This window comes from Hermetia illucens, chromosome 3, assembly GCF_905115235.1.
Source record: "Hermetia illucens chromosome 3, iHerIll2.2.curated.20191125, whole genome shotgun sequence".
NCBI classification, from domain to species: Eukaryota; Metazoa; Arthropoda; class Insecta; order Diptera; family Stratiomyidae; genus Hermetia; species Hermetia illucens.
The window spans coordinates 165,204,326-165,348,504 of record NC_051851.1 but is presented as its reverse complement, the minus strand read 5'-3'; the positions used below and the strand labels follow the sequence as shown (position 1 = coordinate 165,348,504).

At 43.5% G+C, this 144,179-nt stretch overlaps 3 protein-coding genes across 5 annotated transcripts; 1 reads left to right on the top strand and 2 right to left on the bottom strand.

Moving 5' to 3' along the window:
• Positions 1 to 16,465: 16,465 nt before the first annotated feature.
• On the bottom strand, positions 16,466 to 48,590 carry LOC119652237. 3 transcript variants are annotated; one of them, XM_038056210.1, is made up of 16 exons: positions 47,794 to 48,590; positions 37,458 to 37,727; positions 37,215 to 37,394; positions 36,950 to 37,162; positions 36,716 to 36,892; positions 30,757 to 30,939; positions 29,896 to 30,602; positions 28,579 to 29,833; positions 28,178 to 28,341; positions 27,951 to 28,058; positions 27,549 to 27,892; positions 27,331 to 27,476; positions 27,158 to 27,272; positions 18,892 to 19,010; positions 18,663 to 18,822; positions 16,466 to 18,446 (listed from the first exon to the last, which is right to left on the bottom strand). In XM_038056210.1, the coding sequence occupies exons 1-16, from the start codon at positions 47,846 to 47,848 to the stop codon at positions 17,525 to 17,527; spliced, it is 5,118 nt and encodes a 1,705-aa protein (XP_037912138.1). In that variant the 5' UTR covers positions 47,849 to 48,590; the 3' UTR covers positions 16,466 to 17,524. The 3 variants fall into 3 exon arrangements, with proteins under 3 accessions (XP_037912138.1, XP_037912139.1, XP_037912140.1); XM_038056211.1 differs by having other exon boundaries at positions 16,466 to 18,434; positions 47,794 to 48,589; XM_038056212.1 differs by having other exon boundaries at positions 16,466 to 18,434; positions 36,950 to 37,141; positions 47,794 to 48,582.
• LOC119652238 lies at positions 19,220 to 20,422 on the top strand. The gene is made up of 4 exons (XM_038056213.1): positions 19,220 to 19,453; positions 19,522 to 19,710; positions 19,780 to 20,221; positions 20,285 to 20,422. Exons 1-4 carry the CDS (start codon positions 19,247 to 19,249, stop codon positions 20,368 to 20,370), a joined length of 924 nt encoding a protein of 307 aa, XP_037912141.1. The 5' UTR covers positions 19,220 to 19,246; the 3' UTR covers positions 20,371 to 20,422.
• Positions 48,591 to 69,775: 21,185 nt separating the features above from the next.
• On the bottom strand, positions 69,776 to 142,194 carry LOC119652839. Its single transcript, XM_038057175.1, has 11 exons — positions 140,660 to 142,194; positions 102,410 to 102,657; positions 90,070 to 91,180; positions 89,886 to 90,014; positions 89,723 to 89,828; positions 89,033 to 89,627; positions 88,758 to 88,968; positions 79,620 to 80,301; positions 79,372 to 79,562; positions 78,839 to 79,311; positions 69,776 to 73,615 (listed from the first exon to the last, which is right to left on the bottom strand). The coding sequence occupies exons 1-11, from the start codon at positions 140,725 to 140,727 to the stop codon at positions 73,404 to 73,406; spliced, it is 4,026 nt and encodes a 1,341-aa protein (XP_037913103.1). The 5' UTR covers positions 140,728 to 142,194; the 3' UTR covers positions 69,776 to 73,403.
• Positions 142,195 to 144,179: the final 1,985 nt, after the last annotated feature.

The window sequence follows — 144,179 nt, the reverse complement described above, 5'->3', positions numbered from 1 at the left end:
CACCAAGTTTTACACAAAACCTTAATAAATGATAATTGAAGAGAATAAACTGGAAAACAATAAAAAAAATTTTTGCAGAATGCGGTCTGCCGCAAGACGGTTGGTATCGGACAAACGTGAGTAGACAAAGCTGTATGGAGTTGCCAAATCTTTCATCAGGCGCGTTCTTCGGCCGGGCAGGGTGGCAGGGGAAAACTTGGCGGACGTGTTATGGACATGGACATGCACATCCGCGCGGATATGATCATGCTTATTTGCAGGCCCACCCGTGGATAAAAAATGGGAAGGATACTCAGAAATAAAACCAAACATGGAGGAGCAGAGGAGAAATAAAGTGACGGTAGAAGACTTCGAAAATCCAGTATCGGTTGTCCAGCGCCTGCAGTGGCCCAGTATTGGGAATCTTGGACACTGTGGTATTTAACGTCACAAGTGCACGGGAGGGACTAGAACTGGTTCCACTGGCGTTCACAACAAGATCAGTCCTTTACAGAGCCCCACCCATACGGCCAAAAAACTTCGCGATTGAGAGCGTTACCCCCAGTTGGGAGTGTATCGCGGGAGGACACGCAAAGAAAGATGCTTTGAGGCCAAACACCCCGAGTGACGTAAGATAGAAACAATCGAGAGCTGCCTTTGTTGCACTAGGAGAAAAGGTCGTGAAGCTCTGTGAATTCATCAAAAACACCGGAAGAGGCAACCGGTTGGCGTAAGGCAAGGCCCAAGACGGGTGGAGGCGTCTTATGAAAAAGTGAGCTAGGCGACACAATTAATACGCGTTCAAAATACGGGAAAGGAGAAGCTGCGCAATGTTTCAGCGAGTCAGCAAGGCGGCAAACCCCGAAGTGAAAAACTTTACTCAACAAAGTGGAGTAGGTAAGGAGGAGGGCCGCAGCCGCAATTCTGGAGAAAGGGAGTGGATCTCATACGGAGGAAATGAAAGACTAGAGAGAGGGGAATGAGTGAGGGCAGAGCGGGAGATAATATTAGCCGAATTAGATGGACCCAGAAAGGGAACGTTGTTTGCTTAAGAAATCGAAGGATGTAACCAGGGACAAATTCTTGAGCCAAAGTGGAAACTCCTTGGGACAGGAATCCAACATAAAGAATAGCAATTCGGAGATGAGATTACCACGAAGGAGAAGGTTTGTGAGGCCTTGGAAAAGCAGTACGACCTTATCTGACTACAAGAGTCAGTAATGAAAAGGCTAGGGAAAGTTTATGGTGCCATCATCAGTCCATTAGTGGAGGCAGCACCTGAATTGTTGGAAGCGGGAAGTTTAAAAATAAGCAGGGTTATGTGCCTTGGCTTCGGCCATTGCGAGCTCGCGTTATAGTTCGAATGACAGGTCGAAGCAATGCAGGAGATATGGAGCAGAAGGCCACATCAGTAAAGGCTACTGGATTGACCCAAATTGCTTATTGTGCAAACGGAAGGAGGATCTGGCGCATTGTAGATAGCAGCAAGTGCCCGGAATACAAAAGGGCACTCAACAAAAATCGCAGATGAGATTGATACCAATCAAAAGGAGGTCAAAGATCGAACGGGGTCAGCAGCGCTATGGGCTTGCGGAGAACAAGCCTTCCTGGAAATAATGGAGCAACGAGCGAAAGTGAAAGGAATCTACATATATAGCTGCTTTGCATCACCCACCACTGTTCTTGCCAAGAATGAGCAGATGCTGAACGCTCTGATATGGGACGCGAGAGAATGTTGGCCGAAAACCATAGCAGGGGATTTTAACGCATGAGTTCTTGAATGGGGTAGCCGGAAAATGAATGTAAGAGGACGTATGCTGCTTGAACATTCGCGGAGCTAGACATCCCAGAATAGGCTAGATCATGAGCTTTGCGGATGACTTGGCGGTGTTTGTTATGTTTTGGGAGAGAGAAGATGAGGAAAGCAGTAAGAAGCTGGCGGGCTGATTTCTGTCATCGGCAATGCCTAATTCGAAAGGGAAGACGACCCAAATTCAGAAAATCTAAGAATTTTCACGTGGTGAGGCCGAGAACGCGAGATAATAATCGTTAGCGCAACAATCCATTTTGGATCAGGGCCTTGAAGTGTGTTAGAGCACTTCATTCAAGACCGTAACGGTACACTAGGAGGCAATGTGGTCAGCATTGCGCTCGCCCGAGATTATTACCCTGATTTAACTCAGGTACTCATTCACAGCTGAGTCGACTGGTATCCGACGTCAAATCACGATATAAATTCCACTGCCACCAGTGAGATTTGAACCGCGATCTTCCGTACGACAGCCTTGTGCTCTAACCACTCAGCTATCCGGAGAACGCGAGATATCACGGAAAATCGGCCGCCCGTCCGACCTGAAGAAAATCCAAGAAAATTGGAAATTTCCACGACAGTTGTCGGATTTCCATTCGAAAGGGGAGACGGCCTAGATTCAGAAAATTAAAGAATTTTCACGCTGTGACGTCGCGAACGCGAGATATCGCGGAAAATCGGACGCCGATCCGACCTAAAGAAAATCCAAGAAAATTGAAAATCTCCACGACCCCCGGGTTTAAAAGTGACGAAAAATGCAAGGCTTTTGGATATCCGGAGGCAATGCCTCATTCGAAAGGGGAGACGGCCAGATTCAGATAATCCAAGAATGTTCATGCTATGATTTCTAGAACGCGAGATATCGTGGAAAATCGAACGCCCGTCCGACCTGAAGGAAATCCAAGATAGGGCGAGTCGGCGAAGGCTCATTCCCGGTATAAGGGTCTGGTTTATGCGAAAGTATGGAGAGACCAACTACCACATTCTTCCGGTATTTGCCACAGGCTCGGTCGCTTTGGGTTGGATAATTCGCCGAATTGTCCTTGATGCGATGGCATAGCGGATTATCTAGAACATGTTGTCATGGAATCTGAACGAAGCCTTGGAAAGGATCGTCAGCCTGGAGAATGTAGTTGCGGAGATGCTGAGGTTGAAGGAGAACTAGCGTACGGTTTCCTACATAAAATTACAATACGAGTTGCTGAAGGAAGTAAGAAGGAGGGAAGTAAAAAGGAACAGAAGCCATCCGAAGTAATACCTAAATGGTGGTCCCGCGAGGCTAGTGGACGCTTTTTCGAAAATTCCAGCATTTTATGGAAAGACTGAAAAACATTGTTTTGAAATCCGGAGAGTTCCTGGTGAATCACGGATTTAAAAGGTGGATTATTCAAATTTCAATCCCTTCAATGAAAAGTGCGCTGGAGGATGTGGCACTATTTTTTTTCCGTTCACTATAAGGAGTGGAATGTCTCGGCGGTCCCACTTAGAGCAAGCGTAAACTTTTAATGTTGGTTATGAGTTTGCTACTGTCTTACGGCAGCGGAATATGGGGTGTAAAATAGACGGATAACCCTTCCCTCTATTCTCTTTACAACTTATATTGGAACTTAGAGCTACACAAAACAAAACTAAAGCATAAAATAAACTTCGATCATGACGATCCAATTTTGAGCGAAGGGACAACTCTGAGATCATTGATGGAGAGACTCACATTCTACACTTATTTAAGTGGGAACTAACCCAATTGGGACCCAGTCCTTAAGGGGGTCATCCCATGTGTCGGGTTGGAGAAATCGAATTTTTTTTTGCATGAATTGTATCTATATATAGTGGAGAATATGTGGGCAAAGGGATTTTCCGATATTCCGAGTCGTTCAGAAATAACAGTGTTAAACAGGTAAGGAGTTTGCAGCCGCGGCTAGAGTACTCGATGAGAAAGAGCATCGAATCTTTTTTTACCTGTTAGTTTTTTACCTGAGCCTTATAAATTCGAACACAGGTATAAATATAAAAGGATGGAAAACCAATCAATTGTCTAAACTTATTTGCTGTTTGGAATAAAAAGGATAATCCAGTCTAGAGTGAGCACTGAACGGCTTTCAAGCTGTACTCAGTTATATTTTGTTGTAAGTATTGTGCTGTTTGTGTGTCCAGTGATTTTTTTAAATGGATCGAACGAAGGAAGATCGCTTTAACGTTCAACGTCATGCTCGCACTAAAAAACGAGGACAGTTGGTGCAAATGGTGCAAAGCGGAAGTTAAAGGAGAACTGGATAGTTTCCACCACGAGAAGGCACTTTTGACTGAAGAAGTTCAAACAGTCATCAAACCAATCTACGAAGATTTGTCACGAGATGGTCTCTTGAACAGATGTTTAGGAGCAGAGACCCAGAATAACAATGAGTCGTTAAATGCATTGATCTGAACTTTCGCTCCTAAACACCTTCATTCTGGGGCCAAGGTCCTAGAAATAGCTCTAATTATTTTCAATGAAGGATTCAATGGCATTCTCAAAATCCTAGTGACAATGGGATGTCACCGTGAACCTGGAAAGGCCCGAAGCCGACGGCAGAAGAGAGCACTGCGAAGGAAGATGAAGCACCTTGAGAATGAGGACATGGACGTGGCTGTACCACTAGGCGCGGTAACGCCCAGAGAAATCGGACACAAGGAAGCGGAATCTCCGGCGGAAGGTGGGGATAAACTGGAAACCCCGGTAAGATCCACACTGGACGCACCAGACTCTTCTGTCAGCGACAATAGACTAAGTTTATGTCGAAAAACATAAAGATTGGTCAAATCAACCTGCAGCATGCCAAAGCTCCCTCCTACCTGTTGGCAGCGAAAATGACAAAGCTGCAGGATTTCCCCTATATTTTTCTGGTGCAAGAACCGTGGGTTCGCTTTGACAGAATCTGTGGCATTGGATCAGTAAAGGGGGCTAGGATCTTCTACGACGAAAGATCCATAAGACCGAGAGCTTGCGTCCTGATGTCAAGACGGTTAGAGGCAACTATGCTGAGACAATATTGTTCCCAGGACTTAGCTACGGTCATCATACAATACCAAATAAATGGCGAGAGGAAAAACATCATAGTTGCCTCCGCTTATTTACCCTATGATTCTTTGTATCCTCCACCGACGCAAGAACTTAGGGATCTGGTGGCGTATGCAGAATCAAGTGGTCTCGAACTCTTAATAGGTTGCGATGCGAATGCTCAACATATTTGTTGGGGCAGTAGCAAATGCAATCCAAGAGGGGAGAAGCTATTTGATTTCATCACTTCAGCTGGTCTTATGACTGCAAACGTAGGGTGCGCCCCTACGTTCGTGGGACCGAGAAGAAGCGAAGTAATTGACCTAACAATCTGTACTCCAAAATTGTTACAGTTGATTACACACTGGCGAGTGCTAGACGAGGTCTCACTGTCAGATCACCGATATTTAGAATTCAATCTGACTATTTCGGGCGAACAGTCTGCAGTACAAAGACGGAACCCTAGGAAAACGGATTGGGCAAAGTTCAATGAACTTCTTGGCAATAAAGTGCAGTTCCCTAGGCGACTAAGGACTCCTTTGGTGCTGGAAGATGAATTGAAAACTCTGAACTGCACACTTTTAGAGTGCTATGAAGAGGCTTGTCCTATTTCCCGAGGCCAAAGCGGTAAAACGGTTCCTTGGTGGAACCGAGAACTGCAAAAAGTCAGGAAATCAACCAGGCGACTTCTAAATCGTGCTTGCAAAAGTAACAAGGACGAAGACTGGTTAAATTTCAGGAACTCACAACGTGAATATAAGAGGCTCGTGAGGTGCTCGAAACGAGACTCCTTTAGAGCGTACTGTGAGGAATTGGAAGGCGAAAGGGAGACTTCAAGGCTGTGCAGAGTCCTCAAAAGGGATGAGTCGGCCAAGTTGGATTCTCTTAGAAAACCCGACGGTGCTTTCACGAGCTCCAGACTGGACTCAGTACAGACCCTCCTGGAAGTACACCACCCGGGAGAACGGGCGAGAGAAGTGGTAGGGGGAGAGTTGACGGTTCTTGCAACCCCTTCAATACGCAAGCGTTGCAAGGGGAACTGGAACACTGCGAAAGCGGTTGTTACCCATGAAAAGGTGAGAGCTGCCATACTGTCCTTTGAACATTTCAAAGCACCTGGCATGGATGACATCTATCCGGCAATGCTAAAGGAGGGTATGGAGCATTTAGAGCGACCTCTAAGAAATATTTTTCGAGGATGTCTTGCTCTGGGCTACGTGCCCTCTTCTTGGCAACACGTTAAGGTAGTTTTCATACCGAAACCTGGGCAAGATGACTATTCTAATCCAAAGAACTTCAGACAGATCAGCTTGACTTCATTCTTGCTGAAAGGTTTGGAGAGACTGGTGGAGCGTCACATTCGTGGAAACGCACTTAGGTCACACCCACTTAGTGAAAACCAACATGCTTACCAACGTGGAAAGTCCTGTGAGTCTGCTCTTCATTCTTTGGTCACAAAGATAGAGGATGCAACTTTGAATGGTGAGTACGCGATGGGGGTGTTCGTGGACATTGAAGGGGCTTTCACCGTAAACTAGCTTCACTGCAAAGAACTGTTTGTCTAGGTATCACTGGTGCCATGAGCACGACATCCGGCGCAGCTCTGAATGCACTACTCAATTTGCAGCCCCTGGATATATTTATTCAAAGCACTGCAATGAGAGCAGCTCATAGGCTAATTCGATTAGATCTATGGGAAAACAACGGATGTGGGGAGCACAGAGCATTGGAAGAGTTACTGGGAGGACTACATCCAGTTCTTACAATGCCTTCCGATTCTCGTGTCCCCATACATCTGTTTGGTAGAAGATATGTAGTTACCCTGAAGCGTAGAGAGGACTGGGAAGACCCAGAGGAATGCGTGGCGGGATATACGGAAGTCTTCTACACCGATGGCTCAAAAACAGAAGAGGGTTCTGGAGCCGGAGTCTACCTCTCGAATAAAAACGAGAAGTGGGCTTTTCCTTTGGGACAATATGCAATGGTTTTTCAAGCCGAAGTTTATGCGATCCTAAGGGTGGCAAACTGGGTGATTGACGAGCGGTTGAAGGGCAGGCGCATCGCAATCTGCAGTGACAGTCAAGCTGCACTGAGGGCATTGAGCAGTCCTTTGATCACCTCGAAAATCGTTCAGGAATGCAGAAACCGTTTGAACTCTATGTCTAGATTCAATACGGTGGAACTACTCTGGGTACCTGGTCACTGTGGCATAGAGGGAAATGAAATCTCGGACGCTTTAGCGAAAGAGGGGTCAATCTCCCCTATGCCCGGACCGGAGCCAGCAATTGGGGTATCAGTAGCATTGGCTAAATCTGTTTTCAAAAACTGGGAACAAGTTTCCCATAACGACAGGTGGCAGAGCTTAAATGCTGCCCGACACACCAAACTTTTCCTGCCAGAACCCAACATACGTACCGCAAAGTTTATCCTGTCGAAAAGCAGGAGGACTTGCAGGTGTATTGTGGGCATTCTGACAGGCCATTATTCACTAGCTGGGCATATGTTCAGAATAGGAATTACCGAAGATGATACGTGTCCCTCCTGTAATGAGGAAGCGGAATCCACGGAGCATTTCTTATGTGAATGCCCCGCCTATGGACGCATTAGGCATCAGATCTTTGGTGCCGATGTCCTCCAATTGCGACGGATAGCATCACATCCACTAACGGAAATCCTGCGATACGTTAACGAATCCGGAATATTCCGTTAGACGGGGGAGGCGAGTACAAGGCCAACACGGCCTGAGTGCTCAGAAGCTGTAGCTTCTCCCCCACCATACACACACACACACACACACATGGGATGTCAAGTTGGTCACATATGTCAGGTTTATGCCGACCGCCGTAATGAAGCGCGAATTTGGCGGTCCGAACGACGATCGACTGATCTCGCTAAAAGAGCCAGAATTGAAACCAGAGAGCAACAATCGGCCTTACAAAACATTTTAGAAAAAACGGAGGGTGCTCTCTATGGACCAGGTATAGCAGATTAATGGTGAGTTAAAATTTTGCTGTTGATAATGACATTTAAATTTTCAAATGCGTTTTTCTCGAAACTGCATCTTGAACATCGGCTGCCACCATAGTTCAAAATCTATCCAACCAAATTCTTTGAAATTTTCACGTCTTCTTTAATACATATTTCTACGGTCCGCAAACTAGGATAATTGCGATCGGACCGGTCGTTTTTTTTATTCATAAAAAAAGCCGTAAAAAAACACCAAAATCCAAAAAATTAAGTATATATTTTCTAATTATCCTAGTTTACGGACCGTGGAATATTGTCCACATTAAAATGCCGTTTAGTTTTTTTTCCTGAGATGAACACAGCGCCCTCCAGCGTGGCAGTAGAAAAACACCTTTTTTTGGAGATGGGTGCATAAATTGACACGTATTCCGAAAACTAGCTACGATATCAGGCTGAGATCACATATACTAGAGATATCAATAAACATACGGTGAAAAACCACGTCTCTATCTTTATCCAGTCCTCCAAAATAATTTTTCAAAAAAAGGCAAAAAAATCGGCCCTCACACGGGATGACCCCTTTAAGGGATGAGCCGAAGCAGTCTCCTTCTGCTAGCACTCCTGACCCCGGGATCGAATCGATTCCACCTGCTAAGACAGTATTGCTCCTCCTTCAACGATGTGTGGAAGGATGTGCGACTGATCCTGAAGAGGGCTTCCGAGTTGCTATAGTCTAAAAAGTGCTTTTTCTGGCTCCCAGAAGAGGAGCGCAAACTCTTGTCGTGAGCGCCCCTTCATTCATCACAACAAAATCTGTAGCTGTTAATCTTCGCACCCTCGAATGTAACCAGATGAGTTTTGAGGTGAATGGGATAGAGGAGTGAATAAAACACATCAAATGTAATATAATTCATTTTGTATTTAACGTTTCTCTTTTACTTAACAATAAATTTAAATGACTTTTTTACAAATCATTTCTTTCATTATAATTTCTTGGAGCTTAACTAGTTTAGGTTGGGATATTCAAGAAAAGGATAAACTTGGAGAGAAAAATATATATGTTTGCATAGTTTCTAAAAAGTTTGAGCAAATTCTTATCCATTGACATTTTAGATTTTTTATTAAATAATTTTACATTGACCTGTTCGTAACTCGATTAGGATTTAATCTATTAAATATTAGGTTCCAAATACATTGATATGATTGAGCATCAATACAAAAAATCACAGTTATTTTTAGTTTTGAAAAATTCAAATATATATTTTGGGAGCTATTACACAAACTAAATTTAAATTGTATGCACAATATCTGATTTTTAATGCGTGGGCTATGAAAAATCATTTTATCCCTCTTTTTACCATACAATCAACACCCCCCCCCCCCCCTTAAATGATTAAACGTTGAGGGTTATTTTCATCCAAATATGAGCAAATTCTTTCGAAAAATGGGAAGTAGCTTAATTTTGTCTTAGCATTGAAAATTTTTTAAGGTCATAGATATGTGATAAAGCTTCAAATTTCACTTGTTTGATAAGTTGAGATGATTAGAAAAGGTTTATATATTCAAATAACATTAGTTTCTTTTTTTTTCTCTTCATTCACTCGCATATATTGGCTTCCTTAGGAAAAATTCAATATATGATCACGATAAAATTGATAAATCTCAAGTACAAATATAAGATTGAATCTATTTACATTTTAAATTTTACGTACTTTAGTTCAGATCCAGAGTTTAATCTTAGCATCTTGTCTTAATATTTTCAAGTGAAATTATTCTAAAGGAACACAGAGAAGTTATCTAATCAATATCTATAAAAGATTTATGATTTTATGTTTGATATGTCATTGAAGAATTTTATTTTATTTCTAAATATCTAAAGTTATTGAAGAAGAAAGAGGGAAGATATGTATGCGGACAAAAAAGGTAGCTTCATCTAACATTGAATGAAGATTGTGAGCAAAAAATTGCATCATGGGAACTTGTGAATTTGATCATGAAAAGTTAACTTAGATCGGGAAGTTTGGGCTGATACTAAGTCTTCTATTTAACGGACTTGGGGAATTAGAGGAACAGGACGAGTTATCAGAATAGTCAGAGTACTTTATAAAGCTTATTCCAATAAAAATAAGATAAAAAAAAGGAGAATGGAAGAGAATAAAGTGAAAGACGAAAAAAAAGTCTGCTGAAAGCGGTCTGCCTCAAGACGATTTTATTACAGTTAGGAGGGGGGGGGGGGGGTGGGCAAAGGCAAAACTACTTTAACATGTCGACCCCAAAACCTACTTTTAACTGGCTTCTACAGCGAACCTAGTGAAATTCCATCTCCTGAGAGTGATGGATATAGGGTAATAATACGGTAAGATCGAATTTTTTGGGTTGTAGACTTTAAACAGAATGTGTTAGAAGGCAGAAGTTGCTGTGGCTGAAATACTTTGATTTCCTATGAAACAAAAAACTCTCATTTGATTTTGCAAATTAAGAAAAACAAAGAAATGATAAATTTTGAACCCTCACGCTTGACACCTTTCTAAAAAATGTTAAAACTAAGACCGTCGTCAGAAAGCACTAACCGAGACTTTTCATTTCATACCCCACATGACTATATTTGGTGAAAAAAATGTAAACCCACCAGAGCCCGCAAACGGCATAGGGATACCAATAGAGAATCCCCAGAGCGAACTCCAAAACGGAAGAAGGGGAAAACGCAACCGGCGCAATCAACAATCTTACCTAGTGAAAGTGTACTGAACCAATGAATCTACTTGGACTAAAGTTAGAAACAAGGGAGCTGACATATGCAGAAATTTTGCGGAAGGTTAAGGCAGACAATTGTCTTCTAGACTTGGGTGAACAGGATAAAATGCACGCAGAAAGGCGATTTACTCCTTGAGCTTAGGTCTGGGTAGAGTAAGTCACCACCTCCACATAAAAAGATCGAATCATCACTGGGCAAAGGAGCGGAGGTAAAGGTGAGGCAGGACTCAATGCTGATTGAGTGCAAGGACCTAGATGAGATTACCATAAAAGCGGAGTTCTGCGAATCCTCAAAGATCCAACTTGAGCTAGATTCGATCTTTGAGTCCCATGTGATCACAGCAGGCACAGCAGAGTAACATCGACCATACCACAGGCAGTTACAGATGGCGTCCAAAAAGACGTTTTCAGTGTTTATGCAACTGAAATTCCTACAGTTGAATTTAAACCATTGTCAGGTAGCCCAGGACCTGCTCTCCCAAGGCTTGCTTAAATATAAAATTGACGTTGCTATCAGTGAATATTACAAATATCTCCGCAATGGTGTTTTTATATCAGGCAGAAGCGGAAAAGCGCGATCTGGACCTGTAGAAACCGAGCAATCGAAGAACCGAACAATAGCCCAAAAGACGGATCTACACGAGTTAAGGTAGGCAGCATTCACAGGAGCAATACGTATCAGAAAAACTGCAGCAGTGGGTTGGACATCCAAGAAACTTGACAAACAAATGTTCAAAGAAAATCCTTGCGGGAAACGATGCCGATGGGAAGCACATAGGAAAAGGTGAACCAGGTTCTTGAAAGAATACAAAAAGGTATATCATTAGTATTCTCTTTGCCACTCTCCAGATAGATTCTGATGAAACTCTCGAGGTAACCAATGAAGAAGTCTTGGAAGCCGCAAAGAAGATTGTCGAAAATAATGCCCCAGATTTAGATGGCATTCCGAATAAAGCTCTGGTAGTGGCCGTTAAAAACAGTTCCAAAGTGGTTCACTGAAACACTGACAACGTGCTTCAAAGAAGAGGAGGAAACAGCTCGTCCCTATCCCGAAACCAAATAAACCTTTGGGTTATCCGTCGTTTTATAGGCATATATGCCTATTAAATGTCGTTGGAAATCTTTTCGAACGGGCCATCTACAATGGGCTTGTACCGATTACAGAAAGGGAGAGTGGCCCCTCAGATGGGCAGTTCGGATTCCGAAAGACAAGACCTACTGTCGATGCGATAAGTACGGTGACGAAAATTGCTGAGAAGGCAGTTGAGGCTAATAAATCTTGCGCGATAGCTACTCTCGACGTGAAGAATCACGGAACACGGATCAGTCCTAAGTCCTCTTCTGTGGATAATAATGTACAACGGAATTTTAAATTTGCAACTGCCCAAAGGAGTGACAATCATTAGTTTCGCTGACGATATCGGAGTGACTATCGTAGCGCAAGATATTGAGGAGATCGAGGTCCCCACAAACGAGGAAATTTAATTTAATTAGATTTTGGCTAGAACACCCTGGTCGCTAGCATAAAATTGAAATAGTTTTGATTACCAAGCGAAGGAAGCAAACGTCGATAAAGATCAGATTCGGCGACCACATCATATACTCGCAACAACAAAGGGTTCCGGGGTTACTACATTGTTGACAAGAATGTTAGCGAATGATAGCTGGCATGGTCCTAATCGACATCTTGGCGAGCGATGTTCGACGCCTCTATGCTCCATCATATGTTATCAGCGAGTCCTGCACCTATCGTCAACAATTAGCACGAAGTGAAACGATTTTGGAGTGGCAAAAAGATGGGATGATTCAACTAAAGGACACTGAGCTCATAGGATTATTCCAGATGTCTCAAAATGGATCAAATGAAAGCACGGGGATGTTAGCGACCTAACCCAATTCCTAAACGGACACGGAGGGTACCGTACATAACTATCGCTTTGGGTGTGACGACTCCCCACATGTGGAGGATGTTGTTTTTAACTGCCTGAGGTGCGCCGCACACAGCAGAAGCGGAAATTGACGCCGGAGTGCGGTTGTCAGCCGAAAATATCGTGCAGGAAATGTTAGTCTCTGGAAAAACGTCTTAGTCTCTGGGCGGTAGAAAAATTAATGAAGGCAATCAACAATCGACTGAGGAAGGAGCAGCTTCGGAGGGAACTAAATAACGACACGTGGGGCAGCTCGTAACTGATCATGCCCCGCGACGTAATATCGAAACGGTCGTCTCGTGGGGTAAGCGAAGGAAAAGGAGGTGGTTTCAGTGAGTAAAAGTTTCACATAACCGTATGGTAGGAGCAAGCGGTAGGTTTTGAACCAAAGACAGACCGACAGTAAACCGATTTTAATAAGGTTCTGTTTTACACAAAACCTTAAGTATGAAGGGCGGACATTTTCCTCATCAAATTTCTGCTATCATAATGCAGCACAATCAGACCCATAATATCAGTATAAGTGTAGAAACAGTGCACCGAATTTTGGAGAAGAGTCGCTTACGTCACGGGAAGCAGACGCATAGTTTTGCGAAAATGTGCTTATATTTTATTACACAGGACTGGGGGGGGGGGGGGCTGTATTTTCAAAGGAAATTGAAACAAAAAGTTTGGCAGTTCCAGTAGGTGCGAACAAAACCCTCACCCGTGGATAAAAATTGGCTACGGAAAAGATACCCAGAAATAAAACGAAGCATGGAAACTGCAACTTCGAAAATCCAGTACCGGCGGTTTTTATAAGTGGCCGTCATTGCCCAATGATCGTAGTGCCTCAGAAGGAGGAACCTTCGCTACCGTGGTATTTAATGTCACAAGTGTAGGAGAGGGGCTAGAACTGGTTCCACCGATGAACCCCTACAGAAGAAGCTCAATTCTTCGCAGATCACCTTTAATATGGCCACTAGCCTTCCCGATCGAAAGCGTTACCCATGGCGAGGAATGTGTAGCGGAAGGATATGTAAAGGGAAATGCTTTGACGCCGAACCACCCGAGCGGTTAAAGATTAAGCTAATCAAGAGCTGCCTTTGTCGCACTGGGTAACAAGGTCAAGAAGCTCTGTGAATTCATCAAAAACGTCGTAATATTTACGAGAATATAAGGGCATGATAAGAGGCATCCGATTGCCGTAAGGTAATGCCTAGGATGAAAGAGGAGTGAATGCATCTAGTGAAAAAGCTAGTTAGGTGACACAAGACGTTCAAAATACGAGAGAGGAGAAGCTGCGCAACGTTTAAGCAAATCAACAAAGCAGCCAATCCCGAAGGAAAACAAATTAGTCAACTCATAAAGCAGCCACAATTCTGGAACAAGGCAGTGAATATCATAAGGAAGATATGGAAGTCTAGAGAAAGAGGAATTAGAAATCATACGCCGACATCCTCATGAGAGTGAAGGCAGTCCTCCTGCTCATCAATTTCGGAGGTAAGTTTAGCCGCATTAGATGGTCCCAGAAAAAAGACCTTATGTTGGAGCTTAAGAATTCCAAGGATGTAACCAGAGACAAATTCTTGGGCCAAAGTGGAAATTCTTTGGGAAAGAAATCCAATACAAGGACTAGCGGGCCGGAGATAAGATCACCACAAAGGAGGCATTGGAATAGCAGTTCGACCTTATCTGACTACAAGAGTCAGTAGTGAAAAAGCTAAGGAAAGTTTATGGTGGAACTTAAGCCGCCATCATCAGTCCACCAGTGGAGGGAGTACCCAAACTGTTGGAAGCGCGAAGAGTAAAAATAGGCAGGGTTATGTGCCTTGGCTTCGGTCATTGCCAACTCGTGCTATAGTTCGAATGATAGGTCGAAGCAATGCAGGAGATATAGAGCATATTAAAGGTGATATTGGATTGACCTTTACTACTTATTGTGCAAATGGAAGGAGGCTCTGGCGTATTGCAGATAGTAGCAAGTGCCTGGGATACAAAAGAGCACTCAACAAAAATCGCAGATGAGATTAATACCAATCAAAAGGGGGTCGAAGATCAAACGGGATCAGCAGTGCTATGGGCTTGCGGAGAACAAGCCTCCCTGGAAATAATGGAGCAGCGAGCGAAAGTGAAAGGAATCCACATATACAGCTGCTTTGCATCACCCACCGCTGTTCTTGCCAAGTATGAGCAGATGCTGAACGCTCTGATACGGGACGCGAGAGGACGTTGGCCGAAAACCATAGCAGGCGAATTTAACGCATGAGTTCTTGAATGGGGCAGCCGGAAAATGAATGTGAGAGGACGTGTGCTGCTTGAACATTCGCGGAACTAGACATCCCAGAATAGACTATGATTATGAGCTTTGCGGATGACTTGGCCGTGTTTGTTATGTTTTGGGAGGGAGAAGATCCATCCAACGGAGATGAGGAAAGCAGCAAAAAACTGGCGGGCTGATTTTCGTCATCGGCAATGCCTAATTCGAAAGGGAAGACTACCCAAATTCAGAAAATCTAAGAATTTTCACGTGGTGACGTGGAGAACGCGAGATATCACGGAAAATCAGCCATTCGTCCGACCTGAAGAAATCCAAGAAAATTGAAGATTTCCACGACCTCCGGTTCGTAAAAATGACGAAAAATGCAAGGCCTTTGGATATCCGCAGGCAATGCCTCATTCGAAAGGGGAGACAGCCTAGATTCAGGTAATCCAAGAATTTTCCCGCTATGATTTCGAGAACGCGAGATATCGCGGAAAATCCGGCCCCCGTTCGACCTGAAGGAGATCCAAGATAGGGCGAGTCGATGAAGGCTCATTCCCGGTATAAGGGTGAGGTTTGTACGGAAATACGGAGAAGCCAACTACCACATTCCTCCGGTGTTTGCCACAGGCAGCATCTCGGTCGCTTTGGGATGGATACTTCGCCGAATTGTCCTTGATGCGATGGTATAGCGGATTATCTAGAGCATCATGTTGTCGTAGAATCTGAACGAAGCCTTGGAAAGGGTCGTCAGCCTGGAGAATGTAGTTGCGGAGATGCTGAGGTCGAAGGAGAACTAGCTTATGGTTTCCTCCATGCATTTATAGTACGAGCTGCTGAAGGAAGTAAGAAGGAGGGAAGTGAAAAAGAACAGTAGCCCTCCGAAGTAATAGCTAAATGGGACGTCATATATTATAGTGCCGTCCAGTAAACCATATGCTCGGACTAGAAGAAATCTGCTGTTGTTGGATGAATGGAGACATATACGAAAGGCGATGCACTCTGCGTTTGAGAGACAAATTTTGAAATATAAGCCTCATTAACGTTCACGCTCCTACAGAGAAGACTGCCTAGTCCTAGTTTATTACCTCCTGCGAGGCAGCAGAGCGGACCTTCGAAGCCAGTCCCAAATATGATATCAAAATTAACCATGGAGATTCTAACAGTTAAGTAGGGGCGGAGCTCGTACTCAGGCGATACGTTGGCACTCATAGCTTACATAAAAACATCAACAAGAACGGACTATAGATTATTCAGTTAGCAGTATTGCACGAAATGTTTGCTGGAAGTATCTGGTTTGCGCGGAAAGCGGTCCATAACGGAAGAATGTTGCTTACCGGGCAATGCTGCATTCTCAAAGAACGTCGCACGCACAGATGCTTATAACGCACTCCGTCTAGTGGAGAAGTGACTTCACACACAGAAAAAAAAATCTGAGAGGACCAACAAGTCTGTGACTCCGTGAGGTGAACGGAGCAACCGCACCAGGCACGGACGTTTTTACTAACAAGCCTTATACACCTCGATACTCATCCTGCCAAACCCAACAAGAAAATTTGTTTTTTGAAAGAATGGGCATATTGGAGCGATGGGCTGGGTACTTTAATGAACTACTCAACAACAAAAATATCGACGATTTGGAGGTCCCGAAAACTGGAGACGACGGACAAATGCGGCCACCACCAAGCATGGAAGAAACAGTCCATGCAATTCATCGGCTTATAAGCGATAAGTTGCCAGGAGCCGATGGAATTACCGCCGAGTTGGTTAAATATGGAGGAGACAAAGTGGTTCATTAACTGACGCTTAAGGTGTGGGGTAGCCTGACGACTGGCAACGAGGTATTATCTGTCACATACATAAAAAAGGGGGTATCTCCCTGTGCAGCAATAATAGAGATATCACGGTCGGATAGCCCCATATGCCGAAAATATCATTGGCCCATACCAAAGAGGCTTCACTCCAGGCATTATTGATTTGCCTGATTAGATTTTCACTGGGCGTCGGTCTATAATGGCAGCATCTGTGGTTGAGAAAGAACACGTGTCAGACCCTGCGTCAGATGGAGCGATGGAGAAGGCCAGGACCGCCAACAGCTTTTAGGGACATAAAATTAGTGAACCTCGGCGCAAACTGGGATGTCTGAGGAGGAACTCTCCTTACTAAGGCAGCTCTAGACTGCATACTGGTTGTTGCGCCCTCAATGATGATGGTTGGGTACGGCGCTGTATTGGATTTCCACTTTTGCTTTAGTCATATTTGATGATCACAGGGACCAGCTACACAGGAGCCCTCACCGAAGTGATGGATCTTCACTAAAGTGTCCGTTTATGCTTTCGAAAAGCAGATCCTTAGACGAATTGGTGAAGCAAAGCGAGAAGGAGATCAGTGGCGAATGGGGTGCAGCCATGGGTTTTACTAGGATATTTATGGTAACTTCCCGAAAATAAAGTATCTCTCACGACCTCTTCGTATCCTTAAATTGCGCTAAACTGTTGGAGGCATCTAATGCTGCAAATAATCGATTCGATTTGATTTTATTTTATGTAAACGTTCAGTTCTTATGAAAATAACTCTCCGCTTCTTTCAACTTTCATGTTTCTTTCTTCTAATAAAAGTTATTATATTATAAATTTTCAATTAAAACCTTAACATCTTGAATATGTGCTTACATTTTTTTTTTACAATTACAATAGCTATGAAGTAGAAAACGAATACCACATCATTCAATTCTCATCACATTTCTTTCACAAACCTGTTCACATTATCCTTGGGATTAACATTAAATTCAGGGTTTGCTTATATCCTTAACCGCTATGACCGATATTCCGGGTTGACTGTTCACTATTACCACTAACGCAGGTAGGAATAGCATTAGACCACTTACCATTTCGCAAACACTTCAACATTTTCGCACCCCTCAATTCGAGCCCCGCATCACACGTGAACGTAATACTCTCACCTATAGCGTAGTAGAATTTGACCGAGGACATTCGACCACTGATTGCTGTTCCTGGATACGAACAGGCTTGCACACATTTTGGCAAACCCCCGGACCAACGTCCATTATCCTGACATGCAATTATTGGTTGACCTTGCATCATGTACTCTGGATTACAGTTGAATTGAACCACGTCGCCAGCTCGATAGGGGGCAGATCCTTGTGCGTATCCATTTTGCGGAGCGCCAGGATTATCACACTGAACTTCGATGCATGATGGGAATGGTGTGGCCCATTCTCCTGAAGGAAGACAAATTGATTCTGTCGGTCCACGGAGTCCGTATCCTGATGGGCATGAGAATGCAGCTCGGCCACCTACTTCACGCGAAAGAACGGCTACACGTGGGGATGTCTCGTTCATTGGTAATGGGAGATCACCGCACTCTACGCTCTCGCAAACAGGAAGAGGTGCACTCCAGTTACCGCTTGGTAGGCATAGCAGCTCAGACGCGCCAATCAAAGAATTGCCATTAGCGCAGGACAACTGAACCCGAGTGCTAAGCTTGGTGTCATTCGTGCTCAGCATAAGTCCCCGTCGAATCGGTATGTCTGGACAATTTATTGCCTTGACTACAAGGTCCACAGAGTGTTCATGCCTGGCTGGAGTTTGGCATGTAAACAATCCTGAATCATCTTCCACAGCATGGAAAATACTAAGCCTGTATTCCAGCTGAGGATCACGTCCTTCTTCAGTAACCCAACCTTCTGGGTAGGTCCTAAATTCGGATCTTTAAGTTTTTACACTGTGTCTTAAGAGAGTTCGCTTGTTTTCCAATCGGATCGGAATCATGATTAACGATTTAACATGCAAGGATTAGATGATGAAATGAAAATGGCTTGAAAGATACCATCAGAGTTACTATGAGTTCTTAAATGCAAGGATGGCCATCATCATTCTGATCCCTTCGGAAACTAAAGACCCTTTCAATGAACAAAAATTTTACCTGTAATCATGACTAACATTCCATTTAGGGTTCCCGAATCTACGCATCCACAGGCACTCCATATGGACTGTCGCCCCAGGATACACTATCAATTTTCCGTCATTACTCTGGGCGATGGGCCCATTCTGGTGTCGGAAAAGGATTGTAGGCGCCTTTTCCACTAGATAGATGAGTTGTTTATCAAATTTAAAAATTATAGACTATGAGGAGGAAATCTGTTGTTATTTACTTGCATAGTCATTCTCCTGATTTAATCCGAAACAGGATGGCTTCTGCCCGCTCCACTCCGAATGGATACATGTACGTACTCCGCTTCCAACCATTGCATATTTCCCAATGTCGACACATCTGCAAGAGGAGTAAATTGATTTTGAGCAATTACTGATGAAAGGCGAGGAAAAATCATATCCTTATCAGTGACTACCAGATGAGGACTATTTCACAGTCCGATGAACAGGAATTTATTGGCTATGGGAATGGGGTGCGTGGGTACACTTTGGGGTATATTACAATTCCTACTACAAGGCTTGGCGGGTAGTTTGTCACTTGTTGTTCGTTATTCGAAGAGGAAACATCACCTTTGAATGGATACCACTGAAATCGCGAAAAAACGTTTTGAAAAATTTCTGAAAAAGTGCAGGGACAAGAAGTTTGACCCAACTCGGCTTCCTTCTGTACAGGAATTACGAAAGGATGGATTTTTGAAGTCGTGGAAGTTCTATTTGAAGTTGTTGGTTATCATATGTGTTTTTCTGATAACGTATTTTTGGAAGTATATCAATCAAGGCGAAGTGAGTAGTCGTGAATGACCTCTGTATATCGAGTTTCGTTGGTAATCTGGTTTTCGTATGTCCCTCAGTGCCTAATAGAAATGCCTGGTGCCATGAGTAAAGCGTTTCGTCCCCCAGAGTCCTGCGAGTTTTGCCGTGGAGTTACAGAGATAAAAAGGATTTCTAACATCACACCAGAGCAGTTTGAGGAAGACTATGCCTATTCTGGGATTCCGGTTATAGTAACAGATGCAACTCAAAACTGGACGGCTCTTGATGTTAGTATTTACTAGTGTCATCGTTAATGGTTTTTACTCCAGTTTTCTTGCAATGAACCTCTTTTCCAGGTTTTCGATTTCTGGTACTTCAAAGACGTCTACATGAATGCCAAACGGAAACGCAAAAGTCTAAGTTGCCAGTTTTTCCCGCAGAAAACAGGAATTAAAAATCTTCACGAAGCTCTAAGTATACCCCGCGAACGAGTGAACTACGAAACAGGTACTGAGCCTTGGTACTTTGGTTGGAGCAACTGCAACGTAGAAGTGGCGGAAGTACTTCGTCAACACTATGGACGTCCTTATTTTCTTCCTGATACTTCGGAGAATAATGCTGTTGATTGGATATTCATGGGGGGTCCAGGACTAGGGCTTAATATGCATGTAGATAATGTCAGGTTGCCATCGTGGCAAGCCCAGTTGAGAGGTGCGAAACAATGGATTTTGGCACCGCCCCCGGAGTGCTATTTTCAGTGTAAGAGTTTTGATACTGTTGTGAAGAAGGGAGAGATAAGTGAGTATACATAAGCAGAGATTGGAGAGAATTCTTTGAAAATGTTGATTTCATCAATTTCAGTTGTGATTGACACAAATAAGTGGTATCACCAGACGATTGTTGCTCCTGGGGAGGTCAGCATTACTATTGGTGCTGAATATGATTAATGTCTGTGTATCTGATTGTTCAATGTATTTCAATAAAAAACATATATTCTGGAAGTAAGGGATTTTGGCTAGGGTGGTTGAATGCCTTTATGTAAAGAGTATTGAGCTTCTGCACTGGTTAGCCGTTTTGGACTACTAGCCCTCTGTCATCAAACAACTAGCCTTAAACCGTTTTGCACATTCGGGCTAGCTTTTTCGCCTTAGGTGGTTGTCAAATTAGGTAATTCCTTTCATGAACGTCAAGAGAGAGAAGAAAGGAAAATGTTTAGTTCAAAGAACTCCTTTCGATCTCGAAGAAGAACTCGAAAGTAATGGGCAACAACGCTCTATCTGTCAGTGCCCCTCAGTATCTCTCTGACAGTATTGACCGAAGAGAGGACCCTATGTTTGCATCGAGTTGAGGAGGAGGAGAAGAAAGGGTCTGATCGAGGTCGTCTATTACCCTAAGAAAGGGTCTGATCGAGGTCGTCTATTACCCTATCGCAGAGCGCACAACACGGGCTTCTATGCTCCTTTAGAAGCTGGGGAAGGAAGGAAATCAATCTCAACCTATTTTCGGCCAAATACACCTAAATTCCCCATAAGTCGCACAGTCCATCAGACTAGATTTTTCAAAACAGTTGTCGTTGAGAATATGTCGCTTTCTTTAAGTCGTTTCCCCTGCGCTTATATATGGTCTTACGTTCCTGAACAAGAATGGTGACGGGGGCGACTCCTATGGTTACCCCATTAGCTGATTTTCAGACAACTGAACAGATGTCACTTGAAAAGCTTTCTGTTTTTGCACTAAAGGAAAACGCTTATGATAAAATAACGAAAAAAAGACATTTTTTTAAAATGCTGAATAGTGAGTTTTCTATTCCTCATTTACCGGTATTTCGAGGATCATTTGTCCTCTTCCTCAGTGAGAACATCAGCCCATAACTTCGCGCCGTAGAGTAGAACAGACTGCATTACGTTCATGGGAAGGTGCTTGTTGCTGGAGATAGCGTCCCCCTCCAAAGTTTGCATTTTTTGACTTAAGGCTAAAACTCTTGGTTTACTTTGGGAGGGCTGAAGCTATTGGCAATTACCGACTTATCGGTAGTATCAATAAACTAACCCTGCTTTGCGGCTGTCCAATTGTGCATCCGGCAAAAACTTCATCAACATCAGTCTCCTTTTAACTGATTTATTCTGACACTCCTCCCTCAGCTCGGCAATTTTCGCGGCATGCCAATACATAGAAGACCTTTTACGGCTGGGTACCTTTTGGAGCATGGAAGTCCTGAGGCAGTTGTTATTATAACTAAACCAACGACAATGTCAGTTGCAGCTCCACCCCTATCTTCCATCGTGGTTCTTCCTGACCAAAATGCTTCGATGAATCTCTAAATGTTTACCATTGTGATGTTCCACGTGCAGGGAGAGCGCCGGGCCGATGTACGGCGAGGGATAGCGTCGACCACTTTGAATGCAATGTATGCGATGATCGCTGGCCGAGAAGTTTTACAGAACTCGTCTCTCCCTCATTCCCCGTCCCATTCTCACCGCCATTCCGAGGATCCATTTCACTTTGGACATTGCATGAGGTATACCCCATTCAAGTACTCTGGCATTAAAGATTTCATCAACTGCCAACCCGCTCCTCGTACCAAGGAGAACATCCTCTAGAACTTCAAAACTGTGTCAAAGATTTGGTATCCTTTCATTCGCTGTTAGATAGGCTTTTTCAACACCTTCCTAAATACTAATTCCAGATAAAGTCATCGTTTCGGTCTTGGACATAAACTTGGAGCCCGGTGTCGTCCCGAGGCCAGATGACAACAATATCTGATGGTCGAGATGCCAGGAAGCTAGGACTTTGCTACGGTCTTCTTTGCTGATTAGCACTAGGTCAGTTTTCCCCTCCGTGGCGAACTGCGCTAGTGATTCGTGAGAGGTTGCACTCTGGTGTATGTTGATTTGTAATATGCGGATCTTGCCCCTTTCCGGTTTCATTCTGAATACCAAAGACCGGTCACGCCACGATCCCTGCAGAGAATACAACTCTCTTTTTCGTTGTAAGTCTCCTTTTTGTAACCTGCCTGTTCGCGTCTCCAGAATGCTGTCCTTCTGTCAGATTCCTGGCAGGTTGTAGATGTGTGCCGATAGTCAGGTGGTTTCCTGTAAAATTTTGTGTGGGCTGCCCGTACTCCTATCCTATCCTTTTTGGTTCAGCTATTTTTGCTATAGCGATTTTTTCATCTATCTGGGTATGGGGCTAATTTCGTCAGAGAACTGCCGACGGTTCAGGAGGCTCCCGATGTGTATATTTGCGGTTCATTTTCCGTTGAGAAACTTTCTCAAGGCGGGGTTCTTGGACGTAGGTGTAATCCCAACTAGGGAGAAAGGTCAAAGTTGAAGAGGCGATAAAACGTGAATGTCTAAAGATGACCAATGTCCGGATAGGTATCACCCCTGTAAATGTTCGAAGCCAAAAGCACGCCGTGGTGGAAGTATCCGAGCAATATGCGAGGAAACTCCGTAGCACCTGGAGAATCAAGATTGGATATGGATTGGTATGCAGGGTCCAAATGCGGATAGTCCCCACCAAGTGCTACAGGTGTCTGAACTATAGACACACGTCAGCAGCTTGCAAGGGCCCAGTAGGTTATCAAGAGAATATCTGCAATGAAAGTGAGAGTTGCGTTCTCTGCTGGGATCGTGACGCGTCTGGTGAGAGCATTGCACACACTGTGGGCTCGGGACGGTGTCCAATCTTCAGGGCCGAATTGGAAAGGGCTAGGGTGCGAATAGCATGATCCGTTGCTGATCAAGTGCTAATAAGCGAGCAATACCAACCCATCGACTTATCGGTCACCGCGGTCATCTAGGTTCGGGGCGACGTTCGATTTCGTGTTCTTGCCGAAGGCAGAGGGAACGGGTTTGTCTGGATCCCGTGTTTAGGGATAACGTTTTTTAGCGTTTATCTGACACCGAACGAGACAATGCCAGACTTTCGGCGCCGGCTTGATGCTTTGGAGGACGCCGTTTCGAGCACGGAGGGACGAATCCTGGTAGGCCGTGGTTTTAATGCCAGGGCCCTTGAATAGGGCATGTTTCAGTTAGACTTCAGAGGGAAACGGATTCTGGAAATGGCGGCGAGAACCGGGCTCGTAGTTTTAAACACCAGATCCACGCCAACGTTTCGGCGCCCAAGCTGTGAGGGAAGCATTCCTGACATCACTTTTACGTTGGAATTTCTGGCATCATCGGTGGTGGCGAGTGGCGAGTCCTAGTACACTTCTCGGCAAGTGATCACCAGTACATCGTGTTCAAAGTGGTTGACGCTACTTGCCGGCGAGCACCAACGCGACGTTCCCCCTGCCTGTAGAATGTCGCGAGGGTGAACATCAGGAAGGTCGTCGAGGCTCTTGAAGCAGGCAGAGCCACGCTGGAGGGCGCTCCTGGGGGTGGTAGTGTCGCAGCTGACACCGTCGTAAATTCAGTGGTTTATCTGTTAACGACGGCGTGTGAGGTTTCCATGCCCCGGAGGGGCACCAGCCGCGACAAACCTTCTATGTACTGGTTGACGGCAGAAATTGCCGACCTACGGAGGGAGTGTCATAAGCTCCGCCGTTTGGCACAACGTTTGCACGCTAACTAGGAGGAAGGCGCTATGAAGGCACAGTATAGATCAGCAAAAGGAGACTCTGCAGCGCTATAAATAAAAGCAAAGCTTGCAGTTGGCCGAACCTTGTCAACTAGGTGAATGAGGACCCGTGGGGACTTGGCTATAAGCTTGCCAACCAGAAAATCGCGCCTCTGCGAAGGCCCTGCATACTAAGTACTGATCAGATGGACCGCATTGTACGGGTATTGTTTCCCAGACATCCTGTACGGGTTGATGTCAATAGCGCGGGAAGTGTCAAGGATTGTTCCCTTTTCACAATGAGAGAGCGGTTCTCACTATGAAAAACAAGAAAGCGCCAGGCCCTGATCGCATCCCGGCGGAAGTTTACAAAATGGTGTTCCGCCAAACGGCCAAAATTTGCTTGAGACGTGCAACACTTGCTTGAAGAAGGGCATTTTTCCGTCTCGCTGGAAAGTGGCCAGATTCGCATTGATCACCGAGAGTAAATGACACCGGGAGCTCCCTTCCGCATACCGACCGCTGTGTATGCTTGACATGGTCGGGAAAGTGCTCGAAAAGCTCATCAGGAGTAGAATCGCGGAAGCTATCCGCACTGCCGGGGACTTATCCCCAAGGCAGTTTGGATTCAGAGCAGGGTAATCCATGGTGGATGCCGTTGTGAATGCGGTTCACCGAGCCGAGGCACACAGCCATCGATCGCGATGGATGTGTGTGTGTATGGTGGGAGAGAAGCTGCAGTTTCTGAGCACTCAGGAGGGATAGTGTTCCTCATAATGCTTGATGTCAGAAATGCCCTCAATTCCGTAAAATGGACAGATATGCTAGGCACATTAGAAAACTCATTTCATGTGCTACGCTATCTCTTGCGCATATTGAGGGATTATCTGAAAGACTGCTCTCTGAGACACTAGAAGACCAGAGGAGGATGGAAATGACGTCGGGAGTAGCACAGAGATCCATTCGAGGGCCGAACCTCTGGAACGCTTCTTACAATAGTCTTCCAAGGGTCAACATACCAGAAGAGTCGCGTCTGGTCGGTTATGCAGACGACATTGTAGCCTTTGTTGCTGGACGCACTATTGAACAGGCACAAAGCAGACTTCGCATGGAGAAAATTGGGGTCTATTAGGAGACGTCTTCTTATAAGAGTAACATAACAGTCCGTTCTGTTCTATGGCGCGGAGGTAAGGGCTGATGGCCTTGACAAGGGGGTGCATCGTTAGCGCCTTGCCTAACTGCAAAGACGGGGAGCTTTGTAAGTGGCGTCTTCTTATCGCACTCTCTCAGAACCGGCCGTGATGGGGATCGTGGTAGTGATCCCCTTTGCCTTCCTTGCTAAGGGACATAAAGCTATCTATAGCCGCGGGGGGTCAAACTTTAAAAAATATGGTTGCCCGTGAAGAACGTCAACGCACATTTACTGAGTGACAACCCTCTTGGCAAAATGAGCCAGGAGGCAAATGAACTGTGTGGCTCATCGACAATTTCGATCCATCGCTGATCCGAAAGCATGGTAAGGTTGATTACTTCCTTATCAAACTGTTAAGTAGGCACAGAGGTTTTCTGTCTTAGCTGCACAAGATTGGGAAGACGCGATCTCCCGATTGTTTGGTCTGCAATAGAGTGGCATGACACCGAGGACACATTTTTTCTTGTGAAATGTGGGACGGCTTTCGACGACAGCTTTATGGAGACACAGAGGATCACTTTCCAGACAATACTGTCAGAGAGATGCTGAGGAGCACTAGCAGATTGAGTCGTGTTGCGCATTATATTGGGGCTTTTCTCATCGCGAAGAAGATTGAGCCCGATCGGGGGAGGGATCGGATAGTAAGGGATTCCCTTAACTAACAGCTCCCTTCCTCCCCTCCCCTCACGTTGGTGAAAGGAATTCCCTAACTTGAAGGCTTCCTAGTTCTCTGATGGCAGGGAGATATTTAGTTGATAGTCCGGCGGTGTGCTGTTGCTGGGGTTCAACACTTTGTGCGTAGACGCATTCTCCTACCTTACTCTATAAAAAAGAGGATTGCTAGGACTTTACACTCCTGGTCAGCAGATGCCTCCCCTTCCCCTGCGCCTCCATATTAAATATGGTGTAGCGTGCGGTGTTGTCAGACTATCTGTGCCCGGATGTTGGACAGCGAAGCACTACGACCACAGTAACATCGTATATGAAGTATCTTGGAAATGTTGGGTATTCCCAAGGGAACTAACCAAACTTTATGAGAAATTTTGCAGTGGGGTTTCGAACCAGAGCGGAGTAGAAGATCGGTTATGCACGGTTATGTCACAGTATTCTTCAGTGATGGATCAAAGATGAACTGTGGACTTGGTGCGGGGTTTTCTCGGATAGACATAGCATAGTCAAGTTGTACGGTCTGTCAGGTTTCACCAATGCATTCCAAGTGGAAGTTCTGTTGATACTAGAATACTCAGTGGCGACATCCTCCAGGCTAGTGACACATTCTGGACGCACGCTTAAAGTCACTTTCCTCTGGGTTCTCGGTCATAGGAATAAAGAGGGGAATGGGTTGATTGACAGACTAGACAAGTGGAGCTCTGCTCTTGGCAGTCCCTCGGTGGGCATAGTCTGTGTCCCGCTGACGAATGTCTGTCGACGGACTACTACACTACTTATCAAGTCAAGGAGCAATTGGCTTGCCTATAACAAAATTCGATTGTAGGAACTTTTGCAAATGCGTACAAGATTACGGCGGGTCACTGGCCTATTGGGAACCATGTCGTCAAACTCGGCATACCCTATAATTCCGGAGAGGAGGGAAAAATTTTCAGGCACCTCCCTTGGGATTGCCCAGGTCAAGTTAGAGCCAGGCTATGGAGGTTCTCAAAGAGCCCTCAGTTTGTAGCATACGGGGGCTGGTATCCTTCGTGAAATCTACTGACTGACTGGGTCTGAAGATCTGAGCCGACTGTGCTCTGCTCACCTTGCACTGACTGTAGTGGCCATGGTCCTAGGCATTTGTGACATTAAAACGGCGAATCACAGCGCCAATTGGGCTTATAGGAGCGAAGTTGATTCTACCTGAGTGAATGAATTCGTTCTGCCAACACATCTATTTACATGCATCATGAAATTAATTCGGTTATGTGGTTTATTAGACTGCATAATCTTAAGATATATAACTTTCAAGGTGTGTCTAATTTTTTTACCTTGAAATTATAGTTGCTCCTGGAGGGAATTCCACAACATCCTCTCGGATTTCTAGGTCATTGTAGAAACTTACAACATTGGGTTCATTATTTCTGAACAAACACGTCCCGTTCGCTGTGGAAGAAAAATGAAAAGTTACCGAAAATAAAATTGTATGGTCCTGTATGCTTACCACAACTCCAGGATCTTCCAATCCAGCTTCCATCCTCACAAATGATCTTCCATGTATTTCGCTCTCCAGCTATACTCGATATGCAATTGAATGTTATTTCAGTTCCACTGGGAAAACCTTCTTCACTTTCGACAGTCTCGCCATTCCTTGGGGATAAAATATAGAGGTATATCGAGGTCGAATTATAGACTAATTCCCTACTCCAGGCTTGTTCTTACTTATATACTAGAGCTGTATCAAGACGATTTGGTGGACCGCAATCTCTTCCACTTCCATTTTGTTCATTGCTTCCTTCTCCATTTATAACTACCGCATTCACATTTATCGTGTGACTTCCTGATGTACTGAACAACTCCTGAAGGGAGTTATCATGATTAGTGAAATCTGCCTCTGCAAGGTATTCCTCCCGAGACCTTCTCATTCCTGTTTCACAATGAATTGTTGGCGGGGACATTACTCCTTGGCTACATATCATCTGGATAGGGAGGCTATTTGCCGGGTTGTCGCAATGGACCGAGACCGAACTACCATGAGCTATGGTTAGACCGGCACGGTATCCACCCTGGAAGGACAGAGAAGTTTGAGTGATACTCATCTGAGGACGAAAATGATTTTTATACTTCATAGATAACATTTGGTATGGACGGAAGTACACATGGCATAGGTATGCACTCGGGATAAGTTGCCACAGCCCAACTGCCTTGGATGCATCTCATTTGTGCAGCTCCCTTTAAAAATAGATAGTTCTGAATTATGGGGTGTCTTGCATTTATCTTCAAATAATGTTATGAGCTGAGTTTTGAGAAAACTCTACTGATCCTTTCTTTGAGGATCATCTAGCACTTACTTGAACATTGAACCCATTATCACATTGGAAAGTAACAATTTGTTCGTTACCAACATTCTCGTAAGGAGTAAGAAGCCTCAAGTTCGGTTTGCTACTAATCATCATAGGATCCGGTGCAACTTCATAATATCTTCCATGTTCAGTTGAAGGAACAGTACATGGTGCTGTAAAGTAACGACGAAACTTTTATATTTATAATTCAAAAAATTGCACAAAAAGGACAATGAACAATTCAAAAATAGAGGAAAGGACTAATAAATTCGCGAATTTGGTCCAATTTTTATTGATGAATGGTGAAATGAATTCCCTAAAACTAAGAGTTTAAATCTTTATGTCAAGCCTGTATTGGATCTCCTCTGAATAGAGTAGAAATTCACCCTTCAAGGATACTCAAAACTCACCCGACAAACACATTGGTTTTTGAGGCTTCCAAATGCCCCGAACACATCGTGCCGTTGCATTTGGATTTTTGATATTAAGTTTGAATCCTGTATTGCAAACAATATGCAAAATGGTCCCAGGACTATTACGGCCAGGACTCTTTCCCTGACGTACGATGGTAACATTTGCAACAGCATCCAAGTTGAGTTCTTCACATGGTCCCCGAGGTCGTGGCTTCCTATTTTCCGCATGGTCCTGATCACCCCCTTCTTCGGTATCTGCACTTCGCTTCCTTCTTACAATTTGTGATTTTAGTTGAGCGATCAAATTGGTTAAGTTCTTGGAAGCTGAACTTTGTGTAGATAGTTTTTGTCCTGATAACATTCCCAAGCGATCGCTTTGTTGAATGCTGGTCCGGGAAGTGTCATGCACCGAGGAAAGAAGAGCACTCCCATTCGAGAGTTGTTCCTTTTTGGCCAGCTTAGCATTCATATGGACTTTAGGGGCTGAGGTTGGGGGTTGTAGTTCATTGAAAGAATCTAAATAGCTTTCTTCATCTGAATCAAGATCTGAACCGGCAATTCTAGTTTTATGTGTTACTTTATATCTAGTCACAAAGTCAGGACTGTTGTAGGTGTTATACCAGCGGCCGTCTTGGACTTGGATCTTTTTTGTGGGATTATTATTTCTGTGTGCGGAAGAACTTTGTGGAGACGATACTGACGGAGTTCTCCCTTGATGGTATCCTAGTAAATTTTTCACGTAGTTTTGATATCTTTGTTTAAGTTTCTCGTAAAATTTAGAATAGGCTCGTGCCATTTCGTCAGGTTCTCGTCTACCTCGGTATACAGCTTGATTCAAGGGATCAGGTGTCCTTTTGAATAGTTGTTCATCATAATGTATGGCTTTACGTTTGAAGCGTAATGTTGGATGGCTTCTTCTTATTCTTTTTTGTACATATCTTGCACTAGGACCGAATGGAAACCGGAAGATACTACGTTTCGTTCGTCTGTGGCTATGAAGGTTTTCTTGAAGGTTCTCCTCCATCCATTTTTGTAAGCGTCGAGCATGTTTGAGGAGAAAAGTTGACCGACGATAGCGCATTTCGATGGATCGACGTTTTCGATTAAACCGTAGTCTTGGATGTTGACCAGGAAGACATTTAGGAAGTTCGGTCGGTCTCCATCGACCACCAACACATGTAGCACCAGGAGGACCTTCCTCTAGCACATATCCTTTGTCGCAGTCATACATTATTTGCTTGTTGTTTACAATCTAGAATAGAAGAGGACATTTTATAATGAGTGTTATGATTTATCAAGATAACTCGGTCTTACCTTCTTCACATAGGGTCGGTAGTCATACAACCCCATATTGCCAACTAATAAAACTTTGCCATTTGGGATATAACCAGGAAAAGCGCAGTAGACTTCCTGACAAAATGGCGTTTCCCCAGTCCAATTTCCAAACGAACAAGTCAACACATAATCGTTAAGGTTTACGATGTCTTTTCCACCAGGACCAGTTAGGTTAAAGCCATCCTTACACCTAAACCTTGCTTTCATTCCATGCTCTGTCTTAGGAGCCAACACCATTCCATGTTTGGGAGGTTTCGGCATTGTTTTGCATCTGGCTGGTATACATCTTGGGATCACACTCCACGTTCCATTATTGCATGTTGGTGCAGACAGTGACGAGGCTGGGAATTCATAATTTGTGTCACACATAACTTCTAATGAGGTTCCATGTCGGACTTTGCCTACAGAAGTGACAACTGGAGCTATGGTCGTCGTCGCATTTACGTCAACTTCTATTTCAACAGGCGTGACTTGACCTTGGGATATTGTGGGGACTATACATGGAGCTAGACATTGTGGTACCGGATGACTCCATTTCCCATCGATGAGACAAATAGAGGAGGCATGACCTTCTAGGAGCATTTCTGAGTGACAGCGGAATATAATACTGGCTCCAAGACCTGTACCGCTTTGAATGTTCTCAATCCATCCGTTGTACAGTACACCAGGATGTCCACAGTTGATTTCTAGGAATTTTAATTTTTTGAAAAATATTTAAGGTTTTGTATATTTTCTTTTTAAAATATTTTAATCAATTTATTTAATATTTTTAATATTTATACATTTTAAATATTTTTTCCCTTTTGAAAATTTCCATAAAATTATTTAGGATTTGCTTACCTTTACATGTTGGGAGTGTTCCACTCCATTTTCTATCAGCCCCGCATCTTCGTGAACTCTCGCCGACTAACATGTATCCATATTTACATTCATAACTTACAACAGAATTATAAGAGAAAGTTGTATAAATAGCTTTGCCATTTTTTGGATTTTCTGGTACTGGACATTGAACCGATGTTACAACTGAGGAGAAAATAAAGAAATTCGTTCTAAACTTCACCTATTTCAGTCCTTTGAGAGAAGTTGACTTCCTTCAAAATACGAGTGAGTGTTCAGATAGATCGTGTTGTCATAGTGTTTGGATGTTCTTTGGATGTTCGTAATGTTAATGTTTGACTATTTCGGAAACTCATTATGATGGATTTTTTATGTTTGAAGATGTCTACGAGATAGTTGATCGCTTATATAGTTTCCATCCAAAATTATTAAAAATGAAGACAAGTTTGCTTTTTTGTATTCCTTTCAAAAAATAGCGATATGGTTCGTCCCCTTTGATTGCAATATTTGATTTTAAGATACAAGATTCCAAGATTTAGGAATTTAATGTCTGACGCTCTCATCTTATCAATCAAACGTTTTCCGTTTTCAAGGAGGAATCTTGGAATTTTAAAATTTTCCCATTATAAACTGATGTGTTCTTATGACTCCAAGACCATTTTGGTGATCGAATCAACTTGGTAGATATTGACCTGATGTTCGGCTGAGGGGGCCTGAGTCTACTCTATCGATAACCTGGTATACCGATGAGTTCCTTACAACAGAAGGAGTAGTTGCAGAGATTTTTGGTCCAAAGATAAACTGAGCACTTTCAGCCTGGACAAAAAGGTTTGGATACTCTGGGTTCCGGGCCATATCTAGATCCCAGGCAATGAAGCAGCAGGGAGCAAAAATACCGCTCTGTGGACCATATCCCTTTTGTAGTATTGGAGAGGGTTTCAGCGTTATAACGCAGAACAGTTGAAGAAATTATATTGGGTGAGCTTATTAGGAATGAAGTAGCGTAGGGTTCTTATGGGAACATATGAACCAAAGTGCCGATGGTATTATGAAGTGCCTTAAGAGGCAGTTAAGTGGGTATACTCCCAGGTCACTGCAGGCTAAACTATCACCTGGGAACACTGAGGATATCTGAGGATACTACCTACGGATGTTCATACATATCTTAAGAAACCCTTCGGTACTCGTGCATAGCTCGAAAATACATCTGGGAGCATATCTACCACCAGATAAAGGGCTAAAAAAAATAGGAATAATCGACAGCCGAACATTGTAGAACTGATTGGTGAACTATAATTGCGACAGCTAAGATATGCTGAACCCGGAAATATTCTAGTCATCCAGTGGAACATATTCGTCTCCATGACTGCACGAAATCAAATTGTGTAACAGCAGGTAAATTGACCGTGAGTCTTGGCCTCGTGGTTACAAGGATCGTATCCCAGAAAAATGCTACCTATCCAGGCTGAGGAATTCACGAGCTTTTCAACCAAAGGGAGTTGTTTTATCTGGTCCTTTGGATAGTCTGCAGTGAGGGATAACTGATCGTATTCACTAATATGTGATCACTTTACTACTCAAACTTTGCTAGAAACTATAACAATAACCGAAGCCATACCTTTGTGACACGCATTACCAGGCGGAAGCAACTTTGAAGAGAAGACATGCTAGGCACTCAGGCGGGAGTGCCCATTGTGAAGATCACAATTTTATGATGAATTATGAAAAGAAGGCAGAGCCTAACGAAAGTGTCAGTAATACCAAGCATCAGAAAGAAGACAGATTTCAATTGTTACAGGAGCTAGGTAACTCGAGTTAAGCTTTCGCGAGTAGAACCGAAAAAGTGAGAAGTATTGGAGGGAGGGTGAGTCTGAAGGACGAAAATGCGCCCAGGAAACGCCTGAGCTGGAACTCAAGGAGAGAAACCTCAGTTAGTTTAGTTGAGGGTGCTGGGACTCCTGAGTCCACGTCCAGTTGATGACGGACCGGACCACTTGGAAAGCAACTTATTTCCTCTCTTGGGGTTCACGGACTCCTCTTTTTGGGTTAAAGGAGTGTAGGCCAGAAAACTTGGTGTTAGCTATACCTGTGAGGGAGAGAGGTGAGGGTAATTCTTTGGGTTCAGGGCAAACACTCCAGAGGAACAAGAAGAAATCCATAACCTTATCGTCGAGTGTAGTATGTATAAGAGGTTGAAAATTAGATTTTTGTTGGAGGACATATGCTTTCGGCTGTGTGGAGTTCCCAAATCTCCCATCAGGCGCGTCCCTTCGTGCGGATAATTGAACGCTCGATGGATGCGTTATGGAAGTGGACATGCACGCATCAGGAGATGGTAAGGGTAAGTTCGGCATACCGACCAATCGCGCTGCGAGTGTGCTGTGCATACAGGACGGTATCTGTTGAGGCATTGTGTGTCATCGCGGGGATAATTCCTTTGGATTATCTAGCGAATGAAGCACACTGTCCCTAGAGAAGAAGGGTGAATCTGGGGGAAACTGTGGGCTTCCGAAAGGTCAATAGGAACGAGCTGCACAGGAGATGGCAGCAACGGGGAGATAATTCCGAAAAAGGCCGCTGGACCTATACACTGATCCTGTGTATTGAGAGATGGGTCGAGCGCAAACTTGAAGAATTAAATTACAGGAAGTACTTACATTGCTTCGGATTGAATGAGTCCCCAGACTGCCCGAATGCGCCGCTACATCTAAGGACCCGAAGCATGTTATTTTCCACTATGCGAGATTCGCAAATGAAAGATGGAAGTTACACGATGCATTCAACGCAGTTATCGGACCCCATAATTTCGTGGAGGAGGTCAGCAGCAAATTGGAGTACGATAAACGGAACAGAAACTGTGATACAGGAAAAGCTGCAGGAACTGGAACAAACCCGGAAAGCGCGGCGGACGCGTGACTTAGTTGCGCTGCTGTAAACCAGACCCGCCTCTCGAAGTAACGCTTCACGGTGATTCCGCGGGGATAAGGGCCGAGAACTGGGGGTGGTTTTAGTGGGTGAGAATCCCACCCACTGCTGCAACCTGGTGCAGCAGCATCTGTTTAAGATTTCCACTTCCACCCATAAAAAAAAGGTTTTTGTTGGACGACATATGCTTTCGGCTGGGTTTAATTTTGACGTACCGTGTAACGAAGGATTCAGCAGAATGGCTGAGAGCTTCAGTCTGTGAACCGCTAGTCTAGGACGTAGCTCTTCAATTATGTGTGGGAGAGTGCTTAGACTCGAAAGGCTGCAGGTAATGAAGCTCTTAGAAACTAATATTGCCCAAAGAGAATTTTTACATGAAAGGAGAAAAGCGAAGGCACATTTTCACAATTGTTGTGATTGGTAATCGAAGGCAATTAAGAGGAATAACTGCATCATGAGATACGGCTATATTCCAGCGGAAAGGCGCTTCGAGGAAAACATTGGATTTAATCCCTTCCGAGATCCCAAAAGGAGTCGTTAAAGTAATGAAAATCGAAAGGGTAGAAGGCGGTGACTAGATAGACCTGCTGCCTACTGAAGAAGAGAAGCTGGGTGATCTTGGCGTAGATTTTGGACAGATCCGTATCCTCTAAAGACTTAGGGCGTGCCTGGAGGCATTGTCTCGGCCTAGAAACCTTTGGAATTTGATGGAACTATATATAAAGCAATCGTGAAATCGGGCTAATCAGGAGGCAACATTTTGTTTCATTGGAACAAGTTGATAAACCAATAGCCGTCGTGTAGACCTATATGTCGTCAGAGTTTAGAGTGCTAAAGTAGGTATTCACGTTAAGATTCAGGTAGATTTAGCGGACCGATAATTTGGCTTCCAAAAAGCTAGATCACCCTTCAAAGCTATGGAATTTGTTCCCAGGGCTGAAATTTAATACACGTAGGAAGTAGTGCTAACAACTAATGCATATTAAGACAATCAGGATTCAGCGAAAAGAAGGCTTTGGTATGACATAGATCAAGGAACGAGGGAATACGTTCTCCTGGTGTCGCACGGAGTTCTGTACTGTGCCCTCTCTTAGAGAATATCATCTACGGTGATGTTTTTCGTGTTCAGTTTGTTGAGGAGGCCACAATAGTGGATTACGCAAACGACAAAAGATGATTGTTGTTACTTAACCAATGGGGGATGTTGAGTTTTACTCATTCAAAATAATCATTGTCATCAAAGGCAGGAAAATCAGTGTCCGGTAAATAAATTGTTGGCGTCTTGACATACACCATCACTGTACCGATGTTGGAACCTACCTCGCCGTCTCTACTATAAATATTTCCTTTACAGACTTCCCAGATATGCTAGTCATTCTATTCAGATCAAATCTTCCACCGTAGCCTAATGAACCAGATTTTATCAATGACTTGAATGAGCCCGATATCAAATACCAAATAATTTGATAAAAGACACTAGGTTGAACTTTGAATAGAATCTGTAGAAGGCTTGTGCTAGGGTATCTAGTTTCAGCATGATCCTGATAAAGATTCGACATTCCGTAGGCCGATGTACACTCATAGACTGGCAGGTCTAAAAATAAGTCCGATTTAGGGAAGGGCCGTTCTAAGAGTGTTGTGCCTCAAGGTCCATTTCCGACAATACGGCAGATGCTATTGCCAGGATGATGTCGATTGCTATATTGGCGAAAGAAGTAACGTGCCCCCATGATGAGAAGTCCAGTTCGGCATCAGCCGAAGGGAGGATTTGCTAAGTAGATGGCAGAAGCACTGAAAATGTTTGTGTGCCAGGAAAACTGGAATGTATTCAATGTTGTGGTGGGGCAAATTCAGTGTAGGTTGAGGGAAGTGGAGGCGGCCAGAGAGGAGTATTTGCGTCGTTTGAATCGTCCATAGCCAGCTAATGGATGCAGGATGAAGTTGGGTTTTCGGCTCCATTATGCTTTTAGAACTCCTTCTAAAAATCGTAGAGTATTTGACAAGAGTCAGGATATTGAGAGATTTGGTTGCGCTTGCTACTAATTTGTAGCCTACAATGGGTATACCGAAATGAAGGAGTGAACCAATTTATTTATGCCGGTGCAACATGTCCGTACTTCCAGCAGGGACCATTTGAGCCTTCAGCTATTCAAATTTATCCATTCGTTTTTTTTTGTCCCCGTATCCATTCAATCTCTGAACGGCCTTTTGCCACCGGTGTTCTCACCGGTGACTTGGTTTTCACTAGAGGCAAAAGTATTTTTGATCCGGTCCAGCTCCATCCTGGATTTTCTTCGTAACCAAAGTAAGATGATCCTCTTTGTACTAGTTAACTGCCCAGTTACTAAGCTATATGGACTGAACTCATGGGAACTTACGTAGAAGGGATATATGATGGACTAGAATCGCTATTTTATTGATTCTATGGTGCTATTAGGAAGTCCTTGCTAGGCGTAAGTAAAAAAGGTGAAAGGGGCTGTCACTAAAATAATCGAAGAAAATAACAAAAATAGTTACCGCTATCTGCTTAAATTCTAGTGTTTATTTAGACATTATGATTATTTTCATTTGATTGAGGGAGTTTCTAATCTAGTCCCCATCCTGCTTCCACTACTCTTAATAAACATAATGAATAAATAAAACAACAGTTTTTTCTGTTTTGCGGTAACTATTTTTTTATTTTCTTTCGATCAACAGCAATAATATAATATTATTCAGAATAAATTACAATTGAACTTGTCCCTTTCGTCACTTCTTCGTTGCATAGGAGCTTTTTTTAGGGTTCCTTCAATAAATCTACTTTCTACACTAGTTCCTATAGATTAACATTACATTCATAGACTATATATCGATCCTACATTGTAATAACATACATAGATTAATTGTTCGGCAATATATTCACGTTACGATTACTATCACTTCATCTTTTAAGAATATGAATGAAATTAAGATATGGAATGAGTTGAATTTCAATTTGTCACAATTTCGGAAGCATTAAATAAGTTCTCGGTAGGGTCCACAGTGGTATTGAACTTACGAACACAAGTGGGCAATTCCTTTGGTATCCAGGAACCATCAGCTTGGCAGTATCGCTCGGCTTTTCCGACCAATTCATATCCTTCGCCACAGTGATAGATGACTCGACAGCCGAAGTTGTAACATTCACCCGCGTGCCAGCCATTGGCAGGATCAGGAGGCTGTCCACAGGAGCGAGCTGGAAGTTCAAAAATTTTTCAGAAAAGTCCCAAGAAAACGCTGAAAATATTCTTACGTTCACATTGAATATCTGGTCCATACCAACTAGCTTGACCGTCTATAGCCAAACACTTGGCTCTGGGGAATCCATTCGTTACGTAACCGGTATGACAATGGTACTGGACAGTGGAGTCGAGATCAAACGTTGCTTGTTCGGGCAAAGCTGAGTGACGCGCGTGCTCAACCACGGGAGGAGTTAGACAATATACTGAAAGGAAATTGTTGTATACTGCCTTATTGCACGTCAAATCAATTGTTGATAAGCAATGATAAAAACTCACTATTTTCCTTGCATGTTGGCTCCTGACCTGCCCACTGTCCATCGGCCTGGCATAGTCGACTTTGTAAACCAACAACATGGTAGCCATGGGGGCAATGATAGGTAGCACGACTTCCAAAATGTCGATCCGATACTACGACTTCACCGAGTGGAGGTTTAGGGAGTTCAGGACATTCACGATCTGTAAATAGGAGTAGTAGAAAGGACTGAATTACTATATTAAATTAAGTATAATCAAGTCTACCTGGCTTTATGCATGACATTCCACATGCTCCATCACATAAGCACTTCTTCTTTTTACTTTTGCAATCTTCATCAGATGAACACTTCCTTAAGCATTTTTGTCCAAGTAGGGTAGCTTGTTCCTCATCTCTAGGACATTCTGTAGATGGGGAGTTCCGGGGATTTTTGTAAATACGTCCATCATCATCAGCTTCAGAGGAATCTTCATCTTCATCGTCAAAGTCTTCGTCATCATCTTCTGGACTTTCTGTTATTGTTGGGACTGCCAAACCTGTGGAGATAAAAATTGTCTGATCAATATCAAGGATTTAGCGTCAACAACTCCTTGGAGACTTTTTAAAATAAATCTGAATATCTACGAACAACATACATGATCCTACACTATTTTATTTTAAGGTGTTATCAGCAAAATAAGGACATCTCGATTATTTAAACTGAGGAACATTTTTTTCGAAAGAGCGAAGGAACGTTTCCTAGATTCACCTTAGTGCCTGTTGAGAAATTCGTACCGATTTGCAATTCGTGACTTGTTTGAACAATTTGCAACATGTTTGGTACATACTACTTTTTTGAAACTTCCTTAGTGCATTTGATATTGTACCTTTAATCATCATTTTATTGACAACCTTAATTAATAGTTCCTTATTCCTTTCTTTCATACTTGCATCCTTAAATGATAAAATGAACATTGCATTTCTTTTTCCTCTTTTCGTTTAGTTTCAGTTTTCAATAATAAATAATTATTTGTATTCCGTTTCTTTTGCTATTGATGTATGCTATTGCTACCAAAATGAGCAACTAGTTGGACGGTCGAGACATTCGGTGAACTGGTCGAAAGCTGAAAATCGGGAAGTCCGAATTGCATGCGACGCAGTGATCTATACGAAACCACATGAGATAGTACTCTGTTAAGGTAGCAGTCAGGAAGTAGGAAACTCCACTTTCCAGCCATTGGCAAGGGGAACAATCGCCAACTGACAAGGAGAAAACACTTGAGAAGAGACAGGAGGAAATGTTTTGTAGGCAGAATTTTTTTTTGTTATTTGTAGAAAAACGTAAAACGAGCTGGTAAGAATATTTCGTTCGTAGTATTATCAGTTTTACGTAACTGGTGACTATATACATGGAGCATAGAACCGAATCCAGGCGCTGTGCCCTAATCCTCTTGGCCATTCCACTCCCAAACCTGGTGACAGGGGGATGGAAAGGGGGAGATTCCCTCTGGCGCCAGATTTTTTCAAGGGCCCGGAATAGAAATTTCAATGAAAAAATGGGGTTCATATAGGGACGGCATCATTTTTTTGGAAGAAGGTGATTAAAATATGGCTTAGTGGTTGGAGTGCTAAACTGCCGCAACCTAGTCTTGGCAGACGTGTTTATATCGTAGGCCGTTTGCCCGATATCAGTCGAGTCAGCTGTAGATGAGTTTCCACATCAAGTTATGGTAATAATTCCTAGTCGAACGTAATGCTAAACACATTACCTCCTAGAGTACCTAGAGTACCATTATAATACAATCCAATGCCAACCTTCATATTGGACCGATAAGCCCATCGATTTTTATTGTTACGACATTATCATCATCATTCCTATGGTGATGACGTTTCTTATTGAACTTTCAGAAAGAAATATTAAGGGCCAAATACTTCTGAGAAGGACACTAGACACAATATAATCAATTGCTCCTCTAACCTTTTTGCTATCAATGCGTTCAAGCAGAACAAAGCTGCCCGCCTTGACGCTCTGCGGTCTATCCAAAGCTCATTCGTTACCCCTGTCGATCTGTCATCTTTTTTCAGTGAGAGAAAGAAGGAGATTGTCATTAATATTCTGAAGAAGAAGATTGAAGAAGCATGACTATATACGGCGAAAAAAATTGTTACATCCCCCCTTTGCATGAGCTTCACGTTAATTTATGTCATTCACTGGAATGCGTGGAATTTCATAGCTCCCATATGTCCACTAAATTTCGTTTGAATCGGTTTAGCCATTTTGGAGAAAAGTTGTGTGACAGACAAACAGACAGACAGACAGTGAAGCGATGTTAATAGGGGTTGTTTTACACAAAACCTTAAACAAATAGAGATCGACTCAAAGAAACTTAGTAATTATTAATGCACGAGAAAGAGAGAAATATGGTTAGGGCGCTGGATTGCCGCAGCGGACGGCCGCGGTTCATATCTCACTGGTGGTCGAGGGATTTGTATCGTGACTGGATGTCAGATACGAGGTGACGACACTGCTGTGAACAAGGCCTGAGTCAATTCAGAGTGTAATAATCACGGACGAGCGCAATGTTGGCCATATTGCTTCCTACAAGGTACCATAGTCCTGTAGCATACCGTTACGGTCTTGGCTTATGTATTCCTCGGAGACTTGGGTTCTCAGCAAAAAAAAAATTGCGAACTTTTGGCCGCGGTCGAGAGAAGAATCCTCGGAAGAATTTTTGGCCCCCCTACATGAGGATGGACGATTCCGTAGCCTACATAGCGATGAAATGTATGAGCGATACCATGACCGTCTGGTTGTGGATGAAATCCTGTTTGATAGGCTGCGGTGGGCGGGTTACTTAATCCGCATGAATGAGAAGGATCCAACCCGAAAAGGCAATATCTATGGTTGAAAAAGAAGACGAGGCAGACCTTGCCTGAGATGGAGCAATGGCATAGGTCAGGACGCTAGACAGCTTTTAGGGATATCGAATTGGTGGACCTCGGCCTAAAATCGGGGTGTCTGGAGTTCCTTATTAAGCCAGGTCTAAACTGGATATCGGTTGTTGCACCGTTGATGATAATGAACAGATACCAACCAAGTTCTCGAACAGAAAAACGCGAAGACCAACGTGGAACCGCGATTTTGACACCCGCCGTAAGCTTCGTTACTGTGGGGTGGGAGAAAGGCAAAGCCTCTGAGTACTCAAACCTTAGTGGTCCATTGTACTCGATTCCTCCGTCGCAAGATTTCGGTTAATGGATGTGATGCTATCCGCTGCAGTTGAAGCACATCAGCGCCAAAAATCTGATGTATGATGCGACCGTAAGCGGGGCACTCACATAGGAAATGTTCCGTGGATTCCGCTTCCTCATTACAGGATGGACACATATCATCTTGGATGATTCCTATTCTGAACATATGCTCAACTAGTGAATTATGGCTAGTCAGAATGCCCAGAATACTTCTGCAAGATTTCCTGGTTTTCGACAGGATAAACTTTGCAGTATGTTTGTTTGGTTCTGACAGGAAGAGTTTGGTCTGTCTAGCAGCATGATGGCTTCGCCACCTGTCATTATGGGAAGCTTGTTCCCAGTTTTTGATAGCAGCATCAACCAATGCTACCGACACGCCAATTGCTGGTTTCGGTCCGGCCATGGGCCTCTTTTGTTAAGGCATCCGAAATTGCTTATCCCTCTACACCACAATGAAAAGGTACCCAGAGTGAATCCATCGTATTGAATCTAGAAACGAAATTCAATCGGTTTCTACATTCCTGAACGATTTATGAAGTGATCAAAGTAATACTCAATGCCCTCAATGCAGCTTGACTATCGATACAGATTGCGATGTGTCCGCCGTTCAACCGCTCGTCAATCATCCAGGTTGTCGCCCTTAGGATCGCATACACTTCAGCCTGAAAGACTGTTGTATATTGTTCCAAAGGAAAAGCCCACTTCTCGTTTTTATCCGAGAGGTAGACTCCTGCTCCAGAACAATTTTATGTCTTTGAGCCATCGGTGTAGAAGACGTCAGTATATCCTGACACGCAGTCATCTGGTTCGTCCCAGTTTTCTCTCCGTTTCAAGATAACATCATATCTTCTACCAAACAGATGTATGAGGATTTGAGAATCCGAAGGCATTGGGAAAATTAGATTTGGTTCTCCCAATGACTCTTCCAATGCAGGGGTACAAAACATTGACTTCTATATAAACGAGCCAAATGCCACCTGTTGCTGCTTTCGGTCACGCTGTCCGCAGGGTACAGGCGCTGAGGCAGTGTCTGATGAGATCGCCTCTGCCCTGCGATCGAAACCACATAGCCAATATTATAAATTTCTTAGAAGTTACTCTAAGTGCTCCATACCCTCCTTTAGCATCGCTGGGTAGATGCCATCCATACCAGGTGCTTTGAAGTGATCAAATGATAGTATAGTAGTCTCGCTTTTTCATTGGTAACAACCGCTCTCGTAGTATCCCAATTCTCCTCGCAACACCTTCATGTTGAAGGGTTTGCAGAAACTGCCAATTCTCTTCTTCCCACTTCTGAGACCTGTTCTCCAGGGTGGTATACTTCCAAGAGAATCTGTATAGTCTGGAGTCTGTGTGGAGTTGGTGAAAGTACCATCCTTATCCTTATTAAGAACTCTGCACAACCTGGAAGTCTCCATTTCACTTTCCAGTTCCTCACAGTATGCTCTAAAAAAATCTCGTTTGGAACGTTTTACGAGCCTCTTATATTCACGCTGTGAGTTCCGGAAGTTTAGCCAGGGTTCATCCTTACTGCTTTTCCAAGCATGATTTAGAAGTCGTCTTGTTGATTTACTGAGTCTTAGTTCCACCATGGAACCGTTTTACCATGCTGGTCTCGGGGAGTAAGACAAGGCTCTTCAAACCATTCTAAAAGTGTGCGATTCAGAGTTTTCAATTGACCTTCTATCGTCAAAGGAGTCCTTAGTCGTCTAGGGAGCTCAACTTTGTCGCCAAGAAGTTCATTCAACTTCGTCCAATCCATTTTCCTAGGATTGCGTCTTTGTATTACAAGCTGTTCGCCTGTAATAGTTAGACTAAATTCAAAGTAACGGTGATCTGAGAGTCAGACTTCATCTAGCACTCGCCAGTTTCCAATCAACTCTAACTACTTTGAAGTGTAGATTGTTAGGTCAATTACTTCACTTGTTCTTGGCCCCGCGAATGTAGGGGCGCACCTTACGTTCGCGGTCATCAGATCAGCTGAAGTGATAAAATCAAACAGCTTTTCTCTTCTAGGATTCCATTTGCTACTGCCCCAACAAATATGCTGAGCGTTCGCGTCACAATCTATTAAAAGTTCAAGGCCACTTGATTTTGCATACACTACCAGATCCCTTAGTTCTTGCGTCGGCGGTGGGCACAAAGAATCATAGGGTAAGAAGGCAGAGGCAACTATGACGTTTCTCCTCTTACCATTAACCTGAGGTCTTGGGAACAGAATTGTGTCAGCATGGTTGCTTCTAACAATTTTGACATCATAACGCAGGCCCCCGGTCCCAAGGATCTTTCATCGAAGAAGATCCGAGACGGATCCAATATCACAGATTCTGTTAAAACGAACCCATAGCTCTTAAACCAGAAATATACAAGGACAGACCTGCAACTAGATAGAAAGAAGCGTCGGCATGCTGTAGCTTGATTTGATTAACTCTTATGTTTGGAGCCATAAGTGCAGTCTAATATGAAAACCGTCGCTAACTGAAAAGTCTGCTGCATTCAGTGTGGATCTCACCGGAATTACCAGCTTGTTATCACCTTCCGCCGAAAGTTCTGCTTTCTTGCCTCCGATTTCTTTGGATATCGCCACACTTGGTGGTGTAGCAACGTCCATGTTCTCATTCCCAAGAAACTTCGCCTTCTTTGGCAGTGCCTTCCGTTGTCGTCGGCTAGGACCAGGTACTACCCACGAAGTACACCAGCGAGATTGATGGCAGGGACTTAACCTATGTTGCCAGAAACACACTATCGTTTATGGCCAGAAAAGGCCAAACACAAATTTATTAAGTTAGATTCTTTTTTGATTAGCCGATACACTTGCAAACACATGAGTGTCAGAGCTTGCCCGAACAGACTGGACAGATGTTGCAAGCTTGTCAATATTAGTCGTTAATGTTTTGGGATTATGAACCTTTAGTCGTTAATGGGTTGCAAATCGTTAAGTTGATAATATTAATTCAAGCGATGCTGCATGTTAGCAGTTATAGCCGTTATCCAGTTGGATGGATGACTAAGATTTATTTTAGGTTTCAGTGTATAGTCGATGAGATCTGGAACACAGGATGTACTCGAATGTTAGTCAATAATGCTTTAAGATTATGAGTGTTTAGTCGTTGTTGCGTTGATGAAGTTAAAGTAATGATATTACATCTCCATCCGAAAATGCCCAGAACGAACCAGAAGGCTGATAAAACTTGACAGACAAACGCATGGAGGCGGCTTGATAATATAATTGTATCCAACAAAGTGTGAAACAGGAATTTAACCGCGACTCTACCCACCACAGCGCACCATTGGAGCGCAGAAGAACATGAATATATGAATGCCAAGAACCAAAGACGGTGGTGGCAAGAAACGCCGCGGCGCGAGCCAAGAGAAAAGGTATTATAATTTGACTCTAGCCTCCTTAAAAAAATATAAAAGGTCATCAATCATGCAAGGATCCCTACTCAACAGGATTCGTTGAAGGTTCTAAACCTTTTGAGAAAGATTCTATTATATGTGTGATTGGTTTGAAGAAGAGATTCAGTAGTTTCTCCTCGGAAGCAGTAAGTTCACTCGTGGCCTCCGGTTTAATTATAGGTAAAGTCGGATGAATATTGGCGAAAAAGTATCCTTTCACTCGGGACGTTGCCGAAAAGTCCTCCTTCCACTCCTTTATGAGTGTTCCTGAACGGCCTTCAGGACATCAGCAGGGGAGGGCTCGACCAATCTCATGAGCCGGGCACCAGAGAAATTTCAGTGACTTCATACAAGGGTCAGAAGCCAGTGCATGCATTTGGTCTACTAGGTAGTGCGATTTACAAGACTTTTTCTCACCCATCCTGAGAGCCACTTCGATGGCCTGAAGGGCAGTGAGTTCTTGTGTGTTTTACGTGGGTACCTGTCGTGGAGACTTAATTCCACGGTCCTCTACGGACACGGATTGATTTTGTGACCACAATCAGAGACCCGCTGTGACAAGCAACAGCCGTATCAGTCTATACCAAGTACATGGCTTAGCATTCATACTGGTGGATGCAAGACCTACCTAAATCTTTACCGAACTAAGGAGTACGGCACCCGTGTTTAATCGCAACACCACGCCGAGGCCCGAAGGTCTTTTCTCGCTTGAGCATAACCAACAAACCCCATGAAACTCCCACTAGGGGGCCAACCGCAAATAACCGAGCTGTACTTATATACAACGGGAGTTCACCCAAAGTATGAGAGTCCAGGGGCTATCTCGGTTCTCATGGTACCAGTATACCAGCACCCTGGTGAAGTTTCGTGACCAATTTGCCACTTCAGATTAGTCCCCGTGCAAGACTCGGGTCTGATCATCCTGATTAGGCCTTTGGAGCTTTCGCCTACTGCATCACGGCCGGCAAACAAAAGTGAGTATAGCGTCTCCCGGTGCCACCACTATGGAGGTTCTCCTCGGCCATTTGTTTTTGGTTTGGCTGACAGGGTTGTCGTCCCGTCTTCCTCACCGCCACCTCTGAGCACTGGCCTGAAGGACAGCAAAAAGTTCAGCCGCCAAAACCGAATTGACATTCAAGGAAAAGCGTGAGATCTGAGTCCCATCCGAAACTACCACCGCACAGGCCGGAACATCGCGCCTGAAGGCAGCATCCGACGCTAGGATCAAAAAACTTCAAACTTCAACCTACCACAAGCAGCCGCCACGTGGGCCCTGTCACAGGTTCCTCCTAAATCATAAGACAAGATGATCTGAACCATATTTGAAATGACGGCGACTTCATTGGAAACTACAGTGTCAAACAGACTCCGGAAAGGTCTATAGGGCAGGCTATTGCCAGCATCCGGGTTTTGTACCACCAAATTATAAGTTTTAGGGTTCCTTTCCTTTAGCTAGAGAAGTTCTTCGGCTACCAAGAATGGCCTTCTGAAACGGAGCGACGGCTTCTTAGCAAAAGCAAAAATGTGGTGCAAGGGGGTGGTTTGGATTAGCCCCAGGTATCTTCTCAAAATACAAGTAGGTATGGAGTTAAGCTACAAGAGTTTGAGTCCATCGTTTTCACTGGACAGTTAGACGGTCTCCTTCTTTTGTATTATATAATTGTATAGACATTCCTTTCTCCTCTCAAAAGCTGAGTGTGAGATCATATCGGACTCTTTGGCAATACCTTCATCGCTACAACTTCTGCATAAAACGGACAAATCAAAACTTTTTGCATCCTTTTCGAGGTAATCGTAGGTGAGCAGGACTATAGAGAAAAATACGGGCCTAGGGTGAACCGGGGTCCCCTTATATTACCTAAATATCTATAATAATTTTGATTAAGTCTGTATACCGAGCCCCGAAGAAAAGCCCCATTTTCCTCCTCATTCTCGTCAGGCTTAATCGTATATATTTACTACTACAAATATGTATGTATCCAGGAAAGACCAGCATTCCCTCTTAGGTTCTCTTACTTATCTTAGGTAACATAATCACCTGGAACTAGGATTTTCTGGTGTTATCAAGAGGAAGGAACTTCTTGGGTGGTTAGTCTTTGAGGTGCTGTCCAGGAAACCATTCAATGTTTCTTCAAGAAACATCTTTGCTTCCTTGCTTTTTTTCGAATTTGAATACAAAAACCTGCTCCTGACGGCTTGCACGGAATGCCATCGTCCTTACCCAACGAAATTACGTGCTAAAAGTTCATTCCTGGTAAATTGAGTGGGAGAATGGGCTCCATACCAGTATGCAAAGGTTCCCATGAATAAATGCATATTCAGTGGGAAAAACCTTCGTGAATGGACGTCATTTATTTATTGTGCTCGATTTTCATCATGTTCTGCATATTAAATCCAATTACAGAGTCTTCTAGACGAATCAAGAGCAAAACGAGGAGGCAGGAGCAAATAGAGCAAAGTGCAGTAACAATAAGTTATTGCATTAAGCCAAGTCATACGCAAATTCATTAACCTCATAATTTTCCTCTATTCGTTCTTGTTCCACTTCAATTTCTTTAATAAACGATAATGAATTACTCAGTTGCGCCCACTTATTCCGCCAACTAGAACTTTTATTGGAACTTTATATTGATTTATGCACTTGCTTGCAAGGGACTTTCCATTGGCATGAAAAGAATGCATCCAACATTGACCTATATAAGCGCTGACAATTAAATGGGCGTCTTATGTTCTCATGTGTGCACTAGTTCGTTTGGAATAGCCATGCTTCCTTTCACATTGTACAAACTCTACTATGTATAGCACATTTTCTATGGATCTACGTACAAAGGCTTGGTACTCACTACGTCCATATGAAGCTATATTAAGGGTTAGTGGATATGTGATGTACATGTTACTGGTACTTCCTTTTCTGTGCTAATTTGTCGCTGAAAGCAATTGTGTACATGTGGAAAGGAAAACGCAATCAACATTTTCCCTTAACGGTTATAAGTCATGCGCATTTTCCGGTTACAAGGTTCTCCTTTTCCGAGGAAATGCGGCACGTGTACGCCTTTTAATGCGGTGATGGCCAGAACATTGCTGGTTATGCCGAAGTTGGTCAATGAACTTATTGCGGTTTATTATACTTCTACTCTTGGGAAATGACTGAAAAGTTGGCTGAAACTCGTGGTATACCCAGAAAGTCCTTAAAATATATCCAGATTTGGATTTGAAATGTTATTGATTAACTCTGTTTTTGGAGGTTACAAGGACTCCTTCCTAGAAATGACCAGACTATTTGAATGTGTCTGCAAAAAACCTTATAAATAGCCCATCCGGAAAATAGAATAGCTCCCTTAAGGATCCAGTCCCTAAGTCCTCGTTTCTCACATGCCTACCCATGTATAATTTAGCAAGCAACCGCAAAATAAATGTCTGGGTCAGGGAAATGAGAACTCACCCTCATAGATCCCACCCGCGCGTTTGGAATTAACTTCATAAATAATTCATCAATCACCCAAGCCAAGGATGTCTAGAAAATTCCCTTCCCTTGATATAGATACACATCTATAATAGACGGATTCCCGCCAAAAATATGTCCTTGTTGAAAACGTTGTGTTTGTAAACAAACAGGAACATATGATGCGCGCCTAGGACATGTTTCAGTGCAGTCACGTTTTCCCAGCACCGGAGGTATTTCAAGCTTCTGGAGAGGCTGCAAAGTTGCTTCACTCTCTCCCCTTCAGTCTGGCGCTGGGGCAAGTAATAAGGGATGAGTGAAAAAAAATTATGCTTTGTAGCTCATTTCAGGCTAGTGTTCCTTGTATTTGATTTTCGTCCTTCGAAAGTTCGAATCATTTTTACGGACTTGAACCGGTGGTAATCAAGCTTTTTTCCTTATCTCTATCTAGAGTAGTTTTCAATTTTCTCAGGAAAATCGAGGATATTACCTTTTTTACTAGATACTAAAGAAAAGGATATTAGACTTACCCCTCTGTATCAAAATGGCTGCGAACAGTATCCACCAAAGGAATATTCGATTCATCCTAAATTTCAGACTTTTCTACTTAAAAAAAAAAAATATGAAACTTCACACAATTTTCACCACTTCTTGACTATCTCACGGATTTTCCTAAACCTAATCTAACTCAAACTTCCAAACATTTGTTTCGTCGTCACTGATAAGAAATGAGACTTTTCCTTCGATTTTTCACTTTCCATCAGCACAGATCCCGTGGCAATAGCATTTTTCACTGCGAAGTTTTCACACGTTCCTCCGGAAAACTTGAAACACTTTCACAGCTAATCGAATACTAACTTCGCCTAGACCTGCTTTTCACATCAAAATTCTCAGATTAAATGAGGTTTGAAAATAGGAAAATACTTTTTATTTTTCTTTCTAAATTAATAATTAAAGAGGTTTTTCCGAATGCCAGAGCAGAATACACACGACTCGACCGCAGCTTTAGTGGAGCTGTACGTACGTAGTGCAGACGAAAAAGAAACACCTAGGCTAACATTTTGCTTGTGGAAAACTTTAAAGCAAGGTGGATGAAAAGCGGGGGCAGAAGTGGATCGTCTCCCCCTGTGTGCTATATAGCATGGCATGAATTTGGGCTACCGAGATGAAAGCCATCTTTTGGTACACGTTTCAAGTACGAGATTAGTGGAATAGGCTCCGTGTTCGCTTTGGGGATGAAAAGCTACAAAGTTTCTGGGGCGCTTGAGCCTTTAAGCGGTTGTTACATCTGATGTAAACATGGGGATGAATGTACTGCATATGTTCCCAGGATACAGATATGTAAAGTCGGAAAACTTTCGACCTTCCGAAAGGAAGCAGTGTGTTTTCGGTAAAGTGAGAGGTCCTATGAGAAAGCTCTGAATGCTTGGAAATATGTTTAGATACTGCTGCTAGTGGATGCGGTATTGGAAAATCTCCCGAAAAATTGTTTGTTATGGTTGTTTTCTTTATAAATAGATCATCATTTGTGCTAGTTAATCCGTAGCGCGTTTGTGTAGTTTTTTTCCGGTTGTTGACTCCTCCACGCAACTGTAACGGAAGCTGGCATAGGTAGAATACTTATGGAATTTTATTTATTTGTTGGAAAATTAGTTTGAAGCGCTCGGTACAAAACTGCACTTTTATATTGTAGTTAAAAATGACTTCAATATACAATTAGAGATGGACAATCTACACAAATGCTCCATTCCTATCATTAAAGGTAGGATCAGATTCGACTAGTCCAGTTCTTTTGAAAGGAATTCCAAATGTGATAAAGGTTGAATTTACAACCCCATTCATGAGCTTGAAAGCGAGTTAGGAACCCTCAAAGTGATTTTTATGTTAGATCATCATCGTAAAGTTTGAAAGTTTAACTGTACTCAGCGAGGAGGTGAGGATGGATTATACGTAGAGAAGGAAGGACCTTGCCTTAGAAAGCTATGGCGTAAATTGGGAGTATTTTGATATCATCATGGTAAAGTTTGATAGCCCTATCTCCGGGAAGGGGGGGGGGGTGTGTGAGGAAGGAAAGGTCGCACTGTTCTATCCCCACTAAAATCTACAAAGGTCACTACTTCCTAAAAAGTTATTGGGCCCTGAAATGGGGCTATGTTCGTATATCATCAATAAGCTTATTGGTACGACAAATATCGTCGCGATGTTCAAGGGGGGTTACAAAGGTGGGCTGCCCTCTTGCTCCTCCTCCTCCGCGTGGATGTGGGAGATGGTCAAGGTAGGCGGAAAAAAGGGTGCGACCGTCTTTCCGAGGAGAACGTGAAGCAGGTAAGAGATACAAGGAAGTTAGACGGGGACGAAAGTCTGGGAATTTATAGAACACTAAAAGATGCATTTTTCAGCAGGGATTAAGGCAACGGTGAGTCCTCATCGTCATCACCAACGAGGCAACAACCGGTATCCGGTCTAGGCCTGCCTTAGTAAGGAACTCCAGACAACCTAGTTTTGCGCCGAGGTCCAACAAGTCGATATCCCTAAAAGCTGTGTGGCGTCCTGACCTACGCTATTGTTTCGTCTCAGGCAGGGTCTGCCACATTTTATTTTTCTACCATAGATTATAGACATCCCGGGTTCGATCATCCTTACCCATACAGATTAAGTGACCCACTCAAGGCAACCTATTCACGCGGATTTTATCCACAACCAGACGGACTTGGTATCACTTATAAATTTCATCGTCCATACTCATGTGGGGGGGGGTGTCCAAAATTCTTCGGAGGATTCTTCTCTCGAACGCGGCCAAGAGTTCGCAATTTTACTTGCTAAGAACCCATGTCTCACAGGAACCCATGAGGAGTGGCTAGATCATTATCTTATACATTAAAAGCTTTGACCCTATCGTGAGACGTTTCGAGCGGGACAGTTTTTGGAAGTAGAAATAGGCTTTGTTGCCAAAAACCGTGCGCGGATTTCATCATCATCATTATCAACGGCGCAACAACCGGTATCCGGTCTAGGCCTGCCTTAATAAGGAACTCCAGACATCCCGGTTTTGCGACGAGGTCCACCAATTCGATATCCCTAAAAGCTGTCTGGCGTCCTGGCCCACGCCATCGCTCCATCTTAGGTAGGGTCTGCCTCGTCTTCTTTTCCTACCATAGATATTGCCCTTATAGACTTTCCGGGTGGGATCATCTTCATCCATACGGATTAAGTGACCCGCCCACCGTAACCTATTGAGCCGGATTTTATCCACAACCGGACGGTCATGCTATCGCTCATAGATTTCGTCATTGTGTAGGCTACGGAATCGTCCATCCTCATGTTGGGGGCCAAAAATTCTTCGGAGGATTCTTCTCTCGAACGCGGCCAAGAGTTCGCAATTTTTCTTGCTAAGAACCCAAGTTTCCGAGGAATACATGAGGACTGGCAAGATCATAGTCTTGTACAGTAAGAGCTTTGACCCTATGGTGAGACGTTTCGAGCGGAACAGTCTTTGTAAGCTGAAATAGGCTCTGTTGGCTGACAACAACCGTGCGCGGATTTCATCATCGTAGTTGTTATCGGTTTTGATTTTCGACCCTAGATAGGAGAAATTGTCAACGGTCTCAAAGTTGTATTCTCCTATCCTTCGTGTTTGTGTTTGACCAGTGCGGTTTGATGTTGTTGGTTGATTCGTCTTCGGTGCTGACGTTGCCACCATATATATTGTCTTGCCTTCATTGATGTGCAGCCCAAGATCTCGTGCCGCCTGCTCGATCTGGATGCGGATTTCATCGCCGTAGCTATTACCGGTTGTGATTTTAGACCATAGATAGGAGAAATTATCAACGGTCTCAAAGTTGTAGTCTCCTCACAGAGGCGTGCAAGCACGTGTCAACGGAGCGCTTCGATGGAGCCTCAATATTTGCGAGCGGACCTTCATGCTCGATTTTGCCACTAAGCAAGGTCTTTTGACCTTCGGCAATCCAATTAAGTCATTACAAATGGCGCCCAACTTGGGGCCAACGTTTCCTAGATTTATGGTCAAACATTTGTTTTGATTTGAATACTTGAGTCAGTGGAAGGTAGCCTATTCCGACTCAGAACTTCGTTTTGGTGTGTTAGATAGAGAAACACAAGTTCCTCAACATTGCTCCCGGCTAGGCTCCACGTTCACTTGACTTCATCTATCAGGTCTTGGGTTACACGTCTTTTTCCCCCGAAGCCTCAGTTTTCCTTCCCACCTTGTAGAGTAGAGTCTTCTGTCCTATCCTCAGTAGTATATCACAATAACTGGTCGTTTGTTGTGTTTGTCACCTACAAGATGCTAAGCCTTGTAGGTGATTGCCTTCCAGAAGTCTCTGGATCTACGGGCCTTTGCGACTATATGAGAGGTATTGGCGTCTGAACTTCTGTAAAGTGTCCTTCCCTAGCTTTATGTGAAAAGCCAATCTCTTCGTTTCATAACTTAAAAAAATAATATTCTTTCTTCTTCGTAGTCAAGAAGTGACGGATGAGATGAATCTTTGGTGCAATACGGAGGCAGTTGGCTAAATGCTGTGCCGTTCTGTCCTCAATGATTCATCTTCACTTTGTTCTCTGATTTCAAGCAAGGAAGATTGAATTCTCGCGATAATGTTTGTTTGATTTGCTTACCTAATACTTTGCGACGGGGAACAACTCGAGTGGTATTTCTCCGTTAATAAGCATTGTGGGCGGAAGTTTTTCTGCACACATATTGCAACAATTTTATGAGGTTGGGATGGCATTTTGGCCATCCATGGGTTTTGCCGGAGTTGATTAAGAGAGTCGATAATTTAGACTGAAAGGAGTCCTCAAGATTCATTTTTGAGAATGGTCGTTAATTTCTTTGGCGTTGATTTTGATTATTGATAATGATTTTTCTCGTTCTTTTGGTTATTTTCATCTAAAAAAAAGGTTGTCGATGGTCTGAGGTCCATCCTCAGTGACCGGAGACGCCCAACATGGGGCGTCATTTGTGATGACTAATATTTGTGTGTCGATGATCAAAAGACCATCTTGAGTGGCCGAAGACGACTGAGAGGGAAAAGTTATCCCAAAAACCTAAACAAGCACAGAGGCGCGTGTCGACGGAGCGCTTCGTTGGAGCGTCAATATCTGTAGGCGGATCTTCTAGATCAATTTCCCTGAGTAACTCGAAACTCACCCACCTGAGCAGCTCGCTTGTTGTTGGTAGCAGGATGACAGTAACGTGGTCCTCGCGTCCACCGCCAGTGGCAACAGCGGCAGCTTTGCGGGGGGTGAGTCCCGAACTCGTTCGCGGTCCCCCAACCGGGGATCTCAACGAGTCGTGCAGTTTGCAGGTACCATCGCATCTCTGCTGACAAGGCAAAGAAGTGTACCAGCCCATGTACGTTCACAGCATCAAAAAACTAAACTCGCCGGGAGCGGCGACCCAGAACGCAGCTCCATGCACCTTAGCAATATATGATCCTTTAAGCAAGCGCCATTATTTGATCGACACAGGTGCAAACGTCTCAGTTCTTCCGGTATCGCGGAGTCATAAACTAATTCCGCATCAATTACAAGCACGTGGACGTAAGTATGGGACTTCGACAAACGTTTTCATGGCGTTTCGTTAAGTGGACATCAGCAGTTCCATATTAGGCGCAGACTTCCTAGGCCACTATGGATTGCTGGTAGATCTGCAGAACAGGTCTCTTATAGATCCCACAACCTCGCTCAAGTCTTCAGAAAAACTTTCCACCGCTCAACCGTCAGTCTTTATTTCATTTTTGTAGAAACGGCCGACCCTCGCATTCGCGTGTACTTTCAAAAGTACAGCAATATAACTACCGAAAGCAGTTTCTCACAGGTAACTAAGCATGATGTACAGCACCACATCCGAACTACCGATTCCTCTAACTTCTCGAAAATGCATTACCACCCCACAAGCTCGCTGTTGCTAAGAAAGAATTTGATACATTTTTAAAGCTGGGTATTTGCAGGCCATCAAATAGCTGCTGGTCTTTCCCACTACACATGGTTCTAAAGCCCAACGGCGAATAGAGGCCATGTGGCGATTACAAAAACCTGAATGCTCATATCATTCCAGACCGTTATCTCATACCACTCATCCACGACTATGCGCACAATCTCGCTAACTGCCGTGCTTTTAGGATCAAATCCTTGTAGCTCCAGAAGACATTCCGAAAAGGGTAATATGTACACTCTTTGGACTCTTCGAGTTCACACGGATGTCTTTTGGTTTTCAGAGGTTCATCCACTCTGTCTTCCGAAACGTAAATTTTTGTTTTGTGTACTTGGACGATATTTTGGTCTCCTCCTCCTTTGAGTTTGATCATTTGGAACATCTCGAATGCATTTTTCAACGTTTTTTTGAGGCTGGTCTTGGACTTAAAGTTGAAAAATGTAAATTTCTTCAAAAGCAGGTAAAGTTTTTAGGCCACACGATTTCCTCCGAGGGAATCCACCCGGACCCAGACCAGTTTCGGGCAAACACAGACTTCCCACAACCAAAAACAGTCAAGGTTTTTGGGCATGATAAGCTTCTATCGCCGTTTTTTGCCCAAGTCCGCCCAACATCAAGCGACCCTTAACGCTTACTTGTCTGGATCCAAGGCCAAAGACTCACGCGTGATTGCTTGGCCCACAGAGGCAGTCCATTTGAGCTAACTAAACGATAGCTCGCGGAAGCACCCGGCAAGGACAATATAGTTGCAGACGCCTTGTAACGCTTTTCAGAGGTTAAAATCTCTGTTCTGGTCAATCTTTCGGCAATCGCCGAGGCACAGGCATCAGAGCCTCAACAACAACAAACACTCACAGGGAGGCAAATCTGGAGTACAGAAAGGATGTTCGAGGATTTCATAGTGCTTTTTATTAAGTTTTTCCCCTTGTCAAAGTTATAGTGTGCGATTTGGTGTCATGGAGAAGGATGACATCTCTGATGGGCGTACCTCGTGTTTTGTTTCCGTAGATTGTTTTCTTTGACTTGTATTCCTGACGATAGAAGTCGCGGAATCCATCTTTGGTAAAAAAACCTTCGCGAGAACTTTCTTCAGTTGAGGGACGAGTTTTTTGGCTTCACCGAGCAGGCTTCTTCCTTTTTTCGCCACTCCTTTCTATACGGTATGAAAACTCTCAGTTATTCGATCATTACCTTACGTTCTTGAACGGCACGGATATTGCTACTGATTTGACTTACTCTTGGCCGACGATCATTGTCAACACATCCTCGTCTTTAAATTACTTCGTCAATAAACAATCGGATCTAGGACAGTATAGCGTCTGGAAATTGTGCTTTAAGCCAACGATTGTTCACTCATGGGTCTAACTACAACTAAACAGAGTGGAGCATGTAACCGAACTGATCAAACCAGTACTAGGAGTAGTAGGGACTCCCATCTTCAACCCCTACTCCACCCTACAGTTTGGAATTGTTTACCTGGTACGCTAGTAAAACCATCGTTTAATTTGAATCACCCTGGTAGAGTTAATTTCACTTAAGACTTTGCTCATTTGCAACTGCGTTAATTCACTCTCCACCAGTCCTGGGAATATTAAATTTTTTCTTGGTTAAGAGTAATTTAATGCTGTTTTAATACTCCACTGTTTTTTACTCTTCGCTGGTTTTAAGATACCTATCATCCTTGTTTTTTGATTGATTTGAACCGAACTGGGAGAGAGATTCACTTGATTGGACGCACCATTTCCCGTTGTGCTACTAGGTGCCATTTGTGTTACATTTAGCATTCGACGGCTATGTACATGCCCACGCTATTATATAATTAAATGCATTTTCCCTATGTAATATAAAAATATTTATAGTGTGGATACGCACTGCACTTGCCGATTATATAATGAATGGTCAGTTAGTCACTGCTTTGATAAGTCAAGTGCAACAGAAGTCAACCTGAGGTTCGGGAAAAGTAAAGCCAAAGGCAACTCTCTAGGGCGATTGTTCGATGACTGGTGCATAGATTTCGAGATTTTTTATTAATTACAGTCAAGGAGCTCGTTTTAGAAGTGTAAGTAGGACTTAAGAATTCATGAAAAAATGTGGAAGCCTACTGCAAGTGTGCGATTCCAAAAATTTGATTCAATGGAAAATATCTCCATTTTGGTATTTTTTGACAGCTGAAAAAGAAAACACTGTTTTGAGCCATTTGGTGAATATTTGCAAAGATGCCCAAGGGTATCAAAATAAGTGATAGTTTAAAAAAATGTCAGGCGATGACGGCTTTATGGTTTCTTTCCAGGGCAGAGGCAAATCGTCAGACGCTGCCTCATCTCTGCCCTGGAAGCAGCGTGAACGAAGTGGCTCGCAGATATTAAGTGCTCCTTCATATAAATCCCAGCACACAATATGACTACGAATTATATTGAGCGCAAATCCGCCAATTCTGTTGACCAAAGCTTGGCCAGAGCTGAAAATGTTTTCTTGAGAATTGTGGGGTCCTAAGTCCGCATCAACTTGATGCCGGATCGGACCAAAAGCTGACAGTTTGGTTTTTGAAATATTTTTCATGACGCTATAACGTATTGAATGTGGTGCTCTAGGGGGAGGAGGTGCAGTAATACATCGACAGAATCTGCCGGGCAGGAATGCAAAGCCATGGTAGCACCTGCACATGCGGTTGTTTGAATCCTATTAAACTTCGTTCTATTGTACTCCTTGCTTGCTCGTCAACGCTGTTTCAATGATGTCACTCATCATGGAGGGAAATATCCCTGACGCCAATCTAACCAGGTTGTCGGCATACGTCACCCCCTTCACCCTCCTCTTGTCCAATATCCGTAAAATTTCGTCCATCGGTATCAACCAGAGCACCGGAGAGATGGTGCCACCCTCGGGCGTGCCTCTGCTCACAGCTCTGGTCAAGTGGCTACTTCCCAGATGAGATCCTGGCTGGTACTAATGTTGTTGAATGCTCTCTCTATAAAGCTAGAGTCTTCTTTTTCTTCAGCCTTTGTCCCGTTCACAAGCGGGGTCGGCTCGTCGTGATCGGCTTCGCCATTTGGCTCTATCGAATGCCTGATCTGGGTGCAATCTCGAGGCTTTCAAATCCCCATCCATCGTATCAAGCCACCGTTGCTTAGGTCTGCCTTTTGGTCGTTTACCATCGACTTCGATGTTCAGACCAATCTTGGCAAGTGAATTCTCGTTTGCATGAATTGCGTGACCATACTATCGAAGACGCCGCCTCTCTCGCAACTTTTCCACGATCGGTGCAACCCCATAACGATCGCGGATATCCTCATTTCGGATGTGATCGAAATGTGTGACGCCACTAGTCCAACGTAGTATCTTCGTCTCCATTACCGCAAGACGCCGTTCATTGTCTTTTATGGTCGGCCAACACTCAGAACCATAAAGGGCGACTGGATGGACGACATTGCGGTAAATTTTAGATTTGAGACGTTCGTTGATACGTCGATCACAAAGGACACCAGTTGTGGAACGCCACTTCATCCAGGTTGCGTTAATGCGTGAAGCAATTTGATAACGCAGTTCTCCATCGGCTGATAGCGTTGACCCGAGGTATTTAAATCGCTCAGTTTTGGGCAGATCACTGCCGCTGACAGTGATTGTGCCTGTTTCATGGGGATCGGTCGTCAAAAATTCAGTTTTGTTTAAATTCAATCTGAGACCGTTTTGCATGAGGCGATCATTCCATTTTTGAACAAGTTGCTCGAGATCATTTTTGCTATCAGATGCTAGGAAAACATCATCTGCATAAAGCAGTGTGTAGGGCGCTGGACGTTGGATATCCCGTGTGACGGTGTCCATAACAAGGACAAAGAGGAATGGTGAGAGGGCACTTCCTTGATGAATACCAACAGAGATACGAAACGGCTTTGATACACTCGCCATACTTCGAACTTTACTTTTCGGATGGTGGTAGAGCAATTGAACCCAGCGCACGAGTTCTTCTGGCACGAAGTGTTGTCGTAAAGCATACCAGATGAGTTCGTGTGGTACACGGTCAAACGCTTTCTCTAGATCCAGAAAGGCAATGTAAAGAGGGCGATGCTTCTCACGGTGTTTCTCCATGAGTAACCGCGCAACGTGTATTGCGTCAGTAGTTCCACAGTTCTTGACAAATCCGGCTTGATTCACGGTTATTTCAACGATTTCGCAAATACGGTTGTCAAGAATGCGTTCAAAAATCTTCATGGTATGGGAAAGTAACCGGATCGGACGGTAATTTGAACATTCTGCTGGGCTACCTTTCTTTTTCCATATTGGAACCCTGAATAACCCGATTAAAGAATTCACTGAGCCACAGTGTTGGGTCCCAGCTCCTCGCTTTCCAGAGCTCAGATGCGATGTCGTCAGGTCCTGTTGCTTTCCCCGATTTCATTTGTTTTATTGCCTCCTCGACTTCAGTTGCGCTGACTGGTGGAACTGCTCCAAATGTCGGCAATGATTGTGGAAGTAGAGGGTGAGCAAATTCTTCAGTTGAAATCTGCTCCAAGTATTCTCGCCATCTATCCGTTGCGGCTCGACGGTTGGTAAGCAAAGTACCGTTCTTATCATTAACACAACAGAAGTGTTCGATATCCTGTGTGCGTTCATCACAGCTTTTAGCAAGTCGATACAGATCTCTCTCGCCACACCGAGTGTCCAGTTTATCGTAAAGATGGTAACTGCGACCGCTTTCTTTGCTTCCCGGTTGCATTCTTATAAATTTGCCAATTAGCAGGCGTTTTATCGTCGAGAAATTTGTGGTAGAGGCGTTTCTTTTCACGGACCTTCATTTCAACATCATCATTCCAAAGCCAAGTATCTCGGTTGATGTACCGCTTACCTGGCTTGGTGACCCCAAGGGTTGCAAAGGCCGCTTTGTGGATCTTGTCTTTCATTTGGTTCCATGATTCTTCCACATTCGTAATGGTTGGCAATCGTATGAGTGAGACCGTTTCTTCTTTCTTCTCACCAAATCGCCACCATTTAATGCGCGGCGGGCCAGTGCGTTCCTCACGCTGTTTTATCGTTGGCTTAATTCGCAGGACGGCAATCAACGGCCGATGTCGAGGTGCGATAGTCTTATAGGGAACGACTTTGCAATCAGTGACAGTGGTAAAATGTTGGCGTCTTATGAGAATATAGTCGATTTGCGTTTTATTGTTCTCACTATAAAATGTGGGAAGATGAGACAATCGTTTGATGAACCATGTATTCTTAAGTACAAGGTCATGGGTGTCCGCAAAATCGATTATACGCTCGCCACCTTTAATACGCGCTCCAAACCCCTTTCCCCCATGGCACCTGTTACCGTCTTTTCACCCACCTGTTACCGCCTTTTCACCCACATGACCATTAAGGTCGCCGGCAATGATTATGTAATCGTCAGCAGGCACGTGACAAGTCTTTTCATCGAGAAGTTGCCAGAACGCATCTTTCTCGGCATCAGGTCGACCTGTCTGTGGTGCATACGCGGTGAAGAAGTGAATAGTGCGATCAGCTGATATAATGGCGAGCTTCGTCAGCCGATCATCAAATCGTTCGACTTCTTTAATGGCATCACGGAAACCCTCTGAGATGGCAATGCCAACACCATATTGAGTGTGTGGGTTACCAAAATAGAGAAGTTTGTAGCCATTTTTACCGCGTTCGCGTTCAATGTCGCAGCTTTTGGCACCAGACCATCGGGTTTCTTGTAGAGCGCAGATGTCAATGCACCTTTTCCGAAGGGCTCTTGCGAGTTCCTCCGTCTTTTCAGTTAGGGTACCAACATTTAGCGTGCAGACACGTATTTCTTTTGTTCGTTGTGTGGGGAGACGACCTAGATTCAGAAAATCCAAGATTTTTCACGCTATGACATCGGGGACGCGAGATATCGCGAAAAATCGGCCCCCGTGCGACTTGCGGGAAATCTTAGAAAATTGAAAATTTCCATGGCCCCCGGGTCGTAAAAATGACGAAAAATGCGAAGTCGTCGGATTTCGGCGGCTGATGCCTCGTTTGAAAGGGGAGATGCATCCAATTTACGACATGCAAGGATTTTTATGTGGTTTGAGTCTTGAGGTTCTTCTTCGATGAGCTGATTGTTACCCATTCACACAGGGTTAAAACCCTTGTTCCGGGTTTCTTTTGGTGTTTTTTAGAAATTTTATGGCTGCCGTGGCCTCTGTTTTACGAGGGTAATTAGATCTGTCTTGCCGATGTTTAATCAATTTTGCAAAGGAATCCCCTGAGCAGGCGCAGTCAGTGTCTGGTCTAAGGCTACTTTACTGAAAGCAACTTATTGTGAAGGATGCAAGCAGCTGAAATGTGAATTTTTCTCTTACCACGGTATCACCCGCGTTCGCGTTCAATGTCGCAGCTTTTGGCACCAGACCATCGGGTTTCTTGCAGAGCGCAGATGTCAATGCACCTTTTCCGAAAGGCTCTTGCGAGTTCCTCCGTCTTTTCAGTTAGGGTACCAACATTTAGCGCGCAGACACGTATTTGTTTTGTTCGTTGTGTGCAGACTAACTTGCTTACGTCCTAACGTCGTCCATGCGTCAAGAACCCTTGCCCATTTCTCGACAGGACCGGGGTCCGTCCTGCCGCGTCGACTGAGGTGGACGCCCTAGCATTTCTCCGAGGCTTGTGACTCAATCCCATCATCATGTTTGTAACAACATTCTATGCATTTTTCTTGGTCGACCTGTCGCGGGGCCTGTCACCAAGAGAGATCAGGTAGGATTTAGCATAGTAGAATAACTCCAACTATACTCTATTTATCTCTTTCCCTGATCTCAGCATTTTATTTTTGTTTTACTGAGGATAGTACAGAGTACGTTGCCTCAAACCCTCCTCCTTTACCTGGGCTTGGGACCAGCATACTATGTTAACAGCATGGCGGAGTTCTTGTGGAAAGTGCTGTTTCCTTAAAAGTATGAGATCGCTATACAGTGCAAGGACCACCCATGGATGAGGTCTGGCCTAAGATAGAAGTCTGCACTGCCTTAGCAAAGTAGTTTAAACTGCACGACTTGCAAGAGGCATCCATTGTAAACCTCAGAAAGGCGTATGGAGGCACACAGACGGTGACCATCCGTCTACCAGTACAGGCAGGCAGAGCACAAGTTGCTGGACATCGGGGTCCATATTTGATGGGTAGTTTGTCGCCTTAGAGAGAAAATGTTTTTGAGAACTTGTTAGCACTGATGAAGGGAACAAGTGGTTCCCGAAATATCGGTGTTTGCAAGAATAAATATTCACACCAACGAAAAAGAAACAACAAGTTTTTATTATTTCAGGTGCTTCAAGTGTGTTTTGAACGGACATATGAAGAAAGCATACACAAGTGCGGTTGATCCGTCTGACAGATGCAGACGATGTGGGGAAAAGGGTCATATTGCTCGGGAATGTAACAACGATCCCAAATGCATGCTGTTCTATGAAAAAGAGAGACTCGACAGTGGACATATTGTCGGAAATATCTTGAGTTCAAAAAGACGCTGAATACACCGTTGAAATGATATAAATATGGTCGCATTTCGCCCCTTGGTGGGGTATAGTGCGTCAACCACACCTACGCGCCATCGCTTGTGGTTATCTGAAATGCGTTTCAGCTCCCCCCTCGGCTTCCCAAGCCACTTTCACTCCTCTACTGCTCTGCGCCATGTGCTCTTGGGGTGACCCATTTGTCGGCCATCTTGGGAGAGTGGATTTCATTGCATGGCATAGCCGGCAATAAAATTGTCGCCCTGCTTAATATGTAACCTGTCCGCTGTCACTTCCGCCTTCCGATCACATCGCATACGAGTGTCAAGCTTGTGCGTCGACCAAGTTTTTCGTTTAAGGTAATATCAGGCTAGCATACTCTGATGATACGACGCAGACAGGTATTGACGAAAGTTTGGAGCTTCTGAGTGAAAGTTGAATTCAATTTCTATGTGCTACTCCCATATAGCAGCACAGAGAGAAAATTAGCACAGAACAATCTAAACTTGATCTTAGTGTTGAGATAACTGCATTTCCAGATTTTAGACAGGGCAGCGAAAGCGAATCTAGCGCTGTTAATGCATTGGGCAACATCTAGTTCGGTGCTACCGGTGAGGTAGAAACCACGCTTCCTAAATATTAAAATTGACCGATGCTTTAAATTCTCTGCCCATTTATGCAGATAGAGAGAATGCGGTGATCCGTCCAACTCTACTTGCCTCTCTTTCCAAATCCAGAGCCATTAGGCCAAAGTCCATGACTCGGTGAAACAATGGGAGAGCAAACAGATGTCATTAGCGTAGTCGAAGTGTGAGGATAACAAAAACCAAAAGAAATAATATCGGTGGCACGATGTAGCCCTGGCGGACTCAGCTTTGGACGCGAACGCAACACGCAAGCGAACGTAAACAACTATCAGATGGCGTTCCCTTTCAAGGCCCATGTCAGTGCCTCTCTTGTTACGCACATCCAGAAGACAACTCCTAAATCTACTGCTCATCGCGAAGTGGTTGATCTGATTGCTCGTACGGCGTTAGTCAGTTGATACCCAACCGATCTTATGGCAGGCTCTGTGCTGGAACAGTATGAAAAGTATGAAGCAGCTCACAGCTGGATTCGTATGGGCAAAAATAGACGGCATAGTTATAGTATGTAACGTATATAGTTGCTATGCCCTGGTAAGGCACAGACAATAAAGCCACAGGGCTCTGTGGGGATGATGTCCTTAACATCCTAATCGCATGCAATCGTAACAGACAAAACAAAGGCGGCGCTTATCATCAACCAGCGTAAGGAATTGCTCGCATCAGAATGGGGAGCACATCATCGCTTCAAAACAAATACTTTGGAGTAATGACAGGTGCGTAGCTGAAATTCTATGAAGCACCCGACTCTTCCTTTGATCGGCACGTGAAAAACGCCAAAAGGGAAGAATCGTGAAGTAGGTAACAACAACGATATGAATGGGTGGAGAAGTGTCGATAGACCCACAGATTGACTCGCATCAAGGTGTGAATGCAGGGGAGACATGGTAAGATTCATAGTTAATCTCTTACATAGTGACGAGTACTATAAATGCCTGCATATGTTTAAACTGGATAGTCCACCTGACTATCCCAGATGCGACGGTATTTCGGAGGACCCGGAGCCTTCCATTGTCCTAGATTCACAGAAGAAAGGAAGAGTCAGGAGTAGACAGTGGGAGGGACAGTAGCACCAAAAAGGGAAATTGGAAAAATGCTTGCGATCCAGGAGGTTTGGAGGTAATTACATGGTGGAACTAAGTCAGGACTCGGAGCATGTGTTCCAGTGACTTTTGAAGATTTCCACTTCCGGCAAAAAAAAGACGGAACCGATTTCAATAAGGCTTTTTCCACAAACCTTGTTTTACCCAAAATCTTAAAAACGGAAACCAACCATACCAAATGACAACAAAAGACGTTGGCGCTAATAAGCGACATAACAGAACGAACAAGGTTAACTTAAATTCTGCGGGCCGAGGGTAATGGAGTATTTAGCGTAGCTCAAGTCGAGATGGTCCCACAACAGCCTGCTTAACAGAGTGCAGAAGCTTCGTAGAATTCAAAGTTGAAAAAAGGTTATAGAATGAACACAGGGGAGAAGTGAACACACAGTATATGCTCCGTAGTCAAAGCTTCATAGATCAGTGACACTCAATTAATCTTGAAAATGACTGAATTGTTCAACGGGCTCGAATTTAGTCAGTACAGGACAAGACATTGCGATGAGTTATTTTGTCTGAAGTGATGGGATCAGGATGTTGGATCCATTGGGCCTAACTCTATGAACAATTATAATATGTGGACGAAAGTGTCGTGTTTATAACGGAAGGGAATCAACAGGCTTAGTATTGCGTGGATTCTGAACATATTGGATACGGGTGGTCCAGAAAAGCTACTGACCAAGTGAAAACATCGATGGTAATAGTCTGAAGGTGTTTGAAGCCAGAAAGATAGATTTATACAGAAATCGGAGAAACCAAACTTCAAACAGGAACCCCTGCATGTATGTCTTGAGGCCCAGCTCCTTCATATGATGACGGGAGCTGTTGGTCCAGACCAACCGAAAATGATTAGAAATCGGATTAACTGCTTATAACAAAAAATCTCGACACTTGGGCTTATTACAACGGAGTATGGAGTACAGCGATCTTAAGGTGCCATTTGGAGATGTTCATATGCATCAACTGGAAAAGGAACTCAACTTTTCAGACCCTGGAATAATAACGAGTTTTGAAATCCAACAAGGACGATTTGGGATTCACGAACTTGATTATCAGTTTGAGTGAGTTTGATCATTTACACCCTAGGAATCATTTGATCTATACGGAAAATACCCGATTCTTTAACAGCTGGGGATTTTACTTATGGAAAGGCAACTATTGTACATATTAGTAAATAGAGCCAGAGTTACGCTTGACTACTTATCGGTGGAATAAATGCAAATTATAGGGGAACCAGTCTGACCTCCTCCCTTGTCGAAGCTTTGGAGAAGTTGATTGAGCAACAAGTAAAGCAGAATAGAACGCACCATTCTAGCTAGAGGCAACCTCCGAAAGTGTTTCGGCTCACCAATATTAGGCAACATTTTTGCGGCATGCGTATTCTAGGTGTTCCCTAAAATTCAATTTGGTGTCAATTATTACCGCTAGGTATTTGATACGACCGTATATCCATCGAAATTCATTTTCATAGTATTTTATTTCCCGCGGTTCGTTATTAAGACTGCTTCCGTTTTCGCTCCGCCAGAATCAGCCCAGCTCTTTCTAGCCAGGACTTTACCGTTCTTACCTTTTCCGTCGCGTAGATGTTCTGGTTGTTTTGCTGTAACAACCACAGCTAGGTCATCAGCCGACAATCGCAGTCCTCTCCTCTCCAATCCTCTGGGACGGAAAGAGCAAGCACTCCATTATACATGATATTCCACAACAAGGTACCCAATACCGATCCCTGTGGTACCCTGGCAGTGACAATGTACTCTTTGGGGATCTCATCCGTCCCGTAGCAGAGAGCCCTCTCTGAGAGGTTATTTTCCACCAGATTCGCTAAATACCCGGGGACACCTATATCAGCCAACGCCCCTTTAATTCTATTCCACTTAGCCGAGTTGAATGCGTTTTCGACATCCAGCGCTAGAACGGCTGAAGCACCGTGGTCGTTTCGATATCGGCGGCCGGGAGCCCGCTTACCCACTCCCAAAAACCGTTTCCGAAACCCTGCACCGTAACCTTTTTCTCCTTCTTTTCCTTCATGTTTGCATCCTAGCCAATTCGTATCCCCTTGCCGGCTTTTTGACCCAACTTACCCGGCCTGCGCATAAGCATGCCCATACACGCATATCTTCGGATGCGCGCCTGTGCGGTCATATCCTACTAGACTGTCTTGTACTTGCGTAGTGAAGTAGTGCCTAAATAAACCCTTAAATAGTGCTTAACCTGCGCCTAGTTGGATACCTTTTGACCTTAGCGTTTAGGACGAAATAATTCACTTCAACGACTTTAGACGGTCATACAATAAGCCAACTAGCTGCAGTAGAGGCCACAAAATTCGATCCTACGCAAATTACCTATCGCTCCATCCATCTTTCAGCGACAAAACTTCTCATTTTTAACAAGGTTGGTGGCAGTAAAAGGAGTTCTTTCATGCTAGCCATACGACTATTTGTTCATTTGGATACCTCCGATGATTTTCATATTTACATATCTTAAAAAGACATATTCCGTCGTCCCACTACTCAAGCAGAAGGTCAAAATTAAAGGTCAACATCATATAAAACTTCTATTAAGAAGGGGGGAACTGTGTCCAAAGAAGACGCAGGAAAGGCAAAGTTAATGTTATTCTGAGGACGCAATGGTTTTTCCCGATACCGGGCCATTGACGATTATGTGAAATTGGATGTTTCCTTCGAACTTGTTTTTCGGAATGGAAACTTTACCAAAATTGGATTGGTCCATTCGATGCAGGACCTGTAGAGATAAAGGAGACATTGCCTGGAACTCCAACAGCATTGTTTGGTGTGTCAGATGCCTGGGGCCGATGGTTTTAACTAGAACGGACAAATGAAGTTTGAGTGAGTGAGTTAATTCGATCATAACTTTCGAAAAGTCTCTAAGGATTCGCAAGCTACCTCTAAAGTTGAACCCACATGCATTAATCTTTTGCTACTATGGTTCGCAATCCCAAAAGTAGCAACGGTTGTGGTAGGTAGGTGGCTTTTAGTGGCCGCTCCGAGGAGCCCAATTATTGCTGTGGGATCATCCTCATCCGTACGGAGTAAGTGACCCCCCCCCCCCCCCCACCGTAATCCGTTGAGCCGCATTTTATCCACAACCGGACCGTCATGGTATCGCCCATAGATTTCGTCATTGTGTAGGCTACGGAATCGTCCATCCTCATGTAGGGGGCCGAAAATTCTTCGGAGGATTCTTCTCTCAAACTCGGCCAAGAGTTCGCAATTTTGCTTTCTAAGAACCCAAGTTTCCGAGGAATACATGAGGACTGGCAAGATCATAGTCTTGCACAGTAAGAGCTTTGACCCTATGGTGAGACGTTTCGAGCGGAACAGTCTTTGTAAGCTGAAATAGGCTCTGTTGGCTAACAACAACCGTGCGCGGATTTCATCATCGTAGCTGTTATCGGTTGTGATTTTCGACCCTAGATAGGAGTAATTATCAACGGTCTCAAAGTTGTATTCTCCTATCCTTATTCTTCCTGTTTGACCAGTGCGGTTTGATGTTGTTGGTTGGTTGTTTTGGGTTCTGACGTTGCCGCCATATACCCATGGCCATGCTTTATAGTTCAACCAATTTTATCCTCGGTAATTACCGATTTGATAGTCTCATACGAAGGGGGCTGAATACCCTTCAAGCAGGAGTCTTACTCACAATCCTGTTTGCTGAAAGAAATAATAAAGAAATAATGTTTTCATTTGAAATCAAAGCCCGCCAATATGTTGCAGTGATTATAAATGCAATGCTAAATTTTGAGCAGTTCCTGCATGTTCATTATAATTATATAATCTAGGCGAGATTACTCCAGTGAAAGAAAAGGAAGGAAAAATAAAGTGATTCCATCTGGGCTTGAAATAGGGATCCACAATGAAGTAGCTAAAGATAAAGATATAATAAAGGGGCCTGTGTAGTTTTTACCCTGGAGACGGACCTTCCTGGTTCTGGCATCAGTTTTGGAAGGGTGGAGGGGGTGAACGTTAACACTATTCTCCATTTCCACATCTGCTCAAATAAAGTTAATACTACGGTATTACTACATTTCGGAAATTTTCTTGGAAGCCTTGTAGGTATATAGTAATATGGAGCGTGATACTGGAAAGTTTGGTGATGATCATGTTGTTACTAACGAAGTTATATCAGATCAAAAGTGCGTCTTTCGAGTAAATTGATTGCACCCTAAATCATTTTACTTAGTGAATAATTTGACCTTGCAATATCAGTGGGCAATGAGACAACTTCGACGAATTTTATTAGAGCTAAAAATTTCTTGCACAAAAATAAATTAAAAAACAATTTTTACTTCGAATTTATATCATTTTTTTTTCATAATATTTCAATAACGATCATTATAATAGTTACTTATTTAATTTTGCATTAATTCTTGTCGTACAGTAAACTGCAGTTATAATAATAATAATCATTAAAGAACAATACATCGAAAAATTGTGTGTTTAATTGTGTTTTTGTATTTATCGTCTTCTCCATTTTTTTTTGTTGCTCATCATCTAGAATACCTTAAAAATAGTTTACAGTATAATTAGATATTTTACACATACTATAAATAAATGTACATTGTGAAACATTTCCTTTTCCAGAGAAATTCTTTTCGAGGAAAATTTACTTTTAATAGCAATAAATATCAGATGTAAAATAGATAAAAAATACAATTTGTAAAAATTAGAAGCAATAAATTGATTTTGTATAATTTAAATTATTTGTGCAATGAAAATTATTTACAAATAAAAACTTAAGGAGTAAATTAGAAGGATTTGTTTATTTATAAATATTTGCGTAAATTTTTTTGAGCTTCAAATGTTTTGTCTGCAGATTAGAGTTAATTATATATGAAATTTGGTAAAATGTTTGTTTGTTTATATGATTTTCTTTTTGAAAATTTATGTTGTATTTTTAGTGGTAATTCGAATTATTCTATGAGATGCATTATTAGAATTGAATTTTTTCTCTTCTTCATTAAAACGATCGTCTGTTTTAGCATTTATATTTTTATAATATTTTCATTGATTTAAGCTTAAACCTTTTCACTTATGCTTAAAATTATCATCATGTGTTTTGGTTGTGTTTTATTTTTAAATTTAAACTTTTCTAATGCAATTATCTACATATTATAAAGAGTAGTCATCATAATAATTAAATTCTCAACAAAGGTCCAGCCTTTAGTTGACTTCGTAAAACTCATACCAGATGAGTTTCCTAGATACGCTAAGCTAGTCCTTACAATATTCATATTTTTTGTTACTTCCTTGAGATAATGTAGTAAATGTTGTAGTTGTTTCCAGAGAGATGAAACATTTCTTTCTTGAAGACAATTTAAGAAATGGAGGGGAGTTAGTAGTTCGGTGCACTTAGAAGAATACCTAATTCATTACAAGAGCTAATTTGGCAATATTCAGTTTTTGAAGTTACAAATGAAAAGATACGAAGCAAGAATACTAATTAAGAAATTGTTATTATGTTCTTCAAACGAATTGTTACTATTTCTTTTCATTTTAGGTGAATGATTGAAATAAATTTCTACAAATGAAGATGGATTGATTTCAATTAAAAGGAATTTCATTTTTTAATACAAAGAGGCTTGAGAGATTTTTGGTGTTTGTTCCGCCGGCATATTGAGAATATCAATATTTTTAAATAAAATAAAGATAAAATAATATCCAAAGAATTAGACAGAATTAGAGGTTGCTAAAAGTTTGCTGCTTTCTTCACCATTGAAAGGAAATCACATAATATTTCTCAATAGTATTGGAAAACCACTCGGCCTCACTTTCCCAATTTTATTGATCCTGTCTAATGAGGATTATTTTTTATATAATTTCAAGTTTATCTGAGCTCCGAAACTAACATTTATTCATTTTTTCATCACTTTGGATCAGAATATTACTTGAGGTGCGAAAACGGCGGTAAATATGATTTTTATTGATCTATTTATGATTTTAGTGCAGTTGAAATATCTTTAGAATGGTTAACTTGTAAACAACTTGGATAAAGTTTTCCTTTTCCATACATTTCATATCATTTAGTACAATAGACAATGAATTGCTTACTCAGTCGGCATTTCACTTATTACCTAGTTCTTCTAGTAAGATCAAATTTTTGGTCACATTCGATGCTTAAAAATAAATTTATTGAATAAAATTTGAAAATAAATAAAATAAAATAAAAAAATAAAATTAAAATTGTTTATATTTTCACGTTTACCCCCTTCAAATACCTCGAGAGGTCTTATAGTAGCAAGCAAGCATTTTTTTTGTCAAATTTTAGTGAAATTCTTGATTTTCAAATACCTGACGAAACAGATTCCCAAAAATAAAGCTTGTTTTTAAATGAAAAGGTTGGGAAACGTTTGACGGAAACCATATTGAACCCAAATATACCAGGTCCACATTATTATTAATTTGAAATACTTTCCACCTAATAAAGGACATTTAGAGAAGGACTTTAGATCTGAAAACACTGCTAGATATTTCTTTAAGAATTGTGGGGTCCCAAGTCCGCACCAACTTAATGCTGGACCGGACCAACTGGGGTTTTGCTAGACAGCCTGGTGCTTCCAATTTCAACACTTGGTCCTCCGATTGGGGAAGCTGAGTGACACCAGGGGCCAAATTCTGCTTTATGGAGCTGGACATTGTACTTTTTAACACTGAATGCATGATCACCTTCAGAGGTGATATAGACGGTTAAGTTTGATCATTGATCTGACATATTTGTTCCTCGTTGACGAGAAAGATAGTCTGGTGTGCTAGTGAACATCACACCCATAGTGACTATCAGATCATTTTTCTCGACATTGGAAACAGAGGAAGCGACAGTTGAAGGCGCCCTGGAAGTGGGAAAAATAGGAGACCTAGTTGGTCCACTGGGGCTTTTCCACAGGGGCCATTCTAGCCGGCTATAGATGAAAGTCGCTAGCAAAAGGGAACTCTGCTGGAAAGGTGAGTCAGTTATATCAGTGAGCAACTGAGCCATGTGATGATACAATTCAGTTATGGCATTTCCACAACAGCAGGAAACCAAAAGAAGGAAGTAGACCCCTACCGAGATTCAACGTCTTCTCAATCTTTGGTATTAGCAAGAAGGAACTACAAGAAATCTATTGACGGTTTTGGGGATAATAATAATAATAATCGTTGGCGCAACAATCCATGTTGGATCAGGGCCTTGAAGTGTGTTAGAGCACTTCATTCAAGACCGTAACGGTACACTAGGAGGCAATGTGGTCAGCATTGCGCTCGCCCGAGATTATTACCCTGATTTGACTCAGGTACTCATTCACAGCTGAGTCGACTGGTGTCCGACGTCAAATCACGATACAAATTCCACTGCCACCAGTGAGATTTGAACCGCGGCCTTCCGTACGACAGCCTTGCGCTCTAACCACTCAGCTATCCGGACACCTTGGGGATAACAAGGCTCAAATAGCTGCTAAGACTAGGCTAAAATGGCTCATAAGCACATTTAAATCACGCTTGGTAGAAGGAGTGTTTTCCCTTAGTAGAAGTTGCTGCTACCGAAACACCAAAATCACTTGGTATGCCCTCTTGTTATATTTTGATCTGCGTGAAAAAGATGTTGGAGAAGGCTGTTTCCATTTACGGTTCTATAGAGTCGACAGTTTCGACGGTTTCGGCGCCGCTTTTCTGCAGTCAATGGAACATCAATGGTCGTGGGCTTGTCTGAGCACTTACTTGACGTAAGCAATGCCTTTAATTCGGTCGATTGACAACTTGGCTAAAGTAGGTGGGTTTGGATACTTAGCTTAGTTCATTGAGTGTTAACTACTGAAGAGCTTCTCTAGTACGAGTACAAGACCGAAAGAATACATTATGACAACAAATGTTCCTCAAGAATCCGTATTGGATTGAGACCCTTGCTGTGGAATTTAATGTATCCTGGGACGCTTGGAACTCGCGTGTCAGAGGAGGCAACGTTGATTGCTCAGTGGTTACAGCGCTGGGCTGTCGTATGAGAAGTCTTGGTTTAAATCTCACTGGTCGCAGTGGGATTTGTTGTGTGACTAGATGTCGGATGTCAGTTCATTCATACCGATGTGAACGAGTACCTGTGTCAAGTCGGGGTAATAATGACGGGCGAGCGCAATGCTGACAGGGTATTGTAATCCTATAGTGTACCTTTACGGTCTTGAATGAAGTGTTCTAACGCCCTGATCCAGTTGGATTGTCGCATCAACAATTCTTATTTGAAAATACCATCGCCGACTGCCTACCACAGAGGTTGTGAAATCCATCTTAATATACCCGAGTTCTATCTGGTCGGGAGAACTGAACTCCGTTATCAACCAGAAGGGGATGATTTCGACATACCTGCCAATCGCATCGATGGCTTGCAGCGTTTATTCGGCAGCATCGAGTAAATCAGCTTGCATCATTGCGCGAATGAGGGGAATTTATTTGAAATTAGTCTGCGGAAGTCACTAGAAGGGTGCTATACAGACGATGAAATAATTCCGGAACCGGTCGTTGGATCCACAGACTGATCCCCCAGGAGATTGCATAAAGTGAACTACCACCTGATGCAGTTCCTTACGGTTCTAAAAAGTGTTTACATGGCTTCGGATTGGACGAGTGTCCCGATTGTTTCGAATGTACCACATAATCCGAGGAAGCGGTATATGGTATTTTCCGATGGCTCAGGTTGAGCGACATCCTCAACGTAGTTATCAGACCCCATAATCTCGTGGAGGAGATGTTGAGATCAGATGAAAACAAGCTTCAGAAACTGGATCAAGGCTGGAAAGTGTGATGGGTGCATGATTTGATCAAGCTAGTGTAGACTAGAATCCTCTCCGCGAGATAATAACTCACCGTGGTTGCCCATGGATGTGGTCGGAAGAGTGAGGGTGGTGAGAATCCCGCACACTATTCTCAATATAGCGCAGCAGCGTCTTTTTAAGATTTGCACCTCCGCCCATAAAAAAAATGCCATTCACATCTATTTGACGAGAGAGGGGGGAGACATTATTAGCATGCACCAAATAAGTGGATAAGTTTGATTGCTTGCTTTAAGCTGAACCCCTTCAGAAGGTAAAAAATTGAAAGACCCCCTTGAGGCTTAAGTGCAATTCCAGCAATCTATGAACAATTGGACCACTTGCTTGAAGAACTCTAATTGTTGCATCGGGATCAGATGGGAGCTTACTGAATAGACATATTCCCTATCCTGGCCATGCGAATCATCTAGATTGGCTAATATCCTGATGCATTTCGGAGCAAACCTCGGATGATGACTGAGGGAATCGGAGAGACTATGGTGACCGAAAGGGCAGGATCGAATAAGGCAGTTGATCTGCTGTCTATTAAGGTGGAAAGGCCGGACCATATGAACCTGGATCTCTGAAGAGTCAAGACTGGTAGCGACTCACAACTGCAAAGGCAATTTTTTAAGAAGGACATAGTGCTGGGTCAAAAACTTTGAATGTAGCAAGGGAAGATCTGCAAGGAAGAAGTATGCAAGTAATTTGGGAATCTCCGCTTGTGGAAAACCAAAAACTCGCATCATCCTTGAATCCAAATGAAAATATATATTTTTTCATAGTTTTTAATCGAAGATCTCGTGGCTATCCATGTTTCCGAGCCGACGGGAGAACTCGAGAGGCAGTCGTGGCATTCGGATGGGAAATGATAGAGGGTTTCTATCGAAACAAGTCGATAGACTGGTGAAGCATTGCGAGAGGAAGGTACTAAAATTTTTTAGCGGCTTCAATGGGGAAGCAGCGACACCAATTGACGAGGTTCTTGAATATTTCCTTAGCAATAGGTAGGAGGTATCTAATGTAAGAAACTCAGCAATATTCTCGGGTAGCACCAGCCCAGAGGATGTGAATAGGGAATAGTCTTATGAATTGGTTGGTTAGGAACTGGAGGGTTTTCAAGGAATTGACTGGTCTAGGTACAAAAATACATTGACGACGTGCAACAACGTGATTAGAAGAACAACATCCCCAGGATTTTTTTAAAGTTATAGAATAAGCCACCGAAACAAGTCAGGCTATATGTACAAGAATGCAATGAATGACAATGCAATTTTCTATATCTGTCTGAAGAAAGAAAATGGAACATTTATCGAGAACGAAGAGTCAAGGTACACCTACTACTTAAAACTCGTTTTTCAGGATGGAGGATACCAATATTAGGGGGATACCGCAATAATTAACAGAGTAGAGAGAGGGAAAAATAGGAGAATAACGTAATAGGTATGTTCGGAGGCTAGAGTAAGACAAGGAGTGGGAGCCTTTGATTCACAGAAATCACCTGGACAGGATGATATCTCAGCACTACTTCAGAGGGCTTAAAAGTTTTTTTAAGTTCCCTACCAAGGGTAGTAACGGACAGTCAATGCTTGGGACATACACCAAGGACATGTAGGCCGGAAAAGGGAGTTTTTACTGAGAACAGTGGACAATTACATTAGAGCCAACGTTCTAACCCGAAGGGTCTTACATCCATGTCATGAAGGATACCGGGCAGGACAATCAATCAAAACTACACTGCATCAGGTGACGGATGTATTACGCGATGTAAAGATACCAAGGAAGTCCTGTGTGCGTTTCCGGATATGGAAGTGCTTTTGAGAACATATCACATGTAGAAATGTCAATCATTACCTATGTAGCGGTAGTCTCGGGAGGCAGGTCTAAAGTAGGTATATATGTTAGTCAGAAAAATGAAAAAAAATGTATTGAAGGGGGTACAGTAAGCTATAATTCCAAAAGAAAGAAACATAGTCTGTAGGAGATAGGGGGTAAATTGTACTATTGAAACTACTTGGCCGAGATTTTACCTTCATTTCAATCCACAGCACTTCAAATATTTAGTTAATTTGGCTACTTACACATTATACTGATGCCTAATAATAATATCGAGCTTTAATTTAAATTATAAATAATTAATTAAAATTAAAATTTAATTGAATGCCGATTTTTGATTTTTTTACAGAGTAAATGACTTGCCATCATTTTCAGGTTTTCCATATACACCCGAGGATAGATCCTCATTTTCAGAACCTTCAGGATGATAATTTCGTAGACATAATGTGATTAGGTTTATGTGCTTTTCTAGAGCTAAAACAACGTATCTTCCATTAGACAGGATTTCACAAGTTTGAATTTTGGCAGGAGGAGTGTAGACGGCTAGAGATTTACCTGTAAATAAAAATGAAATATATTTTTAAATTTTCAGTTCCTCTTTTATGAAGTATGCAAAATTAAAACTAGTCGTTAAGCTGGAGCCTGGAAAAGATATGCTTTTCAGAACTATAGGACCTTTGATTTGGCAAGTTTAACCTTTCGTTATAATTTAAGCTAAATTAAATTTTTTGTTCTTGAACTAGGACTTCCTAAACCCTTGTCAACCTGGTAAATATCAAAACCGTTTTATATCTATATGGCTTCAGAGTCGCAAGTACCATGGGAGCATATCAAGGTGTCTGATCAAAATGGTCAGCAAGTTAAGTATATAGTAAAATTCCTAGAACTTATCCGTCGAGCGGCTATACCTTCTTTGTATAAACAGCGTCCTGCACCTCAATAAACTGGAGCCAAGGTAGAAACTTGACTCCAAAGCGTCAAATAGCAGCGTTAACATGGGATGGCCGACGGAACAAGTAAAGGAAGGGGCGTCTGCCTATGTCCTGAAAAAGTCCCCTCAAATGTCATTATCCCCCGCAAAAAAAGATGACAAAAGATTAGTCACTTTAACGTCAATTGGAAGCACAGGGTGTTGACCGGCAAAAGGCTCGAAATAAGGCGACCAGTGTGTTTAGTTGATCCACTGGAATTTCTGGGCTCCAGGAGGAGGAAATGAATTGAAAGGAATGGCGACGGATAAAGCGCAATAGTAACTTCAACAAGTAAACTATTTTTGCCGATACATGCATGTTCGCCAGCATGAAATCAAACTACTAATGGAGCCAGTAAATTGAGATTTTAAAGAAGGCCGTATGTAATAAGTAATAAGAACCCTCAAAGCTGTTGAGCCCAGACTAATTGGTTCTTTAGCCCTTTTGGTTCTTCCATACTTAATGTTGGCTTCTATGTTGAAAAACATAAGTTGATTTTATCACTGAAACCCCAAAGCACCTAGTGAATACCTCCAATATGGTCCTGTTTGTCTTTTAAACATCATGGAGGGATGCTGGTGAGATTGATTTACAACAGGTTGGCCTGGTTTTTCAAAAAAGCTGATGGTTTACCAAAGTGGTAATGGGTTTCTCTGGGCATTTAGCTCGGCTAGTTGAAAATTGTCTTTCGAACCGTATTGAAATGTTTTTATAGAATATAATGTGCGACGGTTTGGGGCTTCTTTATGTTCCAGGGGAGGTGACAGGCTACCTGTGTGACCAGTCACACTATCCCTCTGTCTGGACGGGAGTCTAGACCAGTGACATGAATCAAAGAAAAGGGAATGGACACATGAGATGCTAAAATCAGAGGAAAACTGGACCGTGGTAAAAATCACAATAGCAACGAATGGAAAGATGTGCGAGGCCTAGAGTATGTCTGGAAACTGAAAAGCAGGTCCATTTGGAGTTGCCAAATCTTCCATCGGACGTGTATCTCTGAGCGTATTCCAGAGCGTATATATCCAAAGAAAAACCAAAGATGGAGGAGGAAATGAGTAACCGGACTCCGGAAACCCAGTATCGGAAGTTATTGAGACTTGGCAAATAAGCTACCTCAAATTAGTATACGGTAAGGCCAAGAACGAAAGGTGCGTAGAAGTATCGAGTGACAAGGTCCGTCAGGCGATACAAGCGAGGCCTACGCAAACTGCGAAACACATAAACCCGGAGTTCTTAACTATCAAGAAGAACAGCTGAGGATAGCTTCTGAAATTATAGGTGGAATGCATCTACCCGGAGACTCTGAGAAAAGGAGAGAAACGCATAAAGAGGATGCGGAAGCCTAGGAAAAGGTGGCATCTAGGAAGAGTTGAGATAAGAGGAGGGTACGGTAGTCGTCATCTTAAAACAAGATAAACCTTTAAAGCAGGCCTAGAATTCGCTAATTTGGCAATCTTAGCTATATTCTTCAGTCAAATTGAATAGTCCTTTGGATAGGAGATAAATAAAAGGGCAATAGGCATATAAGGTCACTATAGAATGTAAAAGTGAAGGTGAGGTCACTATGGACGAAGAGGTGCAGAAGGCCTTTGAGAAGAAGTTCGACCTTATCAGACTTCAGGATTTAGCGAGAAAAAAACCCCGACCAAAATCTTGTGGCGAGACACAGTAGCCTACGGTGAGGGAAGCGCTCAAATGCAAAGGCAAGGAGGGTAAAAAGCGGTTTAGTTTTGCTAAGTAGGATCATACCTGAAATCGCTCCCTGTGCAAAGGCAAAGAGGACATGGATCATTGGCACATTACAGGTAGCAACAGGTTCCCGGGAGAGAGCCCTCAAGGTGATTCACGGATGAAGCTGGCACAAATTAAACTTAATCATTACAAAGAGGCATAGTGTTTACTCTTGCAGACCATACAAGTGAAAACATCGATTTACCCATAAATTTGCAGAGATTCGGCTGTTGAGAAGGTAATGCAAAACCTGAAAGGGGAAGCCATAAGACGGAAATTGAAAGGAATTCATCTTTCTAGCGCTACATTTGCCGAATATGAGCGCTCCGAACAACGCAATCCGAAAGTCATACGAAAAATTTTACCTTGTGGGCTTTTTGTAGCAGGATTGCTGAGCAATGAATGTCTCCGGACTGGAATTTGAAGTTTATAGTATTACTCTAAAAAAGAGACCTGCGGTCTGTAGATTGGACCTGATATACATGAATAGATTAGATTAGACAGGAAAGTCGTTTCCCATGCTGTCAATTTTTGTGAATATCAAATGAAAACTGAGCTCCAAAAAGGATTCTCGCCTAATACCCAGTTTCTAGCACAAACAGTGAAGACTTTTAAGGAGGACGCGTTTACCAGGGCGGTCGAAAGCGATATGTCCCTAAACGATATCACCCAAATCATTCAAGAGGTCACCGAAAAATGCGATGATACTATGACCAGAAGGTGACTGCTCCCTAGTAGGCAAGCACACTTCTAGTAGTATAATGAAGTTGACATCCTGCGGTAATATGCTGCCAACACGACGTTCCCCCTGCGTGTGGAACGTCGCGAGGGTGAACATCGGAAGGTTCGTTGAAGCTCTTGGAGCAGGTAGGGCCGCGCTGAGGGGCACTCCGGGAGGTGGTAGTGTCGCAGCTGACACCGTCATAAATTCAGTGATGAATCTGATAACGACGGTGTGTGAGGCTTCCATGCCCCGGAGAGGCCCCAGGCGCGATAAGCCTTCTATGTACTGGTGGACGGCACAAATTGCCGACCAAAAAGGAGACTCCGCAGCACTATAAGTAAAAGCAAAGCTCGCGGCTGGCAGAATCTTGTTAATGAGGTAACTGAGGACCCGTAGGGATTTGGCTATAAGCTTGTCACTCGGAAAATCGGGGCTCTGCGGAAGCCCTGCAGATAAACCGCATTATGCGGGCATTGTTCCCCAGACACCCTGTACCCTTGACAAGGAGGGGCATCGTAAACGCCTCGCTCAAGTGCAGAGGCGAGGAGCTTTGCGAGTGGCGTCTGCTTATCGCACCGTCTCCGAACCGGTTGTAATGGTGATTGCGGGCGTGATCCCCGTTGCCCTCCTTGCCAAGAAGCGCAAAGCTATCTATTGCCGTAAGGGCGAAAACTTAAGAGAAGTGTTTGCGCGTGAAGAACGTCAACGCACCCTTAGCGAGTGGCAACTTTCTTGGCAAAATGAGCCAAGGACTGCGCGGCTCATCGACAAATTAGACCCATGGTTGAACAGAACGCACGGTGAGATTGATTACATCCTTACCCAACTTCTAAGTGGGCATGGACGTTTTCAGTCTTACCTGCACAAGATTGGGAAGGCGCGATCTCCTGATTGTGTGTTCTGCAATGGAGTGCGGATGACGCTGAACACACCTTTTTCTCTTGCAAGAGGTGGGACGGCCTCCGCCAGCAGCTTTATGTAGATGCAGGGGAGCTCTCTCCAGACAACATTGTGCGAGAGATGCTGAAGAGCGCTGGTAGCTGGAATCGTATTGCGCATTATGTTCGGGCTCTTCTTATTACGAAGAAGATTGAACTGGACCGGCGGAGGGATCGGACGGTAAGGGGTTCCCTGAACTAACAACAATTTCCTTCATCCCCTCCCCTCCTCTCCCGTTGATGAAAGGAATTCCCTGACTTGAACGCCGCAACAACCTATATCCGGTCTAGGCCTGCCTTAATAACGAACACCAGACATCCCGCCGAGGTCCACCAATTCGATATCCCTAAAAGGTGTCTGGCGTCCTGACCTACGCCTTCGTTCCATCTCAGGCAGGGTCTGCTTCGTCTACTTTTTTTTCTCCCAGTAGGCTATCAGGAATGATGTTTGACGCCAAGCTACGCTTTTCGAGATCCTTAGAGTATGCTTATTCAAAAGCAGCCGGCGTCATCGTACCAGAAATTGCAAAATGTTGCCGCACTTAAACACAGTTCTCGAAAGGACAATTCTGTTCATTCCTAACATTAGGAAATGGGTCGCACAGAAACGTGGACAGACAAACTATTATATGACCCAGTTCCGATCAGGATAAGGCAGTGCCTGCATTCAATATATGTATAGCTTTGAATTGGATGATTTCCTGAATTCTCTTGGAAAAAGCAGCATACCACAAGACACCCACTAGCTGATGCTCCCTGCGAGGGTCCCGTGGTTTTCACCGATTTCTCCAACTATAAAAAAGATGCCTACAGTGTGGATTTCTTCCTGGAACACAGAATAAAGTAGCGCGTGAAGGTTGTCATATTTGAAGCAGTGACACTACTGGTAACAGTTCAATGCCACGTGACAGGATCCTTGCCACTGTAGTATTTGTTTCCTGGGCTATCCACTCGAGGCAGACTAGAGTGCGATTTATTGCTTATATAGGAGTGACAACCCCGAAGGAGATGTTAAATGTGATCAGTCACATGATCAGCTTACGGTTCTCCTGTTTCCTATTTGATATGATGGAGGGCTCGACAGTTGCCACGATGGAGATATCTTGGACTTTCAGGTCTTCAGCGATCTTTGGAGATAAGTAAGGCTGGTCGAGCCCACGAGGTAGTTTCTTCAGTAAGAGAGTTCACGTGAAGAATTTCTTTATACTTTTCTCGAGAGAGTCCTTTGTATAGGCGTAGTTCTCCTTGTTTTTGAGTATGATCAGGTGGTTTGTTCTCCCCAATTTCTTTAGAAAATATTTGAACACTTTTGGGATTTGATTCAATTTTACATAAACACTTGCTAACCCTATTCCACAATGATTGATCTTACCAGGATATGCCTATATAAAGTTTAAAATTTCATACTCACCAGAATCCAGCTCCCATAATCGTATTGAAGTATCTCGCCCGTCCTTATCACCCGACAGTAAAACCTTTCCCAAAGGATCAAGTTTAAGTAGCGTCACAGGTGCATTATGTCCAGACAACGTGCATTTACAGTTTCCCGTGACGAGATCCCAAATAAGAATCCTTGAATCCTCTAATCCGGCGATTACGCAAGCATTTGTCTGGGATATCGCCAGTGACACGGTATTACATGAAGGTTTCCATTTTTTGAACAAGGTTCCACTTTGTAGATCATAAACGACTATGAAATTTGGTGTGGGTTCATTTAGTTCTTTGGCTACAACACAAACATAGGATCCTTCGTGAGTGATTGCTGATAGAGATGTGATGAAATCATGATGTGGTATTCGCAGATCGTAGAGCAGTTTTCGCTGTGATAAATGCCATACGAGAAGAGGGAAGGGTTTTTGTGTTTCGTCACCACAAACTAGGATCCTGGAAGGGGATGAGAATACGTTCAGAGTTTGCAGTTTAATGTTGGATTGACATGTTTACCTTCCATCTCCAGACACTAGTAAAGAGTTGAGAAAACGATCTTCCCCTGCCTTGAATGTGGTGACACAGTCTCCTGACTCCAGGTTCATAAGATTAACGTACATGCGATTCCGGGACAAACATACTAGATGCGTAGAGTCGTGTAACCCAAAGTATGGCATCTTTTGATTCATGACGCCTTTGAGTGTAACCTGTTTGAGGAGTCAAAAATTATTTTATACAATGGAAGGACTTTTCTGAAAACTTACCCTAAATTTCCCTTCATCGAGATCAATTACTTTAATCTCCCTTCGGCACAGGACTGCAGCTCCATACTCTCCGACAGGACAGAGCGTTGTTGGCTGTGGACCCCCCTTAAGAATTCTAACCTGCCGACAGGAAGGGACGTCCCATACGCAAATCTCCTCCCTTTCGGTACTTATCGAGGCTACGAAGTATCCTTTTCCGCCCAAGTTGGTTATAGCATCGTAGCCCACTTTCTGCTTTGCCTCCTCCTCCGTAGCCAGCTCGAATTTGTTTAAGCGTTCCAGATATGTTGCCTTCACATTCCCCAGATATTCTGTCCATGCAGTGATGACTTCGTTCTTCCCTAAGTCTGGCTGCTCCTTAACCTCTGTCTTTATCCAGGTGGTAAGGAGCGCATAGAATTGATTGCCGTCGTAGTTTAGCTCTCGTATATGATTCTCCAGGAAGTTCTTGAGTACTTTTAAGTGTACGTGATCATCTAATTTTTTGCCTATTGATTTTAAATATTTCTCAATTATAATTATATCGCTAAGTAATTGAACACATCCAGTTGCGATTAGTTTATCGTGGATCCAGTGTAAATCGGTTAGATACACTGAGCGTATAAATGATTGTTGTTGTTGTTGCAATTTATCGATCATGTATGCATGATAAGGCAATTGTAAAAGTTTTTGTACGTTATAACTGGAATGGAGAGAAGAAAGGAGAGATTAATCCTTGTATTGATTGGACAAACCTCGAAATACTGACTATTGCATACACGGTGTGACTATTAAAGACTGAACTTGACAAAAAGGTCCCACGTGGCCCCGGTGGGCTATTGATAGTCCCTGATGGTATGACGGTATCGATAAAAAAAATAGTTTTAGAAACCGAACCTGTTGAAACCCACGCCAGACTAGCACGGCCACGCTACCATGGGTCAGCAACCCTTATCCCGAAACAAAAAAAGAAACAACAGGAAAGACCAAAAACTAGGGTCTCATCTCAGCATCCTGTATAAACCTGGCCAGGTCCTCCCATAGAATTAAATTATCTCCTGCGAAGGGGTTAACTAACAAGTCAAAATTTTTCCTCCCTTCAATCCACAGCGAGCTCAATCCGATAACCGAGTCCCACCTATTTTGGAGGAGAAATTTGTAATCCGTGGAGCTTAAGATATGGTCGTAGCTCGAGGCCCTGTGAGTCACTCCAGCGAAGGATCTGCCTTCTATTAAAGAGTCCACTCGGTCAAAAGCCGCCAGGCCTGCTTCGTGCCCCCGGACGATCACATGCTTCAGATCTGCCTTTCTCATTTGATCGTTTCCGACCAGACTCTAATAGGTTCGCAAGGGACTGTGTTCTCCCTAACTGGTTGGATGACCTGTCAGACGTCAAACAGCTCTGCAGATAGAATTGATCTTCAGGATGTCTCGAATTGTGAGTTGAGTCCCTGCTGGGTCGAAATACAGCCGACGGCACCTTGGTCAACAGAGGCATCAGTCGCAAGGGTTGTGTAGTAGGTATGAGTCCTGCTTCCTTTGGCTACTTGACCGAGAAGCATGTAAAAATTTTGGGATTTCTGTTTACATCTATGCCTTCTATGATTTTATAGAATTCGTTGAAGGCTTGTGGAAATGTGGTTTTAGTGACGTGTTTGCCGCTAATGAGAGAGAAGGGGGATGAGTTTTTAGGCCAAATAGTTGGTAATTTTCTTTGGCGCTAGAAGGGTTTTTCTGAAGCAGGCCCATTCGTCAACGCTGAAACTGTGTGTACTGTGGTGAACCTAAAGGTTCCCAGGTATCTTCTCACCAAGGTAGACGCGAGGGGCTTCATCTTTTTTTCACGATATGTCGGCATGATTAAAGCGGTCACTACAGTGTGAATTATTTTCTCTGATGGAACCCCAGTCGGGCTTAGTTGTAAAGTTGACAATTATCGCAACTGTCTTGGCTGTTCGTGATGAAGTTGGTTTGTCCGACCATCTTCTAGAGAGGACTATGCTGTTTGACTTCTCTAGATTTAGGCGAGCCTAAGCCTTTCATACTTCCCAACCAATATTGCCGCCAGCTGATCAATGAAATTTCATGGGGGAACAGGTCCACCTTCTCAGAAATTTTGCTGATGTCCATATGCATATTTCTTACAATTTTTCTCAATGGAGATGTGAAGCAGCGGATGAACTAAGCAGCTGGTGGTCGATTTGTATTCCCTGTAGGCAAAGCAATTATTTCGACTAAAGCTTTAGCCTGACTTTGACCGAAGAATTTACGACCTTGAGGGAGACGTTGCCAAAAGAAATGGGTTCATAATTATTAAAATTATCCAAAGCCTTCCTTTTGTTAGAATCGGGATTCGTTTTACTTTTGGCCACTCCACAGGCGGATATAGGTGAAGTCGGACCTTATTTAGAAACCTCAAGAGGATCTCGTTGCAAGTGAGCTCAGCCACTATATATAGGCATAAAAGATATCACCTGATATGTATGCAGATGGCACTTTACTATAAATGACTAACGCATTTAGAAACACCTCTGTCGAAAGGGACTGTTAGACGACCCAGCGAAGTCCGCGGAACATTAGTGGCCCGTAGGTTATAATGTTTCGTTATGCGATGGAGGAAAGGTAGGTGTACCTGGTGTATGGTCCCGCTCGTCTGGCCACTCCGCGCTTTTCCGAAGATGTCATAGTTGGCTTATCTACTCCTCGACATTTTTGGGGTTTCCTGCAGTCAGATGGCTGCCCCAGTAGTTTTCCAAGTTGCTTTCTTGGAGCCTCTTACGGTTTGTAGTCAATTATCTCTGGGTTTGACGAAGGCTAGCTAGGTGTGACATTTCAAGATTCTCCAGAAATTCCTGTAAGCCAACTGACGGGTTTTAGATTGAGCCTGTATTAGCGGATTTACTGGTTGTAAGAAAAAATTTCAACCACACCTACGCACCGTCGTTCGGACGCAAGTAGGCGCATAGGCGCAGGCATGGATGACCCTCGGAACCCCATCAAGGGGTAAATGGCAACCATATATGATCTCTAATGGAGCCTAGTCTATGCGTAAGGAGAGTGTGCTCTATGCCAATCACATTGCTTTTGGCTATCTTGCTACTCTCTACTAGAAGGAGGCAGCGATGACTGTTGAAAATATTGTCCTCGAGAATGTACCTTTTCCAGTTAGGTCGCTTGGAGCTGGTAAGGTTTACGTCAGCGGGACTTTGAAAGACATGGATTTGCCACAGTATAGCACAATAAAGCACTCTCTTAGAGGAGTTGATTGAATCCTCTGTGAAAATAGCTATGGCGTTTAGGTCACCTGGCCGTAGTTTGTATTGGTTACTGCCAAATAATTAGTTAAGCTTAACTTTGAAGTTCATTGGCGATAAACGCAGGTTTTCAGAATTTCTCTTGTTCAGGTGGACAATCCTAGCGACCTAGACTTCATTAGTGGAATCTTTGAGGATCTCCTTGTGTGAAAAAATAGGGGCACCTTTGCACTGTATTACATCGTATAGGGACCGTAGCGGAAGACAAAACTTTGCAGGGTAAACGGTTTAAGAAGGAGTGCTTTTACTTTAGAGTTTGAAATGCATGCAATGACAGTTGCCCTGGTATACCCCGTTTTTTAACATACTTGATCCCTTTTACTTTGATGCTCCTAGCGAATTCGAAGTAAGTCAGACCGTCGAGGATTGCCTTCCTGTTATCCATGTTTGTAGTTTGCCCCTCATCGAATCATCGAAACAACATTTTTGCTAGTGGATTGTCATACAAAAGAAACCAAACTTTGGACGCATGAACATCCAGATTGACGCGGCAATACTTCGGAGGAGCCGATCCATTACTCCCTTTTGGAATTTGGCGCTCATTATTTCACCGAATGGACAGACTGCTTAAACCCCCACAATGAGAAAATGCCCCCAAATTGTTTTAACACGGGATTTCTGGAACCGAAGTTTATTTACCCTTTGTGGACTTGGGATAACTCAGGTTGAACTCTGGCATTTTCTTTCTGTTTGATAAGCAACACAGTAGGTTTCGTCATTGGCCAGAATTTTATTTAAAAGGTCCGGATAATTGTACACGTAAAAACAATATTATGACAAGAGATTATCAGATCTTCTCTCATCCCCACGACCCCCCCTCCCCTCCCTTTCCTATCAATCTCTATATAAAATCATGCTTTCTACTAAGTCATCATCAGGCCGGTTCTTCCCACAGATCACGTGCCCTACTCTCTTGCTGAAAATCGTCCACAGCCCAGTCCCTCACCCACGAGTAGTATTTACGCTCATCTCGCTGCTATTGGCGATAGTTATTTAGCAGAAAGAACGCTTTGGTATGACACCGATAAAGGATCCCAGGAGAACGTTGTGCTGTTCTAATAAGGCTTTGATAGAGAGCTCTGGATTGATATGGGGGGGGGGGGGGGAATCTTGGCAGATAAGACGGCGAAAATACAAAATATAGTCCATCTCTCCTTTAATGCAGACGATAGGTGAGGAAGGGGCCGGTAATTAGAAGTAATTAGGTCGGTGGATATACAGGTTGATTCCTGCCACCAAGGAGGGGAGAAATGGTGTGGGGTAATTAATTATAATCTCTCTCAGTCTCTCACGGGATATGAAGGATATCGCCAGCATTTCTATAGTTTTAAATTGGACAATTTGCGCAAATGACACCGTAGACTCAGAACACGTATTTCTCAATCGTCTGGGGTTCATGAAAGAGGGGAGAAATTTAGAGGAAGCCTTAGATGAGAACGCGGGCATGTCAGAAATATTGGGATGTTAGCAACTCCAGTATAAGCTACTAAAAATAGAATAGACCAAAAAGAGAGAGTTACGATTGCCGCGTACTCGAAATAAGGAGACAAAGCGAGAGTGAATCGACTCCGCCCAGCGATGGTCATTAGTAAAACAGACAGACAGTAAACCGACATATTAATGCTTCCTTTCCTCAGAAAACGTTAAAAACCAATATGGTTGCCATACAATTCTAGGTGAGGGAGAATGCGTCATTCAAACCTAGTCGCCATTGTTTACGGTCTGCGTAACAGTGAGGGTCGTTTTGCATCTAGTGTGGGCCACTCCCATATAGTAGCATTAAAGAGCATTGGCGCAGAGCAACCTTAAATTGAAGAATGACTAGAGATAATGAAGCATGCAAATATCCCTCTTCGCATCTCGATCATTTCCCTCCTAAACTCTTTGGAGGAGGATTAAGGAATAAGGGTAAGTGAGAATCCTGTAGAGACAAAGAGCTGCATAGAGAGGCGCACAAGGGAAACCGTTGAAACCGTCGGTAGCGTATCTTCTTCGGGAGGGGGGGGGGGGGCTTACCAGACCATCGAAAGACTTACAACCAGATGCAAGCTCCGTCGAGATGTGGTATACGACAGGAAAATCGTTGTTTTTTTACGGCATGTTCTGCTTCCACCAATCAGCTCAATAATGGAATTTGTTTTTTCAAGGCACACACTACATTTCTCGTATTTTGTCAAAGTGACAGTTCCATTGCCTCACGTTTACCCTCGCTCATACCCATCAGAAGCTGAGACTTCTAGCTTCTTACGTCATCATCGATCCGCCAATAAGTTTGCGGAGGTCTTGCAACGTTCTTTTATGATTGGAGGATGTCCGACAATTTCACTCGTACCAGAGATAGAAACAGTTTTAATAGCGGCTCAGCGCTCAGCAATATTCCCGGGGCAGCTGTCCAGAATTTGTGTTGTTTGTATTGAAGAAAACTTTTCCATTTTTGGGTGATAACCGGATCGCAGAGATGGTCCATATTGAATTTGAGGGGAGGGAGACGACGCTCTATTTCCCTGAGTAGCGGCCGTAGCGACACGCAAGCGAAGGTAAGACTGCATCAGATGATGGTTTATTTCGAAACTGATGTCAACACCTTTCTTGTTGCGCACATTCAGAAGGCAACTTCTTATATCTATTGTTGATCACGATATGGTCGATCTGATTAAATGCTCGTAGTTTGTCAATTTATGAGCGATGCCATGACCGTCAGATTATGGATAAAATCCGGCTCAATAGGTTACGGTGGGCGGGTCATTTAATCCGTATGGGGGAAAATGATCCAGTCCGGAAAGTCTATAAGTCTTATTAACGCAGGCCTAGACCAGATATCGGTTGTTGCGCCGTTGATGATGATGATGAGTTAGTCAGTCGAAACCAAATAGACCTCGTGGCAGGTTTTGTGCTCGAACAGTGTTGACTGATGATGAGGTTATGAATGTTGCAGGAGTCTAAAAACTTTTCACCCTTTTTTCACGAAGACAATGCCTCTCTTTCACATACCCCAACAAGGTGTTGTCAAACCTACTTTGGCGTTTCGACCACGTATTAGAATCACAATGTGCCCTTTAGGAAGCTTCTGCGGAGCTGTGTGTCATTCCTCTTGGATAGCCAAGGTTCTATCAAAAACCGGCTCCTTGGTCATACGAGCTGGCTTTGCGGTAACTGTCAGTAACAGCCTGACCCTGGATTCGCGTCTGTTATCACTAGGCTTTCCAGAATACAAAGGACAGTACCCAAAGAGGAAGACGAGTTTTCTCCAGTCCCAAAACCCTATTTCGGTTGGACCCAGAATATCCAGCTGATATTGTCGGAATTTTCGTTGAAGTTGGAGACAGCCAGCCTTTTAGGGCTTTTGAAGTTAGTCCCTTTTCGAAGCGTTATTGACATTTTGGTTGCAAGAAAGTTTCAAAATTTACAGGTTGTTAGCCCACAAGTGTCTATCGTGTTTAGTCGCCTTTTTGAGAAGCAGGGAACACTTTGAATGTACTCTCTAAACCCAACTCCTTCGGTTTGTCAAACATATATAGTTTTCTTTCACTCCTTGCTGGGGTATAGCGTGCCATCCACACCTACGCGCCATCGCTCGAGGTTATCTGAAATGCGCTTCGGGTCCCCAAACGACGATCTACGGTTTAGGCGGAATACTTGACAATGTCCAGATAGCTGAGTGGTTAGAGCACAAGACTATTGTACGGAAGGTCGGGGTTCAAATGCAGTTCTCCTCTACTGTCCTTAAAGTGCGACCAACGATTTTCACTTCAAATTTCTCTGAGATTTTACTTCGATGCATGTGAGGTGATGTGATGTGATATACCATTATTTGTCGTTCTTATAATAGTGATTCGTTTCTGGGGAATACTCAACCTGTGTAGAGTATATCAGATACATTCCCTGTTCGCGCTGTCGAAAGCTTTCTTGAAACCGATAAAGCAGGCGGAGATATGGTCTGAACAGCGGACACTGTTCCACAATGGTTTTCAGGATGATAATATGCCCAGCACAGGAGGATTCAGAGTGAAAACCAACCTACTCCCTTTCGATCAAGCTTTCGAGGTATTTTTTGATGTGTTTCAAAATGATTTTAGCTAATATTTCGGCGACACCCGGAAGCACCCAAATACTCGTCCAGTTGTCGTATACAAGACATGCGCTCTTCGTGGGAATCTTAACAGTCATCCATTTCTTCTAGTCATTGGGAATGATCTTAGATTCTCAGGCATTACGAATGGGTAACAAGTAAGTAACAACTCTGGGCAGATTACGGGAGTTGCACAGGAAAGTTCCGCAAAATTAGCTTCAGTGACTTTATTCGGGTGCGTTGTTGGCAAAGACTTCACCGACTGTTATAAGATTCATAATTCCATCTCTTTAGCTACTCATCATCATGGATGAGAAACCAACCGTTAGCGTCCCTCACTGGACTATCGAAGGGCTTACTATAACCTGCAAGCCTGTAAGTTATTTTATGATGCAGAATACGTTGGCGAATTTTGTTGTTTCTTTAGTAACTTCTGCTTCTCTCAACAGTGCATTCCTTTTTTCATGGCGTACACTTCTCTATATTTCTCGCACTTTTTCAGAGTACCGGAGCTATTATTAGCTCATTCTTATTGATCCGGTTATCCGTTTCCGCAATCAGTCAGGCCTTGTAACGTTCTTTTGGGATGTGACCGACAATTTCGCCTGCAATGCAAATAAAGACCCTTTTGATGGCGTCCCTAGGCTCACCAATTTTCTTTGGCAGACTATTTAAAGCTTGTGCCGTTTGTGCAGAAAGAATTGTTGGAAAGCCGTTGATGGTTCCTTTCTACGACGATGTCAGCACCACTTCAGTAGACAAGACAAAACAATGTCTGTCTATTACATGACCGAACGAGGGGTTGTCAGAGCCCACCTTACCATTTCCATCATCCATCAAGATCACAATATCACCTTTAGGAAGCCTTTCCTGAACTGCGTGTAATTGCTTGTAGAAAGCATCCCTCTCCACTATGTCGGAAACCTTCGTCTATGGGTGACACTGCAAAGCTGTGATGCTCCTTATCCTTGACGAGATATTTGCAGTCAAGTTTCTGTCAGAAACTCGTCCCCATGTCACGGGAGCCTGCTTTATGATAGTCATCAGTAACAATCCAACACTAGATGCGCGTCTACCACCGCTAAGCTTTCCAGAGTACAAAATCACAGTGCCGTAAAAAGGAAAGGAGTACTCTATAGGGTGAAACCATCCCATTTAATTTAGGGCCAAACTACCTGGCTTATGTAGGCGGGATTTTCACTGAAGTTGAAATAAACGATATTGTTGTCTAGGACGCTACCTACATTCCAGAAACCAATAAAAAAATGTTTTTGATATAGAGCAATCCTTAAGAGAGGTGTTTTTGACGTTTTGGGTAGCGACAGATTCTCAAAATACGCAGGTTTCTAATCCACAAATCTCTATCCTTTTTAGTCGCCTGTTATGACAAATAGGGGATATTAGTGTATGCCTTAATTCCAACTGAAGCGACATGGGGGAAGCTGCTAATCCACGACAGTTGATTGTATACACTCTACTTCATGCTATCGTTTGCCGCAGGCAGATAGTGCTTCTTATACCATTTTTACAAAAGTTGACCCGAAACTGTGACGAGGCACGGCTTGGGCTGAAATGCTTGAGATGTCGTACGAGGATTGGTTTGGCAAATTGCTTTTGTTGGAGCATTTTGTGCAAAATTCGGCACATGAACTTAGATTCAACTTTTTTAGCGCTGTTAATTTGCTTTCTTACTCTGCAATACATAATAGCCACACTTTGAAGTTTAGGGAGAAAGGCCCTAATATGGATCTAGAATACCAAATTGCTAATACTTACCACTTATATTTCCCTTTAATGTCAGTAAACACGAGGTTTTGCTTTTTAAAGTAGTCACAAAGTATCCGATGTGCTTCACAAACTTTGGTGGAATATCGTTGGGATGCAGCTATTCGCAACAGTTTATCCATAATAATTATTTGATTCATATGCAGCAGCATTGGTCCCAATAGCCAACAGAATTTAAACCACAGTCGCGATGGCGAACAGCCTGAAACGATAATGTATATTTAGTCCTTTGAATATTTCCCTTGAAGGGTCCAATGTAACATTACCTTTAGCTATTTGTAAATCACCAATTATCGTTATTAAATCTACTTCACGTATTCCATTCCTAGATGCTATTAATATTGACAAAATAACTCCAGCTACTTCTGGTGTGAATTTGGCCTCGATTGTATCGAAAACTCGTTGAACACATAACTCTAGCTTTGTATCTCCAATCTCACAATTGCCCAACCACGCTAGCCACCACAGTATCTTAGCTTGAAGTGGAACTTTCTCAGTAGCACCTTTCCAAGCTTCGGGTAGTTGGAGTGCACCGTTGGCCGCGTAGAAATCCCCTCCTCCGAAATTCAATACATCACGCCACTGCTCGTTTGAGAACTTGGTCAACTCAAGGAAGCAATCGTCGGCAAGCTTCCGCGATTTCAATTCATTGATGACCCAAGGTCCTTTGGAATCTTTGTTTGATTCCGTTTCGGGAGCAGTGACTGTGATTACAATTTTTATATTTTGTGGTAGTTGAAGTGGAAGCCAATCCAATGACTCGAGGCAATCGATGTCGTCTAAGGAATCGATAGCTATCACCAGTTGAATTTTCGTAGTTTCTAGTCTAGTTTTGATAAAATTCGAGTACGCTTCTAGAGTCTGCAATGAGATATTTTCCAGTGGATTAAATATGACCCTTTCCACAAGAGCCTACTCCTATCACTTTCAAATGTAGTACAGACACCCCAACTTACATGGTTAATCCTACACGGTTGCTCTAATGTTAAGACAGAAATTTGTTCCGCTATAGATCCCAATAAAGATACTAAATCTGATGATAGCTCCGTGAGATTTCCATACCTATGTGGAGCACGTCATTAGAATCACTATATCTATGGCGGCAACAAGTTTACTTACCTCAGAATTAAACTACACTCCGGAATCCAAACATGAACGTTGTGCATTATTTTTGCAGCCAGAACACTTTTCCCACTTCCTGGGGGTCCATAGATCACAAGCGGGGCCGATGATATCCCCGATAAGTAACTGAAAACAAAATCAATCACTCACTACTCCTCCAAACCTACCTATCTTTACTTACTTCCTTAATTTATCCATTATCACAAAATTGGCACAATTCTGACCTAGAATTTTGGAGTACTGACTAACGGCTTCCATTTCGCCCAACAATCTTTTATCTACGCCAAATGTACAACTTGGAATTGCGAACTTATTCAGATGTTCCTCAGCTATACTGTCGATCACGGTTGAAATCAGGCTTTCCATAATTGCTGCGAGTTGATCCTCTTGGACCTGAATGGTTGGCGGGATTCGAATGAGATTCTTTTCTGATAACTGCGTCTTCAAATCGGCATGTATACTGTTCAAGCGTCGAGCCATTTCAGTCTCCAGGGACGAAGGATTCTCTGAGAGTTTTGGGGGAATGCTTCCTGTCTGAATCCAGATACATCGCTTTGCCAATTCCTGGCTAATGAGGACGGTGTTGTTGATCTCCTGTTCGACAACGGTTGTAAGATACGAGTCGCGAAGTTCTTTTGAGAAGATATCGACAATAATGTCCAACAGGCTATTCAACTCATTGTTGTTCGCTTCAGGATTCTCTTGGACCTCTTTGGTATTCAGGCGATAGCAAGGTGGCTGTGCTGAATTATCAATTCGATACCATTTCTCCAGAAGGCTCTTTTTCGAAGCGTCAGTCAAAGTGAGGGCGGTGGTGAAGTCCTGGCTCTCTATTGTCAATGGAAGCAATGGTGTTCCTAGTGATGTTCCCAGAAACAGAACCGGAATTATATATGATGAGTTAGAGTGTCTTGATATCTCAGCTAAACAATTGGCCGCTTCCTCGTGACCGCCTTGAGCTTCCAACGGACTCTGCACCCATTTTCGTACGTCCAAGACTTTTGTTTCGCTCTTTTCGGCATCCGTGCTACTATGGCAGTCTGAGATTATAAGTTCGAACCCGCGATATGCACAACGATCTTTTAAGCTCTTATAGATACTATGTAATACAGATTTTTCTAAATTATGTTCATTATCGGCAGCTAGAATGTAGACTACAATTTTTCGATCTTTCTCAGTCCGCCGATGAGTTAGAGGTTTTCCTTGGAGTGATAGAAGATTGGAAGGCAGTGTAGCCACAACTGGTATCTCGCATGGTGCGTTTACTGTTTGTGGTGTACTCGATACAGAATCTGAAAGGAAGGACGGTATTCATTAGCATAGTGGATAGATTTAAGTTTTTAAATATTTCATGACCGATTTATATCCTTCATCAGTTCTGGATTTGACTTTACTGTATTACTGGGAACTAACCCACGACGGTCCTCCCCAATGGGAGTCAAATAAGTACATCCATTTGCATAGTTAAAGCAGGACCCAATAAAGCATACAGATTAGTGCATCATACGGAGCGACATCTTCGTAATAATGATAATCGGCAAGCAACACTAAAGAGAGGAAATGCTACAAAAATAAGGACGAAGTCAAGCATGAAATTAATCTGTTGTGAAGACCAGCCATAACCTTCGCCAGCAGAACTAACAAAGAGATCAGAAAAAGATCGGCTCGCAGAAGGGTATGCCCCCAAGGAACGCCAGTCCAAGCTCAAGATGACCAGATCAGAAACACAAGACACCTGTAATGGGCGCTTCCCTTTTTTCCAAGAATAAAAGTGGAAATCTCAGAAGATTGCGGTAAGGTCCGGAATTCACGTTTAGTAAGCTATTTCGACTCTCTAGCCCTTATACGCGAGGAACCACTATAAAGTATCACTTCGCAAGAAGGGCTGTGGTATCCACTATCACCTTCAAGTTACATGTACATCCGGCGTTCCGGGCTCCATTCAGGTCCTGAAGCCTTTGCTTTACTGTGGATGTCATTGTGTTTGCTGTACTATGATTTGCTTCTGGCCCCGGTGTCTCCTCCACAAGATTATGAGGTTTGACAATTACGTTAAATATGTCGCTTAACCGCCTTGTTGTGTCCATGAATCTCGAGCAATGGAATATAACGTCCTTGCGTGTACTGGACCATTTGGGGCGGTCGAGGAACTCGTACAGTTCAAATACCTACTAAAACCTATGCGTCCTTGAAGAACCCTCGTTCTTTCCTATGTAACACGTAGGACAAAGAACTCCATCGGATATGATATTATACAACAAGAGCCTCGATGGGTAACCTTAAGAACCTTTTTGCACGTCCTTCGCCTTTTACAAGACAAGCCTGTAAGTGAGTCCAATTGCAGTCGCCAAATGAAAGCCATTCCTGGCCCTTACCAAGGGTCAATCCCTCCCGATGCCGATCCATCATTGCTCTCATCTTCGTGGTCTCACCAGACCACCCGCTACCGCGATGAACGGGAGCAAGCTTCTCTATGTCATCCTCTTCAGCGTCTTTCCCATGATGTTTAAAATGCGGCTTAAAGAGGGCAGAAGTAATTTTCGCCTTTCTCTTTAGCCGAAAAACATTGCTTCCACCATTCGTAATTTAAATGCGCTTATAATTCATTCGGGTCTGGTCTGAGTGGTAAACTTAACAAGTTTGTTTACAATCCGGGCTGATCCTTAATGCCCTTTTACCCCTAATACATCCGCAGATCTCCTGTAGATCAACCTTGGTAACGTCTGTAATGTAGGACATTCCCTGATGAATGAGCCGCTAGCTGACGTCCACCCTTTTTTCTGTTGCGGATCTGCAGATGATTCAGCTTCTTCATTGTCATAAGTTTCGGGTGGTAAGCTCCTTCTAGAATCGTCACCAATGTCGTTCTCTCAAAAGTAATGGTAGACCAGCCAACTATCGTAGTTTTTTTTACTTTCAGTACACTATCGATCGGCGTTTCCACCATTTCCAGCGTTGGGAAGAAGGCCTGTTGGTCACTGTGTGTACAGTGTTTACACCCCGCTAGACCATCTCGCTCACCAGGAGGTACTGAGATATATCCTGTTTGCAATCGAGACTGTCCCTCTACCTCGGTAGATAGGCACACATGTAACGTCGGCAAAGGTTTCAAGTAGGATTCGGCTCTTGGTGCTCATTATTCTTGTTCTCCACTCGTCAGTCTCTCTTTCCTCATTCGTGCTTGCCTCAGAACGAACTGTCTGTAATTGCGGAGGAAATCGTAACCTAGGGTCTCCTTTACCTTGGCACATCCGCATCACGCTCCTTCAGAACGCTTTGTTAAGGTTTATCCCCTCCATTACTATCCTTGGGCAGTAAAGTATCATCACACATGCTATGCATCCTCTGGTAATATTGTGAGTGAGTGAGTGAGCCTCGTGTTTAGCGACCCTTAGTTTGCTCGTCCCATTCATGTTGCCAGAGATCATACGACTCTGACTTTGCCGCAATCCTACGTTCTGTGTGCTCCTCCACACGTCCTGCATGTTGCAGCACTTTCGACTGGGATCATGCCCGCCCCTACTAGTACTGCCTCATCTGATTTGATTCTTCTTCCTTGCAAGCGGCTTTCTTTCTTCCTTGCAAGCGCTTTCCTCATATAGATGACGCATTAAGCAAAATTGGTCGCACCACTCTTGCTAAAAAAAAGGAGAAATTCGGGAACATTTTTGTGAGTGCCGCGATGGCATTAGCTGTCTTTGAAAATGCATTCTCTAGGTCTTATCTAAGGCTCAGTTTGGCATCAATCATCACCTGCAGGTATTTGATAGCCACCTTTGAGACGACCGCATATCCATTGAAATCCAATTTCAGTGTTTTCTCATCAGCCAAGGTTAACTCGGATTTTCTAACCAAGACTTTATCGTTCTTAATATTTTCGCTGCGTAGATTTCCCCACCATGTGGGTGCTTTGTAATAAAAATCAAAGCCAAGTCATCCGCTAAGCCAATAATCGTAGTCTCGTCTGGAGAAAGTGCAAGCACCCTATCGTAGATGACAGCAAGGAACCCAGTACTGAGCCCTGTGGTACCCTACTGTGACGTACTCTTTGAGGCCCTCATCCGTCCCGTACCGGAGAGTTTTCTCTTCGAGGTAACTTTCAGACTTACTGCAGAGCAGCTGCCAAAACCCAGCGAATCTCTTGCCAGATTCACCACCATGCTTATTAGATCCACCTTTATTGGCGCTCCAGTAAGCCATTGCTGCTTTGGACGACGGGTAGTCTGTTGTAGATGACTCTTCCTTTCATCGTCCCTATTATATTCTAAGGCAGATAGGGCGATATGATGGTGGATCTCCGGGTGTCCTATTGGGTTTGGGTAGCAACACTTATTCTTGGTGTTTCCTACCTGCTGCTCGCTATTTACTTTCAGCTGGGAATATCCCTTATTGTAGGCACGTCTTAAAAGAGTAAGCGAAAATTTCGGGCCCAGTCTCCACTGCCAGCTTCAAAGTTCTGTTAGAGGTACCGACCCTACCACATATTTCCAGCAGCTTCTCCTTGGTTAATGGAGGTATTACCCATTTGTTAAGCTGGACCACGATTGGCTTTTACTGTTTTGGTGGTGAGGGAAGAGGGTGGCAACAATTATGGTCGTAAACTGTTTGAAGTAGACCCTCTTCGCACCAGCCCCGCAGTTGTCTGTGTGTCTTCTCTCGGTTGTCGCTTCTGGGCTTTCCCCTAAATCTTTTACCTATAAAGTCTCCTTGTATCGAAACATGCGGCTTTTCAAGTTGCTATTTCGTTGTTCCACCAGTAGTTAAGTTACCTACTGGGGAATAGTCGTCTTCTGGATATAATAGCATCGCATGCCGGACATCTTGAAAGATGTCTGTGGAAGACTCCCTTTTGCTCTTCTCTGACGATCGCTGGTTAAAGGACAGAAAGGAGTAAGAAGCTTGACCTGCTGCTTATTGAAGAGGAAAAGCTGAAAAATCTTGATTTAGGTAGGTAGAATTGGTAAGGGGTTCGTGGTATTTACTTGAAAAAGGAGGAAGAGCAGTTGAGAGAGCTTATCAAAAGTGGAATAGTTCAGAGTGTTTGGGGGATTATTTAAACTTAACCAAGGAGTATACTCACAGGCCATTGAAAGTTAAACTTTCATCTAGGAGAGCTGGTGAACAGGGCGGAAATAGACTTACGGAACAGGGTTTTGGAAACACAGTACCGGAAGCTTAAGGGAGCTGGCAAGCGGCCTACCGAACGTCGATATCCAACAACCGCAGTGCTTCAGTCACAATGTCACAAGTATATAGAAGGGCGTAGAACTGGTTCTATCGGTTCAGAAGAAGATTCGAGCCATGTAAGATGCAGCGACCAATCTGGCGCAATCTGGGTAATAACATCAACGAGCTTTGCTAATTCATTATGGAAGGCCGGAATATTCATTATAATATAAGAGTCATGATAAGAGGGATCAGATTGGCGTATCGCAAAGACCAGGATGAAAGAGGAGTGAAGGCGTAGTAGGGTGAAAAATGAGCCAGGTGACGTCTTTCCAAAACACAAAGGGAGAAACCGGAGAAGAGGCTGCGCGAACGATTAAACAAATCCCGAAAAGAAAAAAGAGGTCGACTCCCAAAAAAGTAGTACAGATGGAGAGGACGGCTAGAGGCAGCAACGGGCGAAACTCACATAGCCGCGATTGCGAGAAAAGGGAGTGGTGACATCTCGGAAAAGAAGATAATGGTAGAAGACAAGACCGGAGGTAATGATATCTCCAAACATGGTAAATGATCATACGCTGATATTCTCAGAGAGGCAGACCCAGATTTAAAAAATTTATAAGATTTGGGGTCCCAAAAAGGAGATTTTATGTTGAAGCTTAAGAAATCTACGAATGTAACCACGGACAAATTTTCAATCCAAATTGGAAAGTTCTTAGGATAGGGGGTCGCAGATCATTATAGTCTGTAAGGATACAGGGGAGATTAAACACGCTTAGGAAAGCTTAGAACACAAACTGTCATTATCAGTTTACCAGTGGAAGCAGCACTCAAACTGTTGGCAGCCTGGAGAATAAGAACGCTTTGGTCGATAGCACGATAGCATGCACTAGTTCAAATGATAGATCGAAGAAATTTAAGAGATCCGAAGCGGAAGGCCATATCAGCAAGAACTGTGTAGCTGACCCAAATTGCTTACTATGCATAGGGAAAGAGAGCATGAAACATCGAAATATAGAAGAGTCCTCAAAACAAATCGGTGGTAGAACAACGAAAGCGTCAATTTGGGAATCGCATATTTTCAGGCTACTGTTACCAGGAGATTAGGGGTAATTGAGTTAGCGACGATCGAGAAGGGTCACACAAACGACTGCAAGGCCATTCTGAGGAGCAAAAAGAACAGATTGAAATAGTTGTTCGATTATTTCGACAACCTTTGGGGTGGAGCCTACAGGATGATAATGAAAAGATTGCGAAGACCACCTCAGGTGACCTGCAGGCGTCTTCTGAAAATGATTGTTGCCATTTTGTTTCTCCACTACCAGAACAGTGGAAGGCAAACAGTAATTCTCCTCAACAAGTTCGTGATATCCTCAGTAACTGATCAGGAGTTACGAGAAATATGTGGTAGGATCAACCATAACAATACCCCAGGTTTGGTTGGCATCCCTTCAAGCTGTCAGTGAAGACAAGAGCCAATCTTTTTGCTAACACATTTGTGGCGTGCCTAAATTTAGAAATATTCCCTGGTCGGTGGTAAAAGTAAAATCTGGCAAAAGGCGAGCTGGTTTCTGGCAGCTACTTTGTTGTCTTGGCGTTGGATATCAAAAATACATTTAAATTCGTCAACTGGGGCCGAGTCTGATATGGGACGGATGAGGGTCCAAAAGTGTACGATATCATAGCAGGGCTACCACAGGGCTGGTTTTGAGTCCGCTGCTGTTAAATGTTATTTACAATGGGGTATTTGCTCTTGCCACCCCAGATTACCTGGGTCTAGTTATTAAAACGATGCACCCACCGCAGCAGTTCCAAAAATTTTGTTGAATTTCGCCGGGCCAAAACACTGTCGGAGGTTGTTCTAGCTAGCTAGCTAACTTTACACCTTACGTGTGGGCAGAGACGTTTGCAAACTCTCAGAGATGAAAGTCGGTGAATTCATGATTGCTTTGAGGGTTTCCAGTCCTTTTAGAACCACGTCAGATGAGGCAGTGTTAGTAGTGGCGTACATGATCTCAGTCGTCATTCTGGCAAAAGAAACGAGTGTGCCGTGTGCCCTACTATGCAATAGGTAGGCAAAGGCATAAAAAAGCAGAAATCGTGTAATCTCTGGCAACGCAGATGAGAAAGGTCTTCGAAGGTTTGCTCACGGGACACGAGGATTTCTACAGGCGGTATCTGGATCGCTTTGAGTTGGATGATTTCCCGAATTTTCATGGATGTAGTGACATGGCATGTGATGTCTCACTGTCCCGCCAAGTGCTGTGAAGGAGCCTGAGCCCGAAGAATATAGTTGCAGAGACACTGAGGGTGAAGTAGAACTGGCTTACTGTTTTTTTCGCGAAGTAGTGTCTAAGTGCTTGCCTCGCGGGGCTGGAGCTCAGTTTATCATTGGAAATGGAAGGGAGCGTGGGGAGTTAGAGCTGTAACACCGTGATAAAATACGAGAAGTGCATGCTAGTGTAACCCGTAACAAAAAAAAAAATAAATTTCACAATTGTGTTGGTTAGGCAAGTGAAATGGAATTGCTATTTCTGCTTTTTCAAATATCTAACAATCACACGCTTCTGGCTGGAAATGTAAAACTCATGCTAGTACCAGTTAACAGAATAGTCCCAGACAAGAGGATTTTCAAAGACCCAACGGAGCTACCAAAATAAGCTTGCAACCAAAGGCATAACTATCAAGGGAGGCCCTCAACTGGTAAACGAAATGCAAAACTGCAACAGCCTAGGTACTACATTGAGAAGAACCCTAAAAAGGAGCTGAAAACAAGCGGCGGAACTGGGTGGAGACATCCCAATGGAAAGATTTTGTCGATGCCGAGCTAGTGGTCAAAGGGTAGTATAGGTCCCAGGGCGAAACGTGGATTGGTACTCACGATGGAGTATAAAACCTTGGAATGCCTGCTGAACCAACACCAATAGCTCTACTGCCAAACCCTATCTCCACCTCCACGTGGTGACCACTGGGAGCTCTTTCTTAACGAAAAGCTGCAGACGGAACAGGATGAAGACGAGTCTCCCGCGCCTAAAAACTGAACAAACTGTACCAACTGGTCCTCCAGGTTGGGGGTTGGGTATGGCTAACAACCCTACATGGAAAACAACTTGTTACGAAGCCACAACAGGAACCTCGGACTGGACGGATTATACAACGACGAACCCGGCAACGATAACGGAATAATTATTTGCGCATTTTCTCATGGAACGTGCGCTCCCTGTATAGAGATGAAGCTGATAAGCAGCTAGCCGATACCCTGTCCCAATATAGGGCTGATGTAACAGCTAAAAAAATAAAACTAGGTAGCTTGCTCCTAATACAATATATTTTAATAGTTAGTAAATACGTATTTCGATATTGTAGTAGGAGCAAGCTACCTAGTTTTATTTTTATTTAGAAGAACTACAAGCATCGGAACGATAACTATTTTTTGATGTAACAGCGTTATAGGAGAAGCGTTGGACAGGGACCGGTTTCCTGGAGAAGAGCCACTACACCAAATATTATAGTAGCCATCCAGTAAACCATGTGCTCGGAGTAGGATTCTTAGTCAGCCAAAAAATGAAACCTGCTGTTATCGGCTTTGAAAACATAAGCGAACGACTATGCACTCTGCGCTTGCGAGGCAAGTTTATAAATATAAGCCTCATTAACGTCCACGCCCTACAGAGGAGACTGCAGAGTCGGAGAAGGATACCTTCTACGAGGCAGTAGAACGAACCCTCCAAGCCTGTCCCAGATATGATATTAAAATCATACTTGGGGATTTTAACAGTCAAGTAGGGAAGGAGTCCGTATTCAGGCAATACGTTGGCTCCCATAGCTTACACCAAAATACAAATGATAACGGACTGCGGATTATTCAATTAGCGGGGTCACACGAAATGGTAATTGGAAGTACCTGGTTTGCGCGGAAAGCGGTCCACAAACATACGTGGGCCTCTCCAGACGGGACCACTTTCAACCAAATTGACCACGTGTTGATCGAACGCCGCCACCTCTCAGCCCAACATGGACTCGGATCACTATCTCGTTGACATGGTGCTCCGAGCTCGAATAACAATACCACCAACAATCCCGTCTGACAATCAGGTGAGAGTGAACACTGAAGCCATCCACAACACAACCCTCCGCGATACCTATAAGAGGGAAATGGATGCCGCAATAACCGCAGTCAATAGAGGACCAGGAGATGAAGCATCAACAAATGATCTTCACAACCACCTGAAGAACGTTATCATGGATACGGCCACAAACATACTTGGCCCCAGCCGCAAAAGGAGTCGCGACGGCTGGTTTGACGATGAATGTAAGCTAGCAACGGAACGGAAGAATGCTGCATATCGAGTAATGTTGCATTCTCAAAGAACGCGGGCACGCGCGAAGACTTATCACGAACTCCGTCGAGCGGTGAAGCGACTTCACAGACGGAAAAAGGAAGACTGGGAGAACCAATAAGTCTGTGAACTAGAAAAGTACAGGGAGCAACCGCACCAGGCGCGCAAGTTTTACCAACAAGTCAGCAGGATGAAGCCTTATACACCTCGATGCTCATCCTGCCGAGACCAAGAGAAAAATCTGATTTCGGACAGAATGAGCATATTGGAGCGATGGGTTGAGTACTTTGATGAGCTAGAGCATCGGCGATTTGGAGGTCCCGCCAACTGAAGACGACGGACAAATACTGCCACCACCAAGTTTAGGAGAAATAGTCCGTGCAATTCATCGGCTAAAAAATCATAAGTCGCAAGGAGCCGATGGAATTACAACGGAATTGGTTAAATATGGAAGCGACCAGTTACACCAAGTGGTTCACCAACTTGTGCTCAAGGTATGGGACAGCGAATCAATGCCTGACGATTGGGAACGAGGCATTATCAGTCTCATACATAAAAAGGTAGATATCACACAGTGCAGCAATTATGGAAGTATCACGTTCCTGAGTACCATCCATAAGATATTCTCCTCAATCTTGCTAAGGGGGATAACCCCATACGCCCAGAATATCATTGGCCCATACCAAAGACGCTTCACTCCAGGCAAATCAGCAACTGATCAGATTTTCTCTCTCCGGCAAGCGATGGGAAAACTGTTGGAATATGAACAACAGTTGCACCATCTCTTCATCGACTTTAAAGCCGTCTATGATAGCATGGCCAGGGTAAAACTGTACACGGCCATGAGAGAATTCGGTATCCCGACGAAACTAATAAGACTGACTAGGCTGACTCTGACCAATGTGCGAGCCCAGATAAAAGCAGCAGGATCACTCTCAAGACCATTCGACATAAACAACGGTCTACTACAAGGGGATGCGCTATCATGCGTCCTCTTTGACCTGGCCCTCGAGAAAGTGATCCGTGATGCTGATGTAAATGCAAGAGGTACGATCCTCTTTAAGTCCACCCAACTACTGCCCTATGCTTACGATATCGACATCATGGGAAGAGCCACCCGAGACGTACAAACTGCCTTCATCCAGATCGAGCAGGCGGTAATTGGCGCGAGATCTTGGGCTGCACATCAATGAAGGCAAGACAAAATATATGGTGGCAACGTCAGCACCGAAGACGAACCAACCAACAACATCAAACCGCACTGGTCAAATAGGAAGAATAAAGATAGGAGACTACAAGTTTGAGACCGCGTACGGTTGTTGGAAGCCAACAGAGCTGGTTTCAGTTTACAAAAACTGTTCTGCTCGAAACGTCTCACCATAGGGTCAAAGCTCTTACTGTACAAGACAATGATCTTGCCAGTCCTCATGTATTCCTCGGAGACTTGGGTTTTTAGCAAGAAAAATTGTGAACTCTTAGCTGCGTTCGAGAGAAGAATCCTCCGAGAATTTTTGTCCCCCTACATGAGGATGGACAATTCCGTAGTCTACTTAATGACGAAATCTATGAGCGATATCATGACCGTCCGGTTGTGGATAAAATCCGGCTCAATAGGTTACGGTGGGCGGGTCAGTTAATCTGTATGGATCAGGATGATCCCACCGCGAAAGTCTATAAGGGCAATATCTATGGTAGAAAAAGAAGACGAGGTAGACCCTGCCTAAGATGGAGCGATGGCGTAGGTCAGAATGCCAGAGAGGTTTTAGGGATATCGAATTGGTGGACCTCGGCACAAAACCGGGATATCTGGAGTTCTTATTAAGGCAGGCCTAGACCAGATGTCGGTTGTTGCGCCGTTGATGATGATGATAATTTCGCATCATCTAATACTCATAAGTGAGTGTGGTATATAAAACGACAGCCCTAAGGTCCGTCATCAAGTGGGTACGGAGTCAAGACTCCTAGCATCCTCAACAAAAAAACCCTATAGGTGTGTTCTGCCATGAAAACCGTCTCCGATAAGGTTGCATACGTCATCTCCGGAATGATGCCAATGAACATCTCAGCAGATTGGATGACGAGTATGTACAATCTGAAGTCAGTCCCTACCGTGTCGCAGACGAAGAACGCCGAACGGGGAGAGATCCGTAGGTAGATGGCAGGAACGCTGGGACCACTCAGAAAAGGGCCGGTGGACACATAGGCTGATCCCTACCATGGCCGGGGAGCGAATATGGGGAGATTAGTTATAATCTAACCCAGTTTGTGACTGAGAATGGACAATATACTGGCGATACAGGTTCGAATTGGACAATTCGCCCAATTGTCCAAACTGCGAGGGAGTCCCCGTGGACTCAGAGTACATATTCTCCCACTGTTCGCGGCTCAGGGACGAGAGGAGAAACCTAGAGCAAACGTTAGGTGAAGCACTGACACCGGAGAATGTGGTGAGGAGAGTGTTAACATCGCGGAGGATTGGGATTCGATCAGTTCAATGAGAAAAGCAGAAGTGGTGACGAAGGCGCGGTTACGAAAATCGTGCATAGAAGAGTTGGGAAATGGCTAAAGTGAGCTAACTCCGCTTCGTGCCTTATGGTGGTTCCAAGGGGAAGGTGGCAGTCGGGGGTGGTTTTAGTGGATAAAAATCTAATCTTACTAGGACTAGAGACTGCGGACACTATCTGTATTATTTATTTTGAGATACAATGCAGAAAGACAAGTAATACTCAATCGCATAAACTAAAATAAGGGAGTTTATTTCGTAAGCTTAAGCTCCTTTCGTTCTAACTATTGCAGCATTCTTCCAATGTCCATTAATCACCCACTATATTTGCTATCTTCTCCTTAAAGTGCTTCTTAAACAACCCTTGACTTTATGTAATCTACCAATAAAAAACCCATCTTCCCACCGCTTCCACATCCAATAAACTTGTTATCCTTACGAGCATGTAATCGCATCATCACGTCAACTACCTAATCAACGACAACAATAAGTAGTACCTTTCATTTACTTACCACTATAATTAGATTGTTGAATACTTTGTTGCTGTTGAGCCCTTGTGAGTGCTGCTCTAGGTATATTGCCATTAGTTGGAGAATTGGTGGCTAGCGATGTATTCTGACCAGTTGATATATCCGAAATTGGCTCAGGATCTGCCAGTGGAGCCTCCTTTTTGCCTGCTGTCTCATTACCACCTGTTGCTTTTATGTCTTTCATGGTGTCTTTAGAATTCTTCTTTTCGGCAAGTTGATAGGATGGTGATCTGGAAAGAGGGGAGGGAAATGTTAATACTTGCTTAAAGGGCTGGAAAATGAGATACATAGTTTCTTATAAATTGGAGCTGAAAAGTTCTTAATCCTTATCGAAATAACTCCGACCCCGATCATCATCAGACCGTCATCAAACCTGGAGTCCTTATAATGAGAAAACATTTTGCTGTCTAAGCCCGTAACCGTACAAAATCCGATTGCAACGACTAATATTCATCTTTATCTGCTCCAAGAGAATCCGCAATTCTTAAACTGGGATTTCACACCGAAATCCTATCAAAAGATTACAGTGTTGTCTCCTCTTTATCTCCTCTAATTCAGTTCATGTTCAGCGAACAGGATTTCTTATGCTCCACATGAAATATGTATGGTCCTCTACGTGCAAGGATATCCAAAGGAGTGTACCCATACACATACACCCATCTATCAATTATATCTAATGCGTTTGACGAAAAAGTTCCACTTCACAGGTTGTACACATTTTGCTTTATTGACTTGTTTTCCGATAGCCTACGACAAGACGATACCCAACCAAATAAATGATAGATGGGATGGTTTTATTCTATCTATAATTTATTACTTTCCGGATTTTATCATGAGCTTATGAAAAGCTACTGCCTCACTATACAGTGCCGACATATCTGGTGTATTGGAAAGAAGGTATTCACTTGATTGAAGGTGGAAAACCACTTTGGGAAATATTTTATCAATCGATGTGTATACGAGAAACTATAGAAAAGATGTTTATTCTGCCTTAGGGGATTTTCCTCCACCTAGCACTTTTGATAATCTTTTATTCACTTAGACGCACAATGTGAAGTGTGTACCTACACGGTTCGAACCACGAATTATAGCTTTTAATAATAGTTTTATATCCTTTGAAATCCTTGTTGATTGAAAGTATCTCACTCCAGAATTCTTCTATATCTAAACATTCTTTGAGGCGAATTTCTAATAAATCATACAAAATGAAAGCCGTCTTTATTAGAGAACATCAACGAATGATAATAAGAGTATGATCTCCAAGCGGCAGTTGTGCCAATCTTAAACTCATCTAAAATCCAACCAACAAAGATATGGCAAAAATAACTAGGATAAAATGTAAAAATGTAGAAACCACGAAAGCTACCCATAAAGGGTTAAAGGATTCTATCAATTCAAATTGGTCATATTTGAAATGTAATGTGACAACTACTTGCACTTGTCATTATTTAGTTTCGCCTTGGCGTCATAAGCAAGTACTCGTACATGGTGCTACAATGATTGGAAGCTGCTACGCTCCTCCTAGGGCAACTTAGCACAATATGAGGAGATGTTAGACAATTTGGTGTTGGACGCTAGAAACCGCAGCCCTAAAATCATTGCAAGCAAGCTTGTTTTCAAGAAGAAGAAGGAAAGGAGGAGGATACGGCCAGAAGTGATCGTCATTTCCAAAAAGGGGGAAGCGACTTATGCCGCCATTCTTAAGCAAGTGAAGTCGGGACCGGAGCTTAGGGATCTAGGAAACCGGGTCAACCGAATTAGGCGGTCGCAGAAGGGAGACCTTATGCTGGAGGTAAAGAAGTCAAATGATAAAACAGCAAAAAAATTCCTCGGTCAGGTGGAAAAATCCCTGGGCCAGCAGGCTGAAGTAAGAGCCAAACGGCAGGAGGTAACTCTGGAGTGCAAGGACATCAATGAGATCACCACGAAGCAGGATGTCTGCGCAGCATTAGAAAAGTTGTTCGAGCTTCCGGGACTGCAGAAATCGGCAGTCAAACCGATGCGAAAGGCTTAGAAGGGCACGCAGACTGCAGTTATCAGCCTGGCAGCAGAGGCAGCGCCCAAATAACTAGCGGCGAGCAGAGTAAAGATAGACTGGGTCAACTGTCGACTCAGAGAGCGAGTGGACATGAAAAGATGGTTAAGGTGCCTCGACTTTGGGCACATTGCCGCAGCATGCGCTCACGATAGATCAAAGCGGTGCCGAAAGTACGGAGGAGATGGACATATCGCCAAGGAGTGCACAGCTGACCCGAATTGTATGTTGTGCGAAGGAAAGGAGCACATCGACAACCGCCATATTACTGGCAGTAGCAGATGTCCAGTGTTCAGGAGAACGCTAAATGCAAGGCCCAAATGAGATTGATTCAAATCAATCTCAACAACTTCGAGGCGGCGCAAGACCTCCTCGCACAGACCATCCGAGAGAAGGGAACCGACGTTGCCATTATTTGTGAACCCTATCACAACTACGGTGATGGTGTCTGGACCAGGGACCAGATCGGTAAAGCAGTGATATGGGCGTGCGTCGGGCGGGCCGTTCAGGAAGTTATGCAACGTCTGGAAGTTGGTTTCGTGAGAGCAAAGATAGGCGGGATTCATGTCTACAGCTGTTACGATCCTACTAGCGTCCAGTACGAGGATATGCTGTAGAATTTGGTGCTGGACGCAAGGCGTCATACCCCGAAAATAAGCGGGTGACTTTAATTCTTGGGCCTATGAGTGGGGTAGCCGAAGGACAAACGAGAGAGAACGTATCCTACTCGAGGCATTTGCCCAGTTGGATGTTGTACATACTAATGTTGGGAACTCATTTACGTTCAAAGGGAGAAGCCTGGGCTCTATCGTCGACCCCGCGTACGTGAGCACAGGATTGGAAAGGGGAACTACCTGGCATGTCAGTGAGCATTACACCCACAGCGATCACCAGGCGATTTTTATTAAAGTCGCTGGTGGGTGGCGGGTTGAATGCAGGGAGAGAGTAAGGATGCCGGGCTGGACGACGAGGGCGTTTGAGCAAGATACGTTCTCTGAAGCTCTGGTGGGTCATGACGACCTGAATGGCACGGCGACCGAAATGGCATCGAGAATCACGCGGTGGGTGACCGAGGCATGCGACGCTGCTATGCCCCGGAGGCGAGAGTTTGCAAGCAAACAGCCAAACTATTGGTGGAATAGCAAAATCGCAGAGCTGAAATCGGCATGCCATCGAGCAAGAAGGCAGTTCCAGCGATCCAGGGGAAGACTCGATCACGAAGAGCTCGAACGGGATTGTAGGACGTTGCGTGGCAGAATAAAAGAGGCCATTCGTAGGAGCCAAAGAGATTGCTTTAGGCGACTGAGTGTGGATGCGAAGTTGCAGGGGCAAAGGTCGCCTTAGGTGACCTGTCCACGGCTAATACAAAAAATTGTAACCACGCTCTTTCCAAACCACACCCAATCGTAGAAGACGGGAATGGTCTTGCGGATGAACAATATGGATTCCGGAAAGCTCGCTCTACTGTTGGCGCGGTGGGAAGAGTGGTGGATCTGGCTTGAGAGGCCATGCTTTCTGGCAAGTGTTGTGCCGTGGTGACGGTGGATGAAAAAATGCATTCAACTCCGCCACCATATTAAGGAATCATTGGCCAGAATTAATGCACCTGGTTACTTGGCTAAACTAATCCAGAGTTACCTGTCGGACAGAGCTCTCTGGGGGGGGACTACGGGGCGGACAACGGGCCCAATGAATACATCATAGCAGTGGGGGTACCACAAGGCTCGGTGTTGGGCCCTGTGCTCTGGGACGTGATGTATAACGGGGTGCTTTTGCTCCCCGCAGTAGAGGAGACCACGCTGGTCGGTTTTGCAGATGATCTGGCCATAGTGATCGTTGCAAAACTTCCGGAGGATGTGGAGGTTTACGCCACCGAGGCAATCATAGTTGTAAGGTCCTCGCTTGAACGGAGGGGAGTTGGTGATCTGAAGGATGATCTGCTGTCCGAATTCCTGCGACGTGTAAAGCTCGTACTGAAATCACACCTTTCGGGGAAGAATAAAATAAATACGCTGAATGTATTCGCTATCCCTTCACTGGCTTATGCATTCGGAATATTGTCGTGGACGAAGACCGATTTGGAAAACGTCCAGCGGCGGATACGGACAACTATGTTTAAATTCCGAATGCATCATCTAAACTCTGGAAAGGGGGGGGGGGGCGAATGAACTTGCCTCGTGACATGGGAGGTAGGGGCGTGGTTGACGTGAGGACACAACATTATCGCCAAGTCGACTTGCTGCGCACTAATTTTTTAGAGCAAAGAGCAGGCGGGTCCCTTGCATGCGGCTGTCTGTAAGGCAGACTGTAGGTTGACTCCACTTAACTTGAAGGATCGATCTTTCTATCCTCTGAGTGGGTTGAAGTCGGACCAAGAACGGATCGATGAATGGAAGTCGAAGGCAATGCACGGTAAACACGTGAATTATCTTTGGCAGCCATTTGTCGATTTGCATTTGCCGAACAGATGGCTATGTGCTGGGGAGCTCTTTGCTGAGGCGGAGAGGTTCATGTGTGCCATTCAGGACGGCGTGGTCGCCACCCGAGCTTATAAAAAGCTCATTATGAAAGAACGGATGGAGAGTGACCAATGTAGAATGTGTGGTTCGGCGTTAGAGACGTTGGACTATCTCATTTATGGTTGTACTGTTATGGCACATCACCAGGCATAATGCTGTATGTAAGGTTATCCATCAAAATCTTGCATACAAGCATAGGCTGATCAAGGGAACATGTTCGGTTTACCGATACGAGCCGCAAGCAGCACTTGATAGTTCTGTTTACAGCATGTATTGGGACCGGCAAGTTCTAACTGATCGCCATATTCCACATAACAAGCCTGACGTACTGTTAGTTGACAAGACGGGTCGCCCCACGTATATTATTGATGTTGCTATCCCCCATAATAGCAACATTGAACGGAAATACTTGGAGAAGAAGGTGAACCATGAGCCATTGGCTCGGGAAATCAAAGAAATTTGGCGTGTCGAGCGGGTGGTTGTAGTTCCCATAATATTGTCAGCTACAGGTATTGCACCTATATTCCTCACGGTTTCCCTTGATGTCCTAGGACTTTGGTCTGGTTCAAACCATGCAGAAATACACCATTCTGCATACGTGCTCGATGTTGCGGGGAGTTCTCGACGGATTCTTCCATTGACCTACTACCGGCTACCACCACCACCCTTTAGTTTTTAAGTAGGTAGGATCGTCCGATCCTCAATGCTTGGCACTTAGTGGTAGTATTAGGTAAAATCCGGCATCTACCGAGATTGTGACAACTCGGAAAATAATGTATTTATTTTTGACCCACGTTGGGCGCCACTTTTCAAAAGTCTATATGAAACGTCTTTATGTGCTATTCAATTGTGCATTCCCTTCAAATTTGCTAATGAGGGTGAGATAAATTTGTTTTCAATGAATTCATAGAAAATGAAGCAATCCTAACTCTCAGAGGAGGGTGGATTTTTAAAAATTCCGGGAATAGCCCATTAGTACTATTTGATGACATTTTTCCCATCTTAAATGAGCGCAGTCCTAAAACTCCGCCATTACATAGGAAATAAATCATAAATATATATTACAACCAGTCCCAACCAACAGCAAACTATAATAAATTTCAAATATAATCAGAAAAACATCTAAAAATTGACACGCTTCACGCCATCATAAAATAAATCCGCTCAGTTTATACAACAAACAATTCCAGAAAATGTACGTTGACGTCTAGATGGGGCCCGCAATCTTCACCACCTTCTGTTTTCCGTATAAAATTGTTTCGGAGGCCGCATTTCAACGCACCATGAAAACATATTATTTATATTCATTGGACTCGTGAGCTCGTGACGTCAGGAAAACAGTCAAGGAAAAATGACAGTGGCCCGATGTCTCTACCGTAGTGACCCAGTATCTTAATTTGAAAAAAAAAAATCTCCCTGACTGGGAAAAGCTCTACGGACGATATGACGTCATAGGATCACTAGAGTAGTTAATATATAGACAAAGTGTAGGGTGAAAAGCGGAGCTTGCATGTACGTACACAATACGGTTCCAAGCTTTTTTTATTCGCCCCCCACAGATACACATGCACCGATATAAGGCTGACAAACAAGTGGAAGGAAACAAACACGAGCATTATTTATTTAGAACTGTGGTTTCCCAAAGGTATCTCCTTCATGCTAATGACTTCGGACAGGGTAGTAATTTTTAAAAGTTCCGTTGCGGGAAATATGTGTCGCAAGGTTCAAGGATCAGTACTCCCTGGTTCATACGAATATGGCTATGAAAAATTCATTGTGGTAGGTACTCGAAGCAGCCCTACTGGGTCGCTAAGTCGTACGGTTTGATAGCTTCATGGTGAATGCAGACAAAACCAATTAAAATATAAAAGAGCAGAGCGAATTTCCGGGAAATACATCTATAAACAATCTTGGAATGTGATTACCTCGATAAAACAAGTTTTCACTTGATATCCGGCGGTAAATGGGAATACTAAATTTGATTTTATTACCGTTACATTTCAAAGATAGTCGTATCCTATCCTAGACAGGACGCGGCAATATAACATGCATTTTTGCACAAGCAGGAGGACATCGCATGACTTGCTAAATTCATTATCGTTTTAATTGACGCTGGAACCGTAGCTACTTTGGGGCCTGTCGAACGGAATATCAATGGGAAGAGAATCCTTGTCGTGATAGTGGCAGGTAGGATATTTCATGGTAATTGAGTTATTCTACATTGAGGGGTTGATTGATAATTATATTTGATTTGCGTAGCGCTGTCGGGAGACGAGAAAATTTTAAAAAGTGACTTGGGAAAACCTTGAGATGTGATAGGAATCTCATGTTCCTGAATATTTTCTGAGTGATGTCGGTAATTTCCTCATTTAGAAAAGCTACTGACTTCAATTCATCTCTTAGGGAGTAGTAAGTTGACGTGAAAGAGGAAAATTTTACCTACTTAACAATAGTAGGATTTCCACCAAACTTTCCAGAATGCTGCTTCATATTAAAAGTTGTATTATTGCGCTGCGCCTATATTACTGCAACATTTTACGGATTTTGGATGAATTTAACGGAGTTGTGCAGTGAATTTTTAAATATAATAATATAAAATTATTAGATTTATCGTAACGGAGAGTAAACTTAGATGTCATAAATCATCCTAATTGTTTTCAGTTTTGTCGGTTTCGTAGTTTCTAAGAGTGGGCTTGTGACGCCACATCGGTGGCGCAAACCTAGGCGCCAACATGAATTCGCCTCCACCGCTGCATTCAATGGTCGCAGAAACAGCTGACGGTCTGACATGAGACTGGGGCGAATAAAATGACAGTTTTTGTGTCAACAATAAAAAAGTCGAGTCACGTCCGCCAACCGGAGTAAACGTAAAAAATGTAACGTTAACATAGATAACATATCTGAACTTAAGTAACAAAGAAATGTAGCACATATGGTTGAGAATTGATAGAATATATTATGCTGACAATGATTAACAAAGGAAGTATTTAATCTTCGTGTCGCTAAAGTGGTCACCCCGTTTTGTTGAGAATTGTTGGGATTTTCGTAATGCGTGAATTCCGTTTGAATTGCTGATCGAGTTGCAAAGACTTTCAAGTGGAATAGATCGGGTGGCAGTGAACAGCCTTAACAACATATTTATTATCAACAAACCAAAAAATCCAGCAATATCCCATCGAGGTGCTGTGAACATCTGTGTTACGAGCCGACGAGCCGTCAACATAAACAACGCGGCATAGACAACACAAGACACCGATGAGCTAACTTCAGTCTTTCTTTTGTTTTGCATTTATTTCTATTTTATTTTATATTATTTTCTTTTATTTTTATATTTATTTTTTATATTTTTATATTTTTTCTTTCCTTGTAAATTCTGATACGGTCAGCGGGAGTTTTTAGTTTTCATTTTTTTTTCTTCTGGTCATTTGCTCCCTCCGATCTCGACCAGACCGTTTTCCGCGTGGCTGCGGAAATTGTTGCGTCGGCGGACGCGAATTCATTTGAGTCACAGCCGTTTTCAGCTCCGGTGGGTCGTTCTTTTCTCCGCTCTCCCGGAATCACTTTGGAGTATGTTGCGCGAGGAGAAATCCGCGGAAGGCACGATACCGCCGCTGGCGGCAGTCGCGGTTAGGTTGTCGTGTCGCTAAAGGCTCTTGAAGTAATTGACCTTTTTCGGACCCCCGCACTTCTCCCGTTTACAAGCAATGGCAAAGCTAATACTTGCTTCGAAAAGCCCTAATCGAGACCTCTCATTTGTACCCCATAGAAAATTTTGCACCCCTGTTTTAGGTGTACGGAGTCACCCCCTTCCCCCTTCTCAAGTTAAACGTATAGCAATGTAATGAAATTAGCCACATGCACGGGTATTTACAGTTTCAATCTTTCTACCAAATTTCGTGGCAATAAAGAAAAGTACGTGTGACAGACAGATAAATAGATAGTGTAAAAGCTCGGAACCCCAGGACTGACGGCTTTTGAGAGTGAGCAAGCTGTCTCTCACTCGTCAATATCCCTCGACCGCAATCCCTCGGTGGTGGACAACTTGGCGACTGTGACATATAATGATACAAGTTATTTGGATTTAGAGAAGAATGTGTTCACGCGTGGGACCACTTTACCCAAAACACCGGTAACAAAACCAAATATGTCAGATGAACAAGATGAATTGGAGACAGATCACTGGACGACAAAAACGGTGACAATACCCATCGTGTATGTTCAAGAGGGGCAACAGCAGGAAGCACTCCAAGAGCAAGAAAGAGACCCTTAATAAGAAGCTAATCAACTCTGAGATCTTCACCGATGTTAAAGAGGGTAAAGGATAAAGTAGAGACAAGGTTAATATATGCCAAAAGTGAACGAGTGTACAAAAGGATTAACCCCATCTTGACTACCCTTTGCCCAGCTTGAGGCAAAAGTAGTTTAGTTGAGTTGTCCGGGTTTATCAAGGACAAGTACAACGTGCACCAAATCATAAAGAATATGATGAGGCCTATTAGATTCCTTTATAATAGATCGTAGTCGGAGGAAGTAAAGGAGGAGAAAGGAGGATGTAACTCGCTGAATTGGTGAGTGTTCACAGTTCCCGTCTTTCGACCAAATTTGGTGTCAATCGCTATAACCGTTTCCGAGAAAAATGCTTGTGACAGACATACTTTGACACCCAGGCTTATCCCAGACATAAGTATGTGGACTATTCGGAACCACGGTGAGACGAATTACGATCTGACTCAGTTCTTAACCGGACACGATGTGAAGAGGAAGTACACCTATAAGTTCGGTCTCGATGAATTGCCCGATTGTCCTACGTATGAAAGTGCAGTCGAAGGTGCAGGACACGTTTGCTTCACCTGCCCAAGATTTGAAAGCTCGCGGTGGAAAATCGGGTAAGGTACATGGTGAAATCAAACACAGTACGTGACGCGGTAGTTGCAATGGTGAAAAGGATTCACCAGCAGCTAAAAAAGCAGCGGGGTGATAAAAGGGAAGCTACTGCAATTAACGCCACGCAAAGCGGTAGCAGCTCATGTAGAGTGAACTGCTTAGAATTGAACAGCCTCGCGAAGCAATACCAGAACAGTGGTTTTAAGGGAAGAGCGTGGAGAAAATATGGGAGGTTTCAGTCGGTAAGAGCATGCGTCTCCAAGATGCCAGATGCATATAATGGATTTCTCCCAGTCAAAAAAAAACATACATACAGACAGGAAACCGATTTTAATAAGGCTTTGTTTTACTAAAAACCTTAAAAAGGCAGATAGGCGATTCCGAAACCGGCACAATCAACTCAGAAGGGGGCAAGTCAGCAGCCAAAGTATGAACGTCGGTCTAACGTTGGATGGACTAAAGTGCAAATTCGTCTGGAGGGGATTGTTACCTCCAGCAAGGGCAAACTGCGGAGATATTCAAAAAGATCAAAGCTGATCCCGACCTAAATTATGTGTGTCTTCCGTAAAGAAGAAAGCTGATCAAGCAGAGTGAGCTAACTACGCCAAAAGCTAGACGCTTCATGTTTCCCCATTCGCGTATACCTCCAATTCAAAATATTCCTTGATATTCATATGTATATCCAAACTCTAACTCCGCGGTTTATATGAGTTCACCTTCATTTCCTTCCAACTTCCATCTGGCAGGATGTTCATTGGTCAAAGATGGGAAGTTAACGTAAGAAACATTGATGCCTTGTGAGTTAATGTCTACTGGGCTTAGCATCATATGCGGGGGGATTGCGCAGCGTTCCCATGTCGAGGCAGCGTTTTCTTACTAGCAAAAAGGTACACAGAAAACGATGAAGAAATGGCAAACCATTTGCTTGAAGTGCACTTTCCAGGCAGCATCCAAAAGCTCAGCTCGGAGCCGACAGCCCTTAACCGAGAGACTGGAATCTAGCGAGCAAAGTAGTATCATTGGAACGAGTGAAATGGTCATTTAACTCGTTCCATAGATACAAGTCTGCAGGGCCGCAGGAATCACTCCTGCTCTAACAATAGAGGGACTGGATGTCCTGGGGCTACATATTCGGAATACATACATATCGTGCATGCCTATCACATGCTTATGTTCCATTTAACTGGCGTGATGTTAAGGTGATATTTATTCCTAAACCAGGGAAACCCACCTACACGTCGCAAAAAGCTTCCGACTGCTCAGTCCAATGTCCTTTCTGCTAAAAGGACTAGAAAGACTAGTAGATCGGTTCATAAGGGATACACACACTTCACTATAGGCAACACACCTACCAGAAAGGCAAATCCACGGAGACAGCACTCCATGAACTCACGGCAAAAATTGAAAAGGCGATGTCCGAAAAAGAATACGCCTTAGGCGCATTCATGGATATCGAAGGTGCCTTCAATTATGTCTCATTCGCGGCAAGACAGCATGGAATCGAACCGCTGTTAATCAGTTGGATTCTTCACATGCTAGAGCCAGAAGTGTATTGAGGTAGGATGGCTTAGAGACTGCCCCCAGAGAGGGGTTCTCTCTCCGCTGTTAAAGCTCCTAGTAATGGATGTCCTTCTATAGCTCCTGGAGGACAAAAAAATTGTTCGCTAAGATATTTGCGGACGATTTAACCGTAGTAATTACCGGGAAGGTTGCGGACACAGTATGTGACCGCCTGAATACAACTCTGCATGAAATCCACAGTTGGTGTCTCCGCAATGGACTCACGGTGGACGCTAGAAAGACTAGACTAGTTATGTTCACTGGAAACGTCAGGTGGGGCAGCTACCCACCTTAGGAAGGGCGGAAATCCAGCTGGCACAAACTGTCAAGTATTTAAGAGTACATTTCGATTCCAAGTTAACGTGGAAGCACCATATCCAGGAACAATATCAGAAATCCTGCAGATTACTCTGGTGCTGTAGGACGATAGGTAAGACCTGGGGACTTTCACCAAAACGGATACATTGGATGTATACATCTATAATAACCCATTTTGATGTATCGCGTGATGGCCGAGGCTAAATTTTGCTAACAGCGGGAAGCTGCTAACGCTTAGAGGCTCGGTTGCCTAAGTATTAATGGAGCAATGAATACTTCGCTGACTGCGGCACTAGAAGCTATCCTAAATCTATCCCTCATTCACTTGGAGGTGAAACGAAACGCCAACGACGCATATAGCCTCGATACCATTGGAGCATGGAAAGACGGCCAATCATACAGCCATACGTCTATCTGGAATTTCTTTAATAAACGCCCGGTAACTCTGATGCCAGCCAATCATATGGCTTCCAGATTCGTCTTCGAAAAGACATACACTGTCGTAATCGTCAAAGGAGAAGAATGGTCAATAAATGGCCTTGAGTCTTTTCAGATTACAGGCTTAATAGTCTTCACCGACAGGTCTGTCTTGGAAGGCGGGTCGGGTGCAGGGGTGTTCTCGGGGAATTCGATCATAGAACTGGTCCAACCCCTCGGGAAAATGACGACCATATTACAGGCGGAGATATATGCCATTTCATTGGAAGCAGAAGAGTGTCTGCGACAAAAATGGTGGGGTCGCACCATTCGAATCTGTTCCGACAGTCAGGCAGCATTATCAGCACTAAACTGGCTGATGTAGATATTTATTCTTGCAAATACCGATATTTCGGGAACCACTTGTTCCCTTCATTAGTGCTAACAAGTACTTGTTCTATTATTCCAAAAAAGAACCTGGGGTCGCCAGAGCGGCATTTTGGTTGTCCCTTAAGAAGTGGAACATGAAAGCTCTAGTAGGGCTTTCAACGGGACACTGCTGCTTAAACTACCATATGGAAAAGATTAGGGTGGTGGTTTCGGCTATGTGCAGCCAACGTGAGGAGGAAGAGAAGACGGCCCGGCACTTTAAATGCAATGTCTCCGCCTCCTCAGATCTCAGACGAAGGTTTTTTCAATGAAGAATCTGCACTCTCTCTGCCTCTGGAGAATGTTCGCTAAAGCCTGCGAACGCTGAGGCGGGAAACCACTGAATAGGGATTTATGAGGATAGTATAATAGGCCTAATAATGGCCTAATTGCTCGGAGCTACGGTTCCCCCCAGTAAACTAAACAAAAACTAAGTGACAAGATGGTATCTCAACAGATTTGCACTTTCCTGAACTGCGCTAAAATTCTAGTTAACATTCGGAGATCACGAACTGCGCTTTTTCATGACACTTTCCACAACTAACAGTTTCCGAAAGAACACTAAACACCAAGAAGAATTCCAAAATGACATGCACAAGGTGATGTGGAAGGAAAAAATTCGTTGCTTGTACGAAGTTTTCTTGACGAAGTTGATGTTTGAGCTTGGCTAGGTTCCTCCGTGTTGTCTTTGAAATGTTGATTTCGATAGAATTTTCTTTTTTTTTTTGAGCGTCCAGGGCGTTGGTTGTTTGTTTCAGTTCCTTTCCGGTCGATCGAACGAACTTCGGACATTTTTATTATTCACGGAATAATAAAAACTTGCCAAAACGCAGTTCCTTTACAAACGTAAACAACCTAACCAAACAGTTGTCAATAAACAATAACAGCAGCCTTTTAATAAATAGTATGGGCCTCTAGGTTGGTTAGTTTCTCTTTATAAAAAGTGTAGAACCCCCGCTATGCAGGAAAGTTCCCGTCCTTGGTCCACCTACTCAAGGGAAGTGAGTGCGCGCCAGCCAGTCCGCAGCGAACCAACTGACAGGCGGAAAGATCGAAGCAGATGACGCTTGCAAACAAATTATCGTAGCGGCGGGATTTTTTTGAATTTAGTGCACGGAGTGCTCGCGTTTTATTAGGGAAGAAATGAAGATTTTTAATATAAAAAAAATCGAAGAAGTTGAAATATTCGATATCTAATCGACAATTGCGTCGACTGATAATATCGTAATAAGCAGTAAGTGTAATATTATGTTGAAATGGGTGCAAACATTGCAATTAAAACCAAACATCCTAATCACAATCCAAATTACAATGAAAACATCTTATTACTGGTTCGATTTGCACATTATCGCAATCATCCAAATTACATAATTGCGAAGTAGCTATCGCAATTAGATATTTTATCAAAGTATGTAAACGGATTCCCTTTCCTTTCCAATGAATTGAGACGAGGCCGGAATAGTTATAGTCCTCATCGCTATAAAGTCGAAGAGGCGCCTTTTATAACTGTTTCAAAGCTATTTGGCATCCTTTTGCGGATGAGATATTTAGTTCATGTAAATTTTATCGATCCCTATGGAGTAGGAAACAGAACAAATTGTGTTAGCAGAGTCCAGGCGAAACCCCTGGATCCAAGGAGAATGTAGTGCAATTTGTCAATTTTTCCAAAGTCCTCCTTTCGATTCAATTTAAGGGGAAAAAGGACATTTTTAAAGTTTCTTTAGAATACGTAAAATTTAGCTATGAGGAAAGTCGGGTGGGGGAGATAATTACCACGCTGGCTGAGCACACTATATACAAAGGTGCTCGGTATGCGAAGAATTTCAATATTTAGTTGAAAATCCTGATATGATACGTGCCAGACTTGCCGAGAAGAGGTGAGGGATGAAGGTCTCACGGGCTCCCAATTCTCTGAAGGAAGAAACTTTACCAAAATTGAATCAATTATGCCATTTCGATGAAGGGGAGAAGGATTTTCATCCCGGGCCCAGTTTTTTATGCCTACAATCCTGATACATCGTTCAGCTCACTACGGAAGCATTTTATCCCTTTCATATTCTGTAGTATTCAAGTCAACAGAAGATAAGAAAAATCGATAATATTGAATAGATTTACAGATTAAATCATATCGTCAATATTCGCTCTATATTAGATTGTCCAGTAATCTTCGAATTGTGCGCAATCCAACACATTTGATTAGCTTTCCCATTAACGACATTGACATTAAATTATTGAAGGCAAATGATATTAAAGCCTACCCCGGCTTACTCAACGTCCGGCTCAATATTCATTAAAGCAATACAAGTAAATTACACCCTGTCTATGAGAAATACAGCCAATCAACATTAGCGATAATTATCTGGGCATAAATACTCATACAAACATCACCCCCTCAAAAGTCCGCTGATGCTATAAATTACGGAAAAGTCCTACTGCGCGCTGACAACAAACAAACATGGACTCCATTGAAAGCGGTGGCGATGGCGGCAAAACTGAATGTCGATTAAAATGATAAATGATCCACTCAGGAACGACTCAGTATGGAGTCCTTCAAACGGCAATTCTATCTGAATTCGCCTCTCTATCTTTCAATCAAAGAAAGACAGAAAACAGTGGATTAAGCAGTCATACCTTCCCACAATCTTCGGATATCAAAAGATATTAATTCATTAAAAAATTATCTCCTTCTTCCTTGAAATTAGAGTTTAAAAACGTAGCAGCAGAGAAATTAATGAGATACAAAAATATGAAAATATGAAATCATAAAAAAAATTTTATTTATGAAAATGTATCTTGTATCTGCCTAGACTGGACATTTAGCTTGATGTGTTCGATGGCAGTCCTCCCCCTCCCTCAATTCTATTAGATTTGAACTAACGCACGAATTTTTATCCGAAAATAAACGTCCACTTTCGATTTCAAGAAAATATGATGCACGGCGAATATTTTCTGATATTATAAAAATAGATGCGTAAAAACAGAAGAATTTATGATTTGGCATTTCTTTTTCTTCAGAACGTATTGAGGAGGATCAAATCTTTTTTTAATTTCAATTTAAAATATCTTTGACATATTGATGCTTTGATTTAGATCATTTTTGAATGCCTAGGGGAAGGTGAATTATATATATTTGGGGCTTAAGGCCACCAGTGTAGTGATTTTTAGAAGGTTGGACAGGTTCCAACCGATGGTAGGATCCACGTTATTATAAAAGGCTTATCTAGCGTTATCGTCAAAAAATGGTAAAATTAGCGACAACACGCGCTACGACCATAAAAAGGTTGCAGGCAAGTACACGCGAGTCTTGACTTACCTGGGACTGTTTCGTGGTGCTTAATTTTAACGGATATCAGCATCCCTATATGAGGCGCAGACTTCCTGTATCTCACTATGGGCTACTGGTGGATATGTAACAAAGGGTCCCTGATAGACCCTTCAACCTCTTTTAAATTGCACGGAAAATTTCAGCCTGCACAAACAAGGACACCCTTTCCATAATTTTTTTGAGGACGTTGTCAATTCACGCATTTGCGCACTTCTCCAAAAATCTCCCAACATTACTACCGGATGTAGTATCTCTCAACCAAGTACGATGTTCAGTATCACACGAACAGTCAACCCACTCTTCTCGAAACTTAGTCCTTTACCAGCCAAGAAGCTCGCTGTTGCACGGAAAGGATTCAACAAATCAATTAAGCAAGGTATATGCTGGCTTTCCAACTAGATTTTGATCATCTCCATTATATCTGTTCCCCAGATCTAAGGGCGAATAGTGACCTTGTGAAGATTACAGAAGCCTGAATGCTCAGACGATTTCGACCAAAGCCTACGCGGGCTACTTCACACAGTGTTATCTTTTATTCACCTTGAACCTCGCCAAGGCATAACACCAATTCCCTGTGGCTTCCGAAGATATTACAGAAACATAAATTTGCACCGCTTTCTAACTCTTTCAGTTTACCCGGATGACTTTTGGTCTGTGCAATGTGATGAAAACCTTCCAGAAATTCATCCAGTCTGTACTATGGAATTTGGACTTGAGTTTCGTCTATGTGGATGATGTTTTGGTCGCCTTCTCTATTGATCGTGATCTAGTTTTCAACGTTGAAAAATACAAATTCTTCCGGGCGCAAGTGCCATTTTGAGGCTATTCCATCACCAATGACGTTGTACAATCCATACCAGACAAAGTACATGCCATCGCAAACTTTCTGCTGTCTAAGACGGTTAAAGATCTCAGAAGGATTAACTACTACTGACGTTTCCTGACCAAAGTCGCTTACCACCAGTTGCTCCTTAACTCCTTCCTGTCCGTGCCTAAAACCAAGAAATCGCGGGAGTTTGGGTGGTCTCCAGAAGCCGTCCGGGCATTTGAGAGCACCAAGCAGCAGCAGCTCCTCTATCTTGTTAGGCCGAATAGCCCCATATGCGCAGAACATCATTCGCCCATACCAAACAGGCTTCACCCCAGGTAAATCAGCTTTTCTCTCTGAGGAAAAGCGATGGAAAAATTGTTGGAATCTGGACATCAGTTGCACCATCTTTTCATTGACTTTAAAGCCGCCTATAATAGCACAGGCAGGGTAAAACTGTACACGGCCATGAGAGAATTCGGTATCCCGACGAAATTAATAAGACTGACTAGGCTGACTCTGACCAATGTGCGAGACCAGATAAAAGCAGCAGGATCACTCTCGAGACCATTCAACATCAATACCGGTCTAAGACAAGGGGATCATGCGTCCTCTTCAACCTGGCCCTGGAGAAAGTGGACCTCGGCACAAAACCGGGATGTTTGGAGTTCCTTATTAAGTCAGGCCTAGATCGGATACCAGTTGTTGAGCCATTGATGATTATTATGAAGCAGCAGCCGATAGACGCTAGATTTATAGCATTCTCCCAAAAGATACACACTTAGTCGTGTTTGTTGATACCTCAAACGTAGTAGTAGGATCTGCTTTTCAATTGAATGCGAACCAAAGCTGACAGCCGTTGAGTTTTTTCACAAAGCAGCTAAATCCCGCTTAGTCATCGTAAGCCATTAGTTGTGTATCTGTAAACCAAATACTTTCGTTTTTAACTTCATAGCAAGCCGTTCACCTTCACGGACCATAAGCCTGTCTTAAGGCAAAAACCCGACAAAGCATGCCGTCGCTACTTTCCGTACTAAACTTTCATTAGCCAGTTTACTTCAATATTCCGAATGTGTCTGGTAAATTGATGCTTTGTCCCAGGGTTCAGAGATCAATATCCCACCCGCAGTTGACTTTTTTCCAATCCCGCAAGGATGACACAGTTCTTGAGAGCCTACAATCAGACTCCAAATCCACATACAAGGGGTCGCTTTTCTTCGCCTCATCTTTCTCTATATGTTGCGAGATCCCCGAAAAGGGACCTAAGTGATGTATTCCCACCGCTTTCCGTATGGAACTATTTTGCTCAGTGGAAGATGTTGTGTACCCCAGCATTAGGACAACGAACTCGCTGATTGCTAAGAAATATTCCTGGTGGTCCGTTAACAAGGACGTTAATTATTAGGCCAGAGAATGCATCGCATACCAGAAGTGTAAGCTCCCTACGCGTGTTATGAAACAAATAGAGGTATTCCCTGGGTCAACGCTTCCACACCATACATCTTGATATTGCAAGCCATTTGCGAGACCTGCACGGCTACAACTATTGCTTTACAACCATTGATCGGTTTACGCGGTGGCCTAAAGGCACTACCTGTGAAGGAATTACAATACAGTCATGTACTGAGACCCTCTATGAAGAGTGTATTCTATGCTTTGGTGTTCCACCCGTAATAATTAAAGACCAGGGAATGCAGTTCGAATCTGCTCTCCTGGGTTTCAAACGTCATCCAACAACGGCATACCATCCGCAGTCCAAAGGCCAATATAATGGCACGCGACCACCTGCCCTTGTCGTAGGTTTTGCTTCTCGGCTTTCTTGGTCCGCGTGTATCCTCCTGAGAAGAGTTTATTGCTAGCTCTGCTGATCTGGTGTACGGGGAGAGTATGCGGCTCCCTGGTGACCTGGACCTCGGTGGAGAGACAGGATTGTTGCTCCTGGTACGAGGAGTAGGAGTTTCCAAATTGAACCTCGAAGTCTGAAACCACGTCCCGGTGTGGTTCGGTTTTAGCTGGTGGCGGAGTGCTGTGGAGGAACGAAATTCGCTCCCAAGCAGGCGAAGATCGCGAGGATGTTTTCATTTTTTTATATTTCCTTCGAGTTTAATTGAGGTGATAAGATTTCTCGACCAAATAGTGGATCCTAACAGTTGTCGAAAACGGAGCGTTTTTCCGTTGTTTAAAAATAAGGGAAACCTTTCACCTGTCATTGCAGCGGGAGTAATTTTTAATAAAATTTTGTATCTAATTTAATAATTCATTCAAAATTTAATAAATCATATTTAATCCTAGCTCTGTGAGTTCGGCCTTAAGAATACACTCAAAGCTTCCCTGCTTGTCGTAAGATACAACTTAGAAGGTGCCGCCACATCACTCCGCCCCCAGCCGAAACCGCTCGGGTTCAGCGGAGGAACCCGGGACGTGATCCCGCCAGTGGTGTTACCGGACAAACCTGAAACTTCGCGAGCGCTTGCTTGAAGTGTTCCCCGGTTCAACGAAGGCTTTCCATCCCATTGGACTGCGGATAGTATGCAGCAGTCCTGTGCCATTTGAAGCCAAGGAACTTGCCTAATTCCGAGAAAAGAGTAGACTCAAACTGCATTCCCTGGTCCGTGCTAATTGCGACTGGTAAACCAGACCTCGGAATCCATTCTCGACAAAGGGCTTCGGCACATGATTGTGCAGTAATGTCAGTCAGAGGTATTGCTTCAGGCTATCGCGTAGGCCTGTCGATGATTGTAAGGCAATACTTACATCCCTGCGAGTTTCGCAAAGGACAATGATGTCGAAGTGGATGGTATGGAAGCGCTTGGTTGACCGAGGGGATGCCGTACTTCCTTTTTTACGTGCTTGTTGATCTTAAACTCTGGCATGCGGTCCATTGTCTGGCTCAAGGGTTTACGTCCTTGTTCATGGACGGCCAGAAGACTACCCGGTTCATTGTTCTGATGCCTGGGTACGCAAGATCATATACTGCGTGGAATACTTTCTGGCGAAAGCGTCCGCAAGTAAGGGACTTGTGGTCCGTGGAAATGGTGAACGACCTGACCTCAAGGGTGAACCGGAAGTATTTAATATAAAGCAGTTCGTGGCAGCCAGTTGAAAGTTTTGCTGTAGCTTGGGCCAAGTACGGGGGCAATCGACACCTTCGCGAAATTAGATGGCGGGATTCTGAAGAGAACACCGCTCCATTTTGCCACACAAATCACATTGCCATTTGTACTCTGGGAAGCCAAATGATAGCAGACGCGAATTCGCTGTTGACTTCTTTCTGATAGCTACCACAAGACGCGCTCTATTTACCTTAGAGCCGGAATGTGACAGGCTTCTGACTGCAAAATTCAGATTAAGGAGAATGTACAGTGCTATGCATCAATGGAAACTTCCGATATAGTGGAGCAGGACTCTTTCTACAAGCAGTTAGACGCAGTTCAGGGCTAGCTTCCTAAAAGTGACATTGTGGTTGTGATGGGTGATCTGAATGTCAAGCCTGCAACCTTGCTCGTACATGTGGTGGGTGGTCCTGGCTACCGTAATTATAATGGTGGGAGATTTGCGGATTTCAGCAACTTCCCCGGTTTCAACTGACCGACAAAGTACAACCAATCAGATTTCCCACTTTGCGATCAGCAGTAGATTTAGGGGTTGTGCGTACTAAGGGAGGCACTGACATCGGCCTCGCTTGCGTGTTGTGTTCGCCTATTCTCGCAGGGTTGGATAGCTGCATTCCCCCAAGTTCAACGTCAACCGCTTGGAGACTTTTGCAACTCTACCAGCCTTGCTGCTAGGAAGAGGCTGCAGATTAACTTGACTACTTGACTAATGTTTGAACACATAAGTGTAGTCTACCGGGGTTACTAGCATGTCCTCATCTTCCGCCAAAAGTTTCGCTTTCTTGCGTCTCCGATTTCTCTGGATATCGCCACAATTGGTGGTGTAGCAACGTCTCAACGTCCTCATTCTCAATAAACTTCGCGCCTTCTTCCACAATGTCTTCCGTTGTCCTCGGATGGGAGCCTTCTTAGGTTAACTGTGTCCGGATTGCATGGATCTGTTTTCACATACCGGAACTAGACCAGTTGCGTTAACAGCTTGCCTTTCTTCTGATTTTTCTGGTAGAGACGGAAGAGAAGATTCTGGAAGGTAGCCCTGTAGTCCCTTTTTCTTTGTAGCTGAAATTTCCTTCTGCCGAGCCTTCCTCTCCTGTTTTATGGAAGGTTTCCAGTTCCCCTTATTAAGGAAGTTGCTTTCCTATCCTTTCTGGCTGACCGCGTCGTTGATACCGGGTGTATTTTTTCCAGTGAAATGGAGAGCCTGTCTTCCACATATTTCTCAGTCGGGAAACATGAATCTGACCCTGCCTCCAAAATCCGTGCTTCAGCGGAAACTTGATTACTCAAGGTCACTACTAGATTCGAAGCCGATAATTTCTTACCACTTGGAGAGTTACAATCTATTGCTTCCGTCTTCATGTGTTTTTGGAGGAGTGAGCACAACATATTATTTTATTTTCAAAATTTTGTGTAAATATCTCTCAAATTCATGATTGAATTTCCAGCAGCGGAAAGAAAGGTAGCCTTATTAAGCCGGTCACCCCCAGTTTAGCGTTTTAAATGGGGGGTAAAATACCACCATAGTAAATTTTGATTTGTCAGCGCAACTCCCGCAAACCGAAGGGATAATATTGGTATACAATAGGAAGCAGTAGGTCCCCTCTTTCCAACACCGTTGAAGAATTGGAGCGGTCATCGCCCGTTGAAAGTTTACGCTTCCTTATACTTCGCCCCTTGTCGAGGTACCCTAACTTTTAAAAAGTAGTAGCCATTATGGAATGAGCTTGAAAAGCGGGACTTTTTCTTCTTCTTATATACTCTCTTTGCCCCCCCCCCCCTTCTGGGGGTATAAAATATATGATGATATAAAATTACTCTCCATCTGCAGTGCCATAATTTTTTTAAGATTGTGACCACGGCGATTTCTCAATGGGATTTAAGAGGGAGGTTCTTCCCCTTCTATTTTTATACCCTTCTTTACCCCTGCGGGGATAGGGTTCAAAATTGAACTCCAACGTTTTGACATGAAAATAATTTATGCAAAACGACATTGTATTGCTAATAGCGAGCAGCAAATAACCCTATTTAGTTCGACTCTTTTACTTTAAAAAATGTTAGATCTCTACCTCATACCGATATGATAACAATTATTTACAAGCCAGAAGGAAAGCATCTTTTGGGCGGCTACAGATTGTCATTCCAGTTCTTTGCAAAGAAATCAAAATAAGGCCCTTTGAACCGTGTAAACAAATCTACAAAGATCATGTGAAAAGTGATATCCTTAGGGTACGTATAATGGCATTGAAAAGACTCTGATCCGAAAGTCCTTTATAAGGTTTTGTGTAAACACAAAACCTTATTAAAATCGGTTTACTGTCTGTCTGTCTGTCCGTCACACGCATTTTTCTCAGATACGGTTATGGCGATTGACACCAAATTTGGTAGAAAGGTGGGAACTGTGAACGCTCACACAGACAGTGAGTTACATCCTTTTGCGTTGAATTTAAGGGGGGGTTCCTATACATGCAAAAGGGGGGTGTAAAGTTTTTTTTCATCAAATAGTCAATTAAAGGCCCCGGTTAGTACTTTTCGAAGCTGGTCTTAGTTTTAACATTTGTTGGGAAGGTGGGGAGTGCGGGGGGTTGAAAGTGATCATTTCTTGAATGGGGCCTCTCAGAAGCTACTTAACTGAAAAATCTGAAGAAAATCAGGAGGCTGCCACTATATAGTGCCTGGGCTCCGAAATACCTTCCATACCGATATCTCTTCAAATAAAGTTAATAATAGTATATTACTATAATTTTTTGTAATTGGCTGGAAACCCCCTCTTAAATTCATCCTTGCAATGATGTAGGCTATAATGTAGAGCATGATCTTACCAAGTTTGGTGGAAATCGCACTATTACTAACAAAGTGATAATACGTCAAAGTTGTTGCTTCTTTGAAAATTGAAAACTATGAATGTCAATATCACCCGAAAGTGGATACTCTCACATAATATATGGATATATTACGTGCTACATACTAAGAAATACACAAAACCTTTCGTACCTGCAGCGACCAGCTTCCGGTTTCCCGACTTGTTTCATCTAATTTTTGATTTCTGTCATCGTGAATACGGTTTGGTTCCATAATGAGCGCATTTTAAATATTCTTTGGTAAAAACCAGCAAAAGTAAAATATTTCGTAGTAAAAATGTTAATTATACTTTTCAAAACAAATACCAAAATAGCAAATTCCATTGGTTTAATTTCCAAGAAAAAGCATTAAACCATTTGGGCTTATGTTCAATCTCATTTGAAATTATCTGAAAAGATACCACCACGTTCCCAAGATGTGATAGATTTTTCCGTCGCCTACGTTATTGAGCCGTTTTTTTTCGTGGATTTTATTATTGCTTCCGGGTAATTCAAATCACCCTAAGTGCAAGTATCTAGCCATGACTACCCAATCGAAAATTCCAGTTTAATAAATGTCAATTTATATTCATTACTTAATGAGGGAAGAAATTCAAATCGAAATCAGATATGAAATTGGAATCTCCTCCCTCCTGGTTCAAGTGTAAGAGTTCATCCCTTACCTTTCTTGCGCCTAAATCTGGCCTAGTTTAGACAAGAACAGAATAAGGTCGAACAGAATTTGGTATCACGTAATTGTTTATATTATTGGCTCGCAAGACTTCACCCCTCCCGATACAATTCCCTCCCCCTAAAAAAAAAAATTAGCACTTTCACATCGCACTTGATGAGGCAAAAACAATTACATATTTTCTGTTTTCAGTTCGTTTGTAAAGAACTTTTCTCTGGTGTTTTCTTAACATCTTTTATCGTTTCCCATTACGTGTACACACAAAAATACTTAAGTGATGTTTACCTGGACGCGGTAAATTGTCAAGACGTAAAAGTACGTACGTAATTTCTTATTGTAGATGAGGAAAAAAAAGTTATCGTCATCTTTATTATGATTTCTTCGAAATATTGACTTCTTGTCTGTCTGCTATGCCAAGTATTTTCTGGTGAGGTCATTTTTTGTGTCGATTTCTGTGGTTGATAAGAAATAGAATAGAAGCATATTATAGGAGGAAGGATGTTTTTGATGGAGTGAGATTTATTGCAAAATAGTCCAATGGGATAGACCTTGATAACTTTCCGTGCTCTTGGGACGAGGTAGCCTTAATCTGGTATACAGAAATTCATCTAATAGGACCAAATGGGCCCGAACAGAGTGACATCTCGTGGAAACAGCTCTTAGGCTTATTTACGGCTGTGATATGAACGTATGTGAAGTTTCACTTCAATCTGTCACTTCATTCTTTGTTTACAAGCCATTTAGTAACGACGTGTCACAGTATTTTTTACAATGGAAAAAATCAAGCATCATTCAGTGATTGAATTTTTATTTTTGGAAGGTTTAAAAGCAAAGGAAGTTTATGAACGAATGTCGACAGCGTATAAGGATTCTTCGCCTTCAATTAGTACAGTAGAAAAATGGATTACTAAATTTAAACGTGGTCGTACAAGCCTTGAAGACGATCCACGTCAAGGACGTCGAAAAACAGCAATAACACCAGAAATCGTAGAAGAAAATACAGAATATGGTATTGGAAAATTGTCGAAAGACTGAAAGAGTTTTAGTAGAAGCACACCTAGGGTTCATTGGGAAGTGTAAGTAATATTTTGACTAAAGTATTGGGTTTCAGAAAGCTGCGTGCACAATGGATGTCGCATTCGCTAACAATGGAATGAAAACACATTCAAATGCGACTTTCTCAGTCGCGTTTAGAGCGTTTTCGAAAGACCAAAGTGGGTTTGTGCGCCGATTCATCACTATGGATGAAACTTGGGTCTATCACCATGATCCTGAATCAAAAGAAGAGGCTAAAGGGTGATGTGAACCTGGTTCTGCGGTTCTGAAACGAGTCCGGGTCTAGAAATTGACCAAGAAGGTGTTAGCATCAGATTTTATGAGGTGATTAATTTAGACTTTTCTTTGAGGTAGGGTTTTTTGACATATCATGAGTGACTCTTGTCAAAATCGCATGTCACTTTTATTCAGTATATTTGGGCAAGTCATTATAGAAAGATTGACGTCGAAACGATGTCCCCAAATTCATTCATTCAATTTCATATACTGGAAGGTACTGCACACTATTGGTACATTTCACCTCAGGGGTCCTCAACGATCCTTAACGGGTTGCTTACGATAGGGAGAGTAGGTAGCAAGTAGTTTTAATCCCCTAGCTGCCATAATACCTGCGACCTAGGTAGTAGCTTTGAGAAAGTTTCTCGGTGAAGAGCAAACTGCTAATGACCGATACACGCCAGGACACACTGGAAGTCCCCAGAGCCATTGATAACTCCTTGTGGACGTCGATGAGGTGATGTGAGCCTAGCTCTGCCAAGGTGGTAGTTGTAGGGTGTATCAAGAGCCAGCCCCTTCGAGACCCTGGTGGGTAGTGTGCATTGAACCTGTGTTAGTAGACCGCGTTGCCCCGAGCGAGTGCAGATTCGTCCGTGAGTTCCGGGATCCGCTAATCGTAGGTTAAGCCTCAGGGAACTAAGGTAGTGGCTTTGTCCCCAAGGGTATATCCGTTCCTGAATATTGCGGCCCGCTCTCTTGCACACGTTCCGCTGGTAAACAACTCAAATGGCAAAGAAAAACACGCAACTCGAAAATACACAGTTCGCCCTAGCGCCTAGCGAAGAACGCAACAAATGCTGAAATACCCGACGAGACATCGGGACGCGCAGACGAAGAGAAGAACTCGCAGAGTGATGCAGCACCTGCAACGGAGACAGGAACCCAGACCTCACCACGCAGTACTATAATTACGGAAAGAGGCACAGTGGAAACTGCTGAAACTAACCAAATGGTTTCGATTATAAGCTGAGTGGAAGGGCTGTCGACTACTCTGGCGCACGCTGAAGAGAAAAGGCTTATTAAGAAATGCGCAGAAGTGGCGAAGCCCATGCGATCTGCGACGTTCCTCCAGAAAAACGTCAGCAAAGGGGTGAAAAGCGAGCTAATGGAACTCGAGGAGCTCCTGGATAGAATTTCATATTATAAGCGGGAAGCAGAAACAACCGCGCCTCCCGACGAGAACACTACGAGTACCAAATAGATCGCAGACAGCCCATTGCAGAGCGAACTGGGGAAAAAACGGAAGGAGGAAGGGCATCTGAAGGAAACTTCACTCAGGTACTCTCCAGAGCCCAAAAGAAGAAGGCTCAGAGGAACAAGAGACAACAACACGTCGCGCCATCAGAAAACCCTCTGTCTAAAATTAAGGCGGAAACGAAGGACGGAGCACCAAGAGAAAAGGTAGGGAGACGAAAGCTCACTAGACCGCCAGCTCTACTTATTAAGCCGATGGAAGGCAAGACTTTTGCGGAAGCCCTCAGTGAAATGCGTTACAAGATCAAACCCGAAGAAAACGGAGTGTCTTCCATTCGTAAAACGAAAGGTGGTGAAGTCCTAGTCGAACTAGGCCCGAGGACAATAAATAAAGTTACGTTCTGTGAAGCAGTTAAGGGACTTTTGGGAGAAAATGCTTTGGTTTCCATCCTGGAATCCAAGTGTTCTCTGGAAATCGGAGACCTTGACTGCCTCACAGAAAAGAACGAAGAAGAAGATGCCATCAAACACGAATATCCGGAGGTAACCAATGCCCGGATTGGTATCACCTCCTGAGGCCAAAAACTCGCTGTGGTGGAAGTGACCAAGCAATATGCAAGGAAGCTTCTAAACAGAAGGGAAATAAGAATTATTTGGGTAGTGTGTAGGATACGAATCCGGGCCGCCCCAACCAAATGCTACAGATGTTTGGATTATGGGCACACATTTGCAACCTGTCGGAGACCTGACAGAAGGGCAACAAGCCGTAAATGCGAAAGCGAACACTTGCAATGAAAAGGAAAGGTGGGTCCTATGCAGGGACAGTGCCGCGACTGATGAGAACGTTGCGCTGCGGGCTCGGGGCGGTGTCCATTCTTCAGAGCAGAATTAAAAAGAGCTAGGATGCGGTCAACATGAGTTGCATCCTACAAATCAATATGCACCGGAGTGCAACCGCTCACGTGTTGTTAGCGCAGTTCGCTGCGGAGACCAAAGCTGATTTAGTATTCATCAGTGCGCAATACCAAAACAAGGACCCAGTTTCATGGCACCCTCACATATCAGGCACCGCTGCCATCTGGGTTCGGGACCGCACCCTCCTAAGGGTTCTTATTCAAGGTCGAGGGGACGGTTTTGTGTGGATTCGGTGTACAGGAATAACGTTTTTTAGTGTCTATCTTACGCTGAATGAGACGATATCGGACTTTCGATGTAGGTTTGATGCTTTGGAGGACGCTATCTCAGGCACAGATGGGCGGATCCTGACGGGGGGTGACCCCGCCAGGTACCAGGGCACTTGAACAGGACATGCCTCATACAGACTGCAGAGGGAAACGAATTCTGTAAATGTCGGCGAGAACAGGACTGGTAGTTCTAACTACCCCACCCCAACGTTCTGGCGCCCGTTATGCGAGGGAAGCATTCCAGACGTAATCCTCGCGTCGGAATTACTGGTGTCGCTCGTGGGCGGGTGGCGAGTTCTGGGAGACTTCTCGGCAAGTGACCATCAATACATTGCCTTCGAAGTGGTAGACACAAACTCTCAGTGTCTCTCTGTACATGGAACGTTGCGAAAGTGAACACCAGGAAGTTTGTCCAAACTCTTGGAAATGGTGAGGCCGCGCTGGAGGGTACTCCCGGGCCTGTGGCGCTGCAGCCGACACTGTCGTAAATTTAGTTATGAAGCTGATAACGATGACCTGCGGCATCGAGACGTGGCAAACCTTTTATGTATTGGTGGACGGTGGAAATCGCAGAGCTCCGGGAGTAGTGTCACAAACTTCGCCACTTAACACAACGTCTAAGCGACCGGGAGGAGTCGTGTACTATAATGACAGAGTACAAATCAGCCAAAAAGAGACTCCACAGCGCAATAAACAAGAGCAAAGGTTACAAACTGGTAACCCGAAAAATTGGGGCTCTGGGGAAATCCTATTCACTTAAGGCCGAGACGATGATCCGCATTGCACCGACACTATTTCTTGCGCACCCCGTACGGGATGAAGACTTCCCACTTTTCTTTATAAAAGAGTTGGATCAGGCAGTCCTCTCTATGAAAAAAAAAGAAGGCGCCAGGACCCGATGGTATTCCAGCAGAGGTATGCCAACTAACATCGGCCAGACCTACTACTTGGCTGATTCAACGCTTGCCTATAAGAGGGCATTTTCCATTCTCGTTGGAAGGTGGCGAGGCTTGTGCTGATCAGCAAAGGGAAAGACGAACCTGAGTTGCCCATTTTGTATGCTGAGAAGTGCTCGAAAAGTTCATTAGAACTATTTCTGATTAGCTCGCTGAAACGATACGCACTGCTGGAGACTTATCTCCATGGCAGTTCGGTTCGAGCAGGGGGATCACAGTTGAAGGATCGACAGTTGCAAGGCGTGAATGCCGTTCATCGAGCGGAGGCACATAGCCGCCGAACTCGACTGGTGCTGCTCCTCGTAACGCTTGATGTCAGAAACGCCTTTTATTCCGTAAGATGGAACGACATTCTAAGCACACTAGACAATACTTTTCACGTGCCGAACTTTTACGGATAATGAGCGACTATCTGAGGAACCGCTCCCTGCTTTATGAAATGATAGAGGATCAGAGGGGGCGGAGGTCATGGCGGGGGTAACGCAGGGATCCATCCTAGGGCCGGACCTATGGAATGTTACATATGATATTCTATTTAAACTTGACATGTCAGAAGAGTCACGCCTGGTCGGTTATCCAGATGATGTCGCGGCGCTTGTTACTGGACGCACTGGCAAAGTAGACTTGACATATCTTGACATATTGATGTGATGTGGAAGTGAATGGATGACTACTCATGGTTTCAACCTTGCACTGGCAAAACGAAGTAGTCATCGTGACTAAAAAGGGAATTCCGACCCTGCGTCCCATATCGTTCAGCGAGTCGATAATCGATTCAAACGCAGCACTAAAGTACCTTGGGCTGGCTCTTGACTCAAAGAGTTTTTTTAAGCAAATCAAAGCGACGGCAAACAAGGCTGCAGCAGGAGTTTCGGCGTTAAGTAGGCTAATGGCAAATATTGGGGGTCCTAGGTTTAGCAGGCGACATCTCCTGATGAGTTCAACGTAGTCTGTCCTGCTCTATGGTAAATGTCTCGCGCAAGTACAGAGACGGGAGCTTTGTGGGTGGCGTGAACCGGCCGTGATGGTGATCGTGAGAGTGATTCACGTTGCCCTTCTTGCTCAGGAGCGTAACGCCATATACAAATGCAAGGGAGAAGAGCCAAGGGAGGTGGTTGCTCATGAAGAACGGCAACGCACCCCAGATAAGTGGCAACTTTCTTGGCAAAATGAAATTAGAGGCTGATGGACTGGGCGGGTCGTTGGCAGCTCAGGTGCGTGGTTGAATTGGAAGCATGGTGAGACTGACTATTTCCTTACCCAGTTCTTTGGTTGGCATGGAGGTTTTTCGTCTTACCGGCACAAGATTGGAGAGGCACGATCTCCGGGTTATGTGAACAGCGTTCATTACACCTTTTTCTCGTAGATAGTGGGATGGAATTCGTCAGCAGCTCTGTCTACACACAGGGGGTCTCCCTCCAGACAACATTTCCGAGGAGACCCTGAGGAGCGCTGGCAGGTGGGGTCGTATTGCCCATTACATGTTTTTTCAGTGCTCCCCTCTTATTTGATATTATATCCTGGAGCAGAACGGGACTGTTTTAACTCATTTTTTCCGATTTGTAATACCATTGTCCTTGTGGGCACAGAACCTTCACTACGAAACATTCACTCGACGTTAAACAGATTTCAAAATATCAAACGCTGAGATGATTGGCATTCTAAGTGAAATGCCGCCACCGGATATTCATATGAAATAGTAAAGTTCAGGCAAACGTACATATTTCAGATGGCTCATGTTTTGGCAATCACCTGCTGTGCACATTCCAAGAATGCCTCAATAAAATGACTAATTAAATGTTATTTGAGGACAGCTAACGAGGATGAGAGGCCCAGCTATAGACCAAAGTTCGTATTTCAATCAAATATTCTGTTTATTCGCGGCTCGGCAGCGGTTCATTGAAAGGGCTCTCTCTCAGCCCATCAGCGAGCATTCCCCCAATTACTTAGATTCCCATTTCATTAATTCTAATCATTTATTTTGGTACAAAAATGTAGATCAAATACTTATTAATGATATTCATGTATCTGAAAATAGACGGCACGGATGGATAGTCGTTATTGATTCAGGAGCGCATTGCGAGTATTCTGTAATCTGTACTAGTGCCTAATGTACGTACGTACGATGGGTATGCACGTAATTTCGTTTGAGGGGACGATCTGCGAGCGTGGAGAGTACACTTGATACTAAATTTAGGATTTTGAAAAATCGATTTTGTGTATTCATCGGTAAAAGCAGTAGCGACATCAGCATCATCATCATCCTCATCAAGCTCATCATCTTATGCGTGTCAGTCATTATGTTCAGGAAATGAAGGAGTAATGATAGATGAATTAGATGCCGTAGAATGAAAAAATTTCCACTTGTGAGAATATCCTTGTTTTATTTGATGAAGTAAGTATTGTTGTTCAAAACAATTATGTAAACAGAAATATATGTACGCGTGGGTATTAATTATAACTTCGACAAAATCGCAGGTTGTTATGAATTGAATCATTTTCTACACGAAATCAGGAAACGGCATTTAATGGACAACTGCAAACCCTAAAGGAGCCTCCTTTATTTCACTTAAAGTCTTATGAAGGGAACGTATAAACCTTTACAGATGCCTAGGCGTTGCATTGCTGAATTGATTTTGACCTTCAGCTGTCTTTCCTCGAACAGGTCTCCAAAGCCCAGCCACTCCGCAGCGCTCGTGACTTCACTTCGTCCTGCGAAAAGCTGAACATCAATTTGCTTGTATGCAGCATTTTACCTTTTCCTTCATATTTAGCATTCCTTAGCACCTCGATTATCCTCCTTTGAAATTCCTACTTCCCATCCCGACTCAACATCATACCAGGAACATTGAAGTGTTTTAAACATTAAATAATGAATGATTATTTAAATTTTCCTATCAAAACTTATAATTAATATAAGAAATTGTCCCCAGATTTCCCAAAACCCTGAATCCATTTAAATATTCTCAATTCTAATAGATAAATTTTAAAATATTTCAGAAATGATCATTAACCTTTACTTTTTGTAATTCCTTTCTCTAAGCATTGTATTACTCAACTACGTGCATGCTCTGCTGTGTATTATCAAATGCATTTTTAGCGTTTGTCTCGGGCAATTGCAACGAGTTTATGTATGTGATTCACATATTTCTGCGGTTAGAGGCCGGTTTCATGAAAATACAGCTGATGCTTGGTGTTTTGTTCTCTAGTTTAGAGGCTTTGAAGCGGGAGGAGATCATGCTTTGTTTTTGAGAGGAAACTAGTTTGAGATTTTGCCCTTTTTGGATAAAGATAGGTAAGTAGAAAAAAAAAATTGCGAGGTGTTTGGTCCTTTAAGCAAATAGGATGCTAAATCTCATCGGAATTAGAATCATTGATTCTTAGTTGGAGTGGAATGTATTTAAGGATCATTTGAAGTTTTGAACCTGAATTTATCCATGGACAATTCAAATAGATTGACTTGTCGAACTACAAACAAGGATAGGTAGTGCGGTTCTACTTTCCTCTTGCTTTTACATCTGTTCGCCTGAAAAAAATGAATAAATTCTCGAAATGATCTCTAAATCAGCAGTGAAGTGGTTGCATGTTCTATCTATAACCGCCACGCAGTTGGTACACCACGTAAACAGAGGGGACTACGCAAATTAGCCAACCCGCTGCCTGAAGACTAGTCTCTGTCAATCTCTCACGTATATGGAGTTTTAATCGAAGAAATCGACATACCATTTCGTTTCTGTGCTACCATTTCACTAAATGGAAACTCGCCTTGAAACCCAACAAATGTTAAGCCATTGTTTTCCGAGGCCGCCTCAAGCTATCAAAGCACTTCATGCAATACATCAAGAACATATCACTCCAAATCAACAACTCTCCCATCTCACACACCATAAAGGTCACACACCTGGGAGTCACAATGAACTTCAAACTTTCCAATGTTCCCGACATCAAGAAGACCCTTTTCAAAGCCAACTCTGGCTTCAACGCCTTTCGCCCCATTAAGCTCTACCGAACCCCTACTCTCGACAATATCAAACTTATGTGCTATAAACAGTTGATAAGACGCATTATCGCCTACGGTTTCATTTTCTGGTGCGACTTATCCCCAGCGAAGATGGAACGACTGTAAATTGTAAGAACCATCCGAACCCTCTAATTAGCAGAGTCGTGAACCTCGACTGCGTTTAGGAAAACCTCCTCACAATCAACCAATTCCCCCAGATTATCCTCCACTTTTTAGACCTTCTTCACCGGCCTTTAATCTCCTTCACAATACGTAAAACCTATCCACACCAATAGGCACAACTAACGCCACCCTCCCCTCTTCACGCCTCCTCCCTCTTTTCATCTCCTCTTCTCTCTATCCCTTCCCGCTTTCTACCACTTTACTCCTCATCCCCCTGCCCCACCGTAGACTATCGTCGTAGAATGGGGATTTGCACTTCAGGGTTTTCCTTCAACATCCAACGATCACCACAAAGTCAACTATGCATCTCCAGCGTAATTTTAAGTCCTAGATTATGGTTGGTTGGTTGGTTATGCTTCACTCTTCAGAATTAGTAACTATCTTTTCACGTATTTGCTAAGAAAATAAAAATGTGTTTCACTCTCGTACCATTTCGTGTCCAACGAAATCGGGTCCTACGAACTAGAAACCTGGAGGGAAACCAATTAAATAAATATTTACGTGTGACAATCTCGGCAGATGCCGGACTTTACCTGGTACTAGCACAAATTGCCAACCATTTAGGCTTGGACGATCCTACTTACTTCAAAACGTGTAGGGGCTCTGGTGAGGGTGCTGAATGTAGGCTAGTGGGAAAATCCGTCGTAAACTCTCCGAAAAATTGAGCCCGTTTGCAGATTGCAATTGATAATAGTATGGGAACTACAACTACCCGTTTGAGACGCCAAATTTCTTTGATTTTTCGAGCCAGTTGCTCATAGTTCAACTTCTCCTCCACGTATTTCCTTTCAATACTGCTTTTATGGAAAATAGCGACATCAATAATATACGGGGAACGACCTGTCTTGTCAACTTACATCATTTCAGGCTTGTTATGAGGTATATGGTGATCAGTTAGAACTTGATAATCTCATTCCGTAAGCATATCGGGAAACCGGACATATTCCGGTGATCAGTCCATGTTGTCCACTGCAGAGTTTGGGTTCAGTATTTGGTCATAGTAGTCCGCATCCGCCGCTGGAAACTTTCCAGATCGGTCTTCGTCTAAGGCAATATTCCGAATGCGTATGACAATGGAGGGATAGCGAATACATTATTCTTCCCCGAGAGATGTGATTTCAGCAGCAGCTTCAGACGTCTCAGGATTGCGGATAGTAGAGCATTCTTCACATCACCAGCTCGAACATGGGTTCCTTTCAGAATTCCTTGGTATTTATAGAAGTCTTTCTCGGTTACACTTTGGATGGGGAGGTCACCAATGCTATGCCGGGCATGCGCACACTTCAAGAGTGTCAGCTCGCACTTACCACGTAGGTCATATTTTATTGCAAAACCGCAACCTCTAGCATCATTCCCTAGCTATGAAAAGGGGTTCAGTGCCATACTTAACCAATGGAAGATGCTTAACAACCCTGGAAGGTGCCTAACAAGGTGGCATCCTTCCAGAATTGTCTATAGAACTTGGAGCAAAAATATTTGATCTACCCAAGTTTATCAAGGATAAGTACAACACACAATAAGCTGTCACAATAGGGTGCAGTAACAAGAGAAAGACCCCAAGGAAAGCTGTAACCCAGCCTCCGACAACATAGGCTGCACCTAACTGCACTGAAAAAAAGAAGACAACCGACGTGGTGAACGCTCTCAAGCACGAAACTAAAAGTTCAGAAAGTGGAGTACACTAAGTGCAGGCCTAGCAGCAAGTTAGGTGAAGGGCAAGGGCAATACCAAATGGAAAAATTCACAGAAGCATCCATTAAAAAAAATCAGAAGTTGTGGGCTGCAGAAAAGGGTCATTTTAGAGGGGCCAATAGGAATTACAAAGACGACAAGAAGGCATACGCAGGCGGAATTGATCGGTTCAATCAACGCGAAAATAACAGGGATACCTAATGTATATTGGGTGAAGGAAAAGAGAGATGATAACAGCACACAAGGATAACTCTTCCACCAGCGAAGAATTAACTCAGCTAAGTAATCAATAGACACAAAGTCCACTACTTGTAAGAACTAGCGAGCAACAACCATTAGACCTCGGGTATAATGTGGTCACTAAAAAGTCTGAACTCACCCTGTTTTAGGAAAGACCTAAGATGAAGAAAACTGTGCATGTATTCTTCCCTGTCCGCTGATATTATAGACGACGAGAAATGTAGATTGGTCCTCTTCACTGCAAAGAAATTAGAAGCGACGGTCTTGTCCATCAAAAATAAGAGAACGTTGAGACACAATGGTATCATCATTGAAAGGCTGAAGCTGGTGTTTTACCTTAAACCGAATTTACTACTCAAAGCATCCCATGCATGATTAGTAGTAGATGTTTTCCCTCTCGCGCCATAGCTCTTATTGTCCAATAAAACTTCTCATAATACTTAATCTGCAAAGTAAGCCGACATACTCGAGGCGTTGAAGAATTCTAACTACCGCTTGGGGATTCCTGTACACCTCGTTAGCAGATTAGCCCGGTTCAGTCTGTGCTTCTCTATGGTTTTCAAGTGAGTACTAGTACCTTTAGGAAAGCAGATGTAAATCAAGCACTTGGCGCAGGTTCAACCGCGGAAGGCTTTGCGGGTAGCATCCGCTTGTCACACTATCTGTTAGCTATATTGGTGATAACAGAAGTTGCTCAGATTGTCCTACATGCTCCAGAGCGGAGTTCGACATATTTTAGAAAAAAAGGAAAGAAGCAATCATTTATGAAAAGAGGGCTAACATCTTGATCGCATGACAGTAACCCTGCTATTGTGGTGAGATGATTATTGGATAAACCAGCGACTCTTCGTGCACCGGTATAGTCACTCCACTGTATTTACTTTAAGGGGTTCACTGACGACACCCGCCAGATTTTCTTTTTCACCAGGAGGTTAAAGCGCCATTGTCAACGCTTTTTTGTCCAGTGGTATGTCATCAACAGGAACCCGTCACTCTGTACGGAAATGCATTTTAAAACCACTTTGTCTCACCTTACCTTGATGACTAAATCAGTTCGAATTGATGCAATGAACAAAATTATGGAAAGAAGGCCATCGTTAACAAAATGACGATATTTACTTCAAACGGTTACTATTCAAATGTTGCAGGGTAAGGTAAAATGGTCATCCGGTTTGACCATAGCCAATCAAGAGAGCAGAACTATCTAACCAAATACTGACTATGCATCTCCACCACCACCTAAGTACAGCTCCATTGAAGTGTCCTGTCAACTCACGCGTACGCACCTCTATACTAGCCGGTCTGCGGGTCCTTTTCGACACTTCTGCACCTCTTATGATACTGACAAAAAGCCCTTAATTTGCTGCATTGGAACTGCACCGAATTCCAGGTATGTTTTTAGGAAATCGGGAGCACTTAGAGAATACGCGTGGAGGGGAAAAATTCATGATCCCATTTCAGGAATCGATGATGAAATACAGATACCGGGTCACATCCTCATCCGATGTGTTTTTCACCTTAGTAGTTATTGGGCCCCTGCCTTTAAGGTCCGCTCTTTACTACGACAGTCAAGGAGGAGACATAGCTTCAGTTTGAATGGCTGTACACCACCGCAGCATCCCAGGGGGTACGCAAGGAAAGCGCAGGAACTTTGCAGTCATGCAGATTACCCACTGAGGAAGCCATCGCCACACTGTGCACGTGTCTGTGAAGCGAGTACCGCAGACAAGTACCGCTTTATAACTCTCAGCAATACAATCCCGGCCACCATCAGGGAATGTGTTCGACTTGAGAACATCGCGGAAATTTTGGACCGAGATTCGATTGCGAGGAGCCGGCGAAGTTTTTTCGATCACTCAACGGATCTCAACAGAGCGTCCAGACAGTATAGTTTTCGGTGATGGAAGCGAAAGAATATTGGGGTGGACTTCGGCGCTTACCCGCCCAGAATGATGAGTGGATCATCGCCGAAGGCACCCGCCATCCCCATACGCCTAACATGAATTTTGTGGATGTTACCGAAGAGATCTGGATCGGGGGTAGAATTTCTAGTGTACATCCACCACCCCCCCCCCCCTTTACCAATTTACACAGTCGGTTGACATATAGCATAAATTAGCCGGAGGAATTTCCACCCTTCCTCACTGCGGGAATTACCTACGTTGTTTCTAAAAATGACACAGTGCAGGATCCCGCGGACACAACACCGATTACTTGCTTACCATCCCTCTACAAGTTCATAACGTCCATTATTATTGGAAGGGTCAATGCGCACCTCGAGACCAACAACATTCTGTCCGGGGAGCAGAAGGGCTGCCGAGTTGGATAAAGGGCTTGCAAGAGCAACTCATTATCGGCTCGGTAGTTGTAGGACAAACAACTAGAGGCATACCTGGCTAATCGATGTCCTACGTCTGTATCGCATTGATCCGAAACTAATAAGGCTTTTGGCGACAGTCATGGAAGGTTGGCATATCACCTTATCAGTGCGTTCGACTGAGTATGTCAGTACCCAGACCCCCTATAACCGAGACAGACTTCTACATGCTTCTAGGAATATCTTTCGGGGAAGAATAAAATAAGCGCATTGAATGTGCTCGCAATCTCTTCCTTGGCTTAGGTGTTATTGCCGTGGATGAAAATCGACATGGAAAACATTCTGCGGCGGATACGGACTTCTATGTCCAAATTCCGAATGCATCATCCAAACTTTGCCGTGGAGCGGATGAACCTACCTCGTGACATCGGAGGTAGGGGCGTGCTTAACGTGACGGCACAACATGACCGCCAAGTAGATTCGCTGCGCGCTTATTTTTACAACAAAGAGCAGGCGAGTTCCTTGCATGCGGCTGTCTGTAAGTCAGACTGTGGGCTGACTCCACTTAACTTGGAGGATCGATCCTTCAATCCTCTGAGTGGGGTGAAGTCGGACCAAGAGCGGATCGATGAATGAAAGTCGAAGGCAATGCACGGTAAACACGTGAATTGTTTTTGGCAACAATTTGTCGATTTGCATTTGTCGAACAGATGGCTTTCTGCTGGGGAACTCTTTGCTGAGATGGGGAGATTTATGTGTGCCATTCAGGACGGCGTGTTCGCCACCCGAACTTATTAAAAGTTCATAATGAAAGAGCCGGTAGAAAACGAACAGTGCAGAATATGTGATTCGGCGTTAGAGACGTTGGACCATCTCATTTCTGGCTGTACTGTTTTGGCACCGGTGCAATACGTCACCAGGCATAATATTGTATGTAAGGTTATCTATCAAAATCTTGCATACAAGCATGGGCTGATAACAGGAACATGTCTGCGTTACCGATATGAGCCACAAGCAGTACTCGATAGTTCTGGTTACAACATGTATTGGGACCGCCAAGTTCTAACTGATCGCCACATACCGCACAACAAGCCAGACGTGCTGTTAGTCGACTCCGCGTATATTATTGATGTTGGTGTTCTCCATAATAACAACATTGAACGGAAATACGTGGAGAAGAAGGTGAACTGAGAGCCACTAGCTCAGGAAATCAAAGAAATTTGGCATCTCGAGCGGGTGGTCATAGTTACCATAATATTGTCAGCTATAGGCATTGTATCTAAATCCCTTACGGCTTCCGTTGATGTCCTGGGACTCTCACACAGTCTAGTTTAAATCATGCAGAAATACACCATTCTGCGTACGTGCTCGATGTTGCGGGGAGTTCTGGACGGATTCTCTCATTAACCTACCAACGGCCATCACCAGAAGAGCCCTTTTATCTTTCAAGTAGGTAAGATCGTCCGAGCCTAAATGCTTGGCACTTATTGCTAGTAGTAGGTAAAATCCGGCATCTGCGGAGATTGTGACAACTCGGAAAATAAAGGAAGAGAAAAGATAGGAAGGTAAAGAAAATAAACTAAGTCAATTATTGAATTTTACAGAAAAAATCCTCTCTCAGATCTTTAGGGTCAAGTTCCCACTGAATAATAAATATGCGACAAGAAATGATCGCGTTGGGATAACAAAATGCAACAAATTCGAACCAATATCGAAAAATTTCAAGAAAAACTTTGAGCAAACAACATTCACTTGCACGTTATTCTTTCTTGTCAAGGTCAAGGTCAATACGGATGGCTGTAGAGACAGTACGAATAATATAACACGGTTTGGCAGTTTGACTCTGCTTACACAAAAATTTGAAGCAAACCACTTTGGCGTAATGCATTCAATTGCACGCTAAACGGGCATGCACATAGCGTTATATTGCTATGTATTTATCTGTCAAGGAATTGCCGGGTTGAAATTTATTTCTTTGACAATTTCAATTGAAATTAAAAACCTAAAAACGAGACTGTGCGGCTGTCCCTAAAAAGGACGCTCCAGATTATAGTATAAGAAGTCCTTATAATCCCCGCATAATTGTATTCAGTCAAAATGGGCCATATTACATAATTTTAGAATAAGAAGGATCTCCTTAGTTTCCAAGAAAATCTTCATTAGTATAATTAATATCAAAGGATGAAAGGAATACTTACTCTTCTGATTTCTCTGAGGCGTCATCTTTATCCTTTTTCTTTTGTCCAGAACTGCACACGTTTCCCATTCTTCCTACTCAATTCAATTATTGGTTAATCAGTTCACGGAAAAATCGTCTCGAAACTCCAGTCAAGAGCACAATCTCACTAGAATCTTCCAATGGATCTTATTTTCAAAAAGATAAGATTCAACTTTGTAATCCTGATTTGATAACTCAAATCCTTATTGATTATTCGGATTGCATTTAACTCTGCTAATCCTTTTGGTAAATTCTCGAATTGAACAGATTTAATTCCCAGACATTTTTATCAACAAATCATTTTCCCGCCAAATCTGCTTATTGAGCTTTTCCGAGGGGAATGTGCAGCTGATGGTGACTGGCTCAAACTTCTGATTTATTCGCGACGACAACAGTGGAAGTGTGGGTATCCTGTTGTACCTCGCACGTAGACCAGTAAACAATTCCGAATACAGGCGCGTCTCGAAGGCTAGTCCTTTCTTTCTCTTTCCGTGTCCTTAAGAGTCTCAGCCTAGCATAGCGCACAGTATAGCCTCTGCACAGATGAAAAACCTCTCACGCATACAACAAGGACACCCTTAATATTTTTCCACTTGGGAATAATTGAATTTACCATATCCACAGGAATAGCATTCTGGGAAGTGAAAATGCCAACAGGAGGGAAGCTTTCGTATCCTTTTTTTTGTTCACTCTAGATAAGATTTTCCATTTTCCGATATTAATTTTTATCTTGAATTATCCTGGGCCTTGGCGGGTCTTACGTTTCTGGAAGGACGAAGGAAATTGTTCTTTGCAGGCAAGAAACTTTCTGAAGAGTTACACAGAGAAGTCGCCAGAACAACAACAAACATAAAAACACGTCACTGATTTTTCCTGCATATTTTTAGAGCTAAACAAACTTCAAAAGAATTTTTCTCCAATACGAATTTTCACCTAAGCTTTCTTCTCACTCTACTTCATGTCATAAACTGCAGACAATTTCTTCTTTTCACTTTGAATTTTCCACTCAACTTGCTGCCAGGGAAATTAATACAAATCACTGCATCTAGCGGACGTGAAAATTTTTAGAGGAAATGGACATATGAATCTCGGATTTTCACTATCACTATCTGAAGGACATAAAACGGAACCTATTGCACGCTACTTTCTCTGTTGATATCGACGACGTTCTGGTGAATTTTCATTTCCATTTTTTTTTTCACAATCAAGAAAAGCGTCTTTGCTCCTGTTCACGCGATAACAATTTTCCGATCTAGAATTACAATTGCAACGCTTCGAATCCAAGATAAATTTTTTTTTTTTTCGTTTCCACTCAGACGCCCGCAACACACAGACTTTTCAAGAGCTGTTCACAAGAATTTTCCTCGATTTCACGATTTTCCTCACAGCTCGGCGAGAGCTTCCACAATATCGACATCGACAGCGAAATGGTGGAGCTGATGTTACGCGTTTTTGGCTTTTCAAGTTGTTTCCTTCGGGGCCTCTGTCACATACTCTACACAATCGCTGTCGATTTTCCCAATTTTCCGATGGTTGTGTATCGAGCGTTCGACTTTAGTGGTATTGCGAGGCGAGCGACAAGAAAGTTTTCCCTTAAGCTTTGAAAACTCATCGGGGCTGTATTGGTTTTCATGCAATATGTATCAGCTTTTCCCGACAGCAACAGAGACTACTTCAAGCACGTGAAAGATATGTTTTCATGCGAATATTTCCCTCACTCAGATGCGAGCATAGCATTTTCATGCTTTCCCAATTTGTGTACGCGAGTGTGCTTGAAACGGGGAGAACGCGATTTAGGGTTAGGCATGAATGCTCTGCTTTCAGGGAAAATGCGAGATTTCCAGTCGAAATGAGAGAACCGGGTATAGGCTTTTTGTGCGTTGAATTTTAGTGTACAGGGTGTGCAATAAAAACAGTGAAAATATACTTTTCGATAACGATTTTCCTTATCAATGGGTGAAATGTCTTATGATTAGAAACACCACTTTAAATGAGATTCTTGCTGTATTTTGATAAGAACCTCCATATCCAGGCCATATGCAAGCCCTCAAGTCAGGGAATTCCTTTAAGGGGAGGGGAGGAAGGGTGTTGATAGTTCGAGGAACTACTTGCCATACAGTCCCTCCGCCGGTCGAGTTCAATCTTCTTCGCAACACGACTTCAACTGCCAGCGTTTCTCAGCATCCCTCTGCCAATTTTGTCTGAAGAGAGCTCCTTTGTGTCTACATAAAGCTGCTGACGAGAGCCGTCCCGCCTTTCACAAAAGAAAAAGATATGTTCAGCGTCGTCCGCCACTCTATTGCAGAACACACAATCAGGAGATCGTGCCTTCCCAATCCTGTGCAGGTGAGACTGAAAACCTCCATACCCACTTAAAAGTTGGGTAAGGAAGTAATCAATATCACCGTGCATTTGGTTCAGCCACGGATCTAAATTGTCGATGAGCCGCGGAGTCCATCAGCCTCTTGGCTCATTTTGCCAAGAGAGTTGCCACTCGGTAAGACTGCGTTGACGTTCTTCACAGGCAACCGCAGAAGCCATTCGCAAAGCTCCCCGTCTCTGCACTTGAGCAAAGCGCTTACGATGCACCTCCTTGTCAAGGGCCTCAGCCCATACCTCCGCCGCATAGAGCAGAACTCCATAAGAAAACGTCTCCTAGTAGATAGCCCCCAATATTCGTCATTAGCGGACTCAAGGTCGACACTCCAGCTGCAGACCTGTCTGGCAGTTTTTGACTCGAAAGTCAACTCGCCGATCGATATGGGACGCAGGGTCGGGATTCTCTTTCTGGTCAAGATGACTACATCGGTTTTTACAGTACAAAGCTAAAATCATGATCAGTCCTCTATCCGCTTACCCTTCGCTTCAATACGCCAAGCGTGCTTGTTGCCTCTTCAACAGGGCGCCCGGCAACAAGTGCCGTAACGTCGTCTACATATCCGACCAGGTGCGACTCTTTGGGAATATCGAGTCTCAGCAGACTATCGTAGGAGCGCTCCAGAGATGGCCCTAAGGTGATTTCCATCCTCCTCTAGCCCTCTAGCGTGTCACAGAGCAGTAGCCAGTCTCTCAGATAATCTCTCAATGTCCATAACAGATAGCTTGGCACCTGGAATAAGTTTTCTAATGTCCATCTTACGGAATTGAAGGTATTTTTGACATTAAGTGTGATGGGGAGCACTATCCGTCAAGATCGGCGTTGTATGCCTCGCTCAGTGAGCCGCATCCACGACTTCCATAACAGCATCCACCGTGAATTTCGCTGCTCTGAACCCGAATTGTATTGGAAATAAATCCCCACAGCGCCGATGGCTTCATCGCGTCTACTACTGAAGAGCTATTCGAGCACCTTCCCGACCCTGTCGCCGGGATACCATCAGCACCTGGCGCCTTCTCGGGTGCAATCCTCGACGTTTTCGACGCTATTGACTTCAAATCGAATGCAGGGTTTCTGCAGAGTCCCTATTTTCTGGGTGACAAGCTTATTGCCAAATCCCCAA

Bases quoted from the DNA above. Each gene is read 5' to 3' on its own strand.
- LOC119652238 (XM_038056213.1), top strand. From the start codon at position 19,247: ATGGATACCACTGAAATCGCGAAAAAACGTTTTGAAAAATTTCTGAAA. The intron at 19,454-19,521 runs GTGAGTAGTCGT...TATGTCCCTCAG, and splicing joins AGTATATCAATCAAGGCGAA to TGCCTAATAGAAATGCCTGG. The intron at 19,711-19,779 runs GTTAGTATTTAC...CCTCTTTTCCAG, and splicing joins AAAACTGGACGGCTCTTGAT to GTTTTCGATTTCTGGTACTT.
- LOC119652237 (XM_038056210.1), bottom strand. From the start codon at position 47,848: ATGAATCGAATATTCCTTTGGTGGATACTGTTCGCAGCCATTTTGATA. The intron at 30,940-36,715 runs GTAAGTTCAATA...TTTTCTCCTCAG, and splicing joins GGAATTGCCCACTTGTGTTC to TTGTAACATCGGTTCAATGT. The intron at 27,893-27,950 runs GTATAAAAATCA...CTGTCCTTCCAG, and splicing joins TACCAAATGTTATCTATGAA to GGTGGATACCGTGCCGGTCT.
- LOC119652839 (XM_038057175.1), bottom strand. From the start codon at position 140,727: ATGGGAAACGTGTGCAGTTCTGGACAAAAGAAAAAGGATAAAGATGAC. The intron at 102,658-140,659 runs GTAAGTATTCCT...CCCTCTTTCCAG, and splicing joins GCCTCAGAGAAATCAGAAGA to ATCACCATCCTATCAACTTG. The intron at 88,969-89,032 runs GTAATGTTACAT...TTATCGTTTCAG, and splicing joins TGATTTACAAATAGCTAAAG to GCTGTTCGCCATCGCGACTG.